Source organism: Zingiber officinale, chromosome 4B (genome assembly GCF_018446385.1).
Source record: "Zingiber officinale cultivar Zhangliang chromosome 4B, Zo_v1.1, whole genome shotgun sequence".
Taxonomy (NCBI): Eukaryota; Viridiplantae; Streptophyta; class Magnoliopsida; order Zingiberales; family Zingiberaceae; genus Zingiber; species Zingiber officinale.
Genome location: NC_055993.1, coordinates 138,490,748 through 138,630,673, shown reverse-complemented (window position 1 = coordinate 138,630,673; position 139,926 = coordinate 138,490,748). Strand labels below are relative to the sequence as shown.

General features: G+C 36.2%; 17 protein-coding genes and 1 non-coding gene across 31 annotated transcripts in view; 8 read left to right on the top strand and 10 right to left on the bottom strand.

Moving 5' to 3' along the window:
• The window catches only part of LOC121977057, a 12,927-nt gene extending 10,287 nt beyond the window's left edge, over positions 1-2,640 (bottom strand). For 2 of the 6 annotated variants that reach the window (XM_042529556.1, XM_042529559.1), the window contains exons 1-4: positions 1,987-2,637; positions 1,385-1,447; positions 938-1,275; positions 807-864 (exon numbers count right to left, since the gene is read on the bottom strand). In XM_042529556.1, coding sequence (XP_042385490.1) covers positions 807-864; positions 938-1,275; positions 1,385-1,442 — 454 coding nt within the window. In that variant the 5' untranslated portion in view covers positions 1,443-1,447; positions 1,987-2,637. Of the gene's footprint in view, positions 1-806; positions 865-937; positions 1,276-1,384; positions 1,448-1,807; positions 1,894-1,976 lie in introns of all 6 variants that reach the window. The other 4 variants (XM_042529557.1, XM_042529561.1, XM_042529560.1 and 1 more) reach the window with 4 other exon arrangements.
• Positions 2,641-6,431: 3,791 nt separating this feature from the next.
• Positions 6,432-10,050, top strand: LOC121977056 (surfeit locus protein 1-like). The gene is made up of 6 exons (XM_042529555.1): positions 6,432-6,674; positions 6,763-6,854; positions 6,954-7,192; positions 8,273-8,447; positions 9,278-9,561; positions 9,710-10,050. Exons 1-6 carry the CDS (start codon positions 6,503-6,505, stop codon positions 9,777-9,779), a joined length of 1,032 nt encoding a protein of 343 aa, XP_042385489.1. The 5' UTR covers positions 6,432-6,502; the 3' UTR covers positions 9,780-10,050.
• Positions 10,051-10,156: 106 nt separating this feature from the next.
• On the bottom strand, positions 10,157-13,114 carry LOC121977055. 3 transcript variants are annotated; one of them, XM_042529554.1, is made up of 3 exons: positions 11,734-13,114; positions 11,012-11,311; positions 10,157-10,933 (listed from the first exon to the last, which is right to left on the bottom strand). In XM_042529554.1, exon 1 carries the CDS (start codon positions 13,058-13,060, stop codon positions 11,759-11,761), a length of 1,302 nt encoding a protein of 433 aa, XP_042385488.1. In that variant the 5' UTR covers positions 13,061-13,114; the 3' UTR covers positions 10,157-10,933; positions 11,012-11,311; positions 11,734-11,758. The 3 variants fall into 3 exon arrangements, with proteins under 3 accessions (XP_042385488.1, XP_042385487.1, XP_042385486.1); XM_042529553.1 differs by having other exon boundaries at positions 10,158-10,933; positions 11,642-13,114; XM_042529552.1 differs by having other exon boundaries at positions 10,159-10,892; positions 11,642-13,114.
• LOC121978753 (LIM domain-containing protein WLIM1-like) lies at positions 10,445-11,352 on the top strand. The gene is made up of 5 exons (XM_042531052.1): positions 10,445-10,579; positions 10,641-10,737; positions 10,820-10,863; positions 10,940-11,023; positions 11,104-11,352. The coding sequence occupies exons 1-5, from the start codon at positions 10,445-10,447 to the stop codon at positions 11,350-11,352; spliced, it is 609 nt and encodes a 202-aa protein (XP_042386986.1).
• A 2,932-nt stretch (positions 13,115-16,046) lies between the features above and the next one.
• On the bottom strand, positions 16,047-16,117 carry TRNAC-ACA. The gene has a single exon. It is a non-coding gene; the product is annotated as a tRNA-Cys (tRNA).
• An 11,943-nt stretch (positions 16,118-28,060) lies between these two features.
• On the bottom strand, positions 28,061-34,148 carry LOC121977054 (chaperone protein dnaJ 10-like). Of its 2 annotated transcripts, none has more exons than XM_042529549.1 (10): positions 34,030-34,148; positions 33,425-33,520; positions 31,272-31,331; positions 30,954-31,036; positions 30,665-30,830; positions 30,124-30,253; positions 29,723-29,881; positions 29,482-29,645; positions 29,224-29,304; positions 28,061-28,347 (listed from the first exon to the last, which is right to left on the bottom strand). In XM_042529549.1, the coding sequence occupies exons 2-10, from the start codon at positions 33,509-33,511 to the stop codon at positions 28,264-28,266; spliced, it is 1,014 nt and encodes a 337-aa protein (XP_042385483.1). In that variant the 5' UTR covers positions 33,512-33,520; positions 34,030-34,148; the 3' UTR covers positions 28,061-28,263. The 2 variants fall into 2 exon arrangements, with proteins under 2 accessions (XP_042385483.1, XP_042385484.1); XM_042529550.1 differs by lacking the exon at positions 34,030-34,148 and adding an exon at positions 33,846-33,991.
• A 1,583-nt stretch (positions 34,149-35,731) lies between these two features.
• On the bottom strand, positions 35,732-37,504 carry LOC121978031 (bidirectional sugar transporter SWEET2a-like). Its single transcript, XM_042530425.1, has 6 exons — positions 37,346-37,504; positions 37,201-37,237; positions 36,905-37,118; positions 36,273-36,431; positions 36,070-36,189; positions 35,732-35,984 (listed from the first exon to the last, which is right to left on the bottom strand). The coding sequence occupies exons 1-6, from the start codon at positions 37,386-37,388 to the stop codon at positions 35,880-35,882; spliced, it is 678 nt and encodes a 225-aa protein (XP_042386359.1). The 5' UTR covers positions 37,389-37,504; the 3' UTR covers positions 35,732-35,879.
• An 11,461-nt stretch (positions 37,505-48,965) lies between these two features.
• On the top strand, positions 48,966-53,890 carry LOC121977052. Its single transcript, XM_042529547.1, has 4 exons — positions 48,966-49,125; positions 49,243-49,324; positions 51,657-51,849; positions 53,403-53,890. The coding sequence occupies exons 2-4, from the start codon at positions 49,271-49,273 to the stop codon at positions 53,531-53,533; spliced, it is 378 nt and encodes a 125-aa protein (XP_042385481.1). The 5' UTR covers positions 48,966-49,125; positions 49,243-49,270; the 3' UTR covers positions 53,534-53,890.
• Positions 53,891-54,831: 941 nt separating this feature from the next.
• LOC121977053 (stress-associated endoplasmic reticulum protein 2-like) lies at positions 54,832-58,471 on the top strand. Its single transcript, XM_042529548.1, has 3 exons — positions 54,832-54,989; positions 56,824-56,980; positions 58,205-58,471. Exons 1-3 carry the CDS (start codon positions 54,987-54,989, stop codon positions 58,249-58,251), a joined length of 207 nt encoding a protein of 68 aa, XP_042385482.1. The 5' UTR covers positions 54,832-54,986; the 3' UTR covers positions 58,252-58,471.
• Positions 58,472-67,214: 8,743 nt separating this feature from the next.
• Positions 67,215-80,482, top strand: LOC121977051. Of its 3 annotated transcripts, XM_042529546.1 has the most exons (15): positions 69,951-70,032; positions 70,124-70,183; positions 70,255-70,383; positions 70,485-70,673; positions 70,774-70,826; positions 71,238-71,878; positions 71,993-72,175; positions 72,909-73,001; positions 74,321-74,445; positions 74,538-74,750; positions 74,871-75,146; positions 75,253-75,400; positions 75,946-76,079; positions 79,586-79,666; positions 79,737-80,482. In XM_042529546.1, exons 3-15 carry the CDS (start codon positions 70,279-70,281, stop codon positions 79,821-79,823), a joined length of 2,328 nt encoding a protein of 775 aa, XP_042385480.1. In that variant the 5' UTR covers positions 69,951-70,032; positions 70,124-70,183; positions 70,255-70,278; the 3' UTR covers positions 79,824-80,482. The 3 variants fall into 3 exon arrangements, with proteins under 3 accessions (XP_042385479.1, XP_042385478.1, XP_042385480.1); XM_042529545.1 differs by having other exon boundaries at positions 67,215-70,183; positions 72,002-72,175; XM_042529544.1 differs by having other exon boundaries at positions 67,216-70,183.
• Positions 80,483-86,968: 6,486 nt separating this feature from the next.
• Positions 86,969-90,815, top strand: LOC121977049 (BEL1-like homeodomain protein 7). Of its 3 annotated transcripts, none has more exons than XM_042529539.1 (5): positions 86,969-87,133; positions 88,071-89,040; positions 89,510-89,886; positions 89,985-90,045; positions 90,118-90,815. In XM_042529539.1, the coding sequence occupies exons 2-5, from the start codon at positions 88,192-88,194 to the stop codon at positions 90,736-90,738; spliced, it is 1,908 nt and encodes a 635-aa protein (XP_042385473.1). In that variant the 5' UTR covers positions 86,969-87,133; positions 88,071-88,191; the 3' UTR covers positions 90,739-90,815. The 3 variants fall into 3 exon arrangements, with proteins under 3 accessions (XP_042385473.1, XP_042385472.1, XP_042385474.1); XM_042529538.1 differs by lacking the exon at positions 86,969-87,133 and adding an exon at positions 87,146-87,311; XM_042529540.1 differs by lacking the exon at positions 86,969-87,133 and adding an exon at positions 87,508-87,745.
• Positions 90,816-90,972: 157 nt separating this feature from the next.
• LOC121977048 (nucleolar protein 14-like) lies at positions 90,973-97,928 on the bottom strand. Its single transcript, XM_042529537.1, has 14 exons — positions 97,594-97,928; positions 97,257-97,391; positions 96,554-96,701; positions 96,109-96,191; positions 95,659-95,721; positions 94,603-94,809; positions 93,961-94,083; positions 93,166-93,819; positions 92,827-93,019; positions 92,542-92,735; positions 92,359-92,463; positions 92,126-92,265; positions 91,754-92,032; positions 90,973-91,469 (listed from the first exon to the last, which is right to left on the bottom strand). The coding sequence occupies exons 1-14, from the start codon at positions 97,828-97,830 to the stop codon at positions 91,184-91,186; spliced, it is 2,847 nt and encodes a 948-aa protein (XP_042385471.1). The 5' UTR covers positions 97,831-97,928; the 3' UTR covers positions 90,973-91,183.
• A 1,301-nt stretch (positions 97,929-99,229) lies between these two features.
• On the bottom strand, positions 99,230-104,114 carry LOC121977050 (uncharacterized protein OsI_027940-like). 2 transcript variants are annotated; one of them, XM_042529541.1, is made up of 6 exons: positions 103,963-104,114; positions 102,382-102,568; positions 102,152-102,302; positions 101,183-101,223; positions 101,044-101,104; positions 99,230-99,518 (listed from the first exon to the last, which is right to left on the bottom strand). In XM_042529541.1, the coding sequence occupies exons 1-6, from the start codon at positions 103,965-103,967 to the stop codon at positions 99,436-99,438; spliced, it is 528 nt and encodes a 175-aa protein (XP_042385475.1). In that variant the 5' UTR covers positions 103,968-104,114; the 3' UTR covers positions 99,230-99,435. The 2 variants fall into 2 exon arrangements, with proteins under 2 accessions (XP_042385475.1, XP_042385477.1); XM_042529543.1 differs by having other exon boundaries at positions 101,183-101,220.
• Positions 104,115-106,077: 1,963 nt separating this feature from the next.
• On the bottom strand, positions 106,078-111,050 carry LOC121977047 (EEF1A lysine methyltransferase 2-like). The gene is made up of 7 exons (XM_042529536.1): positions 110,689-111,050; positions 109,536-109,664; positions 108,707-108,904; positions 108,054-108,150; positions 107,138-107,241; positions 106,577-106,628; positions 106,078-106,432 (listed from the first exon to the last, which is right to left on the bottom strand). The coding sequence occupies exons 1-7, from the start codon at positions 110,922-110,924 to the stop codon at positions 106,214-106,216; spliced, it is 1,035 nt and encodes a 344-aa protein (XP_042385470.1). The 5' UTR covers positions 110,925-111,050; the 3' UTR covers positions 106,078-106,213.
• Positions 111,051-111,492: 442 nt separating this feature from the next.
• Positions 111,493-115,364, bottom strand: LOC121977046 (putative RNA polymerase II subunit B1 CTD phosphatase RPAP2 homolog). The gene is made up of 6 exons (XM_042529535.1): positions 114,748-115,364; positions 113,859-114,581; positions 113,548-113,738; positions 113,192-113,455; positions 111,923-112,081; positions 111,493-111,755 (listed from the first exon to the last, which is right to left on the bottom strand). The coding sequence occupies exons 1-6, from the start codon at positions 115,295-115,297 to the stop codon at positions 111,663-111,665; spliced, it is 1,980 nt and encodes a 659-aa protein (XP_042385469.1). The 5' UTR covers positions 115,298-115,364; the 3' UTR covers positions 111,493-111,662.
• A 4,694-nt stretch (positions 115,365-120,058) lies between these two features.
• On the top strand, positions 120,059-128,231 carry LOC121977045 (ent-copalyl diphosphate synthase 1-like). The gene is made up of 16 exons (XM_042529534.1): positions 120,059-120,120; positions 123,332-123,605; positions 123,719-123,814; positions 124,149-124,231; positions 124,303-124,597; positions 124,672-124,855; positions 124,954-125,168; positions 125,269-125,389; positions 125,466-125,578; positions 125,671-125,897; positions 125,984-126,099; positions 126,238-126,336; positions 126,448-126,705; positions 127,253-127,373; positions 127,507-127,689; positions 127,773-128,231. The coding sequence occupies exons 2-16, from the start codon at positions 123,512-123,514 to the stop codon at positions 127,983-127,985; spliced, it is 2,418 nt and encodes an 805-aa protein (XP_042385468.1). The 5' UTR covers positions 120,059-120,120; positions 123,332-123,511; the 3' UTR covers positions 127,986-128,231.
• A 2,616-nt stretch (positions 128,232-130,847) lies between these two features.
• Positions 130,848-134,731, top strand: LOC121977043 (calcium-dependent protein kinase 20-like). The gene is made up of 8 exons (XM_042529531.1): positions 130,848-131,913; positions 132,378-132,501; positions 132,687-132,830; positions 132,951-133,103; positions 133,426-133,541; positions 133,655-133,822; positions 133,928-134,158; positions 134,297-134,731. The coding sequence occupies exons 1-8, from the start codon at positions 131,401-131,403 to the stop codon at positions 134,450-134,452; spliced, it is 1,605 nt and encodes a 534-aa protein (XP_042385465.1). The 5' UTR covers positions 130,848-131,400; the 3' UTR covers positions 134,453-134,731.
• A 939-nt stretch (positions 134,732-135,670) lies between these two features.
• On the bottom strand, positions 135,671-138,178 carry LOC121977044 (S-adenosylmethionine synthase). The gene is made up of 2 exons (XM_042529532.1): positions 138,048-138,178; positions 135,671-137,195 (listed from the first exon to the last, which is right to left on the bottom strand). Exon 2 carries the CDS (start codon positions 137,182-137,184, stop codon positions 135,997-135,999), a length of 1,188 nt encoding a protein of 395 aa, XP_042385466.1. The 5' UTR covers positions 137,185-137,195; positions 138,048-138,178; the 3' UTR covers positions 135,671-135,996.
• Between the last annotated feature and the right edge of the window lie 1,748 nt (positions 138,179-139,926).

Genomic DNA, 139,926 nt, shown 5'->3' with positions numbered 1-139,926 from the left:
TTAGAAGATGGCACCTGTCCTATAAGAACTGTGTGCCACCATCTGATTGGTGAAGCGTTCATTCAAGAGGAAATAAATAACGCCCGGGGTGATACATGCGGGGATCTCTTTGCTCGGCTTGCACAGGCTCAACTTTAGGCTGCACGAACTCAACCTCAAACCCCATGAATCAACTTTGAAATTGCAGGGGTTTAGTGGCACTTACTGAATTCTTTAGCGATCCGTAGTCATCTCAGTCGAACATCCATATCTCGGATGAGTAAAGGAGAGGATTGCGAGTTTTATTTGATTTGGCCTAGTTCAAGTTAGATTCAGTCGAACTCTTGTGTGTTTTCTCTGATCAGACCCAATATCAGACTTGCGTTGGCCATGTGTCAGCAGGTTTAAACATTTTTTACAATTTGACCATAACATCTAGCATTTAATTCAGTTGATTTGGCCATTTCATACACGCTGGTACTTTTCTCTTAAAAAGATTTGATGGACTTCCTTTTCACACTGGATTCTTCAACATGTCCAAATAGTTGACAGGAACAAATGAACTCCTTGATATTTGATTAATAAAAAAAGTTTTGCCAACGATATTAATCTTAAAATTTATGCGCATGGAATCAAATAGACCTTTAGTCAAATTGGCTAATTTAGGATACTATATCCATCATTTCTTTAGTTTAGTATTTGAACTCCTTTGCATGTTGCTTGTATTGAAAAACAATGGCCTCATTACTTCATTAGGTTCTAAGGACATGAAAAATCACTAAATGAAAATCAAAGTAATAAATTCAATTCAATACTTCTAGATTTACCTGTAAGCTGTAGGGGATCATCATTGGATGTGTTCAAACTTAGGCTTGTATTTTCATCCTGTAAGAAGTTAATTTATATAGTATGTTCTCTCATATAAAATTGATTATTTTGAGAAAAAAGAACATCTTACCTGACACAAATTTTCTTTATTCAGCTGACACAAATTTTCTTTATTCAGCTGAAAATTATCCGCATGTTTACCTTGGGATGCTCCAGATTCTGTCTGTGTGACCTTACGTTGTGGTACAGTTTCTGTCGTGGATCCATTCTGACAGGTCATTATAGAGCCACTAGAAGTGCAAGGTTGGAGATGGGGTCGCTCTGTCTCAATCTCAGAATGAGAATCAAGAGCCACTGGCTCCAAAGAAGCAGATGCACCATGGGCAACATCTAAAGTTTTGGTAGAAGCAGAGACAACCTTGACAGTTTTAGCACGAGCTTTAGGGCGAAACTTGCCCAACTGTCGCCCTGTGATTATGAAAGCAGCAACTAATAATTTAAGCAAACAAGATAACTTTGAAAAATAATTGAGGAAAAAACCAAGTAGATAAACAGCAACGCTTTTCTTAACATATACCTGTGGTAGTCTCCGTGGGAAAAAGAAAATCATCAATGGTATCTGAATCATCGAACATGGCCACTGCATGAAGGACAATGGGAAAAAATAATTATAACAAACCCTCAAAACAGAATAAGGGAAGAATACGACCCCCAAATGAAGTTTTTGTGAAGAGAAACATAATTTACATAAACTAAAGTTAACCCCCGTGTCCTATGACTCCAAATCCTAAGGAACAAAAATTAGACAAAACATCTACCACTGCCTCGCCTCCAACACCAAACAACCCTTTTCATAAACACTCAAACTCCAGTGCAACCGAATCCCTTAGCCCTTGATGCAAAATCATCCCTCAACTACTAGCATCCCAAAATTGAATTAGCTGCTCAATTTTTTCTGCTACGTTCCCGAGTACAATTCGCAAAATCAACATTTTTATACCTTATCTCTTCTTAACGTCTCACCCGATTCAAGGGGAAAATAGGAGAACCCTATGTAAACACCATCTTCCTCGGTCACCCAGGAGCCTTTTGCGGTCAGAAATAGCGAGCAATCAACGTTCTCTTTTATACGACAATGCAATAAAAATCCAAAAAAGAAAGACGGGTACCAGGACTCACCACTGCGCGCGTCGAGACGAGGGAACTCTAGATGCCGGCGTTTCTGCCCGCGAAAAAAAGAGGAGGAGGAAGAAAAGCGGGCTGCTTCTCGGCGGAAATCGCGAGCACTGGCAAACGTGGGCGACGACGGGCGAGCACGGGCGGAAGGCTCCACTGGGTTAACCGCTGGTCCAACGGACCTGTTAAAACTGTCGTAACGCGTGCAATTGCTCGCTAGCCCTAATTTAATCTCATATCCAAAAACAGCCCAGCCTTTAAGACCAGCAAAGTATAAGCCGGACCGAGTTTGGCCCAAACCCTAAATAGGCTCAAAAATCCAATACAGCGGAGCGGCCAAGGGAAAAGCAGAGTAGACCGGAAGCGGAGGAGAGGAGAAGGGAGGAGGGGGAGCAGGCAACGGCGAAGGAAGAGGGCAGGGAGACGGAGCGCCACTGGTCGGCGACGGAGTCGTAGAGGCAGCGGTCGGAGAACTGGGGGTGGGGGAGGAGGCGGAAAGGTCAGTACTGGGCGTGGAGGAGAGAGGAAAGCCGGGGAGGAGACGAAGGAGCGGAAGCGGCGGCCGGTGGGGCGGAGGGGTAGGAAGGCGATGATGCGATCGAGGAGGTCGTCACGGCGAATAATATTTGTCGTAAACTATCAAAAAAAAAAAAACCCAAAGCTTAATATACCAGTAAATTATCTTCAAATCTCCTCCAAATTTAACATCATTCTTAAATATATGATAAAATATATATATACAAAAGTCTTTATAAATATAATTCCCCTCAAATTTAATATCATTTAAATTAAAATATAATATATTTTCTATCAATTCAATTTATATAAAGATATATAATTCACTTTATTAGTACAAAATATTTAAAATTAAATATATATATATAATTTAATGAGATATAATTATAAACAAATTATGCATAAATAGTGAATTAGATGAATTAGTATAGATTAAAGAATTGAAATAAATATTCGGAGTTTAGGATAATTAATCGTTAATATATTTTTAAAATTTCAGTAAATGTTAAAAAACAACCCCTCAATATATAATTTATTTTTATTTTTATTACATTACTTAGATAAAACTAATTTACTATTTGAGGGATTTAACTTATCCAATATAAAATATATTTTAGGAAAAATATTTTTTCATTATTATTATTAAAAAAATCATGTTATCTCTTTTTTTTATTAAAAATACCTTTTTTTTAATAATATTACAATAATTTAATCAAAACTACTCTATTGAAATCATTCTTATTGAATTTAGGTAATTTAGATCAAGTTAGAGCAATTTTGGTAAATAAGTAGTTTTAAATAATGATAGAATAATTTTGATTAAAAATTACTTAGAAGGTTTATTCAATGTTACACGATTAATTATTTTGAATGATGTTTATGAATTTTAAAAGTCTAGATATATTCAATCTAGATTTTTATAAATTTTATAGACATCTAGTGATATCCAAATTAGATTTTTATAGATATCCAAAATTTCAATATATTTTTAAGATTTTTTTTTAGAGTTCTTTGTATATAAATTTTAACTAATAAGAGTTATCCAAAACATTTGGTACAACTTTAAAAATAAATTAAAAGTCTTCTCCTCGCCATTGAGATTTTTATAAACATCAAATCGCCTTAATTTTTTATGAATAAGTCCTTTCTCTTCTCGTTCCTCGATTTTGATTATTTCTTTAATCTTAAAGGATCGATTTAACTTATCTGTTCTCTATCAATCCACAGCCTATACCAGTTAGATCCAATAATCCATAAGCTCGGATGTTTCGTTTTGAGCTTACGTGGAAAACAACCCTATAATAATTAGTACATGTTTCGACCAAATCAGGAAACGTAGTTGACTTGCGACCCTTTAAGCTCAAACCATTTCCTCGATTTCGCCTTGTGTTGAACCCACTCAAATTGTGACCCTCTAATTTGGTCGACTCTTTAGTTTGGTCAAATGTTTTCAAATTACTATATTTTTTTACTCTTTCAATTCAATATTTTATTAAAAGTTTGATTAAATTAGAGGGTTGACCAACATCAAAGTAATTTCTATCAAATTTATAAATAAAAATATTTAAAATTATTATAATATTATTAGATTTAAAATTATATTATTAAAGTTTTTTTTAATTATAAAGTGAAACGTTATCCTTTATTTGTTTAGCCAAACCAAGTCAAAATATAAACAGTTGAAAAAGTTTTTTTTTATAAATAAGTATGCTATTTATTATTTTATTAAAAATTAATTTAATTAGATATTTTAGGTTTTGTTCGAAGATACATATCACGCAAAACTATAATCACTTGCGTTTTCCAAAATTAAATACACCCCCTTAACCCTACACGTCTCTCTTTTCTTCTCTCACAAGACAAGATGTTCTTTTCTCTCTAGAAAAGTACACAATCGAGAGTTCTCACCATTAAATTTTAAAGATATGTTTTTAATGAAAATTTTTTAATCATCCTTGCCATTTTTATCTGCTTTTACGCCGACCGTTTTACCATTTCGTAGTCATGCATTTATCCTTAAACAGAAAGAAGATCCCTAACGTTCTGAGTCTTTAGCGGACTAAATTAGATCTAAAATCATAGTTCTCATTATTCTCTGTAATTAAAAAACATGCACAATGACTTTTTTTTCTGCAAGGTAAATATTTTTTAATGCATGGTGGATATTCGAATCGGTGTTAATTTTTTGCTCCATTTCGAGCTGTACAATATCATCTTTAGGAATTCACAGGGCAAGGTCGTCACTCAGAAAATGAAAAGAAGTTGTTCATTCTTCGTCATGCCTCCTTGAGAAACGTTGTTGAAAGGATATTTGGAATATTTAAATCATTATTTAAAATATTCAAAATAGTTCCTCCATTCTCATATACTACACAAGTTGAGCTTGTTTTGGTTTATGTCGGATTGTATATTTTTTTTCACAAGGAGTACCGTTCTGATGAATTTATAGTTGAACTAGATAATGAAGTTTTATCATCCTTGCCATAACAAGTTTATGGTGTTAATTGCTTTAATCAATTATTTGATACTCAAGAACCACAATGAGCAAATGCTAATGCATAGAGAGATACAATAGCGAATCGAATATGGAGTGATGTTTATCGTATTGACAATAACGACAATCAGAAATCTTTTTTCCGTAAATCTATAAGTTTCTATTTAATTTACAAGTATTTGTAAAAGTTTTGCAAAAAATCTATAGAACTTCATGAAATTATTTTCACAACTATATAAGATTCAAAAATAAAAATCTATCAACCCCATAAAAATTTATTATTAAAAAAAAATCAATGAAAATCATTCAATCTCATTGAAGTTTTACTTGATATTTTATTAATTTTTAATCAAAATTGTTATAATAATATATTGATATCTTTAAAATAAAACCCCTTTTAATATTTTGTAACACGGGGTGCCTAAAGAAATTAGAATGAACATTTTTTAATTTTTACCTAAAATGTTTTGATAATTAATAAAATATTAAATATATTTTTAAAAAATAATTAAATTGTGAGGGTTGTTTTGAAATTATCCAAAAAGGTTAGGAGGTGTGTAAATTCAACGCGGAGATAAAATAATTGAATTGAGAATTTGGGGAAGTAATGAATGGTAGAGAAATGAAATAAAATAAAATAAGATAAATTAAAAAAAATATTTTTTAAGTTATTTTATTTTATTTTATTCATCAATTTATTTTTTAAATCGACTCATCGTTTCTTCTTCACTTGTACTTATAAAATAGGTATTTTTTTTTTATTTCTATCCTGTTCAAGAAAGAATTAACAATTTTATATCTTCATATAATTAAACACATAACAAATAAAGATAAAAAAAGGAAAATATATATTTAGTTTTTATTAAAAAATTATTTTCCATAAAAAAATGATCTAATTAAAATTGCTTTATAACAATTTTAACTAATGTTATGAATTTAAAATAGTTTATGTGTCTTTATTCGCTTATCGATATAAAATTAATTAATTCTATTAAATATTGAATTTATCGGATTTTTCTTGTCTGTCAAATCAAATTAGTTTACCAGTTGAGTCAAGTCCGATTAAGAAATATCAATCGGTTAATCGATTAATTGACTATAATATTCGATTAATCGATTAAATTATCTCATATAATTTAAAATTAAAATCAAATAAATATAAAATATTGAATTTTTTAATGAATTGAATCATCGAATTTGATCGTGTTAATTCAATTTAACATGTATTTTCAACAATTAAAAAATATTATAGGAATAAAAAAATTGCAAAATAAAGCGCCGTCCCTTTGTTTTTTCTCATATTTTTTTTTAATAAAATTCCAGTTTTTTTATTAACTCTGAAATTAAATTTAATGAAACTCAAAATGTCGAAAACTAATTTTTACGAGCTATTTAGGTTTATTTATTTCAAAAATAGGGTATTTATTTAGGTTTTTTCGGCCTTGGTTCAGTGGTTCTGCCCAGAGAGCGATATTTAACGAGGGCGGATGATGCTCAGTCTTCTTCCACATGGCGGCATGGCTCTCCAAAACCCTAAAACTGAAGCGCTCTCTTCCCTATAACTTCCAAAGCTCGTCGCCGAGGCCTCTCGCTGCTTTCTCGTCGTCTAATGCATCTCCACCAACCGCCGCCGCCGCCGCCGATGCTGCTGCGGCCGCGTCATCTGCCTCTCAATCACAAGGTTCGCATTTACCTCTTACTTTTTCTGCACTCACTTCATTGATCTTTTTTTTTTTCTCAAATAGTGTGAACTTTGTTCTCTGTTCCAGAGAAAAAAAAATTGTCCAAAGCTCTGCTCTTCCTACCCGGCGCAATCACTTTCGGACTTGGGACCTGGCAGATCTTCAGAAGACAAGAGAAGGTATGCGCTCCTGCCTGTGTCTCTGTAGTTCACTTCCTTTTCCGCTTAGCTATAAAAATGACATCTTGATTGGTTTTGTGTTGCATCTCATTGTATCAGATAGAATTGCTGGATTATAGGAGGAAAAGACTGGAGATGGAACCATTAAACTGGAATGAGCTATCTTCTTCTAATTACGATTGGAATACTTTAGAATTTAGGAAAGTCATATGCGAGGGTGATTTTGATGAGAGCAAGTCAGTTTTTATAGGTCCACGGTCGAGGAGCATATCAGGAATTACAGAGAATGGGTATTATGTTATCACTCCATTGGTTCCGAGGAGAACTGAGCCTGGGAGGTAAGTTTTCACTGAATAAAGTCTTTCTCTGTGTAAATTTCAGGTCTTTAACCTGTCGATAGTCAATCCGAAGCTCTTTGTAGTTTAAGCTAAATGTTTCTTGGCACTTGATAATTGAAAAGAATGACTGCATAAACTTCACTTCAGTTCATTGGTAATTTCTTTGCGCTTCCAGGAAAAATTATGTGCTGTAACTATTTTAGCAAATTGTGTCTTATATGGTCCCAGTATCACATGTTTAATTGACTATCGGAGAAGAGTATTGAAGAGAACCACCTTAACTAGTGTTCTTTGATAGAAAATTGTTGTTAGTTGTAAGATAATAACATAATCAGCATGTAATGTAGAAAAATTCTGGTAGGAAACATGCCCAACGAGATAGATTGAAGCGATTAGCAATTGATGATCTAATGAATAACCTCGTAGAATCAATGGTTATATTGTTTCAGTTGATCTTAAACGAAAAGGTGACAAGAGAATTGTATGCTTGTAGAATAACTTAGTCTTTTATCTTGTCAACCTGCTCCTGCTTCTATATAATGCAGATCTAGGAATATGAATGCTACTATTCAGCTAACCTATTAATCTTTTAGGATGCCATATTTCAGAAAACTCCTTCAGGATGAGATTTGTTCTATTTCAGTCTCTGATAAATTTTACAACAGGAAATGATTATACAATGCAAATTATTATGTTGAATATGTTTCACCACCTAATTTAGTAATCCCAATTAGTGCTTTATTTTAATAAATTGGTACTTGTATTTGATTCCTCAATGTAATATAAATCAGATTATCTTTTAAGATTATTTTTTTATCGCCTTGCGTCTTTAGGTCCTGGTTAACACATAACAGTATTATTGAGCTAATGCTTGGTCATATTCCATGTAAAATCTTTCAGAAAGCTCCTTCATGATAAGATATGCTCACTTTTCTTATTGTGTTTTGTGTCCCTTATGCATCATTGTAATATAATTCACAATCTAATTACATTTCCCTAACCAGCTTTTCTTTTTGAAGAATTATATTTGTACTTGATTCCTGAATTTACTTGAATAATCTTTTAAGGAATTTTTGTCAGCGCGCAGGTTCCAGTCCTGGTTAATAGAGGATGGGTTCCTCGTGGTTGGCGACAAAAGTCATTAGGGAATTCTGAGAACTTTAGAACCTCCTCAATTGCAGGAACAGTTGAGGCAAAAGAGAATGAAGGAAGTATACGGTGGAAATTTTGGTCTAGGAAACCTGAAGCTTTAAAGGTATTTCCTTGTTACCTTTTTTTTTTCCTACTGTTGATTTTTCGTAGGTGAGGTAAATTATGAGATATCACAGATTGTCGTATCATGCTTATTTTTACCGAAACCGTGTCCTAGAAGTTCGTGTTCAGAAAATATTCCATACTACTATGAAGAATTGATGGATTTGTTGCCATTATGCTAATGCCCCATTCTTTCTGTTTAGAGCCCTTCACTACCATCCTTAATAACTGAAGGTAATTTTATCATCAAGGTACACGATTTATGGTGGATTCGTGGTTATAAATATTTTCCTTTAGTTGAGCATTATGGCAGACAATGTCACAAGTAATATTCAAATTTATTTCTTTGGTCTCTCTTTACCCTTTCTACCTTCTACCCTTATAGATTCAGCTATTATATTTATAGAATTTATATATATATATGATCATTAAGAATGAAAAATAAGAACAAAAATACTTATGATGTAGATCGTGTATTAAGTTATAGTAGTTTGGTTTAAATTATATCATATAATTGGCTGAAGTGGACATGTTAGGATAATTGAGAGGTACATGGAGTACTAATAGATCTCAAGGGCAGTTCATATATAAATAATCTGCTCTCTATATTAGTCTTTTGATTGATTTCTTATTCCATTTATCTTTTGTCATCTGTTGATTGTTTTATCCATATATACCTCAGTTTATTGCACTGGAGATGAAAAGTCCTGATATGTATCGTAAAATTATGAAAATCTGTTTTTTTTATGCAGTTAGTAATTATACAAGCTATCTAGGTCCATGGTTTTTCCTGTTTGTTTTTCTTTTCAAATTGTGACAATGAACTTTTAGGTGGAAGAAAACATCCCGCCTCCAAAACGAGTTGTGGGTGTAATTCGAGGAAGTGAGGATCCAAGCATATTTGTACCAGAAAATGATCCCAGCAGCGGGCAATGGTTCTATGTTAATATTCCCATGATTGCACGATCCTGTGCTCTTCCAGAGAATACTCTTTATATCGAAGACATAAATGAAGATTTCAGCGCAACCAATCCTTATCCAGCTCCGAAAGATGTCAACAAATTGATCCGCTACTCCGTCATGCCTCAAGATCACTTGAATTATACTTTGACATGGTATGCACTTCTTCTTAGGTTTCATAACCATCTTCCAGCCATTTCCTGATACATAATTGATCTTTCGCTTAGCAATGATTATTCATATGCTCTTCTTTGTTAAGGCTGCAGCTACTTCATATCTGATTTGTCATTCTCTATGTTTTAGGTACTCCCTCTCGGCTGCTGTATCTTTCATGGCATATCAGCGGATTAAACCGAAGAAATTACGCAGATGATGAATCTCTTAAACTATTTGTTGCTTGTGTTCTATGACTGTTTTAGTTGGAACCGATATTTTTAGTGTTCATTTCGATTAGAAACAATATTTATGGCAGTCAAGAATAGTGCGCCAAATAAAAGTATTGACTGTTCATTTACAATTGCAATTTATATGTCAAGGTCTCAGGGTAGTTTCCATGCTGCAGTTGTACTTGATTGTATGTGATCCTCCAATTTTGAGGAACAGGTCTGATGGAAGAAATTTTGTTGTTTTGTTTACAAGAAAAATTAAGAGTGATGTTGATATTAAATTTTATATTAGTTTTTGGGAAAGATCATTAATCAGAATGAATGTTCTTTGAGTGTTTTTATTCTAAAGCTAAGCGAATCGATCGGGCAAGAAGATTTGGGGAGTTGGACACTTCACAAACCATTACCTTTCTTTCTAGCTAATAATGGCTTGTCTTCTCATCCACCATTATCCTTCACTACCTCTCTTCCTATTTGCTTTTGTTGGCTCCTCCGCAATTCTCTTCCCCTCACTTCCTTTTATTCCTCCTTCCTCCCTCTCCGTCCCCCATGCTTCCTCCCCTCTCCCTTGGGATCAAACAACACCAAGTTCCATTCACCATTCATTTACTCATCGATTAATTCTCCGAGCTACCGGAAGGTAGAGACAACAATGGCATTTCAGGGGACAACCACCAAGTGCACTGCTTGCGACAAGACGGTGTATTTGGTCGACAAGCTCATCGCCGATAAGCGGCCCTACCACAAGGCCTGCTTCCGCTGCCACCACTGCAATGGCACCTTGAAGGTTCAATCATCTTTTCCTTCTCCCTTCATCGTTGCGCCTCCTCATTTTTAGTTTTGTGCAGTTGGGAAACTTCAATTCCTTTGAAGGAGTGCTATATTGCAAACCCCATTTTGATCAGCTGTACAAAACCACAGGCAGCCTGGAGAAAAGCTTCGAAGGTCCCTGTCATTTTCTGTCATTTCCAAATGAAAATTTCTTGATGTTCTGAAACTTGAAACTGCTCTCGTTTGCAACCTTTAGGGACCCCAAAAATTGTGAAACCAGAGAAGCCTATCGACAATGAGGTAGAGAGCAATTCGAGTTTTCCGTAAGCCTGTTAGATTCGATACTGACACCGAGTTAAAAATCATGGTACTGCAGAATGCAAACAAAATGTCAAATGCTTTTGTTGGCACACAAGAAAAGTGTGTTGGATGCAGCAAGACAGCTTACCCAACTGAAAGGGTTATTTCTCAGACTATTGTGATCAAATAAAATGCTTATGTATCGATGAACTGATCGATCGAACTGTATACTTCTTGAAGGTCAAGGTTAATGGAGCGGCATATCACAAGAGCTGCTTCAAATGCTGCCATGGCGGATGCGTCATCAGCCCTTCTAACTACATTGCCCACGACGGAAAACTCTACTGCAAGCACCACCATACTCAGCTCATCAAAGAGAAGGGCAACCTGAGCCAACTCGAGACGGATAGAGAGGCGAGTTCCGGTGTGGGCGAAGCACCTGATGAACCTGAGGCAGGTAAAACAGAGGAAACAACTGATGAGCCATAGATGGTGATTCATCCTCACAAGGCTGGTGTGTTAATTAGTTGATTTTGTTGATTGAAGTGGAATGATTTGGCTTTTCAATTTGTCTATATTTAACTAATTTGTTTAGTGATGATCATTTTTTTTGATAATTCATTTGTTCTAGTTTCATCCAACTAATTCTAAAGGTATAGATATTGTTCAGAATTGTACTGGAAATAATAAGTTTTGGTATAGCTATGAAAGACAATGTAGTAGAAAATGATAACAAATATAATGCAATGGAGTGATGATTAACCAGTTAACATCGAACCTGGGGCGATCAATCTGATTCTACGGAAATTTTTCACCGGCCAAGCTCTACGGAAGATAATGCAATGGAGTGATGGTAACTTGGTAAGGTACCTTGCCATGGTCTGCCTAGAACCATTTAAGAGCTTAGGGTCTTCCTGACCCAGACCGAGCCAGCCGGACCGAGTTTTCTCGACCGCCGACCACCGCCTCTCACCGGATTTGACGCCTTTCTCGGCGTTCTGGTGATGGCTTCCTCGCCTCCTTTGAAGCCCTGCTGCTGCACCTGCACCGAAGGCTCCGGCCGGTTGCAAGGAAAATAGGCGAGCTTGGGCTGCGTCAGGCCCTGATTTTGAACTTCTCGTTCCTTGTTCATCGGAATGGGATTCCTTGAAGATGATTCGTCGGTGACCACCACCTCTGGTTGACCACAAGAAACCCCGGCGAGCTTTGGCTGAGCCATCGCTCGCCGTCGATTTTGATTCTCTGTTACCTTCTTCATCGGAATGGGATTCTTCGAAGGTGCCTTTTTAGATTCAGTAGTTGACACCTCCGGTCCACCGGTAGAAATCCCGGTGAGCTTTGGCCGATGTTGATCCTCGCCTACCTTCTTCATCGGAAAGGGATTCTTTGAAGATGCCCCCTTAGATTCGGCATCCCCACCAGAAACCCCGGCTCGCTTTCGCCGCGCCGACGCTCGGTGCCGATTTCGACGCTCTCCTTCGTTCCTAACCGGAATGTGATTTTTCCGAGATGCCTCCTCAGATTCGATAACCATCACCTCCGATGCACCACCAGAAATCCCGGGGAGCTTGGGCTGAAGACTCGCCTGGCGATTTTGACCCTTGCCCTCCTTCGCCGAGATGGGCTTGTCCCGAGATGCTCGCTCAGATTCGAGGACCGCCGCCTTCGGTTCATCACCAGAAACCCCAGTAAGCTTAAGTTGCGCTCTTGCCGACCGATTTCGACCATTGCCTTCCTTGTTCGCCGGAATGGGGTTCTCCGAAGACTCCTCCGGTCCTGCGCGCTTCTGTGCATCAGATTTTAGTGTATCCTTACCCTTCCAAGCCCGCTTACCATCTCCCCCAGCAGATTCGCCAATTGCAAAGGCCGGGGCGGAATCATCAGCAGTCCCCTTCCGCCCGGTCAACTCCGAAATCGACAACGGTGCCGGCCACGGAGCCGCCCGTCTCCGAAATCCACGAGGAGGCCGATGGCGGCTGGATCGGGCCGCTTCTGCTCCCTTGATATTGAAATCGCAATCGCGAAGCTTCTTTTCTTCGTCGAACTGCTCCTTGAGGCGCAGATCTTGCAGCTGTTTAAGGGTCACGTAGTTCTTCCGCAAAGCAAAAGGCGCTACAGTTGACGGGCAGGCGGCAACAGCAGCAGCGGAGGCGGAGGAGACGGCAGCGGAGCTGGCGCTTGCTCCCGCGGTGGCCATGATCGTTTTTCTGTTCTTCCCCTCCGGGATTTCTTCCCCTCTTTCTAGACTTGGCAGCCAAGAAAGAGTAAAAGAGTCCTTTTATAGCAAAGCGTAGCCTAGAACTATAAATGCAAATTTTGATTTATTTAAACATTTGGAAAGTTTTAAGTATTTAATTTATCTCAATTCATATGTCAGAAATTATTTATTTAATATTATTATGAAATAAAACAAAGTAAATTCGACAAATTCATTAAACAAAATTGGTCGAATATCCAAATCTAGTAGGGAATTTTTAAAATATCAAAATAACTATCTCATATCTATTTTGCTCCTCTATCTATCCTAATCGGTCTATCATATCATTCTAAGGGTATGTTCTAAAAAATGATATTTGGTTTGTGTTTTTCGTACCTGTTTTCTAAAAAAATAGATATCATTTTCTAGAAAAACGGAGAATGATAACAAGTTATTTAATGTTTTCTAAAAAACACGCGTTTTTCAAAAAATGAAAATAAAAAATGCGCGTACCAAACACAGCCTAAGCTTTCTAGGTCTACACTATATCAATTAATATAATCAAATTTTTTAATGATTTGCTACAGTATCAAATCTATTCGGAATATTATTGTGTTGATGAACACTATCTTGGGATAGGCACGAGCAAATGTGAAGGGGTAAAAATAAAATTAGATATATAATTTGATATAAATTTTTTTAATAATCCAGGTATCAATTTTTCAAATCGACTAATCTTGTAGGTGATCGGTCTGATCCCAAAATTTTCCATCGACCACCAGGATAAATCAGAAAGCGCTCATGAAGACTCATCCAAATGACCAGCATTTTAAGCCTGCTTCCTACCCTTCACTATGGTAAATCAAAAAAGCACTCATGTAATTTGATAATTTTGAAACTTAATTTGGATATTCAATTGTAGCAAAAGGTAATTACGCTCATCCTTTCACAGCTCGTTTCCAGGTTATGTGAAAGGAGGTAAATCACATAGTCGACTTATAGCGGACAACTAAGTTGGCTAAGGGTGGAAAAAAAATTTCCCTTAAACTTTAATTATGTGATTTAGTAGTTTGCTGTTTTTACTTAACCATGTACGTAAGGTTTCGTAATTACCAAATCGCGTAGGATAGTTCGCTGTTATTACTAAATCACGTATGTTGTATCTATTTTACCCCTCATCCACGTTGCTTGCTCATCCGCGTCACCGTCCACCTTAGCTGCTTGTCCGAAGCATGGAAAAATGCATCCTGAACCACTTCCCATAAAAATTCAAGATGAAATCCCGCTTCAACTTCAAAAACTCAAAACCCTAACTCCCCCCTCCTGAATCACGTCACCTGCTCGCTCCCGACGTTTAGTGTTTCATTGGTGAAGTTCGATCCTCTTGATATTTGGCTTCTTCACCTCCACCGATGTCATCATTGGCCTCTTTGTTCTCCGACAGTTTTAAAGTATAAATCATATCCTTCATCGCTAGTTTTGAAGTCCATATTGTATCCTTCACTAGCTACTGTATTCTCGGAAGCTTCTAGGTTAAACTTCGGCTTCGCCACCTTCACCGCGTTAGGTCCTTCTTCTCCTGTGGCATTGCATTAGTACATAAATGAGAATGTTGAAGCATACCTCATCGTCTCCAAAGGTAAAAATTTTTAGAGTATAAGTTTTTTTTTAATTGTTCGTTTATTTCACATTATAACGTTATTTATCAAAAGACATTCTTTATATTTAACTTTGTTAGTACTATCAAGATGAATGGGATGAATTGCTTAAAACACACTTAATCTAAATAGGTTAATACTATCCGGATGAATTGTTAATACTATTTAACTTTAGTACAAAGAGCATGTTTGATTTCTTCTATGCCATACTTCCTACCTAAAATGTATTAAGAATTTCTTAATCTAAATAGGTTATATCATCTCTAACCTACCCCTTGTATGTGTATAGATCTCATCATGTTGATTTTCATAGTTCATCAACTTAGTTTAACTTATCAACAAATTTAATATTTTTTACCTTTTATGTTATTTATGTTTGTATTCATTTTAATTCCATAATTGTTATTTATGTTTCCATTCATTGTATAGAGTTAGTGACGAAAAAGTTGCACCATTACCGATGTCGATGTTGGTTCAGACGCCTGTCGCGAAGAAAAATCGAATGTGGTGTAGATTTCTCTTTCGGTTTAGATGCACGCGACAACCATGAGGAAAGTGGAGGATAAAATTGATATTTCATATGTGATTTGATAATTTTTAAAGTAACGTACATGAAATAAGTATTTGACAAACTTAGTTACATGATTAAGCTAAGTAAAAAAGTTGAACTAAATTTAATATTTTGTGGGACCGGCCTGGTCCGCTCCAGGCCTGTTAATCTCCTCCAAGAAACCCTAATTTGACTTGTGCGGTCCTTTAAGCTCGGCTCATAAAAAATAAACTAAGTCATGCTTGAACAATTATTTCAAAAACTTTGTTTATTTTAAACTCGGCTCGGTTACCTTATCAAACAAGCTTGAACACCCCAAAGCACGACTCGGCTCGGTTTGTTTCATTTACAGTCCTATACATACCAGTCAATATTATATTTTTATTTTATAGATACCATTTGATCTTGACTATGGTCAATAGAGATAAAAATATGATATATTTATTGGACTCTATGTCTAATAGAAACTGAGACGATGAATAGTGACCTTACTAAACTTGTTGAAAAGATGAAATAGAACCAAGGTATATCCTTTTGATCAGAGGTTGAATCGATCATCAAAAGAAGAATTAGGCAAAAAATTAGGATACATTCTAGGAAAATGAAACTTCCATAGAAAAGAAGCAAATGAAACGCTTTCATAAAAATTCTCGTAGAATCAAGAATGAAGTTTCATTCTGTACATGCCAGATCATGAATTAGTATCCGGCTTCGGGGATAAAATTCGTCGAATTAAATCAGTAGAATTAATCCCCCATTTTCTGTTGATCAGGCGACACGCCGACACCCAGATTTGAACTGGGGATAAAGGATTTGTAGTCCCTTGCCTTACCACTTGGCCATGTCGCCAAATCCGATCCAAATCTCAAAAAAAATATAAAATAGGTAAAAAAAAAAGTATTCATCCATATTCTTTTACTAAGATTCTAAGTAGTTAGTAAATTATGTTGATTTTGAATGCATTCACTTATAAATATGAAAAAAATAACTTTTTTACTTTTAAAAATGTAGTGGGATCAAGATGTACAATGTCTCGACAGTTATTGCTAAAGAACTACGTTTTAAATAATTGACAGTATATATTATACCTGTGTATTAAGACATGAATGAATAGTTCTTATTATTTGAATTGTGACTATTGCATTACTTTGTTGATTACATTATAGGGTAATCTAAAATAAAGTGAGTTTGTTAAATGTGGATATTATATGATGAGGTACATGAAAGAGATAGTTGAATATGAAAATCCACAGTTAGAGAAGACGGTGAGTTTCTTCTTTATGATATATAATGGATGTGATGAATTCCAATACAAATTTGCTTTCTTTTATCCCTTAGCTCATTGATAACTAAGGCAAATCAAATTGTAATCAATATGCATTATCAGATCCTTACCTAAAAAGGCTTTCTATCTTGCAAATATATTGACAATAAAGGGGTAAATACCAAGTTATACATAGTTCCAGTACTAATTTGATGAGGAAGTTATCGATGGGATACATAAGTGTCCATTATACTTTGTTGCCCATGCATATGCTTGTCCATATTAGCCATATGTTTAAATTGTTGCAAGCATTTGCTTGTCTATTTTTCTTTATATGCTTTGTTTCTTCTTTTGAATTGAATTATTTAAGATCTTTATAACTCTTATATACGGGGTTGGAGAATATTTAGGATCTTTATAACATATACTCAGTTTTATTATTTCTTTATGGATATTCATCATGTTTTCTGGATGAATGATTTTATGAATATATTATATTTTATATTTTTTTATATAAAAGTTTGCAGGAACAATCAAGAATCAATATTACAACTAATCTCAATATGCTGAAGTCAGAAGTGAATAGAGTGAATTCATCTACTCGTATGTAGGTGCCTAAATGAGTATGGATATATGTACTTGTGGATATACTTTTAGTTTTGTGGATATATTTTTTTGGTTATACTTGTGGATTTGTGGATAAATTTTTAGATTGGTAAGGTATTTGTTATTTTTGAATGGATAATTTATTGATCTAATTAATTCATTTTAAGTGTATATATTGTTGGAGTGTATACTGAAAGCCTAAGCTTTGTAAACATTCATTATGAATAAAGAATCACATTTGGTCAAATTGTCTACATTTGTTTGTAGTTGTTCATTTAATTTATATTGTAGATAACATAGTATGTGGTGTCACATACAGAAGATGATGTTATTAGTACCTTATAAATTATAAACAGTAGCTCACGACTAAAATGGAAAGTAACAAACCATTAGAAGGTCGTAGTGTAATTAGGTATTAGTTTATCTTGACTATATAATTACACTAGTACACTCAGAGTATATTGAGTAGGACCATTAGAGGTCGTTTCTTTTATACTGACTTTATAAAGGAACAAAGACCTCAGTTATTATGGAAGTGTGTGCTCTTAATCCTAATATAATAACAAGCACATATGTTTGATATTTATTTCTTTAATTTATCAATGGGTGAGATTTAGTTCGATGAATCAATAAACTCGATAAGTTGGAAAATGGTATCACTTATAGTGTGTGTTGTTGATTATAGAAGGAAACTGTGTCCTAGAGATACTAGGTTGATAATGTCCTCAAGAGGAGCTCATAAAGATTGTCATGTTAAACCCTGCAGGTGGACTTAGTCCGACATGATAATGAGGTTGAGTGGTACTACTCTTGGATTTAGATATTAATTAAATGAGTTGTCAGTAACTCACTTAATTAGTGGACATTCGATATCTTAAACACAGGGAGACTAACATGCTCATAATAAGAAGGAGCCCAAAAATGTAAATTGGGATTGGTGCGGTAGTTCAATGATAGTTCTCTAGTGGAATGAATTATCATTGATAAAATTAAGTTGTGTGTTCGGGGCGAACACGGGATGCTTAATTTTATCGGGAGACCAAAACCAATTCCTCCTCTCGGTCCCTATCGTAGCCTCTTATTTATAGAGTTCTATACCCACCTATACCCACCTTCTATATCCACTAATAGGGGGCCGTCAAGCTAGCTTGGGAACAAGCTAGGGCCGGCCTAGGTATGATTTTGGAGCTTGAACCCAAGCTAGTGGGGCCGGCCAAATTAAATTAAAAAAGAAATTTAATTTTAATTTTTATTATTATGTGGAAGATATAATTTAAAGAGAATTAAAATTAAAATATCTCTCTTGTAAAAGATCTACAAAAGATTAAAGAAAGAGATTAGATCTCTTTCCTTATTTGTAGATTGGAGAGATGTTTTATTTTCTCTTTAAAATTATTCACATGTTAATAAAATTAAAATTATAGAAATTTCCTTTTATTAACCATGAAGAGATTTTTAAAGAGAAATTTTATTTTTTAAAATTTCCGGAAACAAATTAGGAAGTTTTAATTTGTTGATTGAAACTCTCCTAATTTGCTCCGGCCATTACAAGTTGATTGGGAAATTTTATTTTATTTTTCTCAATTAATTCATGTCAAGGAAAATTAAGGAAATTTTATTGTAATTAAATTTCCTAATTTGCCTAGGCCAAGGAATATAAAAGAAGGGGTGAGGGTGCCTTCAAGAGGGACAACATCTATTATTTCTCTCCCTTTTTTGTTCCTTGGTGTGGCCGGCCATCATCTCCTTCTCTTCCTCTTGTGGTGGCCGAACCTCTCCCTCTCCCTTGGAGCTCTTGTGGTGGCCGGATACTACTCGGAGAAGAAGAAGAAGAAGGAGAGGAATCTAGCATCTCTTGGAGCTTGGTTAGTATTTTGGTTTTCCTCCTTGGTGAAGTTTTTCCTTTGTGGCCGAACCTTGCTTGGAGGAGAAGAAGGTGGTTGGTGGTTTCTCATCTTGGTAGATCGTTGCCCACACAACGTCCGAGGTTAGAAGAGGAATACGGTAGAAGATCAAGAGGTCTTTCTAGAAGGTATAACTAGTAGTTTTTCCTTTTCCGCATCATGCTAGTTATTTATGGAAATAATACCAAATACAAGAGGCTTACGTTCTAGAATTTCGAATATGTTTTTCGAAGTTGTGTTCTTTTGTTTTTCTTTTCCTTGTGATTTGATTGCTCTCTTTGGTTAACCTAAAGTTATTTTAGGAAATTAAATATTATCTTTCTATAAAAGGTTTTGTCTAGTCGGTGGTGGTTGCTCCCATATCCAAGAAGGCCATGTGCCTCGCCACGTCAGTACTGGGAACCAATTATGGAAATTAATATTTAATGGAATTAATAACTTAAGGAGACTTGGGTCGAACGTGTTAAGTTCCGCAGGAGATCCAAGTCAAAACCTAAAAGAACAAATAGATTAAGTTTTGGATCAAACGTGTTAAGTTCCGCAGGCGATCCAAAATTTAATTTAAAAGAACACATGGTAGCTAGGAAAAGGTTCAGACCTTTGTACAAAATTTTTGTACAGTGGAACCTATAGGTTTTCCGAGTAGCAACCAACATATATATTGTGGTATTATCGTATATTAAATTATTATTTAATTTTGATGAAGTAAAAAATATGTTTTTACTTCACTCCTTTATTAAATTAGTGTGGTGGTAATCAATAATTACTTTATTAAATTAAAATTGTGTTGCAATAAAATATGATTATTTACTTCAATACTAAAACTAAATAGTGAAGTAATAAAAAATAAAATACTTTGTCACGTTAAAATTAGGTTGAAGTTAAAGATAGAATTTATTTCTTGAGTTTAATAATTATAAAGTCGTTTATTATGAATTATTTCAATATAATACAAAATAATGAAGTCTTAACAATCAATTACTTTATTAATAAATATAAACTATGAAATAACATAACACTAAATACTTCGATAAATAAAAATTATAATAAAGTTATATCATTTATTATTTTAGCATATTACACAATCAATGAAATAAAAGATATTTTTTTATTTTAACAATCAATGTAAACTGTAAAGTTATATATCATTGATTACTTCGACACTTTAAAAAACAAACAATGTAAAATATGTTTCTTTCCTTCAACATCTGTCCAACTCTGAATCGGTTGCCTCTTGAACTGGTTAAAAACTACGCTTTTTTCCTGGATATGACTTCAATGATAAGACAAAGTAAAATAGTATCCTATTACTTCATGTATGTCTACTTATATAATTACCTATCTACGACTTTGGTGAATATGCAAAGTAAATCAAGGAATTTCTACTAGTGACTAATGACGCTCTAAATATTTTATAACCATGAACTCCATATCTCCCTTGTAATTATTGTCCATGTGTAATTTTTTTCATCATAAATTATTTTAACTCTATTTTTCTTAGTGTCCTTTATTTTGTATGTGAAGCGTAGGTTCGTAATATATTTAGCAAGTGAATCTTTAAAATATTTTTGCGTTGTGTATACCTACAATAATTATTTATATATGTCTATGTTAGTACTATTGAAATTGAGTTAAGTTAATGATATGGATATATCTTGGGGACCCCAATGGAATTAGGAAAAGAGGGGAGGGTATTTTGGTCAAATCATTGTTTAGGGCTTGAAGAAAAGGGGATGCACTATTCACGAGAGAAAGAGGAGGCGGTTTCATTTTCGGGGTCCGCCGCCAAGGATGTGGCGAGGGCGGCGGTCACACACTCCTCTCTTCTCCAACGTCGACAACCGCTCCCCTCTCCATGTCTTCTCCGCTGCCTTCCACCAGAGGGGACTTCTTCATTTCACCGACGCCACCACAAGCAAGGGGGCTAGGGGGAGGCTTTTGCTCTGCTGCAGGGGCGGCCACCTTCGCCACCTCTGACGCCGGCCATATTCGATGGCGGCGGCCCTCTCTCCCTCATCTCGCCAGAAAATCTAACACATCGCCCTCTCCCGCTTTTCCTTCGTTTTGGTTGCCGCCTCCTTCTTCATGCCGACGTCGCTAGGGTTGCCAACTCCGCCATGGTGCTGCTCGCCTTCGACGACACTGACTATCTTTCGCCGCCGCCACAACCAGGGGAGGAGTCGCCGCCTCTTCCTTCTCCATCCCGACAACATCGACCGGACCACCCCCCTCCTCTCTTCCTCTCTCATCTGACGGTCGTCGCTGCATCCAACGACTACCATCGCAGCCGCCCACCAGGACGCACCTCACTATTGTCTCCCGTCATGCGGGCAGCAACTCACTTTTCTCTCACGCGGGCCACCGACTCCCCCTTCATTGACTTCCTCGCTCCACAGCCAACAGCCGCCTCCAAGCGGTCACTATCCACCCACGACCCGCTCCAGCGCTGAAGGCACCGTTATTGGCCACCACAGCCATAGCCTTTGCACTACAGTCAGTCGTTGCCGCTACGCTAAAGCGAGTCACCACCATCCTTGAGATTCCTATACTTATCCAGTGCAAATTCCTCACCACCGTACGCTTCAGGCCTGGGTATCACGATCACATTCCAAGCTTCATGCCCTCAGGCCCGCATGCTGTTATGCCCAACCTTTGCACCATTGTTGTGTTCCGACCATCGAGCCATAGTTATGTTCCAGTCTTCGTGTAGTCTGACCTGTGTGCCGCTGACATATTTCAACCTACGTGTCTCCGACCTTCGTGCCATTATATCTTAGCCTATGTGCCGATTTCATATCCCGATCTACGTGCCGATTTCATATCCCGGCCTGTGTGTCGCTCTCATATCCCGGCCTACGTGTCGATCTCATATCTTGGCTTGAATGTCGATCACATATCTCGGTCTGCGTGCCACTTGTTGGATCAGATGAGTGTGATAGAGGGGAGGGGTGAATATCGCGCTTTTAAAACTTTTCTTTTCGTATTTCAAAACAATTCGAGTAAGCAGTGGAAAATATAAAGGGACAAGTTCGTTTACTTCGTTCGGAGCCTAGCTTGACTCCTACTCGAAGGCCCGCAATCCTTGATCGCACCAATGGGCAAATTACTATAGTCCTTCTTTCCAAGATCCTCGGAAAGAAGCAGATCATACAAATGAGCAAGATAGTAACAACCCTACTAATATCTTGCTTAAGTGAATTACAATGCAAGCTTATATAAAATTATATCGACAAGTAAATGCAGTTGAAGCTTTGGTCAGCACTTCCGGATAGTGTGGCTTGCTGAGCTGATGAAGGCTTGTAGCACGGTTTGCTTGCAGAACAGAACTTGAGTCGATCATAAAGAGTTGTATTGAGCCTCAGACCTCGAGCTCCTTTTATAAGTGTCATTGTTGTTCGGTCGACCGATCCCTCTGTTCGGTCAACTTAACTCGATTCCTTCCTTCCTGGCTGGAGTCTGACGCTGGCTCGATCTTTTGCATTAATTGATCTTTAATGGTTCGGTCGATCGATCCCGTTGTTCGGTCAACCGAACAGTGACCTTCCGTGTTCATCGAGATCCGCACTTAATGCTCCATTAATGATTTTATTGTTCGGTTGGCCGAACCTCATTTTCGGTCGACCGATCATGCTGTGATATCATGTTTGCGAGCCTGAACTGTTTTGCCAAATTTACTTGTTCGGTCGAACCTTTTTTCGATCAAATGATAAAATGCCTTGATCAGTTGACTGAACCCTTGGTAAATTGAAGGTTTCTGAGTGCTGGACGCGTGACCGCTGACAGAGCCTGATTCTGAGTTCTGAATCAAAAGTTATGACCCTTTGAAACTCAAGGGGTCATATGATTCTACAACACAAAGTTAGTTCGATATAACAATAGTATTCCTGCAAAACAAAGTTAGTACAGTTATAATATATGAGTAGTAATATGCATGAGTATAACAGTTAGGACTGTCTTGATCTCAACTTGAAAACCATCCCGGTTTCTTCAGTTGGATCAGCGACCTTAGGTTATTCCCTTCAGGAACCCGACCTCACTGTCGCTCCTTCCGTTATTTACCTCAACCTTCCTACCAAAACGTTGGGTCCTCCAGACTTGTTTAGACTTTACTGTCTGGTCATGATTAGGGCTTTCTCGATTGAGTAAATAGCCTAGAAAGTTAGATCTACATTGGATCTCACCTGAATCGCCCCATCTATCCCCCTGAGGAGAAGTTTGGTTTCAAACTCCGATTCGAACAGGAGGAGTACGCCATGCTAATGTGCCTTGGATGATCCACATCTCCGGGTCAGGCGCTGATGAGCGCATTGAACTATCCATGTGGCTGAGAGCCCTCACAGCCCAGGCACAACGACGCAATTATCAGGGGCGCGCTCTACCGCTGAGCTAATAGCCCGTCGTGTGGGCCTTCCAGTGGGAGGCCTGCTATGCCAAAAGCGAGAAAAACCCATCCCTCTCTTTCTTTTTTACGTCCCCATGTCGCCACACGGGGACGTAAAAAAGTGGATCCTATCAACTAACTTGTTCCGACCTAGGATAATAAGCTCCTTAGTCAAATCATCAGATCATAACAAGACTTAACTTGAACCTTTGACAATATCAAAACTTAGGTTTGATTATGGTGTACCTTGCACCAACAATCTCCCCCTTTTTGATATTTGGCAACCAAGATTCACAGTTAAGATTAAAATATGCAGAGTTAAATAACAAACATTTAACTCTCCCCCTGAGTTTAATAACTCTCCCTAAATTTACTATCTCTCCCCCTTTGACACACATCAAAAATAGGAGTAATACTAACCAACATATTTAAAGTAAATCAAGAGAAAAAATTAAGAGTTTGAGTTAGAAAAATTATTTGATTTTTTTTTAAAAAAAATCATAAAATATTTTCATAAAAACTTAATAGAATTAAGTTAAAATTTTTGAAAATGTTTTTAGAACAACTTAAAAATTTCATGAATAAGTGTAAGTTAAAAAAATAAGAAAATATAAATTTTATGATTTGATAGAAAATTTTCTAAGGAAAACTTTAGAAAATTTTATAAGAGAAAATAGTGAACTAAGTTTTGAAATATGTTGGAAAGAGAATTTTAAAAATCCATAAGTCTAAAAGAAATAGTTAATCAATAAGTTTTGAAAACATGATTTTTTTTTTTAAAGTTTTGAAAACATGATTTTTTTTTTTTTTAAATTCTAGGAAAGATTGGTTTTTAGATGATGTTAAGGCTCCCTCTTAATTAAATAATCCTAAGGTCTAGGATATGAAAAATATATGTTAGGCCATAATTTTGGAATAGTTTTTAATTTAATTAATTAATCTCACCATTTCTAAGTTATCAAACTAAATAAACCTATAGTTGTGTGAGATGATTCAAATTATTTTGGTAATTAGGTTAAATTAATACCTAATTAAAGTTTAATTTATGGTTAAAGTTTAAAGGTAATTTAATTAATGATTAAGTTTGATTTAATTAATTAAATATTATTTTCTAAATTTGATTATTGAATTATTTAAGTTAAATTTAATTAAGGTTAGTTTTGAATTGATTAAGATTAATTATTATTTAAATTTATCAATTAATTTAGGATTAAAAATTTATTAAAATAAGGCGATTAGTTTAAGTTGTTGATCAATTTTAGATTAATTAAAGCAACTTAATAATCAATTGATTAAAATTAATTAATGTTGATTTTTAATTAGATTAGATTAAGATTATTTAAACGAGAATTAATTTACGTATTAAATTAGATAATTTATAAATTAATTGATTAAGTTGAGAATTGAATTTTAATTATTTTAAATTTTGTATTAATTAGATTTGTAAAGTTAATTTAATTAACTTCAAATTAATTAATGATTTAATTATTGTTTTAATTAAAATAAATTAGGTTTGAGATAACTTAATTTAACTTTAATTATTAAATAATTTGATTAATTAAGAGGTAATTAATTAAATCAGTTTTGAGTTGGATTGATTTGGTTTACATTATTATAATTTTTATATTAGTTATTACTCTTTTAAAAAAAAATTATTATCATTTTAAGTTAGAGTTTAATTTTGAGATGATTAAGTGTTAATTTAATTTAAATTTGAATTAAGTTTTAAACTTTAGTATTGAATTTAGGTCTAGATTAATTAAATTTTATGTTGTGTAAGTTTTTTTTTTTACTTTAAGTTTTAGTTTAAGTTTAAATGAATTAATTTATTAACCTTGAATTTAGTTAAGTTAAGTTTAAGTTTATTATTATTATTATTATTATTATTATTATTATTAAATTTATTTATTTATGTTTTATTTATAAATTTCAAGATTAATTGTTAAAAAAATTAATTAATTAATTAGTGATTTCAAGTTTAATTAATTGATTAATCATTTAGTTATGAATTTATAGTTGATTTAGTTTTCCTTTAAGTTTACGATTTATAATTTTAAAAATTAAGTTTGAGTTTAATTGAGTGCTAATTTAATTTTAGTTTTAATTAGAATTAAGTTTAGCAAAGTTTTTTTTTTAAAAAAAATTAATAAAGTTTTAAAAGAAATTTAATTAAGTTTTTAAGAAATTTAATTAAGTTTTTAAAATAATTTAATTAAATTTTTAATAAAGTTTTAAAAATAAATAAGTTTTTATTTTAATAATTTTAATTAAGTTTTTTTTAAAAAAAAATAATTTTATTTATGTTTTTAAAAATAATTTTAATTAAGTTTTAAAAAAAATTTAATTAAGTTTAAAATAATTTTTTTAATTAAGTTTAAAATAATTTTTTAAAATAAATTTTTTAATTAAGTTTAAAATAATTTTTTTATTAAGTTTAAAATAATTTTTTTAATTAAGTTTAAAATAATTTTTTAAAATAAATTTTTTAATTAAGTTTAAAATAATTTTTTAATTAAGTTTAAAATAATTTTTAAATTTTAATTAGATTTGAAATTTAATTAGGTTTGAAAAAGGTTATTGAACTCATGTTAGATTCAAACTTAACTTTGGGTTAATCAAGCAAGCTTCCTAAGGATACGCTTTTAGTTCAGTGGTGAGGCTTATGACCTTCTTGTGTATCAACGGTGGACCACTTGCGGAAGACTTTCCAAATTGTTCCCGCTCAAAGAACTTAATACTAAATTTTGGTCCAACTAGCCCATGTTTGACTAGGGTAGCTTCGGTCATATCCACTAAATCTAGTGCACCAGGTAGAATTTCATATTCAGCCTAGACATGTCTTCGACAAAGCTTCCTTGGCGTACTATCATCCCAATCCATTCCGATGCTATGTTGTAGGGCTTGGTAAACCTTTTTCATCTAACCATTCTAAGCAAAAAATAAACCTAATCCTAAGTGTATGAGTTTGGTTAATCAAGTTGGTTGTATTATTTTTCTACTTGCTCCCATGAGTTGAGCTGTCAAACGGGCCAACCCATGGCGGGCCAACCATTTGGCAGGGTGGGACGGGTTGACCCGTCAACTTGGCGGGTTAGGAAATTTCCAACCCAACTCAATCTAAGGCGAGTTGCGGGTTTGGCGGGCCAACCCGCGGGCCCATCAATTTTTTTTTTAAAAAATAAAAATGTTTCATATTTTTAACGTTTTATTTTGGAAATGTTTCATCAAGTAAATGTATCCATAAACATGTATTTTAAATATAAATGAACAACGAATAGTTATGTGGGATGAGAAGTAATATTTTTATTTCAAAATTATAATAAAAATAATAATAAATTGACAAAAAAACATAGGTTACATGTGTTTCTCAACCTGCGGGCCAACCCAAGCCCATCGCGGGCCGACCCATGCGGGTCGCGAACCTAGACGGATCGACCCATGGTGGACTTGGGTTGATAAAATTCTAACCCAACCTACTTAAATTGTTTGACGGGATGGACCAACCCGACGGGCCTAACTCAAATTGACGACTCTAGGAGGGAATGAGAATGAGAATGATAGAAGTGAGAAATGAGAATGGAGATGTTTCCATACCCACAATGGGCTAAGTAATAGTTAATTTCTATATTTGAAGGATTGAATTTATGAGATCCATCATCAATTTTCCAAACCAAGCATAAATTTTTCATTTCCTATTCTGATTCCATCTAACCAAGTACCCCTTAGTTAAGTGGTTAAGTAAAAAGCTGAACTAAATTTAATATTTTGTCGGACCAGCCTGGTCCACTCCAGGCCCGTTAATCTGCTCCAAGAAACCCTAAATTGACTGCTTTAAAGATTCGGCCGGTGCATTGCTCCGCTTCACGCTCTCTCCGCCTGCGTTGCTTCTGCTCATGGATTATTTCTCGAGTCATCGTTCTCGATGAAGGAAAAAAGAATGAGGTCAGTTTGAATCTTCGAGCCGATCTTCGTTTGCTTTAGCATGAATCATACAGTTCCATCAGTAAAAGCGTATGCTATTTTACTCTTTTAGCTATGATGAATGATGCTATTTGTATATGTCTGGACATGTGAGATCCAGCGTCCGTGATCTGATTTGCATCTTCTGAGCTATGAATTTTTACTCTAAGTTGTTAGTTCATCCTAGGTTGGCCTTTTTGCTAATCCTTGATGAACTTTTCTAGTGATTTGTAAGCATGATTCTGGATTTACAGATCTATCACCAAAGATTTGTCATCCTTATGGTTTGCTGGCTAGTGACTATTGATCTGGAGTTTCATATGTTTTTTTGTCGCAAACATGACAAATCTTTCTTTTTGAATGCTTTGGTGCTTGGCTCCACTTCTCTTGTTTCCAGATGGAGCTTCAAGCTATGATGAAGAATCACTTCTCTCTCAACAGATGAGGCATTTTCATTGATTTCAAATTTTCAATACTTCTTCTGAGCTTAAAATGCCAAGCCTTTCCTCATATTTTTTTCTTCCTTTATATACAAGGCTTTTATATGTATAACATTGATTTTTCTTCCATGTTTCAGCATCAAACTTATACATTACCAATAACATGAATCAAACTATTGGACTTTGATGGAGGCACAAACCACAAAAAGTTAAAGTTAGCCATATGAAACTAGGATGTAGAATTTATTCTCCAAATCTATAGTTTTTAATATATGACCAGTTAAGCAAATAAATCCAACACAAGAAATCTTAGGCTAGCATGGTGCCATTAGAGACACAGGTTATGAAGTACAAGTAAGCCTATAAAAGAATGAACTTCTTCACATGACAATATAGATTTCCTTAACCAATAAAAAGAGCAATTTGATAAGTTTGAAATGCTAATTGAGTTTTGGATTGGTGATATCGCGGTTGTCAGTTTCCACTCGAAGGCTGCTTTCTCTCCTATAATCAGCCTTTGCACCCTGATATATTTGATATTAAGACTACAATTTCATTCCAATGATAACCACAAAAAAAATACTGGTGCGATAGAGATTTTAATTTGGAGACATTTTCGTGTTATTATTGATTAGTAATATCATGGCAAAATCACAGTAAGCAAAATGAATTATAAAGCCAACCTAATTTACTTCTATTAACTTGCACAATTTGAATTAATTTGGATGCATGCTGGAGATGTTCTAAATAGAATGTAACTTAGTTATCAATGCCTATATATAATATAAGCTTAAAAGCATTTAAAGAGTTGTTTCTTTATATTATATACTAAGCATTTGAAACTCATCCTTTTGAGTATTGCTTGATGACATATATTTCTAACTCATTAATTTCTAATTAGAGCATAAAAGAATCATATTTATTTTAAATTAATTGTCCAACCACTATTCAAATCTTAAAAAAAAAATACCAACATTCTCTAGACCAACTTTTGATCTAAAAAAAATACAAATCTTAAAAAAAATACCTTTGCCCTGGGTGTAAGGATTGGAGTTGGACTGCCTCCATAAAATATTCAGAAGGATAATAAGAGGACCAAGTTTGTATAAGTTTATTCTTCGGCCAATTAGAGAGGAAGATTGTCTATTTTCAAGATTAATTAGACTAAACTGAACATTTAGATTATCAAAAAGAGAGTTGGAGTTACCAATACTAGGGGAGGCCACAATAAGGTGCATGTGAGAGTGGATAGTGGCATTGAAAATGAGGTGTTCAAACTCCACATTACATTTTTGATTTATTATATATTTCATCTAATACTGAACCTATCAGGATTCAGGATGCAGCAGTGCAAAGGAGCTAGAGATCAGCAGTACATCAAGAATGAAGTAGTTTTTTACCTGGAAAATTGTCCCCAACTTCTTCAATGCCGTGGCTCGTAACTTAAGTACATCCTTAGAAACTGTATTGTCCCTCAGAACCTGGATTCAATCAAGCATTTAATTACTCTCTTTAAAAAAATCTGAAGCACGTTCTGGCACTTCATAGTTATTATCGTATAAACACTAGTTCAACGTAGGAATTTACAGTATCTACTTTCGACCTTATTCCAGATGCAATGCAATGTGGTGCATGACTTATATGCATACAGTACTTACTGCCTGACAGACGTGTGAAAGAGTGGATTCTATGTCGAGCACATTAATCTTCCACAGCGAGCTAAGCATAGCGTCTTTTTTCTCTTCCATGGTCCTCACCAGATCCTCACCATCCTGTGCTTCTTTTTTTGCCCTTTCCTGAAGCTGGATCAATGCAATTGCCCCTACAGTGAGAGAAAAAAATCTCAAAGCTCAAGGGAAAAAAAAAGAAAAAATATATATTAGGAAATCAAACAAGTACCTGATGCTGCGTTAACTTGGGATTTCACATTGTGACCCTTATTTCTTACCCATTCAGCTACAAATGGCATGCCCATGTATCCCTTGCTCTTTGCAATTTCCCTAGCAGCTTGTCTAGCATATATGTATCCTATAGTATGCAGCATAGCCTCCCCAAAAGCTAAAAATAGCTATTTCAGTTTATCAGGTGGCAATTTGATAAAGAAAGGCTAGTCCATATTGATAACAATGGTGATCAAACTATTGTTTGATGCAAAGGTCCATTACTTTCTTAATGTGTTGGGTGTGGTATTAGGTTACTGTGAAACTGAAAACTACTAAGTGTAGTTTGATATTAAGCACTTATTCTGAATTGCATGCCTTACAAAAAAAAATATATAAAGAGAAGAAATAAGGAGGCACCAGCTTGCGACAGACGACGAGCTTCAGAGTTTGCCCAATCGACAAATTCATTTTCTTGCTCTGAGACATATAGATGAAGATGATCTTTCAGAGCTTGGATTAGTTTCTGTTCTCTTTCTTTTTGTAGCTCCTGCAGTTTGAGATATAGAAATTATCACAGGATAGATATGGCAAACCAGCAAAGCTCTTTATTAGTAAAAATGGCCTTTTATGTTATTAGATCGCAAACATTAGAGAATTGATAAAAATTCTGCAGTACAAAGGAAATACATTCATGAGACATTGAATCTTAATGATTAGGCAGTGCAACTGAATATGACAGACCGACAAATTATCATCGTACTAAAGCAACATGTCCCTATTTCTTTCCAGTTCTAAAGCAACAGTACGTATAATTTCAGAAGATCAATATATACCGTTACGAGTAACAGCATAGAAAGTCTCACATGAGCTGAGTGCACAAGTAGCGTGGCAACAATACTTGATTTTATGAGAGTTATCTAACCAGGTGATTAAAGGAATGCTCCAAGACTAACGATACCTTAATTTTCTCTTGCACTCTTTGTCTTCGGTTGTCTGAAGTTTGTGATTCTTCTTCTGCTTCTACTGAACCAATGGTTGCTAGAGCCAGTTGTCCAATATAATCTTCAAAGAAATCACTTCCAAACATCATGCCGAAGACGGTAGCAGGATCTACCATGGAATCTCTAACATATTAAATTCACTAGCATATTAGTAACTTAGAAAAAAAAGCATTAGTAGAATAAGTGAAAATGCCAGAGCTATCTCAGTGAAGATTTATTGTATAAAAAACATTTTTATGAACTTACTGGGAAAAACCTTCCTTTCCATGCTTGTCATACTCTTCGCGTTTCAAAGGATCACTCAAGACTTGATAAGCCTCTCCAAGTATCTTCAATAGCAAACTATTTCGATCAGACAGTGATGAAATACAGAGGAAAAATGAATCTTAAATATATTAGTTTAGTTATATCTCTTTCTAAGTATCTTCGGATCAAATAAAACTTGTGCAGATACTTAAAACAAAAAAAACTCATTGTTTTGTACAGACTAAACCAATTACAGCTTGTTCATGTAGAAAATTCGGTAATTGTACTATTACTTTAGGAATCATCGAAGGGAAGCACCTGGAAGTTGTGTGCAGCTTGTGGATCTCCGGGATTTTTATCAGGGTGCACCAGTCTTGCCTAAATTCCAAGAGACAAAAATAGCAATCCAAAAGATCAAAATCCTTGTGGTGATGTCATAAGTTTAACTAGAGGGAACAAACTGCTATAAAGTAATAGGGATCTGGCCATTCAATTTAAGCATCATATGGGAAAATTGTATAGTTGTCAGAAATGATCAATGGCAATAAATAATCAGCAATGTTCAAACAATAAATTCACACATTTCATATAAGCAGTTTTCATTTATTCATAACTTTATGACCTTCATTTTAGCAATATAAAATTATTAAATCCCTTATACAGAAATCAAATACATAGGATATTAAAACATCTTAGGAGTCAAACACCATCGGCAAAAAGCAAGCGATTTAAAAATAAATAAATAAATAAATAAGGTGTATGAGAACACAGAATAAGATCAAACAGGAGAAGATGAAAAATTTTAGTGGTTCACCAAGGTTGCCTATTTGTGGCCGCAACAAGAGGTCTTATTGGGCCATCGAGAAATAGGCTCATTCTTTTTTTTTTTTTACAATAAAAGGAATCTATAGAATATAGAAAGTGGATCCAGTTACATAAACAATGTTGGGTCAAAGTGACAGCTACAGGTTCACATAGAAGTTTAAGTTTAAAATTGTATTGAATTAAGGTGTTAGAGTTACAGTGCAAATCCACATACCCACATTACTAGTTCAGCCAATATATAATGGGTTGGAATTTTTTATATATGGGTATACTATTCTCTGTTCTATTGAATAATACTCTTCTATTGCTTTCAAATTTGTACTAGAGTCAGGCTCCTATCTTAAAGATCCATGGTTCCCCGGGCATATTCTCCAAGCACAACATGATATCTCATCAAACATCCCGAATTCATTTTTCTATTGTGGGATTCTCTTCTTGAATTGTGTGATAAGCGATGAGTATCGAAAATAATATTTAATGCCATATTACTACTTCTGCCATCACATATTATGTTTCTTGTGTACAGGTTTACTAATCTCTTTTACTGTTCCATTCCTTTGACCAAATGAAGTTAAAAAAAAAGACATGATGGCCATTTTTTATCTGCTTTCTTGTTCCTTTTCCATTCTGTTATATCTTATTCAACCACCAAACCAAACGAACAATTAGATTCATACTGTGAAGAATTAGAAGCATCTTTCAGATAGTAAAAGATGATACAAGTAGGTAAATACTAGGAAAATTGTTAGGAAATAAAATCAAGAAAATAAACTAAATGGAATCGATCCATTACAGACAGGTATAACATATTCAAATGTTAGATCAAGTAAATCAAGTGAAAGATTGTTTAATATCAGAAGTGCTAATGTTGGAGTTTCTCGTTATCCAGTTTAACCAATTGGTCTGGATCGACAAAACTTAATGGGACTGGTAAAACCTGACTAATCCAGTAACCATTAAACACAGATAAGTATTCTTCGAGGGAGTTCAGGACCGGAACTGAAACATTAGTAGAGTTGTTCTTTATAAGTTGAAGATTTGACATAAACAAATGAAAATAAGATATCAGATTTGAAATGCAGGCTCAATCTTAAAACAACCGAAGGATTCAAACAACCTTGTTTCTAAGTAAAGTGGACCATGAGCCCCTATGCAAATCACATAAGAATTGATGATCTCATCTTTTCCTAGAGGAAATTAGAGCCCGTCAGACGACATTAATGGAATGAATAAAGTTTTAAGGAAAGTGATTAGGCATTGGGGTTGTCAGTTGATACAAATTAGCAAGTCATTAATGGAATGAATAAAGCTTTAAGGAAAGTGATTAGGCATTGGGGTTGTCAGTTGATACAAATTAGCAAGTCATCATTCCAACCTATCTACAACCAAAGTTTTTCAACAATAGTTTTTAAAATTACATGTGAATTATTGAAAATAGAACATCACCATTCTTACAAGTTTAATACTTTTATGACAGTTTGGATCTACAAAGAGTTAAACTAATCGACAACTTATTATTGGGAACCATTTTACTTGTATAGAGGATTTTCATACTGTTTTGAGGCATGATTAAACAGCATTGTCTTTTAAACGAATACGTGGAAACGAAACAAAAGTATATCTTTATCAGAGGAAGCTCCTATTACCTTAATGTAATAGGCCTTCTTGATCTCAGCATCAGACGCATCAACTCTAACCCCCAAGATATCATAGTACTCGGTGGTTTTCACCATGATTTGAAGCTGCAACACGAAGTTCAAATCATTAAATTGTGCAGCCACTTATCTCGTCACAAATTGTCAGTGGAACGAACCAAACGATCGTACAAATATACAATACAAGTACGCGAAAGTAGAACACGGATCAAGGAGATAGATGACGTTAAAAAAGAATCCCGCATTGGATGATCAGCAAATAACAACACACAAACTAAGTCTAAATTTTCTCCAAATGGAGACAGTGAGAGTGAAAAAGAAAAAACAATTTTTGAAAAGGGATAGAATAGGGAAAAGTTTCAGGTAAAAAGAAATCAAAACACTAACAAAGAACATTACCTTCGGTTCTTACCTCAAAGGAAAATTTCAAAAAACGCGAAACAAAAGGGGAGCAACAAGATCTAGGTGGGATTGTCTGAAACCAGAACAAATCGACGGAGTTCGGAAAGCGAAGAGGAGATCAGAACATCCGTTTCGGGCACAGATTAAACGCGATAGAACAATCGAATAGTGTCGGGAATCGGAGGAGCAAGCACCTGTCGTTGCGGAGACCACAGATCCAACAATGGCGAAAACTGCACGAAGTGACAGGAATAGCTCGGACCATGGCCGATATATTCAAAAAACAGAAGAAAAAAAGCGATAAAATAATGCCCGTTATAACTTATAACACCCGTTACAAGGTAAATGATTCGAAATTAGAAAATCTTCATTTCGCTCCCCAAAGATTGCATATTTCTCTCTAAAGCCCCTTAAAAATTAGAAAATTGTAAGAGTAACCTCTAATGTTTGCAAATCCATGCATGCGATAGTCTCCAAACTTAAATATAATTTTTAAGATTAATTTGTTACATTTAGTATTTTATTTTTTAGTTTTGATGATTCTCCTATTTTATTTCTAAAAATAATGCACTTTATAATGAAATAATTATTTTGTTTTTGAATGTCTCAAATAATGAGATATAGAATGAGTTCGTAAATAAATATAGAACTAGTAAAGGAACATCACTGAAAAGAAGTATTTCTATTAAATAGATAAATTTGAATAACTCATTCAATTAAATAAATAAATTAAAAATTAATAGTGATACGGTAATGATGAATGCCCCACCTTATTATCACGGTGGAAGTCAAAGTCAAGATAATTAATGGATGAACGATATTGACCGATCGAGAAAATCATGCTCAAACCGGGTATTAGAATCCAACCCGTCTTCGACATAGGGAGCGAGCGAACCGACACTCAAGGGAGATGGCACGCAGAAGTCGAGCCGAGCGGCCATCTCGCTCGGCAGGACATCAGGAGTTCAACTTTGGCTGAGCGTCACCTCGCTTGGCAAGACAACAAAGCATGACCGACAGAGTTCGACTTCGACCAAGCGGCTACCCTTCTCAGCCTAGTAGCAAGCTCAACATCAGCCAAGCACGTGGACAGTGGAGTTCTGACCGAGCGACTTCTCCGCTCGGTCTAGCAGCAGGCTCAACATCAGCCGAGCACGCGGACAGTGAACTTACGATTGAGCAGTTATCCCGTTTAGCTCAGCGACGGATCACAAAGACAGTGGACTTCCGGTCGAGCGGCTATCCCGCTCGGCCCGACAACAGATAGCACGTGAACAGTGGAGTTCTGGCCGAGCGACTATTTCGCTCGGACAAGCCACAGACATAGCAAGATATCTTTTGATATCCTTTTAGGAGCTAGTGCTGCTGACAGACGACATAGTCAGACAGAGGATCGTACGACAGAAGCTTCCACTGTCACTTCAGAGATATCTTCGATTCGTTAAGGTACTGTGTCAATGATACTTTACTGACATGTCATTTTAGGGAAAGATTTGAGATGCGTGTTCATCTTGGGAAGCGTGTATACGCGCTTCCGGAACTCTATATAAAGGGGGTCCAAGCATCAATAGAGGTATATATTACATGTGATATTTACTGTTACGTTACCGTTCTTGTTGTTTCTTTTTCTTCTTGTTTCGCAGGAGACTGACTTGAGCATCGAAATGTCTTCACCGAGGACCCCTTCCTTGGCTCAGTACTGACGTTGCTTGTGTTGTAGGTTGGAGTGAAATCCATCGGAGGTTAACATAAATATCACATCCCCAACATCCATCTTATCAACTTTCGAATTAAGATCAAATAGATATTATGAATTGTTCAGGAGCAATATGTAAATGTCTTAACACAATCAAATTAACAATTCAAACCATCTAAATTAACCTCAAATAAACTTAAACCAAAAAAAATAATAAATCAAATTTAAATAATTATTTTATTGATACAGATGACGAAGATCAAAATAATGTTTGCCCCCAATTATTTGATTCATCAATCAAATCAAAAGAATAATTAATGAATACACATTCTATTTATTTATTTATTTTCAAGGCAACAATGGCAAAGTAGACTCCTCTTCTGTTTTCCTGCTGTAGTAGCCATACACGAGCAATTGCACGGCACCCAATAGAGTTCCAATCCCATTTGGAATCTGCCAACAAAGTTGACTTTATGGTTTAATTTAATGAAAAAAATGTTTTTTTTAAAAAAATAATAAAGAATTGAATTGTTCTTACATATATGAAGTAGTCATGCAATAGCCCTCCATATGCAAAGAAAGATAGGCTCATCAAGAATGTGGCAAGGGATAAGTAGAATGGCATGAACTCCACACTTCTAGTCCTGATCACCAAATTCTAAACACAAATTGGAGGCAAATGGTTAGGAATTGCAATAACCGCAATACCGAGAGTATCGATAAACAAATTGCGAGGCCTACCATGATGAACAATGGAGAAGCAAACATGGAGATCAGTGAAGCAACGCTCAAGTATCCGACTAATGCTTTCCACGCTGGCTTATCTAAGAACTCCAAGCTTAGGTAAACAATAGCCGCGAAGGCGCAAAGAACAGCTATGAGCATCACTGCAATCCTTATCTACAATACATATAAACAAAATATTATGATTTTAAACTAGAAATTATATGAAGAAAATTCTAATGCATGGGATAGGAGATGATACATAATTGTGTCATTTTCAAAGGGATTATAAAAAACAAAATCCTCTTTTCATTTTTGACTTTATTATTATTATTATTATTTATTTTGTCTTTTTTCTATTTTTTTCCCAAATTCCTTTCTCAAAACAGAGCAAAGAGACCCAGACAAACAGGTGTTTAAATCCTTTGTCCTCAAATTTTTTTATCTTTGTGTCTCTTTATCGATCGAATGGATCAGATTACATTTCAAAGATATCTTGCACATCATGAGGATACTGCACACATTTTAAAGATATTATGATGTCTTAAAATGTAATCTGATCCGTCCGATCGATAAAAAACACGGGGACAAAGAAATTTAGGGACAGATGATACGAATTAGACAAACCGACCACGATGGCGAGATCTGACCTTTCTGGTTCGGTCCGCGTAGAAGAGGAAGAGGGCGACGTAAGCCATCTGGAAGGCGGCGCCGGCGGAATTGACGGTGGCGACGAGCACGACGCCGGCCACCCACGGCATCCCGTACCACATGCAGATCAAGCAGTTCATCAGCGAGTACACGTACGGCGAGCCCGAGAACTCCTGCGTCGACCGGTTCCTGACGATCCTCCCGAACGTCGGCCTGAACAGAACCAGCAGTACCATCACCATCATCATTCCCTGCAAACGAACCAATTACTCACAGCGAAAAGACCACAACTCACACCGGCGACACGAACAGCACGAAGGCGAACACGTTCCCTGACAATCAAAAGCCAGCCATGCGTCGTCATCGTCAATTCAACATCGATATGCAATTACTAAGCGACGAGCCTCTGAAACTCAGAGTACTTCGCCGGACCGACACACCTGCGATTCCGGCGGCGAAGGTGGCAGGGGAATACTGATCCATCGCTCTGCGAGATCCGGGGAGCTTCCTTCTCCTCGACGGGTAATCTTGTTCTTAATGTTCAGAGATCTCGGTACTGAAAGGGATTTATTTATCGGTGTCAGAGTACAGCTCAAATCTTTCTATATAAAATTGCTGTAACGTGAGGGGAACCCTTTTGACGCCTCCTTTTGCGTCTCATTTCTCTCCCTGTAATTCCGCGTTTACTTAACTCAAATTCACAATCTATTTTTTTTTATTTACTTTTTAAATTTATTGTCTAGAAGGAAGGGGACTCACTCAAATCATGGTGGTTGTAAACTTTTGTAAAAGGTAGAATCGTCGCCTTAGCGGTCCCCTGGATCCAGGAGAAATGACTGGGGGTCGAGTGGAATTTAAAGCACAGCAGACCGAGGTTTTACGTTCGTGTACAACTAGCGACCCTCGACTCCTGAACCTCCGTTGCAAACGTCAGACATCCTTCCAGTTGATCCAACCCGTGGGGGTTATCTATCGTGGTCTATCACTCCATCCTTTATAAAAAATTATGATAAATCAGATAATGTGTTGAATCTATAATTTACCACCGGTCTGTCCCTCTTTCTTTTATAGTAAACAGAGGAAGGGGGCATAAGCATATCAAATCTTTTGTCCCTAAATTTTTCTGTTCCCGTGTCCCTTGTCGATCAGACGGATCAGATTACATCTTAAGACATCATGACATCTTTAAGATGTGTGCAATATCCTCGTGATGCATAAGACATCTTTAAAATGTAATCTGATCCGTCCGATCGATAAGGAAATACGAAGACAAAAAAATTTAGAGACAAAGAATTTGATGTCGGGCACAAGGGTGGATGATGAACTGCGTGATGCTTCTACTTATCCGCATGATTTAATTGTGCCAGCGAGGCAGAGGTGGAGGAAGGCCGGTACGGTCGTCGTCAGCTGTGACTTGTCCAAGTCGCAATTGTTATCTCGAGCGCTACCTCAGCAAATGTAACACACTTTTATTAATTTTATATTCCGGTGAATAAATATATATATGTATATATATATTATAACACATGGTTTAATTTAATTATGATTTATCTGTCTATTTTAATAAAAAAAATATTCGGCAATTTCAAAGGTCATCCAAAATTATCTAAATCTCTCTTTAAAAACAAATTGCCCATCAAATATTTTATTTTTAATGCTATGGTATCAGTTACCTTTATCAGTTATTATATAACTATTAACTGTTACTATGTATAACATATAATATATAATATTGTTATATTGTTCTAGTAGTTAGTTAATAGTTTTTAGAATTGTGTAGCAACTACTGTTTTCAAATAATTTTGTTGAAGTTAAACCATTTTGATTAAATTGATAAAAAAAAAATATTTTAGTAGGATAGAGTTCAAAATTTAGGATTTAGGATTTAAAATCTATTTTTACCAACTTAGAGCAATTTTAATTAAAATGGTAAAACAAATATTTTGATATGATAGTGTTGTGTGTATAATATTTTTGATTAAAATGAAAATGATCTATATTTTATATTGTAACAGTTAAGCAATCAACTATCGATGGTTGCTATCAATTGTAGCTAAAGCCTGAAACATAAATTCTAAAATCTAAATTTCTGAATATTATTATTATTATTATATAATTATCAACTTAATTAAAATTAGCTATCTAAACATCTATATAATAGTAAAAACTACTAAGTCCTTACTATAATACTGCAAATAATATTGTGTTAAGTGTTATACATGGTAGCAATTATAAAATAGTTTCTATACATTTATTATAGTAGCCAGTCATAATTACTATAATAATGCTGAAGTGCTTTTATTGGTTAACATAATTGATACTTATATATAGTATTATTATAATAGATCATGTGGTCATGTTAAATTAAAATCTATCATTTGATCCATGCAAAGTGCTACTATATTAAATATATTAGATGAAGTCTTCTATAATTTATCTCTTTTTATATCATACAGGATAATCCTGAAAAGACTTGCTAAGATATTACGTGTTCTTGAGATAAAATATATTATGAAACGTCATTTTGACTTTTTTTTATTAAAAAAACAAACTTTGACAATTTACCTAATTTAGAAGGTCTATTTTTACTTAAAAAAATAAATATGTCGTTTAGTTTACATGTAGTTTTTATTTAATTATAGTTTTTTTTAAATAGACTTATTATATTTATAAGAAAATCATTTTAATATAATAATTTCTAAATTTTTTTATAAATTATTATTTTTACAATTCAGATATCCATCTTCTATTATTTTACTAGTTCTGAGATAGACAATGTTTTTCTAATTTATCCATCGGTTAAATCTAAAAATATAAATAACACAGGGGCCTAGTAGTCCAGTTGTCCCACGATTCAATGAGTTATTAACCCAACTATTCTAGTAGTTTAAAATGATAAATTTATTAATGAGTTTTGAGATTAATAGAAGAATCTATTGATATCCATATATAGAGAGAGATACTTCTACTATTTCTAATATTATTACTAAAACTAATATTATTAATTTATATTTTTGTTACTTTAAAGCAATACAAATATATCTACTTCACTCTTACTCATTTTATAATTTAATAGTAAAGAAATTACAATGGAGACTTAGTGTAAGGACTTGCTATATTTATAAATATGTGCACGATGGACCACGATAAACTTGTTCTATTATTTTAAATTATTTGGATGAAATATGAGACCCAACCAATTAAATCCTAAATTAATTATTTACCTTTTTCATATAGTATGGGACAAACTACAATTATTTAATTTTAGAATTTAGAATCTAATATAAGGTTGCCTAAAAAAATATTTTATAAAATTATTCCTATATATTTTAGTAGAAGAAATTTATAAAATTAAAAGGGGCAAAAAAAAGTTAGGCTATTTTATTAGACAAGATTGACTTAAATCATCTCTTCACATATGAGTATAGTTTGGTTTTACTTGATTGATTGTGTTAGGACCAAAAGTAGCTAGAGGGGGGGGGTGAATAGCTCGTCGCGTGCTCGTCGCTTGGCGTTGCTTGTTTCTTCAAGGATATGCAGCGGAAAATACAGAAACAAATACAACCACGCTAACACTAGGATTTTACTTGGTATCCACCTCCAAAGGAGGTGACTAATCCAAGGATCCACACCACGCACGCACCCTCCACTATGAAACACTCCTTTTCGGTAACTACCGAGGGCGGAGAAGCCCTACAAGACTCTCAGTACAAGAAGAAGAAAGGGAAATACAAGTTAAGCAAAAGCTTACAAGATGTGCAGTAAAAACCCTAACCCTAACTTCTTCCTTTTGCAATAGATCCGCCTCTTGACTTGGAAAGCCTCCAAGAACCTTCAAGAACTGGCGATCACGTGCTTGTAGAGAGCTGTGGAGGAGCTGGAATGAATCGAGAAGAGTAAAGCGATTGCCGAAGACCACGCTCGCCTGCGGCTTTAAACCGACGCATCGGTCGGATCCCGATCGATTCGAATGTTCGCAATCGATGGAGGCTTGATCGATCCACGGATCGATCCGAGTGTCTGATTCGCGGCTCGATCGATCCACGGATCGATCCGGCGCTTATCGTGCAGCATCGTCCCGATCGATCGGCCGATCGATCGGGACCTCGATCGATCCACGGATCGATCCGAAGCTGTTGAATCGAAGAATGGATCGATCCACCGATCGATCCACGACTGATCGATCCACGGATCGATCCGAACTGATTTTGCCCAAAACCAAGTCCCAATCCTCCCTAACCAACATCCGGTCAACCTTGACCTGTTGGTACATCATGCCTCGCATCTGGTCACTCCCTTGACCTGCTAGGACTCCCCACCAAGTGTCCGGTCAATCCCTTTGACCCACTTGGACTTTTACTCGTCGTGCCAAGTATCCGGTCACTCCATTGACCTACTTGGACTTCCACCAGATGTCTGGTCAACCTTGACCCATCTGGACTTCCTTCCTTGCCAAGTATCCAGTCAATCCTTTGACCTACTTGGACTTCCCAACACCAGATGTCCGATCATCCTTGATCCATCTGGATTTCCTTCCTTGCCTGGCTTCACTCACCAGGACGTTCACCTAGCTTCACTCACTAGGGTTTCCTTCTGCCTAGCTTCACTCACTAGGACTTCCTTCTGCCTAGCTTCACTCACTAGGACTTTCACCTGGCTTCACTCACCAGGATTTCCACCTAGCTTCACTCACTAGGATTTCCTTCTACCTAGCTTCACTCACTAGGACTTCCTAGTCAAGTATCCGGTCAACCTTGACCTACTTGACTCTTCTTCGATCAATATCTTATTGTCAAACATCTAAACTCAAACCAAGACTCAGCTTGGTTAACCAGGTCAACCTTGACCTGAGGGATTTTGCACCAACAATCTCCCCCTTTTTGATGTTTGACAATACCACAATAACACTTACAATCCCACATGTAAGTTAGGCTAATCCTATAGCCTTCTTCTTCATGCCACTAGGTAATGAACACATAAGTTAAGCTTTTCATTCTCCCCCTAAGAGGGCAAACTCCCTCTAGGTAATGAAAACCTAACTTACTTCCTTTCATTCTCCCCCTATTGGCACACATCAACCCCCTACTAATAAAACACATCAACCCGTCTTTGGACACACATCAACCTATGCTCCAATTTTGGGCACACTTCAACAACTCCATTTGTTGAAGACTCTCCCCCTGAAGAGTTGCTCATCGTGATCACAATTTTACTCATTGTGATCAACTCAATAATGAAGGTCCCATACCCTTCATTTATCCTTAACTTCTCCCTCAATGTAGACAAATACCCAACCTTGAGCATTTTCTAACCACTTGAGTTCCCCCTTGAGTTCCCACTTGAAATAATGAGGATATCCACTCCCCATTTCAAGTTCAACTGCTCATCCATGAGCATTCTCTTAACAGAAGGTTAACCACCTTCCAAGGTTTATGAAAAATAATTTTCATGTCTTTAAAGAGTCCCTCCCCCTAAAGACATGGTGGTAACTTCTGTCATTGCACCAACAATGACTTGGAATCCCTAAACCTTTAGGAAACCCAATTGTAGAAGTTTTGAGGTTCAAATATTCAAAATTTGAAACAAACTTCAACCTAAACTTCAACTTAGCCTTCCTTAACCAATCCATCCTTGTTTTCACATGAAAACACCCTCCTTATGTATACAAATGTATATTTAGGGGTTTGGAAAGGTTACATTGACTAAAATAGGTTCAAAGTGCTGAAATCAGGCTTTCCCAGCCAAAATCAGCAACTTGGATCGATTGGAGTTGGGTTCCAATCGATTGAACCTGGCTGAATCGATCCACTGATCGATTCAAACTACCCTGGATCGATCGACTGATCGATCCAGCGAGCTACTGCTCGCGAGAACTGCCTTCTGAATCGATCCATGGATCGATTCAGGCACTCCAATCGATCCATGGATCGATCGGAGCTCTGATAGTTGCTGAAATTCCATTTCAATCAACTTCAGAAACCCCTAGAAAATTCTACAAAAATCCAAAAATTATGAAATTTCGTGTAGACTTTAGTTAGGGCATATACTATCAAGGAAAAATAGTTTTCTATGAAAATACATCATATTTTCAAAGATTGACACAAACTTGAAAACTTCCAAAAACTTTAGTGTTTTCTTCAAGTTTGTGTCTAACTATTCAATGGTGATTACTATCAAAAGATAGCCTTCACCAAGGTTTTCCAAAATCATTTTGAAAACATTTTCAAAACCAATATCCCACCATATTCCTTGGGCTTAATGCACATGACTTGTACATTAGCTTTCCCAATGATGGGAAAACACATAACTATGTGTTTTGATGAACCTAAAACTCAAAAGAATGCACTAAATCAACATCTTGAGTTTTGTTCATCATCCTAACATCTCACTTGTATCTAATGTGCACTAAAACACATACAAGTCATCTTATAGGTCTTGTGAGATGTAGATTTTGGTTTTGCCCTAATCTAGGGATCATGCATATCTATCTAGGCATTTTAGATATATATTAGACATCCACCAAGGATGTCACTTGTTAATAAGTGTTGTTAAATGCCATTTGTCCTTAATTACAAGGAATTAAACTTAATGCATGATAATGTTATGGCATACATCAAAATAAAATAACTTTCAAAAGAAAGATATCCTATAGCTACATGATGTATGAATGTCATGACATGGTATTTTTGTCTTTTCATAATAAGTCATGAATGCAAAAATAGACATGATGTCATGGCATATGATGGGCAAACAATCATGGCAAGATTTAGCATAAATAAAATATACCTAGATTAACTATCTAAGTATCCTTAAACCATTAGCTAAACTTACAACTTAAACCCAGATTGCCCTAAAGTGCTTCAAGAAAATGCCAAAACCTAAATTGGCATTTCTAATTCCCTTGATTAATTTATGCCAATCGAAATTAAGCATATCCTCAAATGTTGGCATATTTCATTTTTCCACAAGAGTAGCACCTCAAAGTTAAGGCCCGGATTGCCTTAAATTTCCTAAGAACATACCAAAATCCCAACTTAGTAGCTCTTATGAATTTCCCAATATGTGCCTTTTAAGATTAAAATCAAATTTTCACCACTAGGCACATTTTACTCTTTCAAGGAGTAAATAATAGTTCCATTTCATTTTCAAAGGTTAACAAAAACCTTGAAAATGCTCCTTGAGTGTCAATTTCCTCAAAGTTGGGTTAACTACCCTTCTAATTGGAGTTGACACTCTCTAACCCATCTATGGGGTAGAGAAGATGCTCCTAGGAACCCAACACCTATTGGTGCTCCTTGGATGCTCTAGGTACTCACTAGGGATAACTTCCTTAGATACCTTCCTAGTGACCTTGTTGGGCTTCTTAGAAGCCTTGGTCACATTTTCTAGGTCAACCCTAGGGATAGCCTCCCTTGTGACCTTGTTAGTGACTTTCTTAGACTTCTTAGAAGTCTTAGTCACTTTGGTTGCAAAAATACTCTTAGGGATGACTTCCTAGTATTCTTGACTTGACCACTAAACCTAGGGTTTGTTCCATAACTATATGGAACCCTATGATAACTAGGCACATCCTTCTTAGCCTTTGGTTTGTATCCCAAACCTCTATGGCTATTTGATGGCTTTGACTTTCCTAGCCCTAGGTTTTGCTCATTTTGCCCTTTTAGGATATTTTCCATCCTTTTTAGGGTCTTTTCAATTTTATCAAGTCTTGATCTCAAGACTTGATTTTCTATCATTAAATCCTTAGAATTTGGTTTTTCATTAAGTCCATGAGCATTTTTGTTTCTAGGCTTGTATCTACAATCCTTAGAGTTCTTGCCTAGACTTTTACCTACATTCCTAGCCTTAGGTGTAGTAGTTTTGGCATGTAGGGCCACATGCTTTTCCTTAAAGCCCTCATGCTTCCTATTCTTATGGTAAATCGCATTAAAATGATAAAAATTAGAACTATCATGCTTTTTACCATAATTTAAAGGAGTAGGCTCAATAAATGTTACCTTCTTCTTTACCTTGGAGGCTCCCCCTTGACTAATGCCTCCTTGAGCCTTGACCATCTTCTTCCCCTTGAGGCATTGACTCCGGTAATGCCCCTTTTGATTGCAAGAGAAGCATATAATATGCTCCTTGCTCTTCTTTGTGTTGGGGATGGTCTCCTTGGGCTTCACCTTGCCCTTTTGTGCCACTTGGCCCTTCTTCTTGGCTAATTTAGGGCACTTGCTCTTGTAGTGCCCATGTTCCCTACACTCAAAACATATTATATGATTTTTATTATTAATTGAAATATTTATACCTTTGCTTGTAGGGGTGGCACTTGTTTTGGATGTAGAAGCTTCTCCATTTGATTTTTCTTGACTTGTGGAGGTAGAAGCTTCTTCCTCCTCTTCTTCTCTTGACCCGGATGTAGAAGCTTCTCCTTCTTCTTGATCCGGTGTCACCAAGGATTGCTCCCCCTCAATCCTAGAGGTGGAGGCTTCATCATCTTGAATATGAAACAAGGAGTATGCTCCCTCCTTGTTCCCTTCGTTGCATTCCCTTGAGGATGAAGCTTCTTGGATTTCCTCTTCTTCGGAGGTTGAGCATCTCTCAACCTCGGAGTCCTCCTCTTGGTCTTGCTCCAAAGAGTCACCCTCTTTAGATACTTCTTGATTCGGTACAGTGGAGGATCTCTTCATGAAGCTTGGCCAATTTGCTCCATAAATCCTTTGCATCTTCAAATTCTCCAATTTTGCAAAGGATGGTGCTTGGCAATAGATTGACCAAAAGCTTGGTCACTTTGTTATTGGCCTCGCACCTTTGGACTAGCTCCGGGCTCCATTTGCTTTTCTTTAGAACTTTGCCCTTGGAATTTGTTGGAGCTTCGAAGCCTTCCGTAAGAGCAAACCATTGCTCTATCTCCATCATAAGAAAGTTTTCGATTCTTGATTTCCAAGAATCGAAGCTCGTGGAGGTGTATGGTGGAGCCACCCTTGTGTCAAATCCAAGTCCATCTTGGAATTGCATCTTGAAGTTGAGCTTGATAAAGTCTTGAACTTGAAGAATTTGCTCCAACTTCTTCACCCTCTAGCTTTTCTTGATATGCTTGACCCTTCCGGCGATGATTCCGGTGAAGAGCAACCTTGCTCTGATACCACTTGTTAGGACCAAAAGTAGCTAGAGGGGGGGGTGAATAGCTCGTCGCGTGCTCGTCGCTTGGCGTTGCTTGTTTCTTCAAGGATATGCAGCGGAAAATACAGAAACAAATACAACCACGCTAACACTAGGATTTTACTTGGTATCCACCTCCAAAGGAGGTGACTAATCCAAGGATCCACACCACGCACGCACCCTCCACTATGAAACACTCCTTTTCGGTAACTACCGAGGGCGGAGAAGCCCTACAAGACTCTCAGTACAAGAAGAAGAAAGGGAAATACAAGTTAAGCAAAAGCTTACAAGATGTGCAGTAAAAACCCTAACCCTAACTTCTTCCTTTTGCAATAGATCCGCCTCTTGACTTGGAAAGCCTCCAAGAACCTTCAAGAACTGGCGATCACGTGCTTGTAGAGAGCTGTGGAGGAGCTGGAATGAATCTGAGAAGAGCTCGTAAAGCGATTGCCGAAGACCACGCTCGCCTGCGGCTTTAAACCCGACGCAACGGTCGGATCCCGATCGATTCGAATGTTCCGAATCGATCGGGGAGGCTTTGGATCGATCCACGGATCGATCCAGAGCGCCTGCGTGAGAAGCGCTGGATCGATCCACGGATCGATCCGCGCTATCGTGGCGGCGAAGATCGTCCCGATCGATCGGTGATCGATCGGGACCTCGATCGATCCACGGATCGATCCGAGCTTCTGATTGGAAGAATGGATCGATCCACCGATCGATCCACCGGATCGATCCACGGATCGATCCGTAACTTGATTTTGCCCAAAACCAAGTCCCAATCCTCCCTAACCAACATCCGGTCAACCTTGACTGCTGGTACATCATGCCTCGCATCCGGTCACTCCTTGACCTGCTAGGACTCCCACCAAGTGTCCGGTCAATCCTTTGACCCACTTGGACTTTTACTCGTCGTGCCAAGTATCCGGTCACTCCATTGACCTACTTGGACTTCCACGCATGTCCGGTCAACCTTGACCCATCTGGACTTCCTTCCTTGCCAAGTATCCAGTCAATCCTTTGACCTACTTGGACTTCCCAACACCAGATGTCCGATCATCCTTGATCCATCTGGATTTCCTTCCTTGCCTGGCTTCACTCACCAGGACGTTCACCTAGCTTCACTCACTAGGGTTTCCTTCTGCCTAGCTTCACTCACTAGGACTTCCTTCTGCCTAGCTTCACTCACTAGGACTTTCACCTGGCTTCACTCACCAGGATTTCCACCTAGCTTCACTCACTAGGATTTCCTTCTACCTAGCTTCACTCACTAGGACTTCCTAGTCAAGTATCCGGTCAACCTTGACCTACTTGACTCTTCTTCGATCAATATCTTATTGTCAAACATCTAAACTCAAACCAAGACTCAGCTTGGTTAACCAGGTCAACCTTGACCTGAGGGATTTTGCACCAACAGATTGAAGATCCATTGTTTGTTATTTTTAGTTGTAGCTAAGATGATCAAGTTTATCTCATGCGTCTTTCAAATTATAAGGTCAGCTTATAATCAAATGTCAAGTGATTAAAGGGTGGAAGAAATATTTTCCAAATAGAACTGTTTCAATTATTTTTGAGGTCCTAGGTATAAAAAAATATTTGAGACTTAATATTTTTTTAAAAAAACTAAATACTAGTTTTTAAAAGATGATTTTTTATATACAATTTTATTTTATTTTTGAGATGTAAAATTAAAAATTAAATCTTTATATTCAAGTTTTATAATAAATATTTTTCGGTTGATAAGATTTTTAAGTTATTTAATCTCTTTTGAGATACTAGTGAGTGTAAATAAGGTTTTATTAATAATAATTTTGAAAAAAATAGTTGTATTCTATTAACTATTCATGGCTTGGGAAAAGTTTTTTTTTAATGATATTTAGTATCTCAAGTGCTATTTTAAATTTGAATTTATTATTTTTTAAAATTTTAATTCAAAATAAATCTAAACCATTGACATGTCATATTTTAAAAAGTCTAAGATTTAAATATTTTTTTTTAGAAAAGTATTGAAGTATATAATTAAAAAAATTAAATATATTTTTAATATAAATAATATTCAAATATTCAAAATTTTAGAGCCCCAATAAAATAGGGCCCTAGGAGAGTCACTCTACACCCCAAGAACATGTACCCGTGGAATTTACTCTCTGTCTTACTATAATAAATTTATCATTCTTTAATCAACTGGATATCCTAAAATTATTCTAATTTTATTTTAATTAGTGATTCTATTATCGATAGAGTCGCAACAATTAGTTCTCTATAGATTCAATGACTACTCTCAAATTCTATAATACTTTTCAATGCTATATTAAGTTTTATGAACTATGTTAATATCCTATAACAATGCCTAAGTAGTCATGCCCAAGCCACCAACTAGAATCTTAGAATAGTTTTCCCTCATTCGACATTGATTAATTCCTAACTACTAACTCAAGAAAAGATGATTCATCACTGTGATCGACATGTCTATCGTACCAAAAGTTTAGGGTTGATGGACCCAAAAGGAGAAGAAGCCAAAGAGAATGAGGCCACCAACCACCAAAAGGCTAAGTGAAAGTATAGTTTCATCATCCAATTGAGTACATGCATTCTTGAATGAGATATCTTGGTGAAATTTTATTTGCCTCCAAATGTAGAAGGGAGATTTCATAAAACCCCCTAAACTATTTTTTGGATGCAATTGCATCCCTTAACTCGGTTTGAGAAAAACATGGGTGTAGTAGGACATCAAACTTCCTCCGACTAGCTTTAGTTATTATATTTTTGTTAAGTGAACAAATTTGCCGCTGTGGAAACAATAAGTTGAAATTATGAGGGGTATTTTATAAATAGAGACAAGTGTAAATATATTGACTTGGGAGGGGTAAGATGTAAAGTAGCTCGCATAATTTTGGCGGACATTTAAGTGGAATTATTATTCATTTATTTTCTCACCCCTTTTCATGGCGGTGGGCGGTGTCATCTGCGCCCTACGGTGAGATTTGGGCCCGAATCGATCTGCCAGTGCTTCGGTGGCCGCTGTTGCGATCGCTTGTATCTTCCGTCTTGGTAGCAGCTGAGTTGTCCCGACTCGGTAATTTCTTGCGATTTGGTGCAGAATATTGTGGAATCGGAATGCGTTTGTGTGTTCTCGGAGCTCCAGTCGGGATTTGATTCAGTTAATTGTGTGTGTGTGTGTGTTTTGGCTTAGGGTCGGTGCTTTTAGGATCAAGCGTAAGATGAGCAAGGGCCGGTCTCCGGAGCCCATAGATTTCTTCATCTGGACGGTAGAGGTATGCTTCTGGACCTGTCGCTGCATGTGTCTTTCGCTTCTCATTTGTTCTCAGATCTCATGATTTTTAAATAAAGTCCGAATTTTTGTTTCCGATTGAACAAGAAATGTTTTTTTTCCCGCCTTCTGTTTGGACCTGTGCAGTGGTGCATTTGGATCGGATGAACGGGATAGATCTCAGTACAATTTTTTTTTTTGTTGTTGATTGGTAGATTTCTTTAGATCTCAGAGTATGCTAAAATCCCCTCTCTCTCATTTTTTGAGAAATTGCAAGATTTTATTGAATCCCTAGTAGCTGTTCTTGATTTGAATTCAGACCTCTTTTTTTCCCGCATTATCTAGAATAATCCCAATTGTTTGCTCAAAAGCCAACTGAACTGGCTGGAGCTGGTTTCGTGTAATTATTACTCAGTTTTGAAAATTAATTATTTCCTTTTTGTGTGAATCATACAATATTTTTTTTAAAAAAAAATCATGTAGTCGGAGGGGACTACTTTTAGGCCAACCGTTTCTTATAAAGCTTATTGTGTTTTATCTGTTCAAGTGTTATAGGATTTTTGGAATTTCAGTCATTTATGCAATGGCTAAAACAGTCATGCTTCATCACCACGTACGTCAGTGGTTTGTAGTTAAGATAGTTGCCGTAATAGTATGGAGTATGATAACTTAGGTGTTTCTGCCACTCAGCAGCAAAATGGCAAACATAATTGGGAATATAGAATCACTTGACACCATGGAGAGTGGCAAAACTGAATTCAGAAAATCCAACCACTAAGAACCATGTAAAGTTGATTCTGATTGAAATCAGATCTAAAATAGCATTAAACAAATTTGGTTGCTTAGGCAGTAAAAATGAATGAATTTGTCATTGGAAGTATCAAAACAAAAACTTTTGTTAAACTAGATGTTTTTCTAGTCATGACTTAGAGAAGTAAAATTTCCTTATTCTGACAGTTCATATGCATTCAGATTTTGGAAGTTAATAAAACAATAAATACGTAAATACATGGTAGAATTGATAAACATTGTTAAGTCTTGAGATTGGTTAGTGATGTATCATCAAACAAATGAGAAGAGGAAATTAGAAAAATGAGATACCATTTAAATACTAACATAGTAATACTGCCATGTTAATTTGCCATTGCAGATAGGTTGAAGTTTTGTAATGGTCGTGTGTAGCATTGACAGTTGCATCTTAATAATAGGAAAATAGTTAGCATGACAAAACAAGGCGTGGGTAGTACTAGTACATGCAGTTCAGTAGATAAAGTAGTGTAGTGGATATCGAGAAAGAGCAAATCAAGAACTACAAAGAAAGGGATAATTAGTCTTTAGGATCCTAGTGTACTAAACTAGGGCATTCACGTAGAAGTAGCTGATAAAACAGCTATCAATTTCATGTTGATTTCACAGGATAGATATATGTTAAATTAACAAAGAAATCTCGCTTTCTATATTTCGATACAATTCATAAACCTCTTCACCCAACTAAATTCTTAGAAGGCACCGTAGTAATATTTAGGTTGGCTGATGATTGTCTGAGAAACAATGGTTAATAGAAAGAAGTTCAACTACATTATATGTTTTTGTATTTACGTTTGGAAACAATATGAGGTTTAAAATTCATTATTCTGACACTACGACTGTGCATCATCTTTTGCCATTATATAGGCTTTCTTTTGGTTATAGTTATAAAAAAACTTAATATGGCCAAACTCAAGGTCACTTGTTCAAAGGCCAGATTGATGGCAGCATACGGACCTGCCAGACATTTGCTCAAGTGAATTCATCATCCAGACTCACCTAGATCCATTGGTTTAGCTAGAATTTTATTAATTTTATTTTAAATTATAAATTTAGGTGATAAGAAGATTAAGAAATTATGTTTGATAAATGAATTTCACACACATTCTTTATTTCATTATAATTTATTCATATTAATAAAAATAATCAGAAATTAAACCAACGAACTTCATATTAAAACTTTATTAAACAGACATAAATAAATGAGAAGAATAATAAAGTTGGTCAGTCTTGCCAAGTTTTTAGATAGAAGTATCCAATTTAAAATTTTTCAGATGCAACCTGTGGTCCATATAAATTTTCACAATTACGATTTACGCATTAGACTTTTGTTACTTTCACTTCATTGGTTCTCATATTTATTATTTGTTCCCATTATATAATGTGTCTTTAGATACTCTCCGCTAGTCTGTCTTATGACATGACAACATGACAGAATAGCTGTTTGGAAAAACACCTTTGTTAAAGGAGCTACGAATTTTTTGTTTGTTTCACTACTCGATACTGAAAGCTAAACCATGTGATTTCAGGATGTTGGATTATGGCTCGAAGAGATAAATCTTGGTAGCTACCGACAAGTTTTTGAAGAAAATGGAGTAAATGGTGAATACTTAGAAAGTTTATCCATGTTTACTACAGAGCAAATTCTCCGATTTATCAGGCGCTGCCACATGAAGTGGGGCGACTTTATAACTCTATGCAAGGAGTTAAGGCGCATAAAAGGTAGCATGTTTTTCTCTCTGTGATTCTTTCATAAAAACGTTTTTCTGATATTAATTTTCATCCTGTCTGACGGTTATATATCTCTGATAATATTCAAGAAAAAAGTGGAAAGGAAAAAAATTATTAACTTAGGTGCATGGAGACAAGATATACTACCTTCACTTGCTTTGGAAATTATTAATAGCGTGAAGAGTAACTCTGTAAGACAGATATCCTGTAAACTCTTAATCCTGGTTCCTTATATAAGGAGTCTCATGGCCTGATACGCACATACTCATGCTGTTAACCATGTTATTACAAGAAAACAAGACTAGCTAGCTGCTGGCAAAATATTTGCAAAAACTTGATTTAGCTGAGCTGGGAAACAATTCAGTTACTTAAATTATCTTGTTCCAGTTAAATTTGCTTGCTTGATTTTTTTTTTTTTTCACAATTAGTGTCTTTTTAATTTTTTATGAAAAAATAGACCAAAGTTATATACACAGTCTAGCCATATTCACTATTGGTTTAATCAATGACCTGTTTTCTTGAAGCTCGACTGAGCTCTTCTCAACTCCACACCTGTCAACTGAGTTGAAGAATTTCCTGGGCTCTTTCACTCACCTCACCAGTTAATTGTAGGAGTTTGATACTGGACAACAATAAGAAAATTATTCCACCATCTTGATGGATTAGTAAAGACGACCTCTTACCAATCTGATGTATCTTGATGGATTAGTTGACCTTTTATCAGCTGTCTTTTGTTGGAATAGTTAACATGACCTCTTGTCAACCTACTGTCACTATTCTTAATTACGAACTGTGGCAAGTGAATTAACAGAGCTATTTGGGTCTTTTTTTGTGTTACCTTGGTATAGAAGTTACACTCCAAATCCATATTTCAGAATATTAGTAGATTGCACAAGTAATAGCATCTTTGAGTGCTTGTAGGCTGCAGAAACTTTCTAGCCTAATTACTAACCTGAACCTATCACACTTGAATTAAAGTAATTCCAATTGCTAAAGTGGCCACGATGGTAGATGGATTTTGTTTCTGTAATCATAGAATGATTAAGATAGTTATCCTTGGTCCATTCTGATTCTAGTATTTTTGACGTTCCACCTCACTCAACTGGTGAGAAAGCTGCTAGTTGCCTGATCAAAAAATAAAATGGCTTGTATTTTTTCATCTTGAGTCTAAAACAATCACTTTCACCTCTAGATTCCTTCCATTTCATATTTGCTATTTTGCTCAATGTAGACCTCTAGTCCCTTCGAGATATAGATGGCCACCTATTGTATGAAGGTTTGAGGTGCCTTTTTCAGGGTAAAATTGTGAACATCCCACTTTGGGATATGATTCTAATTCCTCTACGCAAATAGGATTTCGACTTCCACTAGGCACGGTTGAGTTTGCATAGCCACTTACCATTGTTCAGACCATGTGTTCTAGCTTAATGTTTCTGCAGGCATATATTCGCTCCAATGTGACAAACGATCATCTTTGCTTTACAATCCATATATGCTTTTGAAGCTCAAGATTTTCTACGACTTCTTGGGTTGGATGTATGCAGTTGCATGCCTAAGAGGGGAACAAGAAGTGCGCAAGCCATGGTGGGCGCCGCCTTGCTTGTCGATGGTATTTGTAAAGATGGCCAAGCGCAATCGGCAATCCCGGGTCGTCTCTCTGAAGCTAGAGCCCTGAGTTCCAACTACAACCGGCCATCACAACCCCGCGACTTCCCTAGCTCGTTCACCATCAGTTACTCGTTTCAAATCCGCACAGTGTTTGCTACGAGCTGTGCGCTATGAACTTTTACTTTAAGGCCTGCTACACAGACTTCGAACTCCAACTCGCTGTTTTCTGTTAATTTATTTTCTGTAAATAATGTTTAGAAATTACTCACAGCTGCATGACCAAAATGTCCCAACAAGTTCATTCTCCTTCGAGTATGAAACATGGAACCCTTGTCTTTTGCCAAGCTTGCTTATCGACCAATGTGTATGGTAGTGTTATAAATATTATTCATATTGCACATCAGTATGGTAGTGTTGGGATTTATGTCTATTTGCATTGTTCATATCAAATTTATTTGTGTTGTTCGAGTTACTACTATAGATGAGCTTCTTTGAGGAGCTCAAGTGTTACCTGCTTTCGTTCAATATAATTTAATTGCTTAGGATGCCTTTTGTTGCAATAGTCGATCTCAATTAATGAGATAAAAGTTTGATTGTTACTGTATGTGCTCTAGAGATTAAAATAAATTCATTAAAATAGATAAAGGTTGAATGTTAATTGCTCTCTTGAACGGATCTTGCATGGACTAATGTTGAAATCTGATCTGTTCTAAATATTTGATGCTAGAGATGAATTTGGAGAAGAGTAGCCTCTATTTTATTTTAAGATGACTAGAAATCTTAAGCAACAAGTAGTTTTGTTAGAGCGAAAAGAGTCATATTTTTGTATTCAAAAGTGAAGTTCTGTTTAAATGCTATCATATGTTAAAATAAATTATTATTTTTGGTTTAATTTGATATATATACACACGCACATGAATTTTTTTTATTATGGTTAAAATATTTTTGAAATTATTAAAGTTTAAGTAACAGAAACTTTTTAATATAAACATCCTTGATGTATAATTTCTTTAAGTTAATTTAATTATATTATTTTAATATGCTTTAATAAATACGATAATATTATAATAAAAATATTTTTGGATAAAAAAATATAGTAAGAGGCTCGTTTATTTTTTCCTCAACTGTAGCGTTTTGACAATTCTTAAATTCCCAATTTATTATATCACCTGTGATAAATAGACGGCTGTCCACCCCGGCCCGGACTGTATTCAGAAATCCTTATTCTATTCCAACATGGACCGTTACCCAATCGCACCCAAATGATCATTGCCGTTCATCTATTCCTGGCGTCGCGAATAAAAGCCGGGCGTGATTTGAGGGTTCAAGTTTCGAGTTCCCCAAAGCACTGCTCATTTACCAATTCCGTCATTCCGATTCCAACGCGTATATTTCAACCCTCGCGTGAGCGATGCGAGAAACGTTCCTCGTTGCCGACGCCGGCTCGCCCTCTCTATCTTTCCTCCAGATCTCCAGTTTTATAGATCTCTCCGTTCATCCGTATTCCGTGCGGCGAGAAAATGGTGAGCTTCCGATCTGAACTTTTGATTTAGTTCTTATTCTCAACGGGCTCTTTGTTCTATGTGATTTTTTTGAGTTTTTTTTTTACTCAGATTCTTACGTTTTTAATGTAGTGTGACTTATTTTCCTCCATTTCTCGAATAGATTAGTTAGATCCAATTATTCCTGATATTTGCTTCGAAGTTTCCGATGGAAATTTTGCGCGCATTTAAAGATTTAGGTATCTGCTGATATTGCATGCGAATTTGTAGATCTGTTCGTTTTTTTGTAGCAAGAGGTGATTATCTTTCCGAAGGAGATCTGCTCCGCTACGATGTGTTTGCTTTCCTTGTTCTTCTAAAGATTATTTTTTTTGGAATATTGTTTTGTACTATGAGTTATTTCAGAGGAAAAAGTTCTGATGATTAGTCTGTCACTCCTAAACGCATAACTTAATGTTCGATCCGGTAGATTAGAAGGTAGAAAATCCAATTTTTTTCACTGAACGCAACTTTTTTAAAATTATTATTGCTCGGAGCTGTTTCCTGTAGTTGATTATGGTGTTGATTATTCATTCGTACAAATATGGCATTGAATTATTCAAAATGATTCATAGTAGAAGACTAGAAGGTACAACCCAATGGATCTCCATTGATAGCATCATAACATTAAGTTTCTTAGATCATCCATCGAAACCATAGAATAAATAAATAAGGGAAATAATGGGGAAAAAAAATAGAAAACGTATGTGTTATTGCTCCCTATACGTAGAGGACAAAATAAAAAAAAAAATCTTAGAATTGATATTGGATTAGGGAAAATAATGGAAAAACAATAGAAAGCTTGTGTGTTATTGCTCCCTATATGCATGGGACAACACAAGGTATCTTAGTGTTGTGCACTGTACTGCTTAATGTAAAATTCTTTTAATTATGTTGGTTAGGAATTGATGTTGGATTAAAAAAACTGAAGGAAAAGTAAATTCCTATTTTTAATGTTTGGTGGAAGGAAGAGCCATAATTGCTTTTATTTCTACTCCTTTTCTTTCTTGTATCCAGCCATTAGCTGTAAAAGTTTATCATTAGGTTTCAGTTTTGTGTTTGGATTCTCTAATCCCATTTTACTTCTGTTTTGGACAATGTGCTTATATTTACTAAAACCTAAGATGAGTAACTCTCAAAAAAAGGGGACTAGGATCCCATAGGTGCCATGAAACCAGTTTTATAATGATAAAACAAAACCTAAGACGAGTAACTCCCAAAAAAACATGGGGTTTTCTAATTCTTAAATGTGCCTGATTACTAAATCAACCCTGTTTTCCTGTAGTTCTACTGCCTACATTACTTCACAGCCTAATTTGCATTCCTAAAACAAAATTGCAAAATTACTAATTAATAATATTAAAGAGGGATAAAATCCATTTCCTATTTGTCCAAGATTCAACCAAGAATTGATACCTTAATTCTTAAAATTCACTTCTATAACAGCTTGTTTGTTATTAATTCCTGTTGGAAAGGAATTCTGATATGAATTATTATCTTGGACTTGAGAAAATGAGAATTTAAGGAAATTTCTCAGTTTCATTTTTTTTGTTTCACAAAATACAAAATATACAATATCAGAAATAAAATTCCAATCCTTAAAATTTTGATGAATTAAAAATTTTCTTACTTTTGAGGAGTTTGACATGCCATTCAATAAGACATATTTGTACTGCACAGTATCTTTCTCTTCTTTGTGACTAGCTTTTCATTTGCATTCACTGCCATATTTCTATTTAATGGCACTAAAGACCTCTGGAATGGTGATTGTGGATAGCTCCTCTATATATGATACTTTTTATTCCTTCATTTGCAGACGATTTCAAGACGCCTTGCTGACAGGAAGGTTGCAAAGTTTCAGAAAAATATAGCAAGGAGAGGATCTGTACCTGAGACAACAGTGAAGAAGGGAAATGATTATCCTGTTGGGCCTATCGTCCTGGGATTCTTTATCTTTGTTGTCATAGGATCATGTAAGACATCCTGACCTCATCTCCTTATTGAAATAGGATATAGAGAACGATAGTTTTAACTCCGCTTTTTGGTCCTACCACGTTCATATCACTTGAGCATTAATGCAATCTTAGATTTGCCTATTTCAATCATTTAAAGGCATGCTATCTTTTGGAGTAATCAATAGCTCTGTGCACAAACAATCGGTTAATGAATAGTATTTCATAGACATCTTGCGGAAGTTACAAAACATACTACTCTTCACAATTTCACAGGAGCATAGGTGAAGTTTTCTGTGTTGTATGCGTACCCAAGGAACATGAAATCATGTCTAGCACACCAGAATTTTCTTTAATCCTTGAGGGTGTGTTTACTCTCATAAATGGAAATAGAAGTAGGACAAACTGTTTCTCTGCAAGGTGGATCAAGTGGGCTTTCCTTTTTTTACCTCCACAAGTACTGTGAATTGGCAAGCTTTCTTCAGTAACTCTTTTGGCCTAAAAGACTTTTGCCCAAAATCAGGTGGAAGAAGATGATTTCCGAAGACGAGATTCTGAAATCTTGTCTTTACCCCCTAAATCTTCTCTTTGCTACGAAGTCGTCAGGCAGCTTGACCAAGTTCGTTTGTGGTGCTGCAAGGTTGTTAGAAGTTGCCACCCTGCACGCAAGCCTTTTATTTGAAAAGATGCCTAAGCCTTTTGTTCCCAGGTCTCGAGGCTGAGGTTGCCCAAACCACTGTAGTTCAGGTCAAGAATCTAGGTTGGCTACTAGGATTGAAGCAGTGAGAATCAACAAGCAGAAGTTTGAGTGCTATACAAGATCAGGGAAACTACAAAGATGGTGGGATAATTTTAGTTTACCCTGCTTCTTTCCCTTTTGACTAGGTAAACACATTTTTAATTCCTTGGAAAAGAATGCATCCCAATCATGCGGTGATTGATTCCATTGTGGACTCACTTGTCTTTCCTCTTGGGGTTGGTTTGGTGACAAGGTAGGAAAAAAAAAGGAAGTGGAGTTTACCTGTTTTTCTAGCCAAGTAAACTCACTCTTCTTTCAAGGGATCATTGAGCTTTCCTACTTGTTTTTATTATAATCTTCAAATGAGTGCAAAACTCAATTTACCTTGCCATTTTTCCTTTTGTCATCTGTGTGAATCCACTCAAACAGTTCGTAGAGTTCTCTGATTTTATTATTTCTACTGATTTTGTTTAACGATCTCTAAAATCTTTTTGTTTTGCTTACAGCTCTATTTCAGATTATTAGGACTGCCACTAGTGCAGGGATGGCATAGACCAGAATTGAAGCACAATTGTTACAACTCAAGGCTACTGCTCTGTACTATTAAGACATAATAACTGAATCCATGGAGAAGGTGTTTTGAATGTATTCGTGTAGTGACTTTAGATCCTCCTATGGCATGATACTGAACATACCCTTTTTCTCACTGTTTATGCTTAAAAGTTACAGTTAAATAAATTCCAACAATCCATCGCTCATTTGTTTCGATCAAACATTAGAATCTAATTATTAATGAAATTCGTATTATCTGGTGGAGATAGTTAATGTGGTAATTTAACTTGCAAATACTCAGTATATTACCATTGAGAACCTGACATGTCTGGGTCAAAGGAAAGCGTCAAAAATATCACGGCGAGATATTCGGAGCTGGATGGACGCCTCTCCTCCCTTCTCGAACGCAAGTGCGGTTACGTTTATAACTGCAATCTGCGTTAGCTGAGTTTTGAAACAACATGGCTCGAAACGGAGCTCAATATAAAATAACAAAATGCAAGGTGCCATTTGAATTTTTTACTTAAACTCGTCTCTCTTGTCTTTGTTTCTCCTTCGCACTTGCTCTCAAAGTTCATGAGGCAGATGTTTGCTATTTTTGGAGCTTAGTGAAGAACCCTGTTCCACTCCTCTCAAACCCTAACTAGACGATCCATTTGGCTTCTCTCCGTGGATGTAGTCAAGCATCTGCGATCGGAATCCACCATACGCGATAACGAGATACGAATTGTGTGTTGACGAAGGGGTCGTATTTTACGTATAACAGTCCGCTATTCTTGAAAATGATGTCGAGTTGTTTCTTGTTTGATGAGGATGGGTGTTTTGTTCTAGTATGGCTGCAAATATACAGGCTACTCCGGATTGTTAGACATAGCATGATCTTAGCCTTGTTGGCTTGGAAATTGAGCGGCCATTGTATACAGATAAGTTGATCCGGACTAGAGAACGTGTTACTTACGTAAAACTACTGATTAAGGTAGATATGGAGGGTATGCATATTGACAAGGTATCAATCACACTTCCAATGGGAGCGTAAGGAAACTTAGAGACTAAGTTTGAGACAATGATGAAAGGTTGTAGACGCATTAGTCACTCTAAGGAGAAATGTTGGGTTGTGCAAAAAGATACACTAGGGGCCACAAGACGGCTCACACAGGACGGTCGGCGATTGAGATCACGTGGATGGTAGAGCGCAGCGGTTGCGCACGAGCAGAGCAAGACACAACAGATTGGGAAACACCATGGGCTAAGGGATTCAGTGCATGGTCTAGAGGACAGAGCGAGGCCGGTGCAGAGCAAAACAAAGTGGAGAATGGTTATAGAAGTTTATCGCCAAGCAAATTAGGGCAGAGGGCGGAGCTAGTCCATCGCAGAGCGGAGCCAACAACGGTGCAGAGGGCAAAGCCAATGGTAAACGGAATGCAAACAAAGAAGATGACATGTCGGTCTCGCCCTATGAAACAATGACATAGCGGCGATGACACAATAATGCACTTGGTGGACCTTTGGTCCATTGGATGTCAATTGACATGGATTAATGGCTTAGTTTCAAGCAAACTTGATCAAATATTGATCAACACATAGTGGTTTCTTGAAGACTATGTAAACTAGCCCTCAGGGTGTAGTGCACATGACATCTTTGACTTAATGACCATGGGTCAATTTTTAGGAACTGACGATCTGGGATTTACCCCACTATGCGTCTAATGCCTATGTACTTGCATTACCTCTCTCCATATCCATGGGGCCAGTACTAGGGGGGCCGCTAAGATAGCGGATCTATCTTTTTTTTTGAAGACTATGTAAACTATGTAGAATGTCTTTTGTCTGGTTGCCTCTCGGATTATTCTTGCTGTATTGTCTCACTGTTGTGTGGAGAATAACCCAAGCCACTTCCTTTAACGGAAATAGATACATATGTATAAAATTTGATTTGGGAGGTAAAGTCTCCCAAATCGAATGTCAAACCATACAAGATAGCTAAGAGTGTATCCTCTACAGTTGAGGTAAACTTCTCGATCATCGTTCGATACTCTTACAAACTCATGCAAACTACCACATCATCATGTATCACATGGCCACAATCAACCCATTGTGATGTTTACAAAACATTTCATAAAAATATTACGAAAGATCCAATTCTCCATCGCTCGACCAACTCCTTCAGCTGTATTTTCCGATCGGGTATTAGCAGCCCGGTTTGTTTTGCTACACGCACACCATCATATCTCGGTCGATTATTCATATCCAAGTCTGCCATCTATGTTCCAGTTATTGTCTTTTCATCATCATGATCGGCCATCAGATCGACCGACCATGCATGAATGATCCGGTCAGCCATTCAGACAGATTAGTCATTTATCCCATCCAGTCATACAAACCATCAAGCCGATCAGCCTCCTCCGTCCATCCTCCATCGCACGACCAACTCCTTTAATTGTATTTCCCGGTCGAGTATTAGCAGTCCAGTTTGTTTCACTACACGAATACAGTCATATCCCGATCGGCCATTCATGCCCAAGTTTACCATTTATGTCTCGGACAACTATATGTCCTGGCCGATCATTCATGTCCCGGCGGGGTATTAGCTGCCCTGTTTGTTTCACTGCACACACACAGTCATATCTCGATCAGCCATACATGCCCGGTCAGTCATTCATGTCTCAGCTAGTCCTTTAATTTGCAAGTGCTGAAGACTACGGAGGATTCAGGTCCACAATCTGTGGACATGTATCTGGATCTTTCGAAATAACCAATCCACGTTTGACGTAATGTCTTGGTACCGACATCTATTTCTTACTTCCCACACATAGTAAATTAAGCTAGAGATGCCTAAATGTCAGACCTTCATCTTCCGACCACCACACTTGTACTGCCTTCCAAAAATCTGATATAACTCCTCAAAGGATTTGAAGTTGTGTTTGATTTTCAACCATCATTATACTAACTTGACTCTTCTTTACATCAAATTAGTCAAACCTTGACCAGTGGAAAATTGCACTAATAATCTCCCTAATTGGACGATTGCACTTGCAATCTCTACATATTGTCAAACATCGAAACTCAAACATCAGACTCAAACTTGAGCTAACTCAAGCTTAGTCAGCTTGGTCAACCTTGACCCATGGATATTGCATCAATAATTACAACAAGATATTGGTCTATAGTCCGAAACCCCAATAGTGTGATCTCTCTTCGGCACTAATGATATCAAGGAATGATTCCATTGCTTGAGTAATTTGCCCTGTTGAAAGAATTCCTGCATTGCTGCCCCAAAATCCTTACCAACAATATCCTATGAAGAAGTGAAGAATTTTGAGCTATACCCATCTGGGCCCGGAGCCTTTCCACATCCAATATCATGTAGGGAGACTTTAATATCTTCTTCCTCAACCAACTTACACAAATTCTCAAATTGACCTCTTGTAAGTTTCCGCCCCATGAGTGAGTTGCTGTCCCATTTGTCACATATCTCCTTTTGGCCAAGTAACCCATGGAAATAATCAACAAACTCCTCCGCAACTTCACTTATGCTTGTGGTTTTTCCCGTCTTTTTTCTTGAGTATAATGATAGCATTTTCTTATTATTTTTGTTGGATCGAGTAATTCGATAGAGGAGGGCGGTGAATATCGATCGGAAAGTCGTAGAATAAGTAGCGGAAAAATCGAGAACAAAAAAGTACAATGCTAACACGAATCTTTTTACTTGGTTCGGAGCCTTGGTCGACTTCTATTCCAAGATCCGCACTCGTTGAGTGCTTTCGTTGGACAATCCACTAGTAATTCGAATAATTATTTTACAAATAGAAAGTACAGTTGCTTTAAAGAAATAATACCGACAACAAAGAGAAATAAAAACGAGGCGCGTTGTCAGAGGAGCTTTCGCAGCGTCGCAGGAGTGTAGCATGGCAGAGCAAATGTTGGAAGATCTTGTTGTTCATTGTTCTTTGCTCTAGGCCTCACCCTCTTTATATAGGAGGCTCGGGGCGCCCTGATCCCTTCCGGGCACTTGGAGTGTGACGTAGCCCGTCTACACATGAAGCTCCACGTGGCGACGCGGCTGGGATATTTTTTGCATCCCGGGTGTCCGGACCTTTGTTTTTTCAGCAACCTACAAAAAATACTAGTCCGAAGCAAAATGCAAAACTACCTTGCAAAATAAAGTGTTAGCACAGTTAAGTTATAAGATTAATAAAAGTAGTAGTTAGATTTCGTCTCCTCGAGACAGGAATCTAGTCATGATCTCAACTTAGATTTCCGAAATGGATCTAAGTTGGATCGACGCCTAATGTTCCCTTCTCGGGAACGTGTTCTCACAGTCACTCCCCTCCAGTGACTTACCTCAACTTACCTGTCAGACGTCCGATCAGCCCTTCGACCCATCTGGACTTCGTGCCAGCTATCCGGTCGACTCTTTAACCTAGATGGACTTCGTGCCAGACGTTCGGTCAGCCCGTCAACCCGTCTGGGCGTCGTGCCAGCTATCAGGTCAGCCTATCGACCTAGCTGGACTTCGTATTAGACGTCAGGTCAGCCCGTCGACCTGTTTGGGCTTCTTCTGTACACTTCGTAGAACTTAACCTACTTTGTCATTCATCAAAACTTAAGTTAGACCGTTAGTGTTAATCACACCAACAGTTTCTCTTTACCACATCATGGAAGAACTTTGTGCACTTGTCCAAACTCCTCAAATAAACGTTCTTTGTCTTTTGTTGATAAAATTGTCTTTCCACCTCCGTAAGTAGAGTAGCTTTCTTCCTCACATGACTATACTCTAAAGCGGTTGGGCCACCATCAAAAATACCCCTTTGCATCTCCTCAAGCTCAGTTTTTGCTCTTCTCGCTTTCTCTGAAATATGACCAAAATGATTTTTTGTTAACTCCCTCAAACATTTCTTTAATCGGAGCATCTTTGTCTTTAGGATGAATTGTGCATTGCCCATCACCGGGGCTGCCCATGAATCCCCCATAATATTCAAAACGTCTTTGTGCAATGTCCACATGTTGAGGAATTTGAATGCTCTATTTGGGGTCGTTCCTTTGCTAGTGTATGAACAATAGTGCATGAATGATCCGAGAAACATCCAGGGGTAGTAAACTTCGCATACACATTAAAATCTACCATTAGTCAAAAAGAGTTTACCAAAGCTATATCCAACTTAAAAGAAATATTATCATTTAACTATATAAGGCGACATCCAATAGATCGGAGATCCACTAAGCCACAAGTTTGTGCAAAAATCTGTATGTCTCTCATTTCTTGTTTGTGATCAGAGAACCACTTTACTTTTCATATATAGATAAGAATGAGTTGAAATAACCCATAATCATCTAAGCATCTAAAATAATATCTCCTAAATCTGTAAACGCTTCCCACAAAGGTCTTCTTGAGATAATAGAGTACAACCCATAAACATAGGTCACCAAGAATCCCCTACTAGAAATACGGCAACAAACATGACAATGTATATATTGTTCGGTGGTTAAGATAATATCCATGTCTACTTTTTGCAAGTCCCAACGAAGAATTATACGACCATGGTTAAAGAAATCAAAGTTATGCGTATAAATCATACCTGCAAACCTTCTTTGTAATATTGGATTTAAAGAATCTTTATTGAGCTTTGCCTCCATTAAAGTCATAACTTGTATATCTTTTTGTCGAAGGAGGTGTTGCACTCCACCATGTTTAGGGGCTTGTGGAAGCCCCTAATGTTCCAAGAGGCTAGCTTTATTTATCATCTCCTTGGGCTGCTCATGCCCGTAGTCTTGTGTCAATCGTAGGAGCCGGTGTGCTACTTCCCATATCCCCACTTGCACTTGATGTTGTGGTGGGCAATGAGGAAGATGTTGATGCCTCCGATACCGTATGAATAGTCTCACTTGCTGCCCTATTTCCTTGTGATGTCATGGAGGATGAAGAAAAGGAGGAGGAGGATGAGCTCCCTTCACTTAAAAGTACCAGCTAGACCACTTTTGGGGGTTGTGCTTGCTAGATTTCTCAAAGGACTTCATCATTTGTTTCCACGTCTTGAGGGGGTTGTTGTTGTTGCATTTGAACTTCTTCTTGTCGGCCTACATTCTCACCATTGTGATGCACAATAGCCACTGGTATTGGACTATTCACCAAAACAATTGCAAGTTCTTGTTGATCAACTAGCACCTCAACATTTGGTCTTTGTTGCGTCGGTCGCCACTGTTGCCTTATACGGTTTTTATACCTCGTTCTTGTCCTCCCACGACCTTTAACTAATTGAGATCTTGGTCTTCTATATCCTTGTCCATTCGGATCAGTTTAGACATTTATAAGGTTGTCATAACGATGAATTCTTTAATTTAGAGCTCATAGTAAGTCTACCAGTGAGTCTGGTCTCATATTCTCATTCTCGCTCAATTTTAGTCAATTAGAGTCTCTATCTTAGATGAATTATCTATTAAAAAAATTCATCCATTAATTTACGGATCCTTGAATCTTAGAAAATTAAAAAGATATCCTATCATTGTATTATTACCCTATGACTAAATGGTCTTTCAAAAATTTATCTATAATCATCTTTTATTATAATAAAAATATCAAAATCAAATAGATGAGTTTTAAAATTATTAAATCACGTATCCAATATCCATTTTACTCTTCCATATTCAAATCAATAATTTCGTCTAACAAAAAGGTTGATGGATCAGGATACTTCAGAATGACATGAAATAAGGACTTATGTGCTCGACAAGCTTTTTTTGAATATATCTATATTCTCAAATACCATTTTGATATATCGTACTGAGTGTAATGATTTTTTAATTTGATTTAAACATAAAAAATAATATTAAAAGTTCATTTTAAATGATATGATACCGTAAATGATATCTTTAAACTATCTTCTTTTTGAACATTTAAAATTTTTTTTTTTGGAATGATTAAGAATTATTAGTCGATTTTATTCAAAAATGACTAATGAGTATTTCAAAATAATATAAAATTAGATTTCATAGGTTCTGTTAGTGTGTGCACCTATGTGCTAAGACACTCCTTATGTATTTTATAGATAATTATTTAATAAAGACAAGAATTTATCATTAATTATTTATTTTTCTGTATATATATGATTAATGATAAAGTCCCACATATTAATGAGTATATTAATCTGAAAACAGTCCTTAATCGGATAGATATCTAGAGGGGACATGGATATGTAGATCAACGCTGAGTATGACTATGTCAAGATAGACCGAAGGATGGATATCCAAGTTGTATTTGGGGTGCCTTGAGTTTAGTGGTACACTGGACACGACCCACTCAAGAGGAGACCACATTTAAGTATCATTGGTTATTCCTCTTATGAATGAGTGTAATTGATCTTTTGACTTGAGACTTTCATTTATTCTATGCGTAGAGTTATGTGCTTTGACGCCGTTAAAAGTAGTTTTTAATCGGATTGTGATTAATATGGTAGTTAGGTGTATGACAAAGCGTAGAGAGAATAATGTTGAGTCAATAGAAAATTCATTGCTCTCTTGGATTAGGAATTAACATCTTGGTCACTTGATAAAGATATTAGTGACTCGAAATCTATGACCATGGGAGGAATGATTTATCATTTAAGATGAGTCTATTATATCTTGGAAATCAAGTAAAACAATTAATTTGGTAATGATGCATAATATACCGAATTAATTGAGATGTAGGCTTAGATGAAGAGATTGAATTACACAGTAATCGGTTTATGGTGGTTTATAGTTTATGACTGATATTAATTTTATCGCGTTGGGCGGCTAAAAACTGTTGTTAGACGGTTACCTTAGTCTGTGTATGGATTTACACTACCTTCGTGTATAAAATCTAGAGGGTCACATGCATAGCACGTAGACATGAACAATAGTATCGGAAGTTAGTCGACATCAAGATCAAATATGGATTTATTTGATACAAAGAAGAGAGAATTCAAATAGCCATAATCATGATGATTAATGAAGAATTTGAAAAGTCATCATAATGATAATTAATGGAGAAGTTGAATAGTCATCATAATGAAACTCATAAATGAAGAATTTATAGAGACTATAACTCTTTATCTTTCTAATTAATGAAGATCATAATTCATAAATAATGAATTTATTGAGAACTTAACTCTTCGTGTTCTTTAAAGCTATAAGTAACCAGCTTTAGAAAGATTCAAGAGTAGATTTTGTTCTCTCTATCTCTCCCTCAATAACTTCTTCTTTGTTTTCTTCTATCGGAAGAGATCGATAGTGCTTCCAAGGTTTTGTCGATCCAAGAGGTTAGTACCTAACGGATCGTGTCAACTTCATGATCTAGTGCGCGTGGATACCACTAGAGGAGTCACACGTGGGGGCTTTTATCTGTCGAGTGATATCATTCAAGTCTATCAAGAACTTGAGGTATATTTTATGTTATTTTTATGTAATACCATATATATCAAAATATATATATATATATATATATATATATATATATATATATATATATATATATATATATATATATATATATATATATATCTTTCGCTCCTATCATCTAATCATTATAAATACATACATGCCCTGTCCTAAACATTATTAACTATTATTATATTAAGTTCAATAATTTTTTTTATTATCGATTCGGACATTAAAAAAATTAATGATGAAACCTACCGTCTACACTTAAAAAAAATATATATTGTCAAAATATCTCCTACAATTCACTATAATGAATTACATGAGCATTTGTATAATATTAATGAAAATAATAAAATAATAAAATGATGGTACAGAAATTGGTTAAAACAGGAGAGCTCTTATGAAATTATTAGTGAACCGCTTGGGTGAACCAGACCGGTTGAAATGCCAGCATAAGTATGTATTGGATCGACCAAATCGATGTATCGCCGTCATTGCTTACGATGAACCGAACCTAACGGACGGCGCAACTCACCGTCAGCACAGATCTCATTTCATCTGCTCCATCGATAGAAGGCGAGGCGAGTCTCGTCTCTCCACCAACCTCTCTCTCTCTCTCTCTCTCTCTCTGCCCTTCCCTTCCCCATCGCCCCAACATTCCTTCTTCCCTTCTCTGCGTCGATCAATCGACATCGATCGCCGCTCCTCCGTCCTCGCTCTATCTTCCCAATCCGATCTGTATCAGACTCGATTCACTCTCCGACTAACTTCACCAGTATCACGGACGCCGATCGATCACTCGTCGCTGGTGGCGCCGCCGACGGCATCGGATGTTGGGTCGGCGGCGGCGGAGTCGGAGATTTGGGCGGTTGTGCGGTGGATGAGCTTCTGGAATAAGAAGATAGTAATCCCTTCACGTCTCGTCGTTCCTTCCTGCTCCTTTTGGTTTTGTCATGGGCAACAAGAAGCGAAACCCTAGCCAGCGCCCTACCCGCCATCCTCCAGATTCTTCGGTCGCTGTGGTGGCTGATGTTTCTCTGGCTTTGTCCTCTCCTGTCTCTGATGACGGGCCACGGAGCGTCGATGCAGCTGAGTCCGCTGTCGTTAAGGTGGAGTGCGAGCGGGCGCTTACTACCCTCCACCGCGGGAACCATACTAAAGCCTTAAGGCTGATGAAGGAGGCTGCGGCGCGGCACGAGGGTTCTGCGCTGCTGCACCGAGTGCACGGGACTGTGGCAGCGAAGTTTGCGGCTCTGCTTGATGACCCCGGTGCGAAACTGCGGTACCTCCGTGCCGCCATCGACTCTGCTCGCCGCGCTGTCACGCTGTCGCCAACCTCAATTGAGTTCGCGCACTTCTATGCTAGTCTTCTGTTTGATGCTGCTACGGATGGATGCGGGTACGAGGAGGTTGTCCAGGAGTGCGAGCGCGCCCTTAGCATTGCTGACCCGGTTGATCCTGCTAAGGAGAGCCTTCAGGATGAGAGCCAGCAGAAGCTGCCTACGCCTGAGGCTCGGGTCGCTCACATCCGGCAGGAGCTACGGGCTCTAATTCAGAAGTCCAACATTGCCTCTATCTCGTCTTGGATGAAGAATCTTGGGAACGGGGCTTCTGGGGAGGAGAGGTTCCGGTTGATCCCTATGCGCCATATCTCTGAGGACCCCATGGAAGTTCGGTTGGTGCAGACAGCCCGCCGCCCCAATGAAATTAAGAAGGCCACCAAAACTCCAGAAGAGCGGCGTAAGGAAATTGAGGTCCGTGTTGCTGCTGCTCGCATTATCCAACAGAAGTCCAGCAACTCTCCAGTGTCCTCCCAGGAGGAGGATGGCCGCCCTGGGTCAGATTTTTCCACCTCCTCATCCAGTGCTCACCGGTTGGCAGAGCGCCGGAAATTGAACTCCAAAAAGGTCATTTCCTCTGATGATCGCATGGATCTTGTCCGAGCATATTGGAACTCGATGAGTTTTGAGAGGCAGTTGGATTTCCTAGTCGTAAACATCCCAGACCTCAAGATGCATTTTGCCTCATCGCCCAAGGACAACCTTGGAGTGGACATCCTGAATGAAGCACTGGCATTTGTGGAGTCCAGTGGTATGTGGAAGTTCTGGGCTTGTTGCCGTTGTGATGAGAAGTTCACTGACTGCCATGCCCACATCCAACACACTGCTCTGGAGCATATAAGTAGCCTCTCAACCAAGTTGCAGTCTGTAATGCCGCAGGAAGTTGATGGAGAATGGATTGAGATGCTTCTTAATGGGAATTGGAAACCCATTGATGCTGATCTTGCTGTGAAGATGCTCAAGGAAGAACAATCGAAGCAACAATCATTAATCAAGGATGCAGACTCCGATAGTGGCTGCAAGGACAAAGAGTGTTCACCAGAGTATTGGACTGCTAAAGAGAACTCTGATTCTTCCTCTTCACCCCAGCATGGGGAGATTGCAGAGCAAGATATTCCTAATGACTTTTCTTCAGAAGGGAACTTCAGTGAGATGAATGATCTTATTGATGTCTCTCGCAGATGGCCATTGTCGCATGATACCGAAAGGACCAAGCTTCTGGGAAGAATTCAAGTCATGTTTCAGACACTCGTGAAACACAAGAGCCTGTCAGTAAGTCATATGAATAAGGTGATACAATATGCTGTTGAAGAGATCCAAGCATTTCAGTCTGGATCATTATTGCTTAACCATGCACTTGATCAGTCGCCTGTTTGTATCTTCTTCTTGGATGCTTTGCACCTTGAGAAAATACTGAAGTTCTTGAAGGAGCTTTCACAGTCCTGTGGGTCAGGAAGATACACTGATAAGGACACTACTGCCAGTGATGCTGATAGCAATGAGCAGGGTACTGAAGTCCCAGATGATGTCAGTCTGAGCTTTAACTCCTGTACTCTTTCTTTGGATGGGTGTTTTTTCAGAAAGAAGCCGGATATCCATCTTGAGAATTCTGGCATTGACGAGGCCGTCAACAGGATACCTGATTCAAATATTTTTTTGCCATGGCTATTTGCTGGTCCTTCCATCTCTGAACAACTCTCATCATGGACTCACATGCGTGAAGAGAAAGCTTGTCAAGGCTTGGAAATCCTTCAGATGCTCGAGAAAGAATTCTATCCCTTGCAAAGTCTGTGTGAACGGAAATGTGAACATTTGAGTTATGAGGAGGCTTTGCAGGCTGTTGAAAACCTTTGTTTTGAAGAACTGAAAAGAAGGGAGCAAGGAGTGAAGTTGGCATCTCAAAGCTATGAGGCTATTTTGAGGAAGCGACAAAAAGAACTCATGGAGCGGGAGAATGATGAAATGCTGGATGGCTGCAGATTCGAATTGGAAGTTATTTCTAATGTTCTGAAGGAGGCACAAGTCTTGAATGTATCACAATTCGGGTATGATGAGGCTTTATGTAGTGCCGGTTCTCGTATGTGTGATTTGAATTGTGATGAAGGTGATGATTGGAGGGTGCATGATTACTTGCAGCAAACAGATACTTGTATAGGAATAGCAATTCAGAGGCAGAAGGAACAACTTTCTGTAGAGGTTTGCGGGTCATTTTGATAAGACTGCCATCTCCAATCCTTTGAACTTCATCCATATCTTATTGCGTGCAGCTTAACAAGATTGATGCAAGGATCATGCACAATGTGAGTGGCATGCAGCGATTAGAAGTGAAGCTTGGACCCGCTTCAGCCATGGATTATCGTACTGTCATTTTGCCACTTGTAAAATCTTTTATTCGGGTTCGTTCATTTGACTTCATCTTTTATGCAAATGTCTCTCAACATATTTGGTTCTATAATGTGGTTGGTTAATTTGAACTTGTTGTTTTTGTCTTTAATAGTTTCATTTGGAGGATTTGGTAGACAGAGATGCTAGAGAAAAGTCTGATGCTGCAAGAGAAGCCTTCCTAGCAGAGCTTGCACAGGATGCTAAGAAGAATGCAAACAAAGGAAATGATACCAAGCATGCACATGAGAAATCAAAGGAGAAGAAGAAGAATAAAGATTACAGGAAAAGTAAAGATCAAAAGGTCTTCATAATTCGTCTCCTTAAATTTCTTGTATTTCCTGTATGCCACGGTGAAGATTTTTTTTTGACGACATGCTCTCTCTTACTTTTTTTGATGTCAGAGTGTGGGTTATATTGATCAATCCTCAGATCATCAGCATACTACTGAACAATCGTAAGCACATCCCTTGTCCACTCATAATTCATAATCAACATTACCTGTGTTTTTTTTCTCTTAATTTTTGTTGTGTCCTGACACCTCTCACTTCCCATTATTTATGGCCTTGCACTAATAGTTAGAGGTTATCTCCTTGCACCAGTAGCTAGAGATTATCTTTTGAATAACTTACATCAAATTTCCCTTGTATGATCATGTTACACAATTACTATAATATAAAGTCTTAGTGGAAGATTTAATGTTACAGTTTTGGATTCATTTTTAGTAATCTCATCCGCATGAGATTTTTTGATAGTTTGATCCTTTATTTTGATTGAGTTCTATCAGATGCCACTTTATCAAATAATTAGCTTTTTTTTTTTTTAATTTGTTCGCTAAACTGTGAAGTTGTGTCTCATCTTGCCACAGTGAGTCTGTTGTATATGGTGTTACCTTGGAGCATGATGTTGTTGTATCAAGTGGTGATTACCTGACACAGAAAGAAGAGGAGTCTAAACTTAGAGTGGAACTTGAGGCTGAAGAAAGGAAACTTGAGGAGACATTGGAGTATCAAAGGAGGATTGAAGATGAGACAAAGCAGAAACACTTTGCAGAACAATCTAAAATCAATGCTGTGGCTTATCTGAACAATCAGACTGATGGAGCCTTTGTTGTTAATTCAGTGGCTAATTTGAATTATGACTCTAGGTTGCAAAATAAAACCGTACCCACTTTTGTAGAAGGTGCAGAATTTGGTGAATTCCATTTTTTTGAAGCCAACATGCACTATGACAACCCTAACATGAGATTCAAACAAAGAAATAAGTCTGGCACAACAGACCAGATTGATGTTGGACAGCAGCGCAGTATTAACGACAACAGTGAGAAATATAATGAAAATTGTATTGACAGAATGCAAGCTTTTGATGACTATAAGGATTTCCCTTTAAAAGTGGGTTTGCAAGTTAATGGAGTAGAGAAATCTGTAACCAATAGGACATTTTCCAATAGTAATAGCTTTCAAAAGATTAAGAAGACAAGTAGCCAATCTCATACAAAACACAAGCAAGGTAATTTCTTGTTCTTGTTTGAGCAAGAGGGCATATTTGTGTGAAAAATTACATTTTTAATATCTTGATGACTAGTTTTTGCTTTATGTCATCTTATACTGTTTTCACTTGTAGGAAGTGCAGGAACTTTGTATGATGGTTTTCTTCCTTTGGAGCAATCAAAAGCTAAGCAGGTTTCCAAGCATAATATTACAAGAGAGTTGCCTGAAGGGAATGAAAGAGCTTTTCCATTTTCTAAAGAAAATCGTTTGCTTGCTCGATGTCAAAATGAATTATACACTCAAGATAATGCTGCAGGTCTCTTTTATTCACAATTATAAATTTGTTTTTTAATTCTAAGAGAATTACATAATCATATGTTTTTCTTTGGTTTTTAATTGTACTATGGCTTCCAAGGTTCTTGTTTGTTTCCATGATAATTTGCTGATGCTATTAATGTTAAATTATTACAAGGTAGCGCCATGCTTAGCTTGACCTTGATGAAATTTGATATGCAAGTTTAGTTCCCAATCATTGCTTTAATTGGCTGTTAGTAATGCTTTGTGACAAAGTGCATAGTGATTCCTTAGGAGTCTTATGAGCTACTTTGGATGTCTGCCCAACAAGTGTACTTGTAATGTCAGATATTGTTTCTCAACAGTAGTTTACTTACTGTATATATGTTAACAAGCTTTACAAATATGCCAAATAGGCAAAATTAGTAAGGGAATCAAACATAGAATCACTTATTTGACAATTGGTTTAGTAGGAATGTTGAATTTTTAATAGAATGTCTGTTCAATATCTTTATCAAGTATAATATGGAGGTCATTGTTATAGCATGCTCATATTTTTTCCTGTAAATATCTTGCAAATTCATTTTTATGTAAGATATATGGCAAATGCTTTTTTTTGTTCTCTTTATTTTGCATGTTTATTTAAAATCAACTTCAAAGTAATAGTGACCAGGGAGACAATCCAGGTGCTTGGGACACCATAAGCTGCTATTAATACATTTGGTGCTAAACTATTACTTGTTACTTGTGGTCAGGACAAAATGAAGTGAGGTCAGCAGGACAATTTCAGGATGTGGATGAACAAAGGTTCCAAGAAGAACTTAAGCAAGCTGTGCGCGAAAGCTTGGGTATGTTTTGTTCATTTTATTCCTTTTCATTTCCTTATTATAAACATGAATTGTTGAAAGAGATGTCTTGTTTTATCCTCACTTATCTTCAGAAGTCACAGTTAGGTTGTTTTTCCAGTTCTACTTTGGTTTGGAGGTACGATAGATGCATCTTCGACTATATTATATGCTTGGTGCGAGTAATTTGTGATGTAATACTAATATATAAAACATAAGAGGAAATAAATAATCAATAATTTAATAATTCTAACATTATAGTATTATAATTTTCTAAGACTTTCTGAGATGTAATTTGTCTTGACATTCATGTCCCAATACCTAATGTAATGTTATAAGAAACAATAATTTATTCCTATATCATAGTGCAACTAAGCAATAAAATTAATTTTATACCTACTCTGGATCCATACCTCTATAATCCTGCTGGATTATTTTTGCTTTTATCTTCTTGTAGTGGTCTTAAAACTAGTATTTATACTTTGTTATTGAGAGAATTTAACATACAGAAATTAGGAACAAAGGACTTCCAGAAGAAGGTTCTGACTCTATCAACTTTAAATTGTAATATAGCTATTGTCAATTCTTACCGGAACCTCCTACTGAATTAGAATATATGTGGAAATTTGACTAGACCATCTTAAAGGTTCAATGGTGCATGATAAACCTTAAGAGCATTGAGATTTTTAGATCAAGAAGTACTAGATGAGAGAAGATACCTGGATGATACCTAGATTATGGATTCTGTCCACGTAGCAGTACCTAAGTACACTATGCCAACTCAGATAAGGATAGGCTGTTTCATGTGTGGCAAACAAATTTAATTTTGATCATTCATATCAAACACTGATGCTTTGACTCAGAAATCAACATCCCCATCGATCATGTTTAAAATTTTTTAGAAAGATTCATATCTGTGTTGAATACTTGTACACTATTCTGAGTAACAGATGATTGTTTCGAATCCCAAAAATATGAAAATTTCATATTTGCAAAGTATTAGCAATTGTCAGACAATGAGATAGAGCAAGATTCAAAATAGTACCATCCCTTTCACTACAATTTTTTACTTTTTTATACAATCATTACTATGCTAATTTTCAGAAGGGTTTTTGTAACCATGCAACTTGTGCTCTCTTCCTTTTTCATTTGCATATTTATAGAGTATCCATATGTTCTCTATATTCATTTTGAGTGACAATGGAAATTATCTATGTTGAATATCTAATGGAGATAATATTCAATTGATATCTCATTTTTCAAGAATTTCTACCTTCTCAGGAGCTTCAGTTTGTAATTCTTTTGGCTTTTGAAAATTACAGAAGGCAATGACTATGTTGTGTCAGCTACTGAAACAGGGAGCATTTCAAGCCAGAAAGAAGTCCTTGGCACTGGTCTCAGGAATGCAGTTGGTGAATACAATTGTTTCTTGAATGTGATTATCCAGGTAAAGTATTGAATAACTTGTTGATTCATTAAATACCACTTTCTTAAAATATGCTTCATGCCAATGATGTTTGTGATTTTTTACTGGTTTAGTCATTATGGCATTTAAGGCGTTTCAGAGATGAGTTCCTCAAAAAGTCATCAGTGCACGGGCATGTTGGAGATCCATGTGTTGTCTGTGCGCTTTATGATATATTTACAGATTTGAGAAATGCTTCTGAAGGTGGACTAAGCGATGCTGTTGCACCTACTTCTTTGAGAATTGCTTTGAGCAACTTATATCCTGATAGTAAATTCTTTCAAGAGGTGATTATATCATGAATGTGCTGTTCTATGCAGTAGTAATTACTCTGACCTTTGATGAGATCTTAGGTCATGTAGATTTTGGTATTCTGTTAATCTAAAAGATTCTGTATCCATTAACAGGGACAGATGAATGATGCATCTGAGGTTTTGTCAGTAATTTTTGATTGTTTGCATAAGTCATTTAAGGTTCATTCTGGGGATAATGATGCTGGGCTGCAAAAAAATAATTCAGAGGGATCATGGGATTGCACAAACAGTTCGTGTATTGCACACACACTCTTTGGAATGAATATAGATGAACAGATGAATTGTTACAACTGCCATTCCCAGACTAGACACCTAAAGTACACTTCGTTTTTTCAGAATATCAATGCAAATTCATTACGAACAGCAAAGGCAAGTCTCACAAGTTTTTTGGGTTATGTTGCCTTCCACGGCTATTCAATAAAACAATTGTGACATCATCAGCAAATTCATTTAAGTCATGATTCTTTTGTTGCAGATTATGTGTCCAGAAAGTTCTTTGGATGATCTTTTGAAGACTGTGGAAATGAATCACCGATTATCATGTGATGTTGAAGCTGGTGGTTGTGGAAAACAAAATTACGTGAATCATATATTGTCTCATCCGCCACATGTTTTCACAGCTGGTACCTATTCTTTTTCCTTTTTTTTTTAAAGTTAGTAAGTAATTCACATCTCTTTCATGGTGTGAAGGAGTTGTGTTGATATGTCATACTTGTATTAATATATCATATCCAGTAGTCAACCATATTTTAATATTCTTTTGTACAGGAACAAACACACTTTATTATTAGTGTCATAACCTGTTTGTTTCTTCTGTTCCATATACATTTTCTTTTAGCAATATCCTCTGTTTGCATATGATTGATATATTTTCAGTGGTTATCCTCTATTTACTTACAGATCTCATCTGCTTTTTACATTCATATCCTCCATTTGTTTCCTTTTTTTTTCATCTTTTTTTGATAAACAAAATTACAAAGCTCCTATTTCCTTTTCATTCTCACCACTGATCTGGTTCATTTTTTTTTAAAAAAAAAATCTGAAATGTTACCTCTATTTTCTTTTTTTTCACATTTGGCAGAGGTATAGGTTGCTGATTTTTCTAAATTTTTTTAATGCTTACCAGATATCGTTCTATATACCCTAACTGATTAATATTCTATTGCAGTTTTAGGATGGCAGAGTACAACTGAAAGTGCAGATGATATATCTGCAACTTTGGCAGCAATTACCACTGATGTTGATATTGGGGTTCTCTACTGCGGCATAGATAAAGGAAGTGAACATTCTCTGATTTCAATGGTATGTTAGCCAGTGCCTTGTATTTTCATTGATTGTGGTATTTTCAAAAAGACAATATTAACCAACTTTTTGTTTTATAATCCTGTCCTTGAATTGTTATGTCATATGTGATAACTTATGGATGCTAAGGCATTGTTGAATCGATGTCTCTAATAGAGAAAACAAACATCAATCTTTAATATTAACTTGTTAGAGCATCCACACCAGCTTCCCTATCCAAAATGCATAATTTAGGATAAAAAAGTTACTTTATTAAATTTGGATATCCACTTTTCAATACATTATATATCAGCTTCCCTATTTCTTCTCTCTCCTCCATAATGTTTAGGGAATCAAATCCATTTCCTAAATTTAGAGAAGTACTGTTCATAAATGCATATTTTAGGGAATGGATAGGGTAGCTGATGTAAAGATTTTTTAGCTACCCTATCCAAAATTTAAGGTAAAATCTTTGAATAGGGTATCTGATGTGGATGCTCATAGTTGAATAAACAAACAGCACCGTTAATATTAGCTTCCTAGTTGAATAAGTAAAAGTTTAATATTAACTTCTCAGTTGAATTCATAAACAAACGTCAAAGTTTAATATTAACTTCTCAGTTGAATTCATAAACAAACGTCAAAGTTTAATATTAACTTCCCAGTTGAACTCTGATAATCATATTTCTTTCTGGTATCTCTGTAACAAGTAGGTAAATCACTTTGGCTTCTTGTTTCCTTCATGCATTAGTTTCCTAAGTTGTCTACATTCAGATTAACTTTGCTTCATGGAATGATGTTCATAGATATGAAACTATTAATCTCTTGATTAAACGTTTCAAAATAGTTTTTTGTTGAATTAATATGAAAAGATAACAAAGTCATTACTTGCAACTCGGTGACTTAATTTATGGCTCATCCATACCTTTATTCTATATTCAGTCTTAAAACTATTCTTGTATAGTCATTATTGTTTACCGACCATTTTGTCATTTTTATCTCTAGCAAGCCTTTCTCTTCGGTGAATTATGGTGCAAGTATACTATACAGTTTGTGTTTGTTGAAGTGGTTCAATGACTTCCTTCCCTGTGACATATTACAAAATTTTCAATTTGATCTTTATTGTTTCTTATATATGTGTATATATTTCTAGTTAGCAGATGGCCACATCATTATTAGGAAAAATTCAGGTAGTGGCAGTACCTTTCATGTACCTTGGGTGTGTTGAAACCTTTTTCTGGACATACTTTTATGTTTGTACCTTTAGATGGTTGGCCTGATATAGGATCAGGGTATATATATTGCAAGATAGAATAACAAAATCTACAACAACTAGCTAAGAGTAACATATTGAAAGAAGTGAGAACAAGGCACCAAAAAAATCTTAGTCCACCAGCAAGTTCAATTCCTTAGGCCAATTTCAGCACAAAATTCTCAAGATTTTACTGATGTCTTGGTTTGCAACCTCATTTATATAAAATTGCCATCCTGATATATTTTGTTAGGTCAGAATTTTTTAGAGGAACAAATTGGCATCAAATTGTGATTAATTATATTGTGAATCTGCCAAAGTGCGTCCAGTGATATTTGGAAGTGTCAGCTAGAGAGGCATAATTAGATTCTTCTTGCTGTAGTTAATTCCCTATTGTTTCACTAGTAGAAAGAGTTGTTAGTGAAAAGCTTGAGTGAAAACTTGAATGCCTTTTTTCTGAGCTGAGTTTTGCATCCACCATCACATCATTGACCTTAAGAATCTTACGAAATAAATGTAGATTCTACCAAGTAAGAGCTATAACCATTTCTTTTCACCTATCCAGCATCAGGCCTTGTCTCCTGTACGAGAATGGTTTTCCTACTCTCCCATTATTAAAAATTCTCAACATAATTTGCTGTACATGTTCATACTTAGGGGAAAGTATGAATAGGCATCCTACAAAAAAAACACAATCTCAGTTAGAACACACCATAGAAAATATAAAATATTAGCATTGGTTGTTCTCATATACTGTGGCAACAATCTATAGCAAGCTTGCTAGATTCTAGTCCTTGACAGGTTGCGAATCCTGTGTGGTGGGTTTCTGGGAGAACTGATGGTGTGGTGGGGTATAAGCAGCCTGTTGTATTTAACCCAACCTAGATTTCCAGGTCCAAAATTTATCATCAGATGAGATGGGAGTAGTCTTTTTAACAATGTCCCAATCAATAGGACAAACAAGTTATCAAGCTTGAAGGAATCTCAGTGTTTCTCTCTAGCATATTATCAGCCAAACAAAGGAAAGTACACTAAGCAATGGTACCAAGGGAATCATGTTTAGCTGAAAGCTGAGATCAAAACTTTGAGATGGATGGAGCTTCTGGGAAGGACGAGAAAATAGTTAAAGATAGATGTGCATATTTGTTCACAAGAGTGATTAATCACTGCGATCAAAGAATGATTGAATGTGGATTTAATTAACCTTGGCGGTTGGGATTACTAATGATGTACCCTTGTAAAGCTTGAGGACAAGAAAAGGTCCATATAGCCAATCTCAGATAATTGAGGTGCACATATCATATTTTTTATTGAAAGAGTGCATTTAACAATATCAGAGTCAGAGCAGAAGCCTAATGTCTTGCCACTCATTGTACTGTTCAAAGATGGTATGAAAGATTGAGTGAGTTTCCAAGATTAATTATCCTTGTTAGACAGTGAATGACAGCATGGCCTGGGATCCAATTTCCGTTTAGCTTTGAGAATAAGGATGCATGGTGAGCATCATCTTTTAGCACAGATAAGCATGTTTATAAAAGTGTAGATCTTTAATCTTTGGATTGCCATAATGTTTAGGAAGAGACAATTTCCCAAAGATCATATACCATTTGTGATGTTACCGGTTGGCGGTTGCCCATGAAATTTCTTTTTTTTTTAGAATTAAGACAACAGATCTATCAGACTAGTAATTTTGTTAAATTTTCATTGAGACATCAAAGAAATATCTAGGAGCGAAGCTAACAACTTATTTTGACATGTATTGTTTATTTATTGCTCACAAAATCTCATGATGACAGCTAGATGCCAAGATGAACTTGAACTTTGAGAATTGCCAGCTTTAGCATGTATGGTTTGTTATAACGGACAAGTTGATAAATTAAGAATAGCCTATGAGTTAGCAAACAAGGATGCAAAATTGATGTTTCACTGTTGATCCCAATATCTTTTCTTTTTGTGGAAAGATCAGCTTGGTTACTCTGTATTTGTTATGTCTGGCTATCCTGTGCTTTTATACTTAAACGTCTTTAGCACTTGGTAAAGGCTCATGTGTTTTGTTTTTGCTCAGCTTTGTAACTAAGCTGTTTGAATGTTTGTTGAAGGATCTGATGATTTGTCAAATTCTGAAGCATCTCATACTTCTGTTAAGAGCCAAAACTAACTCACTACATTTTCCCCACCTTTTTACATATCATGTTTTGAGCTGTTTCATACTTCCCTACTTGTAGCTAGACTATGTTACCGATTATCTGAATTCTGAAATTTGTTCACTCATCAGGTTTGTTACTATGGGCAACACTATCACTGCTTTGCATATGAACATGATCAATGGGTCATGTATGATGACCAAACTGTAAAGGTAACTTGAAGGTTTGTTCTTTTTCCCTCAGCATATTGAATCTTTAAATGGTTTAAGTTAATTTGTGCAGGTGATTGGCGGTTGGGAAGATGTTATTACCACATGTAAAAGGGGGCATCTGCAGCCACAAGTTCTGTTCTTCGAGACTGTGAATTAATAATTCTTCACTGATAAGCAATTGCGATAATTCTAGATGTGGAAGTAATGTTCTCAGGGCCATTTATGCGAGAATATCTTCAAAGGTTGTAAAGGATAAACCAGAATGTCAGAATACCTGGATGCCTACTGTTTTGTAAAGGTCAATTCTTTGTGAGTATGCTTTAGCAATGACTCGGAAATGCTGATGCATTTCGAGTTCAGGTTCCCATAATCCCCATCTTCAGTGCCACAAAAATATCAAGGATCCAGTCTCACTGAAAAGAAAAAGGTGATCCTTGTATCTATTCTTTATAGATTAGTTCCTTTTCTGCAGAAACAGCTGCATTTTCTTGATTCAATAAGGCGGCAATGATCAAGGGGATATGTGTGCCTCTCACCATTTTGGAGTCATCAATTGTGCTCGCTGTTTGCATCCATTTTTGATACAACTTATACAGTTGGAAGATAATGGACCTCCACCTGAATGGAGCAACAATTGTTCAGGTTTTTGCTCAACAGATGTGAAGTTGTCAGTTTGAGTCAGATAATTATAAGAAATGTAGAATGGGAAAGAGTGGCATCAAGAAATGTGATGATTCATCTTTTTCTTTCACTGAAATGTTTTGTGGAAACAAATATATTTTGACACTCTAAATGAGTTACAATAGTTGATGATCACTTGCGGGGTGGATAGTCAGATTTTGACAATCTTGTTTTTTGGATACACTCAGGGTTGATGGACTCTTGGTGATTTGGGGGGCAATCAGGTATATGTCTAAGAGTGCAATTAGATTTTGAAAACCTTGATTATTCATTTGATTTATCTGATGGAATGATTCTTACAAGTCAATTTTCAACTATCTATTTGATAATTAACTTATGTTGATTTATGCAGAAATGTTATTAGAAATGGAGGCAACAGGTGATTGCATTGTTATTAATTTTCCCAATGTGTTGTCATCACATTGCTGAAGCTTGTAACAGAGCCTAACAAGATGCCTTATATGCCCTTAATATGGACACCGGAACCAATTATGTATAAAGCATCAAGAAGCTATTCTGGTTCTCGGCACTTGTTATTTTAAATATCTCCATGATACGCTGAAGTTATTCTATCGGTAAGAATTCGATGAGAAACTTGTGTGGTTTTGGAGACAAAAATGCTTCTTTTGTGCCTCCAAGTAACCTGATAATTTATTGGCACAATTACTCAAGACTCCATCAAGATACGCTCCTATCTAAATCAAAGATAAGGGTAGTGTTATTCTCCAAGGTTAATGCAACTACGTATTTATTTATTTACTTTTAATAGAAATGATAAAGGAAAAAATGGACCGTTTATAAGGAATTATATATTTGTAAAAATAAGAAAAATTATTTAAAAAAATAATAGTCAAAAAAGACGTTAAGAAAGTAATGAATGAAACAAATAATGAAAATTTTAAATAGTTATAGCGAAAATTAGATACAAGAAAAGGGGAAAGGGATATTTATTAAATAGCTAAAATGATATAAAGGAAGGCAATATATCTTATTTAAAGAAAATGTATTAAAGATGAATATAATAGAGGTACTAAGTAAATAATGAAAAAATAAAGGAGCGGTAGAAAGATTATTTTCATCAATTTTTTAATAAAGATTTAGATGATCAATTTAACTTAGATAATTTAAGTAGTTCAAATGAGTATAGAAATTTAAATTTTTATCATAGAATTTAAACTTCAAAAGTAGAACAAAATTTAAATTGGATGTACAATAAAAAGAATCGTTGGACTAATGGGTCATACTATGAAATTTTAAGAAAGAGTAATAGAAAAATTAAAGAAAGAGACCATGGTGATCGAAAATCAATTTAGATTCATGTCTAGAAGGTCAACAATAGTAGTTATACATCTTCTCATGCAATTAATTGAAACACATAATATTCATTAACTTATAAAAAATTTATGATAGAATCTCAAGAGAAATTATACAAAGAATTTTTTTAAAAAAGAGGTATCGGTGTAACATATATTAAACTAATTAATAATATGTATGAGGATGTAACGATCAAGTTAAGACTTCAGGCGGATTAAAAGTATTTACAGTAAAGATAGAATTACATAGATCAACTTTAAATCTCTATCTTTTTATATTAATTATGGAAGAATTTATTAGACACATTCAAAATACAATATCATGGTATATGTTATTTGCAGATGATATTGTTTTGGTATATAAGACACATGAAAGAGTAAATGCTAAATTAGAATTTTGGCGGAGAACACTAGAAGTGAAATGTTTTAGACTTAGTATAGTAAAGATAAAATATATAGAATTTAAGTTTAGCAATATTAGATGGAATGAGACAATTATTAAGATAGGAGATGATAAATTGTTTGAAATTGAGAGATTTAAGTATTTAGGATCACTTTTATAAAATGACGGAGGGATTGAGAGAAATATCTTACATAGAATATAAGTAAGATGATTAAAATAGAAGAGATCATCGAGTATTTTATGTGATCATAGAATACTTCTAAAATTTAAAGGAAAGTTTTATAAATTAAAATGACTAGAGCTGTTATGTTATATGTTGTTGAATATTGGGCTATGACTCAAGCATATGAGTAGAAGTTGAGAGTTACAGAGATAAGGATATTAAGGTGAATATATGGACATACGAGAATTGATATAATAAGAAATAAAAGTATTAGAGAGAAAATCAAGAAAAAAACTCTGAAAGATACGTTTAAGATGATACAAATATGTTGTTAGACAATCAATAAATATTCGAGTTAGGAAATGTGAAACTATGACAAATATGTATATTAAAAGAGGAAAAGAAAGATAAAAAAATTAATTAGTAATAATAAAATAAGATAAAATTTATTTAAGTATAGATGATATTATAATATTAGAAGATAAAGTCAAATGATCAAAGGATTTATATAGTCAATCCGATTTAATGCAATAAAGCTTATTATTTGTTGTTGTGGTGCCCTGGTGGTAATATTTGTACGAGGCTGGTTTGGCATGCAATTGTGGCAAAAGGTGAATATGTTCGTCCCTAGCGCCCCCGCCAACCTGTCCCAAGCTGGTCTGGCCTATAAGAGCATACATTGTATTGTTATTGCAGTGGGATTCTATGAAATCAAAACATCACCTCGTAAATACAAATTTTGTGGATTATCATACTACTTAGGACATCTTTAATAGTTAAATTTTTTCATAAACTTTGTTGTAGTTTTTAATATGTCATATCAATATCATATCAAAAATAAAAAAAATTCTATTCTCTCCACAATCAAAAAAAAACTTCTATACAATTTTTTTATGGATCCTACATTATAATTCATATATCTTTATTTATTATGTTTTCATTTAATATCTCTATATAATTTTTACTTAATATTTTAATTAGTTTTCATCTTTAATTTAATTTATTTATAATTTTTAATTAATAAATTAATGAATTTATAATTTATAATTTAATTTATAATATTTATTTAATATTTAATAAATTTATGAATTTTAATTTAATTATATTTATTTATATTTTTTTAACTTATCAAATATATTTATTTTTAAAAGAAAGAGGTGTAGTTTAACTATTAAATAAAATATTTACTAGTTTTAAAAAGTCAAATATTATTTTTTCTGATTAATGGTAAGAAAAAAATAGATTTGAAAAATCAAATATGCTGTTAAAGCTAAAAATCTAAAAACTTATCTCCATACTTATTAGAATTTTTTTGTTGATTTTTTTTTTAATTTTATAAATCTTTTAAAAAGCTTACATTGGAGATGCTCTTATGGTACGATACGATACATTGCATAACAACTATGGCATGAAACAATAGTTTGTGGGATAGGATTGAGTTGATTAGTATAAGGTAGAGTTGTTACTATATGATAAAGGTTCGGATTTCCATAAACTCGAGAAAAAAAAATCCATACCATTTATAACTTCCCAATTTACCTCCTATCATTGGCAGGGCGACGGGGTTGAGGCAGACGACGACGACGGAGTTCATCAAGGAAAGCCAACCGGCGCCTGATCTCGGCGAATATGTCGTTTCGTAAGGTTCAACACCTCTAATGCAATACTATTTTAGTAATTAACTTATTACTTTTTGATGATCCTAAAGAGATTGAATCAGAATAAAGTTTAAATCAAAATAAAAGATTAGCTATGTGAGAAAATCAATCTACGATATAAATTTACAGTGTAACCCAGTGATGACTGTGCATTGTCCTCTGCCTACTGATTCAACATGTCCACAAGACAATGACAAATAGATGAGGGTAAGTCGTCTTGGGATGAGACCATATCTACATTTTGAAGCTGGAGTTTATATATGTGGTGAAGAGATCACATTAATTGAGAGCCTTGAACAAAACAAACGAAATCTCCTTTTTATTGGTGGTAAAAGTTGAATATGTTTACTCTCAGTATTCCTATCAATTCGTCTCAGGACCAACACAGAAGAAGTAAATCACGAACAACTACTAGCCTTTGGAATAATGACTAACACATAAGGGAGATATTTATCTCGACTTTGTCGAAATTCGAACTTCATATCTTATGGTGACAATATCTCATGTGGTATGGAGTTGATAAGTTGTGGACAGCCGGGAGGGGACTGGATGGCTGTGGTGGTCACGGAGAGGTTGAAGGTGGGGAATGCTAACCTAAGCTAGAGGAGATTGATATGTTGCAGGAAGTTACAAAGCAAATAGAAGGACACACAGTCTGTGCTCTGGGTGATGCTGCAAGCCTGCGACATGGCAGGTGCAGGGGCTTATAAGGCATTTGAGGCCAGAGTTAGAGAGGAGAATCAAAGAGAGCACAGGAATAATAGCAGCTGCTTACTGCTCAAAGATGTGAAATTCACTGACGGGACTAGTTCAATATGTGAAATTCATCACACAGCTCTAAACATGTTGGTAAATGCTATCATTTTACAGATTTCTTGGCAAACGAAATGTATAAAATAGTATTTCCTCCTCAACTGCTCAAAGATGAAGAAAGAAGAGGCTCAATTATTGAGTTATCTCTGAACCCCATTTATTGTAGGCAGATCAGCCAACTCGGCCCACCCCATTGGGATGCTCAGATTATTTGCTTGCCCTACCAGAGACAAGTCACAGGCTGCTCTTAACTACTCATTTCATTTCATTTCATTTCCTTCTGCAGTCGCAACCACTGTTGATTGCCAACAGAGAAGATAAGAGGAAAGGAAAGCAGAGGAAAGTAAAGGAAAGGAAGAACAAAAAGGACAAGAAGTCGAGAGGAGCAGCCGCAGCCTGCCGTTGCTCAATTATTGGCCTCTCTCCTCAAAGTAGCTGCAGTTCCTATGGAGATGCCATTACAAATGGCAGACTGACACCGACTCAGCCTCTTTCTTTCTCTCTTTTTCTTAGATTTGTGAATTATCTCAAACTGAGGAGGTACGAAAAAGTTTGGTTGGAATTGTGTTCCATCAATCTTTTCAGGATAGTTCCAAATGCTACTGCTGAACCTAGTCATGCAAATCTAACACAACAATCCTCCAGATTAATCAATCAATCAATCAATGACAAATGTCTCCAACTGTTCAAAAGTTTGAAGTGGCAAAGTCAACAGTCTCAATGAAATGAAAGTTCCAGAGAGATATGGATGTGGTGCAATAGAAAAAGGATGAATAGTCACTAATTTCCATCTCAAGAAAAATATTAATAATTTAAATAATTTAAGTTCATTTTGGAAGATGAATAAAATAGAAAAAAATCTTTAATCACAATTTAAATTTTACATAGAATTTTTATTTATAAAAAATTTTATTTCCATTCTTTTCATGTAAAATTTTATTTGCTTCAACTCCCTCATTCAAATATTATGACCTAATTACCCCTCAAATTTTTTAGGTACAAAAAATCCAAAAATGAGTATAATTCCTCTTAAATTCAGTCCTTTACACTAGAATCCAGTATATTTTCTATTAAATTAAGCATATATTTTTTTTCCTATTTTAATATAATTTCTCCTAAATTCAATACTATTTTAAAAAAATCTAGTATATTTTCTATCCAATTAAGTATTATTTAAAGAAAATCTAGTATATTTTCTATCCAATTGAGTATTATTTAAAGAAAATCTAGTATATTCGAGTATATTTTCTATTAAAATTATCCTTCATATTTTTTAGATATAAATAGTCTAAAAATGAGTATAATTCCTATTAATTTCAGTACTTTAAACTAGAATTAAGTATATTTTCTATTAAATTGAGTACGTTTTTTTTTTTACTTAATATAATTCCTCCTAAATTCAGTACCATTTAAAGAAAATCTAATATATTTTCCATCGAGTACCATTTAAAGAAAATCAATTGAGGTGAAAAAAAAATCGTGCTCAATTTGATAGAAAATATATTAGATTCTAATTTAATGTACTGAATTTAAAAGGAATTATATTTATTTTTAGACTTTTTATACTTAAAATATCAGAGATAATTAGATAAATATATTTAATTAGGAAGTAGAAATAAAGATTTATTCCAATGAAGACTACATATAAAATTATATTTGTTACTGGACCTGCGTACAAATTTTCCCTTCGAAGATCGTTCATATCCAGGAAACCTGTGGAAATATAAAAAAAAATACTAATTTATTTTATTTTCTTCTAATTTATTTATTTATCAATCAATCAATTAATACAGAACTTGCCGTAGTCAGAAGGCCTGTTAAAAATTAAGGTGGAAATTTAATAAATAAAAAAATTGCACATTGATTTGCCTTCCGAAAGCCGGCGACTTTATCAATTATTTCTTTCATTATAATTCAATTAATCTAATTAAATCTTTTCAATTTTTTTTTCAAGTTGCCTTTCAATTCTTTTGTGTGTATATTAATATTTGAGATCATGAGTATAAATATTATATGTGAAAACTCACTGACAAGAAAGAGTAATCAAATTCTATGGCGACAGCAATGCTTACACTTGCCTAATCACCATGATTAGCAAGCATTTAATAAGATATTGTACAACCCAACACTCTAATTAATAGCTTAATTATCTTTTAGCAAAATCAAAGAGAGAAAGGATTTAAGTAATAGAATAAAAATATTAAAATATTATTGAGAAATTGTCCAGTTTTCTTTTTTAATTTCCATGGCGTGCTGCAAATGTCAAACGACTGTGTTATCTCCTACGCTTAGGCCAGCCATTAGCGGGCCATGGACGCTGAGCAGGGAGGAGAAGACAAAGCATTAGGTCGACCAACTGGTGGTTAGCAATGGCATAGGCGAGCTGCAGCAGTGATCGAGGCACAGTGAAGAATCCACAGCTTCTTGAGGCGAAAGGTGATGCCTTTAAACTCACTCAGGAGAGAGGGATGGTTTTATCTTCTTCTTCTCCTTCTTCTTCTTCTGCTGCTGCTGCTGCTGCTGCAGCTGACTTGATAGAACAAGCAGCAGAAAAGTGGAAGAGGAAAATAAAGTTTAGGCATTCAATTGAAGCCTCTTTCTTGTTCCCTAAGTGGTAGGTTCAAAGGCAAACTCACAAGCTCTCTGTTTTCTACACCTCTTCTTTTTGTTCTTCTTCTTATTATTATTTTTCTATTTCTTTCTTTCTTCTTTAATCTGACCAAGCAACATCTTGTTCTGACCTTGACAAAGATATCTATATCTATATATATATAAAATCATATCTTGTGATATATTTATTGTTCATCCCTTGATATTTGTTCAAGGATGTCTTTTTCTCATCAGTTTTTATTTGCTCTTCTATGACATCTCTTTATCAGTGTTTGACTTTCTGCTCTATTCTATATGATTTTGGGACTTAGTTTTCTGTAAGGAAACCTTTTTATTAATCTCTGGAAACTTACTTAAAAGGGATTGGATGTAAACGAGTATTATGATTTCCAGAAGAACATTGGAGTTTGAGTTGAAGGGAACAAGGAATTTGCAAAAGTAAGAGATTGTTGTTGCTTTCTCTGAATAATTTCTTTTCTACATCAATCTGTTGGGATTTTGTGAGTAGATGATTGTTTCAATAGTGAAGAGCTTCAAAGGGGTTTTTTTTTTTTTTTTTTAAAAAAAAAATGTTTTTATCTAGATTTCCACATCTAAAACATGGTAATCCCTTGAAGCAACTTCAAGATTCTGTGAACTAAACCTAAAGTTTTAATCTTCGAAAGGACCAATTGTTCATAGTTTCTGGCTTTAGCTTGTTAGGTGACAATGATCAGGTTGCTTGCCTTTGAGGCTATAATTTTGTCTGCTATTTTTTTTTCAGTTGAACTTGTGTGAATATGAAGGCTACCATTGTGCCCAAGTGCTCTCAATAGCCTAGAAGCCCTCTGTTTCAGAAGGTCTTCACTTGATTGAAATCGAACAAACCGAACTCACTAAAGAAAATGGACAACATGCCAAATCTTTATGTTAGGGAGCTTGAAACCTCTCGGTACTCTGAAACATCGGCACTTGCTAACCTGCTCTATGATGGCTATGCTTCTTCTGGTGCAAATTCAGATGCATTTGCGGTCGGAAACATCAAACCGCATGTTAACACCGTCGAGCTTCCTATACCACAGGGCTCTACTATGAGGAATACTAATATGATCTCCTTCCATGTTAGTAAGCATGTGCATAATCCTTGTAAGGATGGAAAATGTCAAGAATTGTTTGTGCAAACAGATGGTGAGGAGGATTTTCTCCATAGTCGACAGTTAGACATGATAATTGGCCAGAACTTGTCCTTGCAGCAACCAGATGTTTCAACCGTATCGAGTCAGGGATTGTCGCTTAGCCTTGGCACGCGAATTCCACTTCTTCCTCTCCTTCATCACTATGACCCTACTTGTTCAAGTAGCTCTTGCTTAGAGCCTCATCGAAGAACTTCGGGCAATGATGGGCCTTGCAGGGATGAAAACTATCAAAATGAAACTTTAAATGCTACTAGCTCCAAGTACAATCCTCCGAATCTCGGTTGCGTAATAGCAACTTCTAAGTATCTGAATGTAGCACAAGAATTGCTCCAAGAAGTCGTTAGTGCCCAGAGGACTATGAAGCCAAAATCAGAGAAGAGTCAAAGCCTTCAAACTAGAACAATTTGGAGTAAGGAATTCAATGCAGGATCAAAAGACAAAGGAATGTCGTCGGATCCTTCAGATTCAGCGGTCGTCGATTCATCTACTGAACTCTCACCCTCCGAGAGGCAGGATCTTCAGAACAAAGTGACCAGATTATTATCGATATTGCATGAGGTGTGTATCCTATTTGAAAATTGTACTTTGAAATAGATTGCAAGTACTACTATACTAAATTGGACTAAAAATTCATTATCACATCTAATTGATACATCTTTACATTAGTTAGTGTAAATTTTGTTTCAGAAAGCTATAGATTTGATGCATACTACACAAAGGTAGGACTATAAACATTCAATAGAACGGTAATATGATCGTTAATTCGAGGAATATGGAGAGGAAATGTTTGTTGTATGTTCCTCAACAAAAATTGAAGGATAACTCTAAGCATATATGGTATATGATTCATAGGTACACATTCATCAGATAGATGATATCGAATACTTGGCTACACCCAAATTACTAAACAATTGAGTTGTTCTTAAGTTCCATATGAAACATAATGGATGTTTAAGCTAAATTGTGTAATCAATTAAGATTGACATAAGATGCCATTGTTCGGAGCTTATCTATTCTTTGGTTATAGGTCGATACACGATATAAGGAGTATTTCAACCAGATGCAGACGGTCGTGTCATCCTTCGATGTCTTAGCCGGTCCTGGTGCTGCAAAACCTTACACAACAGTTGCCCTTCAGACTATTTCTAGTCATTTTCGATGTCTGAGGGATGCAATCAGTAGTCAGATTCAAATGGCTAAGAGAAGTCTCGGGGAGCAAGACAATTCAGGCGGCAAGAGCAGTGGAATGTCTCGCCTACGGTATATCGATCAGCAATTAAGGCAACAGAAGGCCTTGCAGCAATTTGGTTTGATGCAACAGCATTCTTGGAGGACACAAAGAGGGTTGCCTGATTCTTCAGTTTCGATACTCCGTGCTTGGCTTTTCGAGCATTTCCTTCACCCGTAAATCCGGGCTACTTATTATGTTCATGTATTATCGTGTATTCGCCATCTTAGCTCGGTTTTAATTTTAAATTTTCTGTTTACATGATTTCTTTCAGCTACCCCAGCAATACCGAAAAGCTAATGCTTGCGCGGCAAACAGGTTTGTCAAGGGGTCAGGTATGCTTCTTTTGGGATCCAAACTACTGTTTCATCGAATTCAGTTTCCTCAGTATGAGATTATCTCGATAGATTTCCAATTGGTTCATAAATGCGCGCGTCCGCCTTTGGAAGCCAATGGTTGAGGACATGTACAAGGAGGAGATCGGTGACACCGAGATGAACTCAAACTCTTCCTCAGAAAACCTGCACAAAGGTCAGGAAGATGTTCAATCCTCAGAAAACCCGCACCGAGATTTACAAAACAACGGTTTAACGAACTCATCGACTTCCAATATGAACTCGACAATTGACGCGACAAAGGCTGGTCCAGCTTATCAACCTGAGGCTGCTGCTGAAAACAATTGTGTGAACCTCAAGACTGAGACAATGAGAGATGACTCTAGCTTTCTAAGAGATGTGCTTCTCCACAATGACGATGCGAGTGGCAGGTTTGAGGCCTACCAGATGGAGGAATTGAGTAGCTACGACACCGGCAACCAGGTGTCTTTGACACTGGGACTACAGAACTGCGACAACCATCCAAGCTTCGTCGGAGTGCAAGGCCAGGATATTTGCAATGTAGCTGCTCCAATCGTCGGCGTTGCTAACTTAACGCAATACGATTACTCGAGCATCAGAGATCGGCAGCAGCAATTTAGTTCCCCGCATCTGCTTCGTGATTTTGTGGCTTGCAAAGTGCGATATACATGAACTGAGCATAAACTGATGATAAACTGCAAGTTAGGCATTGTTTCTAATTGCATAGGACATAGAATCATAGCATGATATGATACAATGTAAAAAAGAATATAGGAGTGATTTGTGATGAACATTGAGGTGTAAATTTGTGATTCAACATGTTTGAGCTACAAGAGTGAGGATGATTGCAGGGTTTAGATACATTTTGCAATCCTTTTGGCATTCATAGATAGATTTGTTAAGTTCTTGATGATAATGAACAGAAATCACTTTCAGCCACTAAATAAGCTCTACCATTTGAGATAACATTAAATTCACAGGCGAAAACCCTGCCTTACAGAAAAAAAAAACACGCGGATACATGAGGAACCGAAAAAGAAAACATACAGGAATTGCATGAGACTAGAATTCTTTGTGATTATGGTGTATGCGAAGGTATACGACATCAACTGTTGTTTCATCTCTTCCTCTTACTGCCTTTACCTTTACTGCCTTTGCCTTTTCCCAGTTGTCCAGACTTGAAAGCATGTTCCTGTTCTTGGAGGAAAGCCATGCTCTTTCGGTATCTCTCTGCTCTCTCTTCGTCCTGCATTAACCTTGCAGACTCCTTCAGTCCAGACATAAATTGACTATCTTTGCGCAATTCCCGAATGGCTCCTTTCTTTTCGCTCTTTAGAAGTTTCTTCAACTTCTTCATCTCAACCCTCTCTCGATCCGGATCATAATCTCGACCTTTCACAAAGCTACAAGAAGATTTTCACAAAAATATTAAACATCAGCATTTGATAAGGATAATGCTAGTGCATAAATTTTAATCCATAAATCATTTAATAACATTGAAGGAGCGAATCAGAAATATCGCTAGGGACATTGATTCATCTGATGAAATATCAAAAACCCTTGTAGAAATTAAAGCAATCATTGAGCCGACTATGCAAGTATTTAGAAAATTATGCTCAGGCCCTTCCACAAAAATAGTATCGTATCAGAATAAAAGAAAGCATGTGGTTTCAAATAAGACACATACTTCTCTTCGAATTTTGGATTCAGTAACTTCATTGGAACTGGCTTTTGTTTGCGCATTTGAAGTGGCTGCCTAGATATCTGGTGATCATCTGTTTTTTTCTTGATCAAATCAAAAACCTCTTGCATTTTGTCTCGCAATAACCTAGGCAGATTAGAATTTTGCATTCCTTGCTGGAGCAAATCACAAACTGGCAAGAATATCTCAGGGAAAGAGCTCAATCTTTCATAAATAATGACGAATCCATTCAATGTTTCCAAAACCGATAATAGCATGCTTGCCCTGTCAAAGAGAAGAAAATCAAAATGAAGAACAGGGCACGATAAAGATTTAAGTTTTAAGAGACAAAGATTGCCAAATTAACTATCAGCTTGCCTAAATTCATCAGAGGCAAAGAAGGGCGAGTCCTCTTGCATTTCCATGACAGCATAAAAATCTAGAGGATGCACAACACATGATGGATCACCTATGTGAAGCCAGGGTTCTAAAATCCTAGTCTCCATAAGACAGTTCACCTGATAAAAAGGGGGAAGAAAGCACAACAGCTTAAGCAAGCAGAATACAAAAATAAAGATTAATCTTCCAACACGTGATTTCAGAAGTTAAACCTGAGGAAATTGCTGGAATCCAGGTTTGATCTCTAATGAAGATGCCAAAAGTGTTTGCAAGAATATTAGAGCCTCAGGACAAAATTTCCCGGATTGTTTGCTCACCTACACACACAAAAGAAGCGTTGTAATAACTTCACTAATTACTTGGCATGAAAAGGAAATAATACAGCAGGCACTTACCGAGAGTACCATTGAACATAAGAAAGAACCAACTGTTGTATCTCGAGATGACTTTATTGGACAACGCATCAGACACTCGCACATAAGGAGAAGCATGGGAGTCATAACAACATGACGAAAATCAGAGCATGGAAATACTAGTGACCATAACCTCAACAGGAGCAAAGTCTTCAAAGTTGGCCAGCAACTCTTATCTACAAGTCAAGGAAAATTATAAACAAGACAAACATTTATCACAAATTCAATGTACCTAACAAGGACTCAAGGGAGTATCATTTTCAAAACCTGGATTTCGAATATCCTCCAAAAAACAGGTTCGTATTTGTATAAGCCTCTGCCTAGCACAAATAGCAGCAAAATATGGAGTTTCTGCACTCATTTCCACCAATGGTTTAACAAGCAAATTTATAGTTTTAATGTTTATTGGATGCTGAGTAGCTAAGACAGCAAAATACTGCAACAGTATACCATAAAAGATCTGCAAGACAAACAACCCAATGCAAGTTAATTGTATTCATTCTATATATGAAAGAAGCACTTAAATAAAAAGAAAAAAAAAAAAGAATAGCTACAGATAATAAAAAGGGAAAAGAAAGGAAAGGACAATAATATGGGTAAACACACCTGCATTTTCTTCCGATTTTCTGCTGCAAGTCTTATTGAATTGTATGCTCGAATACGAACAATGATTTCAAGAACTTCATCATCTGAGCGGTTATCCAGCAAGGAACATAACTCTGTCATGGTTTTTGGAGCTTCTATTACATAAGGAATCTCCTTTCCTCCATCTGTAGCTAATTTTGGAGAAGCATTTGTTCTTTGAGCAGGCTTGGCATTAACTTCACATAAATCCATGTTTTGCCTCTCACAGTTACTTGCTCCTTGGCTGTCATGGTTCTCTGCTTCCTCATCATTCATATCCAGTTCATCATCATCACTTTGTTCCCAGTCTCTAACCATAGATATCTTCCCGCACTCATCACCACTAGTGTCATCTCCATCAGCGGGATTGCCATCAGAATCTTCATCATCTTCATCACCTTCTGAATCCTGAGACGAAGAACCAGTTTCATCCTGATTGTCTGTGTCATTTTGTTCATTTATGTTGTCAACCCAACACCTTTTGTCCATTAGATCCTTGCCACTGGAAAAGGAATCTCCAAGATCATCACCAGACGTAGGTCTGGAAGTCTTCGCAAGTGATTGGATATCTTCATCATCACTAGCACCTTCATCTGAAGAATCATCAGTAGCATGCATCCTTTCACAACGTTGTTTCTAAAATTTAGAAGCCATAAAAAAAGGTAAGAAGAAGCACAGCAAATTAAATATGCCTTTGTCCATAATAACAATCTACAAAGTATAAAAGACAGTTGAATTGTTAAAAATCAGCTACAAAAAAAAACACACCAAGTTTACCTCAAGTTCTTCAAGACGTTCTTTTTCTTCTTGAGCTATTTCTTCTGGAGTTTTTGTCCTATCTGATGCATGAGCTCTCCTATCTGAACCAAGCTCTTTGACAAGTTTGTCATATTCATCCGGCTGTTGAAAAGAGTAAAACTGAGATAACACCAGCAAAGTGAAATACAATGCAAAATCATTCATTTTAACAACAGAAAACAAATAATATAATTTCAACAACGTTGACAACACTAATCAAGAACAATTTGAAAGAGTGACCAATTGACCCAAAAAAAAATGATTCATAAAATTTAGTACTCGCACCAAGAATTTTGAAGATGGCTTAAATGAAGGGATGTTTACATGGATAAAAGAGTAAGAAGCTATATTGTTTATGACTTGAGAAAACACAGAAACTTTTACAAATAATCCAGAGAACCAATGCTCATGCCATTCAAAGATGAATCAAGTACAGATTTTAGAGAAAACATCATACTTGACTGCTATAATAATGCTGTTTGAAACAGATGGATCATTTTGTGCTTTCTAGTGTTTATTAAACACAATTAGACTCAAGAATTTCAGTAAACATAAAATTAAAAAATTCTTGGTAAAACAAAGCAAAGACAATATAGGGAAAATAGCTACATGCTGACATACTTTCTCATTAGACTCCTTGACTGGCAAACCAAATGATCCTTCTTTGTGCTCCCTTTGAATATTTTTGTTCAATAGAGCATCTAATGACTTCATCTTACTTGGATGAGATAAAGACCGTAGCGCCTTTGTTTGAGCAATTGTACTAAAGTCTTCGTCTAACTTTGCCAATAGGCTTGCATCTTCTTCCTTCTCAACTGCTTTTTGAGCCTACACGGGGAACAAAGATCAAAAACCCATCTTTCAGTAAAATTTTCTTATATTCAAAAGTGCACCAAATGATGGCTAAATATAAAACAGCATATACTGCTGAAACGAAAAACTAATTTCACATCTTCAAAAGATCAAAAAGATCCAAAGTGTGGTACTGTCACATATAATCATACGAGAGCTATACAGATCACATTACATACAGAGTAACTGATATGAATACACATGCATTAAAACTTGATGACAAAATGTTCCTACATAAACTAAGAGGCTTTTTACTTTTGTAGTCATGCTTTTACTTAGTGTTACAATTTACAACTGCATAAAAGATAACATCGTGGAGAGTAAATAAGGTAAAGGGCAGTAATGTGTATCAAGCTACTTACAATTTGGAGACGCTAATGTAAATTACCTCTGCATGACATAAGCCTAGGTCCCTTACATTATGAAAAAGAAAAAGTTATTACAGCCTCATTCTCAAGACAATTCTAATCAATTTTAGTCTTTACATCATTCCTTTTACTTAGGTTTCGAGTAAAGAAACAAGAGTATTTTAATCAAAGATATGGCTGGCAAGACTGTAAACATACTATAACTTTCAGCTGATAATTGAAATATGTTTGAAGAAATATTTTCAGTTGGTATGCAAACATCTTTCTAAATTCTATACATAAATAGACACATGCATAAATAAATATATATAATTTTTCAAAAAAGATGACAAATAAAAGAAGGCCAAAGAGAACAACTATGGTGTCAACTTAAGGGCTACTAGACATAGTTATATATATAAACTTAGCATAAGTATAGAAAAATAACAGATACATTTTTTTATCATTATGCACATACCTTGTAAAATTTGCTTTTTGATATTACTTCTGCCATCACTTGCTTCTTTGACTTGTGAGCCTCCTGAGTCAGAAAAAAAACATGGTGTGGCAGTAAGCAAATATGATGCAATTAAAGAGAGATGCTTGATAAGAATACAACTAGAAAACATAAATAAAAAACACAGTAGATTGGTCCAAACATGATGCATTCATTTAAGAAGAAGAAAAAAAAAAGATAAAGAACTACCAGATCACACAATTGGATTAAAGAAGACTAATAAATGGAAATAGCAGAAACTTCACTATAAACTACGCTTTGAACATGTTCATGTTAGTAAAACAAATAACAAACAGGTCAGGAAGAGGCATGGATAACTGTAATTATAGCTGAACCATACTTTTAAGTAACAAAATTCCACCATAAATATCAAAAGTTGATTTCATATTTAAGCAATGAGATGGATTTTACCTCATCCTCTTCATCAGGCAAACCCAATTCTGAAGATTTAGGCAGAGAATTTAAACTTAATCGCCGTGAAGAAGCGGAACCATCTGGAAAGCACAAATGTCAAGAACCTCCAGGTACAATAAAAAACTCTAAACCCAATGTCTATTATTCCTTTCGCTAAATTTATAGTTTGTCCAAATTCCAGGAAAAAAAAAAGATTTATTCAATCATGATACACAAAGCAAATTCACATATGTTATTGTACTATTTATTAGTTTTAAAGAAGATCAACAAGTAATATCACAAATTGGTTCAGCCTGCCAAAGTAGTCCTATTATAATAGATTTTTTTTCAGCAATTCATCTCAAACTACAGTCATTGTAGGTTACCTTGACATGGCACAACAGTGATCTTTTATGACAGCAAATATGTGGGAAAAGTAGTTATATATGCAGGAAACACTTACTGTGATTATCTATGTCAGCATCAAGATCATCATCTGGAGGCACTTCTTCCTCAAAATCATCTCTATCAGATGAAAGAAGCTGATTTAATGTCATAGCATCTTCCTCATCATCTGATAAATTGTATTTTCTAGACTTTTTCAACTTTAACTACACAAATAGAAAAATAAAATTAACTTTGCAATTAAGAATGCTGTCTTAATTTCAATCTTATGTTGCATGTATCTAACATGAAAAGAATAGATTAGAAAAAACATGAGGATCACATAGGGATAAATACATTCTCAACAAAAAACCATCAACAATACAATTAATACTACACAGAAAGAGAGATGGGCACTGACATATGGAAATTTGATTCAATACATCTCGAGTGTGTGCACACAGGAAGGGCTGATGATTACAAAAATCGTGAAAGATATGTTCCAACATGAGCAATTATAACATTAAGCTCACATCCAAGCATTGTTACATCTTTGGAACAAGCAAAAGCAAACTCTTATTTGTTGTAATTTGTAGCAGATAGTATCAAATGGTTAAAAGAAATATTAAATAACAGCAACCACTCGCCAAGGTGTCAACCATGATAGATCATGGAGCACAACTCAACATAGTTGCAAAGCTAAATAGAGATATATATCATAAGACTCATAATATAGATTGATGAAAACGTGAATTTCTATAATTATAATTAGTAAATACAACCTGACGCTCACGCTGTAGACGCAAGACTTGCTTGTTGAACTCTTGAAGCGTGTCATCTTTTTCACCAATTCGCCTGTCCAGAAACACAGACGACTTTGCACTCTGATCATACTCTTTAAGCAAAGTTTTCTTCCTCTGTTAATTACAAACAATTCTGGAGTGAGCACTAGAGAAACAACCAAAAGATTGCCAGTTTCCAATTTCACCCTTTTTCTTTATTCGCAGGAGATTCCATTAGAATAACGACACTCTTTCAGTAATAAAAGGACAGTAAATCATATGCCAATCACAGGATAAGGATCAAAAGAGGAGACGGGTTGAAGGGACGTAGCAGCACCTTTTCAATGGCAAGAGAGCGAGCGAGACCAATGCGACGCTCTTCGCCCTTGCGGCGCTTTCCAAGGACGTCGAATTTCCTGCGTGACCATATGCTCTCAAAGGGGTTCACAACTGAAACAGGCTTCGAGGCCTTCATGGCTGCGGCACCGGGGCCGGAGAGGAAGCGCTTGCTTCCCTTCTTCTTCTTCTTCTCCTTTTTGCTTGAGGCATTCGAGCGGCCGGTTGTCTTCGCCATTAGCGACCGGCAGCGATGGAGAGAACGACAGAGAAAGACGGAGTTTTTAGGGGTTTAGATTCGTTCGGCGGCAGCCTATGAAACCCTAATCCGGCTAAATATTTCTTATTGAAGTAAAAAAAATTGTATTTGACGTTTAGAATTTTTTAAAAAATATAATTTAATCAGGAATAATTTAATAAAATTATAAAACAACTCTTCATATCTATATTTCAAAATAAAAGTAGAGACTATGAATTATTTAAAAATGATTAATAAATTTTATAGTTAGTTAAATTAGTTAATTTTGTTAAAGTATAAAAAATTAATACAGCGGGGCAAAAAATAAATTGAATACATAATTTTACAATTTTAAAATTCAATTAGATACTTTGACTACTTGATTTAATAATTTACCAAAAAAATTTAAATAGAAGAAATAAATATTATTAATATAAAGATTATTTATTAATGCTTTCAATGGATCCTTCAACACAGTTTGTTCCATTTGTTTCCTTCAAATTAAGAAATTAAGCACCCAAGCATGGATGGAACCAGGGAAGATCCTTGGACCATTTTTTATGATAATGGTCCCTTTATATGTATTGATGGGATAGATAATCTCTACTTGTAAAATAGATGAAGATCATTTATCCCTACCAATATATACAAACGGGACATCCTTTGGACCGCAAAAGTAATCCAAAGGATCTGGCCTCGGATGGAATCACAGAGTTCGGATCCTCTGTCCTTAAATTTTTCTATCCCTGTATCCCCTTATCGATCGGACGGATCAAATTACATTTCAAGGATGCCTTGCACATCACGAAGATACTGCACACATCTTTAAAATGACATGATACCTTGAGATGTAATATGATCCATCCGATCGACAAAGGACACGAGGATAAAAAAATTTAGGGATAGAGGATCCGAACTGGAACCACAATGCTCTATTTCTCTCAAATTGCTTTACCACACTGTAGGCCGAGGCAAAAATGTCTTATATTATTATCTTTCATGTGGCAAAAAATAATTGGCTCACCCAACACCCCCATTAATATGCTCCAAGACCAACACGAAAAAAATAAATCATGAATAACTACTAACCATTAATACAATGACCAAGACATAAGAAAAAGTACTCAAACATATTAAGTTTGAATCCAATGATCTAAATGATCTATGACAATATCTCATGTCTTAACCATTGCACCATCCCGAGAGGACTTATATTCTTATCCTTCATGATGCATGAAAAAGGTGAACGGATGACAAACCAACAATGATGAAATTTTCTAATGACCTCAAGTTTCAATGACACCATATAATCATTAAAAAAAGGAAGAAAAAAGGGAGAGAAAATTGGATGAAACAAGCCAACCACAGTTTCAACAAATCATGCTGGCGACAGAGTAAATAGTTAAACTTCAATGACATGATTAGCAAAGCATGGAATCACAATTTTCAACAATCAGTCAACCCTAGAAGCTAATCTCATAATCTCAACACCTTGTCTCCTCTTAGATGATTTAAGGCTAATATAGCAATTTAACATGTCTCCTCAATCCAGATAGTAAACCACAACAATGGTGCCAAAAACATATGGAAGGGCTTTCACATGCTTCAATCAGCTTCTTTTTTGTCATCCGACAGGTTTTCTTGGGTTTTCGCGTCTCCAGGTGCATGTTCAGTTTTTTCTGCTGGCTCTGTTAAAAAGTAGAAGACATTAAGTGCATGGTTACGACATCGAGCAAAAGGCAAAGCGTCATTGAATATATACCACTATCACTATTCTAGTGCTCACTCCAGATTTGATGAACTGAAAACTAAAGAGAAAACTAGATGAATACTGACATTGACATAGAAGGATAGAGTTTGTAAAAAAAAACAGCCTTGAGAACTATCATATAATAATATATTGGGATCAACACTAAAGATGTTGATGGCTGACCGAGATCACAGTGGCTTATACTTCTTTTGGAGCATATAATATCCAATACCCCTTTATATTTACACTGGATAACAAAAGGAGCGCAACAAGACAAGCAGTGGGGAAATGATTTCCCTAGCTTTCTCATAAAACACTCCATCCAAAAGAGAAACCAAGTACCTCTCCTCCATCAACACAATTGGAGAGGCTAATGTTCATCCAAGTGCAACACGTGACAAGACCAGATAGGAATTATGAAAATTTAGAATGACAAAATTGTGATTGTTTAGTGTGCTTACAAATCCTTTCCACACTTTACCTATCTTGTTAACTTGTTGTAGACTTCACCATAAACTCTTCTATGAATCTCTTCTTCCCCACGATCTACATGCCTAATTTAATTCTACCCAATTTATTTGATTATTTGAATTTGATTTTTCAAATATACCTTCATCTTATTATCTCAATGGAGAAATCATTGTTTGCATAAGAGAAGAAGCAACATTAGGGTCAAGGGGTATTTTTGTTTCTATTATACCAATATATGGAGGTAAAATGTAAAATATTACTGAGGGATAAAATGAAAAAGTAAATTATGGGATCAAAATGAAATTTTATCAACATAATAACATAAAAGGAAGTGAAGAAAAGCTTTTCTTTGCCTTTTACCCTTACTTTGTTATTCATAATTTGCTTTATTCTTACATTTCTGCATTATACAATCCATCATTTTTCCCCTTCTATTTTGTCTTCTTATACCCACTTTTTTTGTGTGTGCCTGCCAACAAGTCCAATAGACTTTTGGCAACAATATGCCATGCAAAGTAAAATTATTTCCTTATTATCAAACTTTTAATATTTGATATAGTAAAATATCTTAAATCAACCAACACAATCATACAGAGTTCAATTGAGAAATAAGGCACACAAGCAACTTCAAATAGTTGAGACTCTGGCTTGTTCAGTTGTTCTATATCCTAATTCAAGCCATACAAATTTAACATGTCTAAATCAGAGTTCAGTAAATATTTCAAATGGTTGTAACATTGTAAGCTATATAGTGACTTCATTGAGGTTAAATATGAGTTATTCAGCTCAAAGACATGAAAGGGTGTGGACTATAGGAGACAATCTTTTATAAGGTTATTAGAGTCCTTTGACATGGTTTGACACAAAGTTCCTAATATTAAACGCAGTAAAATAGATCACTGATATTTGAATATCAGCGCATAGGAACAAATAACGCAATGAAATTAAATTACTATAAGGAATTAACTAAATGGTAGCTTCTACAACTTTACCTTCATCATCACTATCTTCAAAATCATCATCCATAGCACCACCACCCATATCACCAAATTTCTGGAAATGAATATACAAATAAATCAAAGATCAACCGAATTAAAGTTCGCAGGAAGTAATATGGGAGGTGGCCATTACCGAAAAATCCATGCCTCCCAAATCCAAATCAGGCCGACCTGCTATAGTCAATCAGGGGGGAAAACTCAGCAACACCAATGGCATATGAATTGCAAAATTGTTCCAAGAAATAAAATCTAGCCAATGATTTGTCAATTATATGTATGGAAGAACAAAAAAAAAATGATTGAACGCGTTGAGCTAATTCAATTATACATTAAATATATCCAGTGAGTGGCCCCAAGTGTCTTAAGGTTTAGCAGACAAGTAGTTTAGTAGTAGCATGAACAATACTTCCTATTTGGTAAACTGAAGACAGTTATGTAGTCAAAACATCACCAATAGAAGGTAATAATTTCTTCAGGCATTGTCTAGAAGAGGCAGGTTCAAGATCAATAAATGATATGTGAAAATATCAACCTGAAATGTTCTGGTATTCATCTACAGCAATAGACAAAAGCATAAGCAAAGAAATTGATCACGTAAAAATCAAGATAAAAAATCTTAATAAGCCCTATTTCTTAAGTAGTGTGACCATAATATCACATGAATGACTAATTATATGAGGAAATGAACATCATTGCGTACCCAAAATGTTTTAGTGCCATTGATCAGTTTGTGGAGACATTTTTCCAATTCATGATTTTAATGGTTTTTGACAACCATTAAATGATAAGATAATAGGAAAAAAATCGGATCTGGACAGAAAAAAGTAAATTTGCTCTGAGTGAATACATGCATACAGGTAATAAAAGCAAATAAAAAATCAAGTGCTATGGCATTTGCTGACTGGGCATTCATCATCTGACTTTTAGCCAAACAAAATGAACCTTAAATTTTGCATCATACATCTCTGAGATATGCATTCAGCAAGCATCCATGTGTAGTAAAGAAAAGAAATGCATGATTTGCATGTATATGATAGAAGTATTCATCATGATGGTACCATTTTGTTACAACCAATAAGCAAGAAAGTACAAGGGAATATACCATCATCATCTTCATCTACCCACTTATCCCAATCAACTTTCACATAGTGAGGAGTCTTTCCCTCACCACGCAGTAGCTTCTTCCACCACTGCGGCTCTGCTTTTTCAATCACACAAAAGATAGACCTGACACCTATATTAATTTTGCTTTCCTGGTAGGCAATGCATTACAAGTTAGGTGATGGGAAACAAGAAAATATCAGTTGATTAAGAAGGAATTAGAAACATTACCTCTTTATTTACTTTATCAAAAAGTTCTAATTTTAGCTCGTAAAAATTATTTGAAACACCAGCTGTGGCAGAGAAATTGAAAATGCCATCAGGTTCTAGATTAACTTTCACATCTCTTGCATCAGGCAATTGAACAGTGACATAGACCTTGTCAATACGCTGCGCCCACTTGATTTCAGGGAAACGACTGACAAGTAAAATAATTCATAAGAAAATAATTTTTTATTAATTATAGACAATCAAACTGGCACAAAATGGCATGTTTCCATAATGGATTTCTTATCCTTTATACTATATTAAATTAACAGACTAATACCACCATCATTGAGCTTAAGGAAAAGCTACGTAAAGGGATGAGAAAAGAAAATCCTTAGTGACAATGTTCAAGCACCTTAAACTTTTCCACGTGAGAATTTTGATCAGGCATGACCCACTAGCATCTCATCAAAATGTCAAGTGATATTTGATGAACTACATGCTTGTCTATTGTACAAATTAAAACATGGACAAAATAATGAGTTGAGAAAAAAATTTCAGAAACAAAACAAAAAAAAGGTGCTGTAATGCCATGTTTCCATAATGGATTTCTTATCCCTTATACTATATTAAATTAATAGACTAATACCACCATCATTGAGCTTAAGGAAAAGCTACGTAAAGGGATGAGAAAAGAAAATCCTTAGTGACAATGTTCAAGCACCTTAAACTTTCCACGTGAGAATTTTGATCAGGCATGACCCGGCTAGCATATCATCAAAATGTCAAGTGATATTTGATGAACTACATGCTTGTCTATTGCACAAATTAAAACACGGACAAAATAATGAGTTGAGAAAAAACTTTCAGAAACAAAACAAAAAAAAAAGTGCTGTCTTTCAGTTACTTTACAGGAACATGATATGCACTTTCTTATCTAGCTCACTTACCTTGACAATTTTTTGCCTTCCTTATTTATTTTTTATCCTAGATAGAATCTAATGCAACATCACTTCTGTTAATTCCACTTAATTAATCTTCATTCATGCTAGATGCATAAATACAGGATCTCTAATAAATTCTAAAAGCTCAAGTTATCAATTTAGAGAAAATATAATTTTATCTTCGCTGTCTTTTTTTAGCCTACAGTCAGCCAACCTCATTAATCATGAAAATTTAAAAGTCAAGGAAAAACAATTATGTTGAGACTACGACAATAGGGCATATGATAAAATGTTCAATATTTTCCAAGTACGGGTATCAAAATTGTTTCCAGTATTCAAGTAATCTCCAATTTTATGATCCATGTAGCCTAAAAGATGGAAATTTTCCCCTGAAAAATTGCAAGTCCACTATACTCTTATAGCAAAAACAACTAGCTTAAATAATGCAACTAGATGTTGGTAAGTGATGCTCCAAGAAAATTTTGGACTATTTAAATGTACGAACAACAATAATTGAAGCTCTGGTGGAGGTAGGCGACAAGAGTTCCAACGGGCATCATTCCGTGCTCTTCGTTTCCGCAGCATAAAACCAAGTAGAACAGAGACGAGAAGCACAAGAGCGAAGAAAGATGTGGACTTGCAAAGTGGAAATTACACAGACCTCATTCTTTTTGGCGAGCTACAGAGATCGCAGCCACAAAGCGAGACGAGCGAGGCGGTGACCTAAACCCTTGCCCGAAGCAGTAAGGTGGCTGCTCCGATGGCTTCTAACTTAAGGAGATGTTCGCACGTGTGAGGCACGTGGGGTAGAATCCTTTGATAAGAGCATCCACAGAGCTCCGATCGTTGACGTGGCTTAAACGAGGAACCTCATTTTCAGCGGGAAGCGGCTCCCTCTCTGGAGGGAGCCGCTCCTTCCTTTTTTTTTATTTTTATTTTTATTTTTTAATTAAAATAAAATATTTTAGGTCGATATAATGTAATTTTTTAAATTATTAATGTTATAAATTCTTATTATATATACGGTAAAATATAATAAAAAAATACGACCCATAAAAGAATAGTTGAGAGTTTTTTTTTTAATTTTTGGATAGTGGAGAGATATATGGATTTGTTAAATCTTGTCCTTATATAGGGGTGTCAATTTGGATAGATAAAATAGGTAGGATTTAGATTTAGGTTGGGTCTAAATTTTTTTTAAATCTCAATATGAATCCGACCTGAACCCGATTTCAACTCGAAATTCCTAAACTCAAATCCGATCAACTTGAATAATTTGAAAAATTCGATTCAAAATAATTTTTTAATTATTTTTCTTATAATTCTTTATTTTTATTTTAATACTATATCATTATCATACTAACATTCATATTAATATATATTTATGGTATCTTAATTTTCAAAATTAAATTTGATGTAGTCAAAAAAAAAACTTGTTAAATCAATCCAACCATTTTCAATCTGAAACCCTCCAATTAAAATTCGACCTGAACTAAAAAATTTTCAAACAGAACTTGATTTGTTTTTTAGTTGATTCGGATCGAGTCGTTGAGTCGGATTCATTTTTGACATTTCGATCTGTACGAGCGGCTCCCTCCCACTTTTTAATCATCAATTATAAACTAGGATCTAGGATTTAGATGTAGAATTTAAGGTTTATATTTTTTATTATTAATTATCAATTTTGTTTTAGGATTTAAGGTTGAGGATTTAAGATTTAGGGTTTAAGGTCTAGGATCATAGGGTTTATATTTTTTTAAAAAAAATGATAATTGGTATTAAAAGAAATACAAACCCTAAATACTAGATGGTAATATGTCCTCAAAAAGTACTTTAATAAATTAATAGATAATTTTTTCTGAATAGATGATTGACTAAAGAATACTTGTTGATGAATCATCCGCTGTAAGTACTTTCTAATTTAGTTTAGTTGTCTGTAGAAAATTTTCATATAACTGATCATTCTAGATTAGTTGGCATAAGCAGAATATCTAATATTAATTAAAAATAAATAAAATAAAATGTAGACCCAAGGTAATATGAAGTGGTTGGATATCCAAGTACGGATCCCATGAATCTTGAATCGAGACCATATACTACAAACTGTAAGTGATTTTTACTTCAATGGATAGCAGGTCTGAGAAAACAACAAGCACAATAAATTTATCCACATGGTCATTGAAAAATTTTTATGGGACTAAATCATTCGATTCTAGTATTAATTAGTTTAAAGAGTTAGATATATAGTGCCTACTAAAAAAAAAATTTAAAAATGTAAAATGAATTTGGTAATTTATAATAAGCTATTGTAATTTTTATATTAATTATGAGAATTAAAAAATGAATTTAATTTAATTACTTTAGTTTCACAAATACGATTTGAGATTATTAAATGTAGAAGATCGAAAAGGAAAATAACTATGGAGAAGTCAATAAACAATAGTAACAGTACATAATTCAATACCATGAGCTAAATAATATGTTTTAGTTGTTTAAACCAATTGATTCGATTTTTGCTACCATTCAATTCGTTCCTATAAAGCATAAATAGTAGTCTTTTTTTTTTCAAAATTATCAACAAATTTACTTGAGAAAATATTTATTTTAAATAAAAAAATAATATTAAATTAAATATTTTCAAACATCTAAAATATAATTGCCACTTTAAATCACCTGCACATTGGGCAGCTTAACAGCTAGTATAGTTTGAAGGTTCACCTAATCAAATTATTATAATACAAGTAGAAATAAACTAGAATTGAAAACGATACTCTCATAGAAGATAAACTATGGTAACTCATTAAATAGGAATAAGTTTACACGACCAATTAGAAGAAAACCACTTGCTCTAGTGCAATCAATATCACCCTTTCTTTAGTTGTATGGGTTTAAGAAACCAAACACATGGTGATTCAGAGGCGCTGAAACGCAACGGTGCAAACACGAGATCCTTCGATGCCACCAAACAAGATAGTTGGATAGGTTCGAACATGATCAAGGTACTGGAAAACCACATTCTCATCACTTCCTTCCTGGTCCTGGTCCAGATCCTGTATATCAAGCATTTTGTGATTGAAGTTTTCCACTTCTTGCAACAGCTCGTCTTTTGTGCTATTACAGGAGGTAATCACCTGAATAAATCACTACGTGTTCAGTAAATGGTGAAAGGGGTAAGAATAGTTTAGTAACTAATAGGAATATATCAAAACTAGTTAGTTTCCATGCCGCATCAGAATAAGATAAAAGGTAAACAATTGAGAGAAGGAAGCAGTTACCAGGATACCACCAGATGCAACCAAGTTTGATACTGATTCCCAATACATTAGCCTAGCAATAAGATAAAAAGGCATTAGCCTAACTGAATGAGCCAAATATTAATCTATTTAAATCCTTTTATATCTAAATAACAATAATTTTAAGAAAATGGATTCGACACAAATCTAACTGGTACACTAATACAAATTAGACTATTTATTCCGCACGAATCCAGATTAAGATTATTTTTTCCCAAAAATAACATGAACGAATTTCTACCATGCTTTCCCTCCCAGTTTTGGAAGAGAAAGGTTAGGTACCACACTAACAAACACTTCCCCTAATCCAGATCATTCTGAACTTAATTGATGAGACAAAAAGATGTGTAGCCAAGTTGTTTATGAATGAGTACAAACCAGTAAAACAAGATAAGATTATAGGTCCTGACTTGGAATGTAAATTGGCTGTTGGAATAGTATTGAATGGAAAAATTCAACTACCTATTGAATGAAGCCACACGAGTGATGGAAAGGTTAAAACCAAGATAAAAGCAAAATTTCCAAAGGTAGAATTATACATACCTTTTCATTCGGCCATCAGGGTGCAATCCAATGGCATCGAATGTTCCTTTGTCCATTACAAGATGGAATTTTCTGTTCAGTTTTGTCTCCAAAACATCATCAACCTACAAATACCCTTCTTTGATCAATCAAACAAGAACCACTGTCGGAACTCAAAATTCAAATAACAAGACATGAACAAGCAGATCATGCCTAGATATCTTGAGGATAAATAACCATATTATAGTTTTAAAAGACCTACAAAGTGAGGGGCATAGTTTAAAGCAAGAACTTTATTGCTTAAAGAGTTGTTATAGATATTTAGATAGTCATTTTGCACACAACTGTCCAGGAGCAATATATAAGAAAGGGTGAAAATTTAACTGGATAAGTTTAAGTATTCATAAATCATACATACAATTAGAGAGAGAATATAATATAATACAATCTACTATATATCATATATATGATAAAGAAAAACCTGGGGAAAAAACACACAGAACAAGCCTTTTCAGGTAACTAGACAAATTTTGGGCCAAGTCCAGTTTGTTGTGAAGGCTGACTGGAGAACTGACCTAGTTTCACCCCTGAGTATACTAGAAACGAAATTCATCTTGAAGACAAACATTACCCAAATTAAATGAAAATTGAACAGTTCGCACATTGAACGTAAGTTCCATTTTATAAACATAGATTGAGTAAAAGCTTATGGATAATGAGCTACGTTATATGATCCTTGATTTATATATAGATTATAAACTAAATAAGACAACCCCACAAAAGAAAGTTCAAGTTTAACTGGAAAATGCTGATCCAGTGCAACCAAAAAAAAAGTATGTCTTCAACATAAACTAATCAAGTAAACTTAAAGAACAAAGTACCACACTATCATGTTGACTAGCACATATCATACAGCAAAGGAATGTTGCATGCGTACCATAAAATTTATATTAGGAAAACCATTTCGAGTGGCAATCTTTTGTGCAAGAACAATTGCTCCTTCGCTATAATCTGTTCCAGTTAAATCAGAGAACCTGAAATTGGGGCACACAAACTCACAGCAGATTGGCATAAAAAACTACCCACAGTCTGCTCTAAATATCATTAACAATAATCACGTAGATGGCACATATTACTAAGTTCTATGAGAAAATATAGTGAAAAACGCCTCATGGATGCAAAGAGCCAAAAAGAATTTCCAACAAAGGCAACAACCAGATCTATATGTACATCATGTTTATTTGTGAAATTGGTAGGGTTTTGCCTTAGGGCAGATGCGCTACTAAGTACACAAATATAATAAACTCCTGGCAAATGCTGGATGCATTGTGCCATCAAATTCCTTATGGTTAAAGACATTGATTTGTAGTTTCCTTAGTCCTCTTAGTAGCATACCCTAGTGCTTTGTATGCATTAGTGTAGCTGCCAGCCATAACCACAATTTTTGTGGTGATAATTAATGATGATTAACAATAAAGTATGCTACATAGTTATGAACCACCGAAGTGAAACATGCTGTTGAAATAACTTTCAAAAACACTTTACCAACATTTGAAGTTATGCAAGGTGAACAAGAAGCAAATATAGTACCCTTGTTTCGCTAACTCTTGAAGCAGCAAGCCATTCCCAGTTCCAATATCAAGTACACCCCAGCTAGACAGATCTTTAGAGATGCTATCAGGATCAGGTCCAGAGTTGCTACTGCCTTCTGATTTATGTGGCTGAGAAATGTTTGCACACAAAGTTTTGGTCCAAGTTGCAACAGTATCCATCACTTCAATTCCAAACCTATAAGTTGAAGAAGTTGACTACATATGGTACAACCACAAATAGCAACATTGAATGGAAAAAACAAGAGATGTTACCTGGTTCATCATTTTTTTTTTAATGGAAAAAACAAAGAAAAGAACCATCCAACAAAATTTTACCTCAAAAGCAACATAACAAAGAAACAATTTGACACATAAAGGGTTAACAAGAGATGCTGATCATGAAAATTTGCATGATCTGTGAGTTTGAATGATAAAAACATTACACACTAGTCTATGCTACTTATATTTAACATCTTTGATACATGTAATTTGCAGATGATATTATTTTAGTTGATGTTAGGGTGATTCAATTAAATTTGAATCTGAAATTGTGGATAAAATTTTCAGAAATTAGAGTTTTTTAGATAGCAAAATAAAAAATGATATATGAAATTGTGGATAAAACATGGCATTAATGCAAATGGTCAGTCAATGTTATACTCATGGAAAATTTACAGCAAACGAGTAATGTCATATTTAGGTATGGCATGCAACATGTAAGAATAACTTAAAAATGGAAAGAAAGAAGAATAAAATTGTGCGAGTGTGGTATAGTATCAACTTCTCAAACTAGAAATATGACAAAGTTCCATATAAACTAGGCTCACCAAATTTCACCAGCTTGGCCATGTTCATGAAAATTGGCAAGATCCTCGGCGTAAGAAGCATCCCAATAGCTTTGTAACCCCAGTAATGATGCCTCAACCTCATTTGAGTCAGGCCCATCCTTATCAGAACTGTTACATCAATCACAAACAACAAATGAACTGGAAATTCAGCAATAAACAACATCAGTCAATCCAAAATGACAGATGCAACAAATCAAGCATAACTTGTCGTATACATTTTTCGATGTTTAATTCACTTTAGGTACTGGATCAATGCCAGAGATTGAGGCACCAGATAGAAAACCAGCTACAGCCTTCAGAAAACTAAAGATATATCTACTTTGTTGCTTTTAAGTATAATAAAAAAAAAACTATGCATTGGCATCGTGCATGCAAACACAACAAACAGCAAATGTGCTCATCCATGCCGGAAGATTGCAACACATTGCATGCCCTGGAACACGACAAATGGATGAGGAAAGGTTTTTGTGTTTCGTGTGATAGAACGTGGTGAACTAAGAAGCTATTTCTGAAAGAAATCTATTTTAAGATAGTACAATAAATAAAAAATATATTTCCAAAATAAGATAATGCAATCAGTACATTATGTTTACTATGCATCCCATTAAGCAAGGTTTCAAAAGCCATATGCCAGTGATATATAGTCACACAGCACACACATAGATTATTAGGCAGGGGCACACACAATTGATACTAAAATATTATAAAGTATTTTTATTAACATATAAGGTATTTATCACTTGCAAAATAATTGTTGAAGTTAACAATTGCAAGTTACTAAATAAAGTAGCTTATGATTTTACCAATCTGGCTCAGTTTAACTTAGTTTAGATGAAGCAAAATAAGTTTTTTTTTACTGCTATGTTAACTGCGTTTTCCATATGGAACCATATGGTTCAGTCCCCTTTCAAATCCTCCTAGTGGATACAGGATATACTTTCTTTCGTTTTTGTCTTTCACAGCACAATTCAAACCAAATCACAAAGTGATAGGAATATTTAGCAGTACAAACAAGGAACTAGACTTAAAGAATGTTATAAGATCCAGTCCACTAAGAAATAAGTTGCAGGCTGGAAATCATTTAAACACGGGGAGTAAGAAATAAGGTGCAGACAAAAGGGAAGATGGAAACCTGTAATCGGAGGCGGCGGGGAAATTGCAACCGGAGAGCATGTCTACGGCATCAGCGTGGCGCTGTTCGTCATCCAGAGTGCTTCCGTACTCGCTCTTGATGGACCACGAGTCGGCCGCCACTGAGCGGTCGTCGTCAGATATCATCTGCTCGGCTGCGGCGGCAGCGGCGGTCGCAGCCGCCGGCCGCGGCGGGTTCAGATCGGAGTCCTCTGGTGGCCACCGGACTCCCGCCATTCAAGGATCGTCGGAGATGAACTGGAGAAGTAAAAGAAAACCCTAGAATGAAGTCGGGCGGACGCGACTGGAGAGGTTGATGCATATATATAAAGGCTGGCAATTGAGGGGAAGCGTTGAAATGGAGAGAAGAACACTTTATTAATTAATTCAATTTGTTGGAAAATTTTGAAAGCAAAGTAGAGGATTTCTATTACTTAATCACGATTATTTATTTATTTAATTATTTATCGAGAAAACATCAAATCATTAACAAGCGACCCCCGAGAATAAATCAAAAGAAGGAAACATCAAATACTTAATTGAGGGCAGAAAGTGAGAATTTGTTGTGCTGGGCGATGAGATAAATAAATGATGAGGTTTACATTTGGTTAGTAGAAAAGAATCGAAATAAAGTTGATGAGGAACGAAAAAAGGTTTATACAATAGTTTTTTGGACAAATAGTAGATTAAAGTGATATAATTACCCAAGGACTTAGGAATTTGTCTATATTAATAATTTTTATATTTTAAAATATTATATTATCGGTCTGAATCGCAAATTAAAAGAGTAATAGAAGAGAATCCAAACCAGCAACAGTATTGTTTTTCATACATCTGTTTTACATACAATTTCGGAGGGTGGAAATTAAGTTCACACCAGATTTTAATGAAAAAACATCTCTGCGTAAACTCATGTGGAAGGAGAAAATGCTGATTTACAACATGATGCTTGAGTTTATGCTTCCAATTTACCACTTACTGTGATGCAATGTGTGACCGGCCTAATGGCATAATATGATCTGCCATTAACTGGTACTGCTCGAGACTAATCTGGGCAGCATTTAATACCTGTTTCATTCATAAAGCTCCGTTACTCAGACTAGAAATAACAGATGTCTTAAACTTCGGCAGCAGATTCATGCTTACTGCCAGTTTAAATGGATGATAGCAACCAGAAGAACTGAATATATGCAAGCACTAGCACATGAAAAAGAAGAATGACAGTGGCATTTGACCTTGTGAAGCAGCACATCTACATTTGCCAGGTGTTGGGTCAGAGATGGAAGTCTATGCACGGAAAAGGCATCGAGGAACAAAAGCACAATTGCTTGCCATTGCCTAAGCTTGAAGGCAGGCAATGCTTCTAAGTAGGACATCGTATCAAGATAACGACCCTGGAAAAAAAAAGAAAAAAGAGTAGGGTGAATGCTTTACCAAAACCTAGTGTCTACGTTGTTTTTTCAACACGGTAAAGGAATTGTCACTAGTTATATAAACTTAGACTTTTTACAATCAAAATACTTGATCATGTTCATGGTAATAAGAATGCCATTAACTGGGCATAAGAAATTTAAATTAGTTTCTAGGAGTAACTTTAATCTCGTGCAGAAATGAGAGACTCACCGTTAGGTTCTTGGTATTAGTGTTGTTCTCTACCAGATCATGTTCCCAGTGTCGTGGTCCTCCTCAAACACGTCATACTTTAAAAATAAATGGAATGGAAGGATATTCCTAGACGAGTTATCTCCAGGAAAAGGATCATGTCCACAACAATAGAGATTCTTGTATCTGATAGATTAGTATTGAAATAACATACTAAGCTTATGTACTAAGTTTACTATGATTCAAGCACTCTACAGCTTCGTGCTGGCTCTTCTTCAGGAGATCTCAAAAGAAATTATATAAAGCCTAGCATTAACTGAAACTTAATCTGCAGCAGATTCTCCTAGGATGGACTTGCTCTTATGATTAAGCTCTATATGACATTTTAATAATTCGTCTCCTTGAGTAGCTTTATCATGCATAGCAAGTCATGGCTCTAAAGCCTTCATAACTAGCTACCATTATTTCTTTAAGTGATCCAACTCTTAAAAGGATAAAGAAACTCCAATATGCCATTTCATTCATGTATCCTTATGAAGGGTGATAGCTGTCATTTTTATACTCTATTAAGTACTTATCTATAAATTAAAGATAATGCAGTAACAAATGAAATATCTAGGAGAGCAACATCACATCACTTGTAGAAGGAAAACTAAAAGCTTCTGGTTAAGGATGCAAAGCCAAGCATTATCTTATGACAATTAATAACCTTAGAGAAATCTATCTATGGCACTCCACTTCCTAAGAATATGTATATTGAGTATCAGTTTTTAGAAAAAGCAGGAAAATTAATTTATCATGTTAGATGTCAAGAACAAATAGTTAGAATAACTAAGTTAAAAAAAAAATTCAAAGTGAAAAACAAAAATTGAAAATAGAAAGCCCACAGTCATAGACCATACCAAAGTATACTCTAAAGTAGAAATTGGAATTCTGATCCCTAGTTCCCTTACAAGTGCAGGCAAAGCACGACAAACACAGCCATCAATAGTTCTTCTGATCTCAGCTGACAGACCATCTCTTTTGACAATCTTGTAAGGATATTCCTGCCCATTAACTTCTAAGAAATCCTCACGAGAACTTTCATCACATCCATATATATAAGCCAGGGAAGAACAAGTTATCCATCCAAAAAGTGCCATCCACATTGTAGCAAATGATGATAACTGAAAAAAAGTTGTTTTTTCAAAATGCATTCCACAATTGCATTACTAGAAAAGGGAAGGATGCCAGAGTTTAGGACAAAACAAGGTCTTACTTCCAAACTGAAACCTTCTGGTGGGATCTCATGCCAAGAATCCTCAACCTCCAACATGTCTGTATCTAAGCAGAAAGTCTTCTTTGTCCACTTCACATGTCCCCTATCAAAATTAAATGTATCCTCATCTTCTTCAACCTCCCCACTTGCAAACTGAGACTGGCATAACACTACAATTCCAGCCTCCGAAGCTTTTGTAATAAATAGGATAAAAAAAATGCAACTGGTCAGTGTAATGTTCATCTTCAATATTCCAAAGATGGTCAGATAACCCAAACAAATGACAATTTAACTCCAGGAGTAGATCAAACCTGCATCTCCAGCTTCTGATACACCTGCAGCAACAGCCTCTGAAGCCTCATTAAGGGCAGCTGCACACGCCTCAGCTGACATTAACCTAACGAAGCTATCATCTTCAACCTGTTGCTTTTGAGGTGCTTTGCTACTATGAAGACTGTGTCTTATTTCTTTCTGAGCTGAACTATTTATCTCATCAGCCCATTTGACAGATCGAGTAGTATTTTTGGGACGTGAAGTCCGAAGGGAGGATTTCAGAGTAGAAGCCTCCTTTTTGTGCTCATGCTTACTGCCATTTGATCCTGCCATTTTTTCCACATGAATATCATTGTTCAATTCACAACAGAGTCCCTTCACAGCAGATATTATCTTAGAATCCTGGTCTCCAAATAAAGTACTCGTCTCTGTGAAGTTTTGAGCCACAGATGATGGCTCACCAGCAATTGTATTGATCATTCTAGAATTCTCGTTTCCTGCACTGTCTTTGTTCATCGTATTTCTAGCAATGGATTTTGCTGTCTTTTTTATCGTCTTTATCTTTCTTTCAGCAAGAACCAGCTCTTCCAATTTCTTGGCTATTGCCTCTGAAGCATCGATCGTCCCATGGGCTGAAAAAGCAAGTCCATTATCCTCATTTTTGAGAATTATATCACTTCTAAAATCTACTTCATGAGGCGGGTCATTCGTTGAGCAAGTAGAAAGGATTTTACTTGGCTTCCGATCACTCCTAAGCCCGCCTGGGTATACAAATCAAAATTATCCTGTGTTCATGAACTAGCAAAAACAAAAGCTCACAGGAAAACAAACAGTTTAAGCCATCATCGATACGATTTATTTTCCACAACAACATACTATTGCTACCATGTATTTAAACACAAGCTTATTGCATGAATATAGTCTCACCGTGATTCTGGTCATACCGAGGAACAAAGCCCTCAATAGCATTTGAGGGACCCAACCACTCGTCCAAAGATACCTCTCCTTTTCCAGCATCGCCCTTCTCCCGAATCGTCAAATTAATCATTTCCAAATCTTTATCCTTCCCCAAATCCGCTTGCAGTAGGAACATGTTCAGGATCTGTTCGATCTTAGAAGAACTCACGTCATAGCTTCTCTCTTTGCTGAGGGTGGAGGCGAAGGCCCGGCTTGAGACGACGCAAGCCTCGGAGCAGTATTTGTAGGTCTCCTGGAGGTCGAAGACCTTGTGCTCTCTCATGGAAATACGGTACCGGCCCTTCGTTTGTCGGTCGGAAGGGAGAGGCTTTCGGCAGAGGGGGTAGCCGCAGATCCCCTCGATCGACAGCTCGACAACTACATCCTCGTAGTCAGAGCGGGAAATGAGTGCGGCGGCCTCGAAGAGGTGGCCTTCGGAGCAGGCGGCGCCGTCGAGTAGGGCTTTCTGGATCTGGTGTACGACGCCGGCGACGGTGGCGGGCGTTGGCGGAGTTGCCATGGGAGCGCGCGAATTGGTAGGGTTTCAGAGCGGAGAGCAGCAGAACTGCGAAAGGGGGAGGCTTCTCCCCACCTCCGTCGTTTATAGTGCTCAATATCGTCCGCGAGGCTTCTAGAAGTCTTGAATACCGCCTCTTCTTTATGGGCCGGGTTTTTTTCCATTAATTTTTTTATTGGACCGGACTAAAGTATCAATTAAATCGGCCCTATTCCGCCCTTACGCTCTTGCCCATTTTCAGTCACGTGCGATGCATCCATTGCTTAAAATAGGGAAATTTAGTCACCTGCGCTGCACATGAGCTTCTGATAGATGGAATCATGGCCCAATTCAAACGCCCCTTAGTTTATTGAATCATCAACAAAAGCTATATTTTAATTTTGTTATCAAACGAATATCTTAAGTATAATTATCTAACTATCTTCCCTTATATTATTTCCAATATTATCTTTTACTTATATTTTTTATCTTAAATCTTAAAGTAGGATGAGTTTATAGCATTTATGAACTCTTAGCTATCATAGAGTTACAATAGTTACGATTTCGTAACCGCTACAACTAAGTTATCATATAGTTACAGTAGCTACAGTTTTATAACTATTACATCATGGAAGCAACTACGGTTTCATAAATTAACTATTATAATGTAAATGTTAAGTAAATTTTGAGAAATTATAACTTTTAACTTGAGTTAAATCATAAGATACATCATATTTCAAATTGAAACTCGTTCAGAAATCTACATTTATTAGAGTAGTTGATAGCATATAGTGAAAAGTGATTGTCAATATTAAATAATGTGGATCATTTATCTCAAATTGTAAAGATATAGAGAACTGATATGGATGCTTTAATAATGGGCTTAGCTCTCTCATAGACAATCATTCCCAATACCTCACCGTGTCATGACCTAGTTAAATGGGAGAATGCCTATTAACTTGGTCATTCTCAACTAGCAGAATGCTTGAGTTCAAGGGTAATATTAGCTCAATTATCTAAGGTTAACATGAGCTAAACCTGGTTATCACAAAACCACCTCGTGAAATTTAGCACCTCGTCCAAAGTCATTCGTAATTAGTTGCATGTGTACCCAATGGTGTCTTAATCACATAGGTAATCAATAACTAGGTCTAATTTGACACCAATTGTCACAGCCTATTTAAATGAGAACTGATGCGTAATTTTGTTAGGTCCAATCTTTGGCCAAAGATGTTCGAGCTAACATATGTAGGATTGAAACGAACGAGTGAGGAGGGGTGGATGGGGTGAATCTTGTTTTAAAAACTTCTCTTTTTGATTTTTAAAAGAAGAAACTTGAGTATGCGACAAAAACAATGAAAAACAATTACAAGAAAAGCCCAAAGACTACACGAGTTGGTTTTACTTAGTTTGAGCCTTTAATAACTCTTATTACAAGACACACGATTGCTTGAACCGTATCAATTGGGCAATCTACTGAAATTTCCTCTAAAAAAATGTCAAACAGAGAAACCAAATACACAAATGAGGAAAATGTAACAACATATACTTTCCTATGCAGGTATAATAATAATAATTAGAAATAAACTTAAATTTTATTGACACTTGCAGTATATAAAGATCGTAACTCGAGGTCAGTGTCACTCTGATTGTAGCAGTTAGGAATAGCAGAGACATAGCAGAGCAATAGCAAAAAAATGGCGCAGTAGAAAAAGCTAAAAAGCTTGTTCAGAAGTAATGTTAAAAGAGCTGGTCGAATGGTTCTTTTATATTGCATTACGGGCACCTCCAATGGGGTTTATTTGATTAGAAAACTCCGTTGTTTATCCACTTAAGAGCGCCTCCAATCGTCTAAGGGCGCCTCCAGTCCCATTCGAGGCGCCTACAATCGTCTAAGGGCATCTCTAGTCCCATTCGAGACACCTCCAATCAAGTCAGGGCATCTCTAATGGCTAAAACTTCATCAGCAAAATTTATCTATGCGGAGGCATCTCCATCCATCCAGGAGCCCCTCTAGTGTCTTACTCAGGGCACCTCTAATAAGACGAAGCATAGCGAGCATTATTCATCCATGTTTCATTTTTTGCTCCAAGTTCTTACAAAACGTGTTAGTCCAAAAAATAACAAAAATACTTGTAAAATAGAATTAGCACATATAATTAAATGATGAATTAGATCCTATCTAATACAATCAGGATCTAGTCTTAGTCTCAACTTAGATTTCTAAAATGGATCTAAGTTGTATCAGCACCTACAGTCTCATTAGAACACGTCCTCACTGGATCTCTCTCCTTCAGTTATTTACTTGATCTTACATGCCAAATCTCCAGTCCTTCATACCTATTTGGACTTTCTCTAGTCATGCTTTGTGTATAATCAACCTGATCAACTAAGATTTTTTTACAACACTAAGTTAGCACAATAGATATAAACTATTAAAGTAAAGCAGTGCCAGTAGCTTTCAAGATTCACTGGTTCGGTCGACCACGCGCAGTCAACCAAAAATCATTTAGTTACACATATTTGAAGTTCACTCTTCCAAAACTTCTCATTATTTAGGATTACTTTCCCCTAGGATTTTTCACTATTTAGCTTTACTCACCCGGATTTTTCACTGTCTAACTTCACTCACCAGGACTTTCACCACCTAGTTTTACTCACCAAGACTACCACCACATAGTTTCACTCACTAGGACCTAGCTTCATCACTAAGACTTTCACTATCTAACTTCACTAACCAAGACTTCCACCATATGTTTTCACTCAATAAAACCTAGCTCCACTCACTAGGACTTTCCTCTGCTAGTCATTCAATCAACCTTTGATCTAACTAGACTTCTCTCTTACTAGTCATCTGGTCAACCTTTGACCCGACTAGACTTCTCTCTGGCTGGGCCAACCTTACCAAACTCCATTAAATATATTTGATCAAACTTCATTAAACATATTGACAAATAAATATTAAAATACTAGAGGTCGATTATACAAACAATATTAGCTAACTCATCTAGGCTTATAAAACTCCTTCATTAATCTATAATTCTCCATGGGGACTGAACATGGATGCCACAAAACATCTATTGGAGGTCCTTTTACTATATTAGCATAGTTGTTTCATGTCTATTTTACATTGTAAGATTGATGGCCTAATGATTCATTTCTTTCTTTGACATAACTATTGAGCACTAGAATAAGGTTTATTTTACTACCTTTTGATTGTTAGCAAGGAGAAAAGAGAACATTGTTTTGGTAGCCTTGAATTTTTTTACTAATGAAGATAATGTCAAGGATTAAAATCTCGAGTCATACTGGAGTTTCAACATTTAACTAGAAATAAAATGATTTTTGTATCATGCTGATATTTCAATGTGTGTGTCAATGGCCAATTGAAGGTGAAAGAGGAAAGAGATAAAGAAAAAAAATGAGAAGACAACTAAATACTTATGTTTGAAGAGTGTTCTATGTACAATGATATAATTTTGATAAGATTTTATATAGACGCAAGTTACACAATATTACCTCAATTCAAACATTCCAAAGAGTGTTGAACGTTGATATAATAAGATATTCACCGACACGGTCAATATTATAACATAGGAGGCATTGTGTATTAAATAATATTGAGTTTTGGTAATTTATCAAAATAATACATTTCAACCGTATCACTCAACACGATATGATATTTTGTGTAACTTGGGTCTAGTCTGATCGGTTGGGCCAAACAGACTAGATTGGCTAGTCAAGTGGACTAGGCTGGCCTTACAGATCAAGTGGGTCAGACATGCTGGGCAGGCCTAGCGAACCAGGTAGATTGGCATAGCATTAATGTTTAAGCATCAGCATATACTAAAGAATGCGACTTGGAGTAGTAACATATGCAGTATCTTTTGCTTGAATGAGTATGATTGAGGAACTGGGGCAGTTGTTCTTTAGTGGGCAGTTTCATTGTGTTTAAATAGGTGCGAGTTTCCATTATGCATAAGAGGGAAGATGTGTTGTTCAATTTAGCATCTTCTGACATTTCATGACAAATATACATATATATATAAGTAATAGATAAATTCGAACGGCGTTCCTTAAATTTTGTGGTGTCTTCATTCCTTCAGCTTGATGTTGATAAGTTCAAATGAAATAATATATATTTTTCAATTGGTGGTATACTAATTGAACAAGTAGTTTGGCTTCATCCATTGTATTGCCATCCTTTCTTTTCCCTCTACACATATCAATTCTGGAGAAGAAGAAGATTGGCTTGGCTCTGTAAGTGACACTTCCTTTGAGTGCTCAATTTAGTCTTTCAAACTAATTATGATAGCTAGGAATTTTGAACTGCTTCTAATGGTTAGGCGATTGTACACTCTTCATGCTCTGTAATAGCCATTAAATACAACCCATATTATGTGATTCTTGTGAAAAGCTAGATAGAAAAGATTGACGTTACAACAACCAAGCCTTATCCCACTAGGTAGGGTCAGATAATAAAAATAATTGTCTCCTATGTTCTTTAGTTTGGAAAATTTGATCATAGTTCTTTCTAGTACTAGGGTGATGTTATGTTAGTTTCCAGCCGTCCAAAAATGTGTTGGAAACTACATCATTCATTCTTCATACACAAAGTAGCAGTAAGCTTAGCTGCAACCAGTTTAATTCCCTGAAGCCTCTCCATGGTGACATTTCATTTCTGGTGTGAGTGTGCTATACTTTAATAACTGAGTGCAGTGTTCATCAGCTAAGTTTCCTTTTCATTTGTGATAATTCAGGGGAAGAAAACCGACTCGACATCATTGGGAGTAGCTGGTGACAAAACAACTCAACTATAGCAGCACAAGGAACATCCACCCGGCAAAGTAAGATATATCCCTTACTCTTTATCTTCTCCAAGGAATCATTATGATATTGGAACCATCTTTCAAAGACCACCTTAGTAGCAATCAAGTCATTCAGTTAAGAGCTATATATCTGTACCTGTAAATGCACATAGAACTTAGCTTGCATTTATGCAAGGATATATCAACTATGGATTGGGATTGCACATGTAGCCTCACTACTATCACATTCAGATCTTACCTCCCATAGATTATTAACTAATCTGTATTTCCTCCATAGTATTTTGGTTATAATCTTACTCGATCACATTCTTCAAAAGAACACAATTATAATAGCTAGGTCAAACAATTAAGAGAGATAAAGTTTATTTGTAAATTATTATTATATTATATTATATTATTATTATTATTAGGGTCCAAATTGTTTTAATAGTATTGTTAAAAAATATACACTTAATCCATTAATTATTTTGTATTTATGTGCAAGAAATGACCATGTTTCTTGTAACATCACTAATTAAAAACATAACCAATTATATACTTAAAAGATGGAAGTGTTACCAATACACTCCAAATTTTTTTTTTCATAATAAACTAAACTACTTTAAACCTGGAAAGTATTTGTGAAAAATATTTTTTTTCTTTTTTTTTAATTAGATAATTCAATTTATGTTAATATATTGTTGTAATTTAGTTGTACATTGATACATTTTATTTTTTTAATTTGATATATTAACATATTTAAAACTACAATAAAAATCTCATCCTTGTTCGTGACATGTTATTAGGGTGGTCAGACATTAAACTGTGAGTTGAAAAAATATTGATCGAGTAGAGCAAACCGGATCAACTTCCATTCATTGTTTGGTGGCCCTCAAGTTTTTTAAAAAGAAAATTGGAGAAAGGTACTTGCTAATATGCTAAGAAGGCATAAACACTTTCTGACCAAAATATTGAAACCTTGAAAAATTCAAAATGTAGAAGATATTGATTGAGAAATAGACATGCCAACAAGTTTGACCACGTCTTACAGACAATGAATTAGGGTTTTGTTCAAGAGGATTCAATCAATTTGAGGACAAGGAGAAGTGAATACATGAAAAACTTCCAATGGTCAAATCGGTGAGTTAGACATTGTTTGAGAGAGGACGGAGCATGCTCTTTCACTTAGAGCTATTCATGTCCTTTGGGGAAGAACTAACGACAATAATATGGTGCTCGTTGAATAGCAAAATTGGGACGAATCAGTTTCATAAAACTATTGAAAATAAATATGATATCTATTTTATTTTTAATAAAAAATATCATTAAAGATTAAAAAATAGTCATTTTAGTTAGATATATCATTGTAAATTAATTTTCATTCTCCTTAGCTTACTATTACTTCTAGAAATATCCTCTTATTTAGATTGAAATATTGTAATATTCGAGTTTATGAATTTGATCTAGGATAACTAGAAGTTTGGTTAAATCAAATTAATTGATCAAATCAGTTGGATTTAAAAGTTCGGATTATTTTAAATTTTTATTCTTTAAAAAAATATCAATGTTAAATCGAATAAATCAATTTATTTTATCCTTTTGTTTTGTTGTAACTATAGGATTTTGGATGAGCTATAATATTTAATTTATGATTTTGTACTATATATAATGATATCACGTTCTGAAAGTTGTCACTAAGCAAACATACATTCTAAAAGTCATAACTTATAAGTTAAAATCGGATAAAATATATCATACTTGAAAATTTTGATTATAATTTAGTGAAAACTAATTTAATTGATAATTTATTGGTTCAGTTTGTTTGATTTTTATTTGAAAGTTCGATCGATTTGGTTATTATTATTATTATTTTTAATCTTGATTAAATCAGTTCAGTGGATTTGATCGGTTCGATATTGAACTGATTGTTCAGTCCTAATTTAATCCTTTTGTGAAATACAAGAAAGAATTGGTTAATGAGCTCCATATATAACAAATTTGTTCTCTTATATTTTTTTTTAAAATCTAGATATTCAGTTTTTAACAAGGAATATATTAGGTATAATTTTGGATGATACCTTTGAAGTAAAACTTTGTGTCATAAGGTGAAAAACTTTAACTTTAACAGGGAGGATATTAGTTATTAAGGCTAGAGTTGTTCCTTTTAAGATGTCTAATGTATGCTGATCTTTTATAAAAAAAATATATATGTATGTGATAGTACTTTGAATCTAAATTATATTGTTTTCAAATAGGCAATGCCAATCTACAAATTGGGTAAATCATATCTATTTGCACTCCACCTTAATACTTTTGTAAATTAGATTTAGATGGGTTAATCAATCATTAGTATATTAAGGACAACATACACATTAACTTATAATACTTCAAGCATCTCAATTGTTAACGTATGTGCTAAATCGATTGTATTAATAGTGAAACCTTTATTTTATTTTTGTCAATTGCGTTCATCTTTATGATCCTTGCATCTGTTTTCGTTTAGTAAATTTGCTTAAACTTATCTACTCTTGATCCTTTTCTTGGCCCAAAAGCATGTTCCACCACCTTCTTCAGTAAATTTAAACTACTTTCTTTTCTCTCCCTTCCCTCCCAAACTAACACATACTTAAATTTGTATAAAAATACAGCTTTAGATTGTATATTATTCTTGGGTAAATTTTTTGGACAATTTATATGTAGCGTTGCTTTTGTATTATTAGGTATTTAGCAAGTGACATCTTATTGATTGTTTTATTATCAAATCGTGGCCCCCTCAATATCTTCTTTCCTATCTCACCCTTTGCCGAGATCCAGATTCAAGCTGATAAATCCGACAATTTAAATTTAAAATATTTTAAAATGAAAATAAGAAACTCGAAAAATTTGATTGACTAAAATTCTGGCATTAAAATTGATTTTTTATTTATTATGTTTAAGATTTTTATAATATTATCATTCATTTATAAATTAAAAATGAAGTCGGCCCACATGCCATGCTAAGTCCGGTCCCATGCCGGCCTAGCTCGATCAGGTACCGGCATAAATCAAATCAAATCAAATCCACATATTACAACTTTATCATCCTTAAAATAACAGTTATAATAAATCTCTAAACGCTCAAATTAACAATTTTAAAAACAAAACCAAAAAATCCATAAAATAAATATTCAAACTTTAATTTTTAAAATTTAAAGAGTTAAAATCGAATAAATTTGATTTAATAAATTCCCTATTTTACCTGTCTATGCAGGTGCCCCGCATACTCACTAGATTTTCTGGATATATACGTGAAGCAGCAGCAGAGCATGCTCGTATGCGTTCCGTTAAGGGGGATTTCCCGGCTTACGTACCGTCTCTGCTTCCCCCCTTTCCTTCTTCCTTCACCTCAACCTCTTAATTCCCCTTAATCATCTTCCCCGGCCGGCCGGCGATGACTTGGACGGCGGCCACCACCGCTGCTGCCTCGGCAGCACCTTACTCACTGCTCCCGCCGCGGCTCCGCCTCCTCCTCCTCCCCGCCGCAGGTAATCAATCAATTGGTTAATTGATTCAACCATCAAAATTTGCTCTTCTTGCATGGTCCATGCACCGATGCGCGAGGATCAGTTACGCCAAAGGACGAGCTTTTGCGGTGCAGGTGCGTGCAAACTGCGATGGATCGCCGCGGCGCCGAAGGCCCAGAAGAGGGGGAGAAGCCACGCATTGTCCCGCCCCAGCACCGCCGCTCCTGCAGGTATCGTACAATTAATCATCGCAATTAAACCCAAAGAAACAAAGTAGGTACTGTTCGACTACAGATATATAAAGTGTGTTCCCTGCAAAGGATGGGGGAAGAGCTTTGAATCGAATCGAATCGAGTCGCCATTTTTTTGCCGTAATTAATATCGCCGTGAGGAGCCCCACCGCACCTGCCGTCTGCTACGTAGCGCGTTTTGAGATCTGAGAGAAAATATGAGGCGGCTGCAACTTTCTTACGAGTTTCCGTGTCTGGATAGATCATGCATTTGTCGGCCCACGCTCTGCGATTCAATTCAGTTGATTTGTTGGTTAATTGAATTCGGCTGCAGATTACGGGAGTGGGTTGATACGGAACGCATTGCCGCTTCTTCAATTGCCGGAGCAAGAGGATGAATTCTTGGCGGAGGAGGAGGTAGGTAGGTAGCTAGTTGATTCGTTGATGGACGATCTCTGCATGCTGCTGTTTTATTTATGCTGTTGCAGGGGACGATATGGGGGATGGTGCAAGAGGTGAAGGCGATGCTGCGGTCGATGGGCGACGGCGAGATCAGCATCTCTGCTTACGACACGGCGTGGGTGGCGCTGGTGCGGGACCCGGAGGGAGAAGGCCGGCGGTCATTGTTCCCGGCGAGCCTCCGGTGGATCGCGGACAACCAGCTCGGCGACGGCTCGTGGGGCAACGCCGCCGTCTTCTCCGCCCACGACCGGCTGATCAGCACGCTGGCCTGCGCCGTCGCGCTCGCCTCCTGGAATCTCCACCCCGACAAGTGCCGCAAAGGTACGACTTACTTTAGCGATTTCCCTCGGTCCGAGCAGCACTATAAATTAAGCTAAAGGGGAGGGTGCGCGCAGGGGTGGAGTACGTGCGGGAGAACATGTGGCGGCTGGGAGAGGAGGCGGCGGAGCACATGCCGATTGGATTCGAGGTGGCTTTCCCTTCACTGCTGGACCTGGCCAAGGAGCTGGGACTGGAGATTCCCTACTCGCATCCTTGTTTGCAGGGCATAACCGCCATGAGAGACCTTAAAATGGAGAGGTAGGAGCAACAATTACAGCGTAATGCTTCATGTTTGTGTTGGTAATGTTGCAGAGTCGATGTTTGAGTGCGATGTGTGTGTGTGTAATTGGCAAAAGGATTCCGAAACAAGTGCTGCACGAGGTGCCAACCACGCTGCTACATAGCCTGGAAGGAATGGTTGGCCTGGACTGGGAGAAGCTTCTCCGTCTACAGTGTCAAGATGGCTCCTTCCTCTTCTCGCCGTCCTCCACTGCGTACGCGCTGATGCAGACGGGCGACGGCAATTGCCTCAAATATCTCCATCGACTCGTCCGTAGATTCGGGGGAGGAGGTAAATGATCCGTTAAATTCATTTAATTAATCGTGGATGATTGATTGATTGATTGTTCCAAGAAAAAGAAAAACTTTGGATTCGTTTGCGTTCGCTACAGTGCCGAACGTGTACCCTGTGGATCTCTTCGAGCGCCTGTGGGCGGTGGATCGCCTGCAGCGCCTGGGAATCGCCGGCTACTTCTCGCCGGAGATCAAAGACTGCCTCGATTACGTGCATAGGTAGCTCATTCTTGTTCTGCTCGCCACGTGTTTGTTGAAATGCCGAAGAGAGTTGAGTCATCTGTCGTCGTCGCAGGTACTGGACGGAGGATGGCATTTGTTGGGCCAAGGAATCGAGGGTCTTCGACATCGACGACACGTCGATGGGGTTCCGGCTGCTGCGGCTGCACGGTTATCCGGTCTCCCCCGGTGAGTGAACAGATGAAGCAGAGTAGCTGGACTCAAAATGGAGTCTTGTGTTTGTTTGTTTGTTTGGTTGGTTGATCGATCCGTCCATGCAGGCGTGCTGCGGCAATTCGAGAAGGATGGCGAGTTCGTGTGCTTCGCAGGGCAGTCGAACCAGGCGGTGACGGGGATGTTTAACCTGAACCGGGCGGCGCAGGTGGCCTTCCCCGGGGAAGAGATACTGGAGCGAGCCAAGAGCTTCTCTTATGCCTTTCTGCGAGAGAAACAAGCTGCGCACCAACTGCTCGACAAATGGATCATCACCAAGGATTTGCCTGGGGAGGTAACTGGTTAACCAAAACAGATACAATTCCAATAATTTACTCGCCTTGAATTGGCATTTATATCTTCGTCTGATCTATTGAGAAGGTGGAGTATGCTCTGGATTTCCCCTGGTATGCCAGCCTGCCGCGCGTCGAGGCAAGGTTCTACTTGGAGCAGTATGGAGGAGGAAGTGATATTTGGATTGGCAAGACTCTGTACAAGTATGTAAACTGATCACAGTTCCTTACTCATGCCATCTACTCTATGAATTAGTTTTCGAATTTCAATTCAATCTTTTGCTCAGAATTGTCGATAGTTTGAATAATTGAACGATTAGCTGACAACAAATGCTACTGCAGGATGCCTCTGGTAAACAATGATGTGTATTTAGAGTTGGCTAAGTTGGACTTCAACCATTGCCAAGCTCTCCATCAGTTGGAGTGGCTCCATCTCCAAAAGTATGTCAAATTGATTGCTGTATCGATTCTAATCTTCTTAGCTGAGATTTTTCCAATGGTTTGAAGAAAATGGATCATTTTATACAAGTTAAATTGTGTGATTTAAATAAGGTGGTACGAGGAGGCGGGCCTTCAGTGGCACGGTGTGAGCAGAAGAGCCCTGTTGGAGGACTACTTCTTGGCAGCTGCTTGCATATTTGAACCTGAAAGGGCGGCCGAGAGGTTGGGTTGGGTTCGGACTATGGTTCTCTCGAAGGCTGTCTCATCCTACTTGAGTGATAACTCATGCACTGAAACAAGTAGGCAAGCATTGATACTGAATTTCCTTGATGACGAAAACTACTGCAGCAATGGGCATGGCATTAGCAGGTCAGTGCCAGACAGTCATTTTTAGCTTTGGTTTCATAGTTTCAAAATTGAATCCATACCGAATTCAGTCGATATACCGGTTGTAATGTGGGGCATGCTCATTGTCGGGTCTGGCTAAGAGCAAGTGTACTTCTTGCTACAATTATTGGACCTGTTCCTGCAGCAGATGATGGTTAAGTTGGCCCTCTCACTAGATGGAGGACCATACCTTCTTGGGGTCCAAATCAATAATATGATATCGAGTTGAAGCATGTGGAACCAAACAATATGGTAGTGGACAACATTTCTGCGATAATTTGTAGAATCGAAACAACTGAATTACTTCTAAGCTAAAGAAACAATTGTCATATCGACTACATATTAATCCCAAATCTTAAAATCTAAGCTAATGCTTTTGTTAGGACATTTGTTAGAATCAAATGTTTGCCACACTTTGTCAACTTGTTGTTCGAGTGTTGATTAATCTTGATGCTTGGCACGTATGAGTATGGATCGATTAACTAATTGGAGAAGGTGATGGTTGATGTGGTGTTAAATGTTAGTGCAGGGCGAAAGTGAGGAGAAAGGGAGAGCATTTGGCAGAGTTGCTTCACCAGCTAGTTGATGGACTTGTGGCATTGGCTGCAAACTCCCATCAACAGCGAATGCGCCACTACTTACATGAAGCTGTAAGACTGATGCTCTTGTTTCTAAATTTAGATCAGCTAAACCTATTCAGATAGGCACTTGGAGTCCAATGATATATCATTTCACAGTCGAATTAGTTGGCTCGACTAAGTTCCTTTCCTTGAATTTTGACAGTGGAAAGTGTGGTTGTCGATGTGGAAGTGTGAGGAGGAAAACATTGGGTTGCTACTAGTGACAACCATAGAAGCTTGTGGAGGGAGATTCAACTTGACTTCAGCTCAACCACAATACAATGAGCTTGCTCACCTCCTATCATCCATTTGTGCTCTACTTTTGCCAAGAAAGCTCATCAAAGAGGTATATTTTCTTTCATAGCAATCGACAAAGAACCCCTTGATGATTCTAGTCATGAGTTATAACTCCATTTTCTATCATTTCAGGACATGAACAAGGAAACAATAGACGAGAAGATGCGGGAGCTAGCTCAGTGTGTGCTCCAGAGCACTACTCCGGACGATCAAGGCCTCGACTTCCACCAAACCAAGCAAACATTTCTTCTCGTGGCGAAGGGCTTTTACTACACTACTCATTGCCCGGAGGATGTCCTCAACAGCCACATCACCAAGGTCCTCTTCCAACCTGTGGATAAATAGTTAAAACTTAGTTGTGTTTGAAGACGTAAGCTTGCTTCATCAATAGCAAATGCACATAAATGAATGTCGATAACTCGGATAAGTTTTCATGTCGCGAAAGAGAAATAGAGAAATGGAAAAAGAAGATAGAGAGTGACCCACCAAAGTTGGGAGAAGGCCACTCCTCCATTAGATGTTGTTGCCAGGCAGCTTCAAATGGCAGACAGTTTACATGATAAAGAGAATGATGGAGATACTCCCACTGAATTGATGGATCAGTATAGTCGATTGTGTTCCTTATAATTTTTGAATTAGTTGTGCATTATTGACTTAATAATTCGTGGCCCATATCGCGGTAGTTCTCACTGAATTGCCCGTCTGTCCTCGTGCGGTGTGGCCATGAAATCCAACTCAATCTTGATCGAGGAAGAAAACAAGAGAGGAAGATAACAAGTTGTAGGGATGTCTCATTGTCATTGCCAAAGAGGAGGAACTTGCGAGGGAAAAAACAGGGTTATTTTTTGCCTTTGTGAAGAACAGGTTGGGTAGTTTTAATGGATGATTGAGAATTCAAAGCTTAATCCATTAAGGTTTATCTAAAGAACATGAACATGGTGAATTAGGTGTGATGCTCACGCGATGGTTAGGTGGATACATAACGAAAAGGAGTCCTTATTTGGAGGCTAACGGGTGTCTAGTTTTATTTGGAGGCTAACGGGTGTCTAGTTTTAAGAGACGACTACCATTGCTACAATGGATAAAGATGCACTTGAGATCCTCTATGGTTCATGTTGTATCCGTAGTTTGTAGAATCAGAATTCTATCCATAATCAGATCGGTGGGGATTAGATCGTAGAATCATGTAGAATCATACGATCCTATCAACAAAATCTTTAAAATTTTATGATACACAATTAATAATATATATATATATATATATATATAATTACCATTCTCGTACATGAGTACTCAATAATATTTATATTTTGATATTATAAAATAAAAAGAGTACAAAATGTCTGATAACATAATAACAATAATAATCATATTCAACCTAAAGAATGTTTTCTTAGTTTATTAGATGGCTCAATTTAAAGACCAACAAAAACAGCTAACGTACTAGAAACTATTGAATCATTCGATTTAAATATGAACGTCGAAAATAATATTCTAAAAATTCATTGATTTCGTAGAATACGAAATAATAGGCATCCAAAAACTTATCGTTTTGGGGGAAAGAAATGACATAATATTATTGATAAAAAAACTAACTCAAAAATAACTAAACATATATTTAAATATTCTCAAAGCCCCAACCCTAATTCTGCAAAAGATGAAAAAAAAAAGATAAAATTTTTCGGACCTCTGAATATATCTCTGAATGAGCTTCGATTTAATATATTATAGATCTCATGATTCAACTTGAGTCAAAATTATAATCTCTCAAAGTTTTAATCAATCTTGCTCGGATCTTGTTACGATTCTACTGATTTTATTTTGATTCTATTGTAAAATTAATTATGCATGATCCAAGATGGATTTGTGCTTCCGGATTGTAGGATCATGCGATCCTACGATCCATGATTATAATTTTACCAACTATGATTGTATCACACAAAAATGTCGCCAAGCCCTTGACCTCTTCAAGATGACAATGCCCGAGAAGCCTAGTAGTGAGATCGACTGTTCGGCCCTATTTAAGCCAACAAATCAATCGATGATTGATATATTTTTTTTCTCTACAAAAGTCTTCGTTAGCTTAAATTTGACTTAATTAATATTGTCAAGTCCCATCATGGAACCTAAACGAGTGAGAATAAGAAGAGAAAAGTAGTTGTATATGCGAGGAGAGAACTAAGGATGAGATGAATCAACAAAGGATTGTAAGAGCTTATGGTCCTCAGGGCGTAGCATAAATGAGGAGTGCATAGTTTTGACTGAAAGGTCCAGGGGTCGATCCTCGGGGTGTCACTGTCTGGGGTTAACGTCTCCGCTATACACTTTCCACCTGTGTACCTGCATTTACCTCCCTCCATATCCGTGGGACCGGCTCTAGGGGGGCCGCTAATGTGACGGTTCCACATTTTTTTATGGTTTATTTGAGTTAAATGTCGTGGTAGAATATTTAGATTGTCATCAGATATTCATGATTCGATCTTCAACTACGACGTATTTATGAAAATTTTCCTCCAAATGAGGAGCACAATCAAAAGATATTGGATGTCTAAATTTATCGTTGCACGCTTCTCTAGAAATAATCAATAAAACTAATTGGATTATCATTTTTTTTATGATTTATTTGAGTTAAGTGTTATTTATTCACTACTAAATAGTAGTAATTGGTGTCTTCCTATTTATTGATAATTTAAAATTATTTATTTATTTATTTTAAAATATATATTCAGAATAAAATTTCTGTTTTACAAAATCAATGGTACTTTTATTTATATAAAAAAAGTAGACATTTTAACTTGAATTAATTTAGAAGGAAACAAAATATAACTTTATGAAATTAAATATATGTTAAAAATATTCGAAAGAAAGAAAATATGTGAGAAGATGGTTTAACGAGATTTGATTATGGGTGACACTATTGAAATTAATTAACTAATCAATTAATGATGTTTTAAGAAAATGATTTAATTTTTTTAATAAAAAGAATGATATTAATTATAGTGGATATTTTGTGAGCAATTAAAATACTGAAGGTCAAATGAAATTTTATTTATAAAATAAGTGTCATATCATGTGAGAATGTAAACCATATAAAATTAATAGAAATTAAAAAAATAAAATTGATAATAATAATAATTATTATTAACAAATCGGAGAGAAGAAGAAAAGATAGAGACTTTTAGGTTAAAATAAACTGCAAGTAGAAGATGAGATACGGCGTGAAAAAGATTGCATTTTTATCATTGTTCTTCGACTTTTTCTGCTTCCCTTCCTCTTTCTCCTCCTCCCTTTTGACAATGCGAAGAGGATGAGGAACGAGAAGAGAGATAGAAGTCAGAAGAGGAGCAGTTGCTGAAACTGGTTTCGGCGGTCCTCTCCCACCCGCCCTACCGTCTCTGCTCTTGGATAGTTCTTCGCCAGATGTGGACAAACTGCTAAAAGTTCGCATCTTCCTAAAAATTAATACTTCAATTGTTGCAATCCTTCGTTTTTTACTGCTTGCCCCAGTGATTCTCGCGTTCTGCGACCTCTTTGGGACCCCGCGAAGGCGACAAATCCGTCTCGAGTTTTGTAACGTGATTTCCCCCTTCATCTTTTGGCTTATCTTGTCGAGATTTGACCCGAAGTTCGTGTCTTGCTGTTGCCTATGTTGAATCCCTCGATTTGTTATCCGAAAAGGTCAATTTTTTGGCTACGCCCTTGAAGGAAAAGCTCCCAAAAGTTCGGATCTTTGGGTTGCGCACGGAATCGCCTGATTCTGATGGGAAATTGCTGCGGGGCGCCTGCCGATCCGGAGAAGAGGAGGGCAAGGAGGAAGAAGAAGAAGGAGAAGAGACCGAATCCCTTCTCGATTGACTACAACCGCGGGCCGGGGCCGACTCCTACCCTCGTCGTCCTCAAGAACCCCACCGGAAGCAACATCGGCAGCCGGTACAAGCTCGGGCAGGAGCTTGGCCGCGGCGAGTTCGGTATCACCTACCTCGCCACCGACACGTCCACCGGAGACCGCTTCGCATGCAAGTCCATCTCCAAGAAGAAGCTCCGCACCGCCGTTGACATCGAGGACGTGCGGAGGGAGGTGGAGATCATGAGGCACATGCCGAGCCACCCCCACGTTGTCAGCCTCAAAGACACCTACGAGGACGACGCCGCTGTTCACCTCGTCATGGAGCTCTGCGAGGGAGGTGAGCTCTTCGATCGGATCGTTGCAAGGGGCCATTACACTGAGCGGGCGGCCGCGGGTATCATGCGGACCATCATCGAAGTCATTCAGGCGAGTTCTCTCTATCCATGCTATTCCATATTACACTCTCAAGATTCTCACTTTTAGATTTTGTTATACTTTACTTGGCATCTGAATCTTGAAGGGAACTGTTATTTTTTTTTGCTTGTATATGACTCCCCGACTTTGTTGGAAACTGGATGAAAACTATTTTATGTTTTAGTTTCAGATCAACACAACATGTTCAGATCAGTTCTTGACTATCCCATTACAATAAAAAGATAATTCTAGTCTTTTTACAACATTTTCCATATCAACAAGAAAAATGGCAGGGTAGTTTTAGATTATTTTTGCTCAACATAGCTTATATATTTTACGAAACCGAGTAATGTTTTGCCCATGCTCCTTTGTAGTTCAATGTGGTAGCATTGTATGTCAGTGATGGTTATCGCTGTTGTAATTGCTTATGATTGGGGAATATGCTGGCTTGTTTTATTTGCATAATATCCTTACAGGAGTGCCACAAGAATGGGGTTATGCACCGGGATCTTAAGCCTGAGAACTTCTTGTTCGGGAACAAAAAGGAAAATGCCCCATTGAAGGCAATTGACTTTGGCTTGTCTGTGTTTTTCAGACCTGGTAAGTTGATCAAAGGATGGTTTGTTCTTGTGTATTATCTCAAGTTGTTAAAAGCAATGATTCATGCGATTCTTATTTTTAGTTGATGTCCACTTGCTACTCGCCATGACTCCTCGAGGAAAATAGTCTTAATACACAAGTCATCTAGTTAATTTTCAATTGTAATAGTCTTCTCTTTTTCCCAGGTGAGTGCTTCAATGAAATTGTTGGTAGTCCGTATTACATGGCACCTGAGGTTCTAAAGCGAAATTATGGCCCTGAAGTCGATGTTTGGAGTGTGGGTGTTATCCTATACATCCTTCTTTGTGGTGTGCCTCCATTTTGGGCAGGTATTTTTTCCATCGTAAATTAATAAAACCATTTTGAACTGCAACTTTATGTTCTTAAATGAATTTGTCTTGTATGCTTCTAAGAATGAGGCAGTCACACAATTCCTTCTTTCAATGCAGAGACTGAACAAGGTGTTGCACAGGCGATTCTTTGTTCTGTTGTAGATTTTAAAAGAGAACCATGGCCAAAGGTCTCTGATAGTGCTAAAGATCTTGTGAGGCATATGCTCGAACCAGATCCTAAGAAGAGGTTGACGGCTCAGCAAGTTCTTGGTAACTTTTAGCTCCTCGCTTATTCGTCCTTTGTAAAGAGATTATTAAGTACTGGTTATGTTAGTTTCTCTGTATGATCGTTCATGCTTTGTAAGAGTAGAGAAACTTATTTCTCATTGAAAATGATGTTTTACTCGTTGAATCAGTATAACGCATGTTCCATCATTCTATTATGTATGAAGGTGCCAGTCATCAGTGTGAAACTCATCTTCACTGATAGCGCCTTGCTTACATATAGAACATCAACAAGCAGTTATATAGATATCTTTTCTAATCGAACCAATTTAGTTATATAGAATGTACTTAATCTATGAATTCGCAGATCATACATGGCTGCAGAATGCAAGTAAAGCTCCCAATGTTAATCTAGGTGAAACCGTACGAGCAAGACTTCAGCAATTCTCTGGGATGAACAAACTTAAAAAGAAAGCTCTACGGGTAAGTGATCATAGCTCAACACTCTTTAAGGCATGCAACTTTTGATTTTGATTATCTATTTGTTGATTAGTGAATTATATTGCATGATAAGTCTGCTCTGCTCTTTCTTACAGGTTGTGGCTGAATACCTCTCTGTCGAGGAAGTTGCAGACATAAAGGAAATGTTTGACAAGATGGACATTAATCAAGATGGGAAACTATCCTTTGAGGAGCTGAAACTCGGTTTGCATAAGCTCGGTCACCAGATTTCAGATTCAGACATCCAGATATTAATGGAAGCAGTGAGTGCTTAACCGAACATCTTATTGAGCAGGATCGTCTTCGTTGAAAATATCATGATGCCATACTTAAAACCTCCTTCTCTTATTCGATCTTGTTGATGACAGGCTGATGTCAATGGAAGCGGTACCTTAGAATACAGAGAATTTGTTGCTGTATCAATCCACTTGCGCAAGATTGGAAACGATGAACACCTGCACAGAGCCTTCTCATACTTCGATCTGAACAAGAGTGGATACATAGAAATTGAAGAACTCAGTGATTCCTTAGCTGACGACTTGGGTCCAAACCGAGAAGAAGTTATTAATGCAATCATCCATGATGTCGACACAGATAAGGTTAGAAATTTAAGTCTTCTGTCCATGAACCATTCATCTGCTTTATACTTTTGTCTGCGGGCATCAATAGTTTACGAAAATATGGCTGCATTTGCAATTATAACAATATCAGCTGACAATGGACGTCTTTCATCACAGGATGGAAGAATAAGTTACGAGGAATTTGCAGCAATGATGAAAGCAGGCACCGATTGGAGGAAGGCGTCGAGGCAGTACTCGAGGGAGCGGTTCAGTAACCTCAGCTCTCGGTTGATGAAGGATGGATCTTTGCAGCTGATAAGTGGGGGTAGATAAAACCGAACAAGAACAAGCACAAGTGCACATTTGAAATTGTTAGTCCTTCTGTTTTTTATGGTTTCAAGTTATTCTTTCGACTGCACGGCTGCACCGATGTAGAATTTACGAGGAACATAGAGATAAGGTATTCTGACGGAGGATTACTATGTACATAAGGAACGCCATTGGGGGATGGAAATTGCCAGTTTAGTCTATTCACCCCCTCCATCCTCTCGGTATACTGTGTGATTGTTTTATGTGCATCTTTCAATTTATTGTGCCAAAAAATTGATTGCATTTGTTTCTCGTGTCGAATGGGCTAATGCACATTTCACTCAAATGCCCATGTCTTTTAGTCGAGATTTCGATATTTCAAACCCTGAACGTACGAAGCACATGGATGAGGCATTCATGTTTATAGATATAGATGGAGCACATGTCTTGTTCTTGGCTTCTAGCCCTAGTTGCTCTTTCTATAGAGCTTGCATTATTGAGCCACTCTAAACACTCAGTCATTCCCTTCTTGAGAGGTTGATTGATTAACTCTAGCTACCATAAGACCCTACAAATTCAATAAATACTTAGCTGGTCCTGATGTTAAGTGCACCATTCTATTGTCATCTTTCTCATTATCAAGTTTCAAGTGGACATGTACAGTGTGTCAATAGTGGTTTTGGTCTGCCCCCACACATTTTGTCCGCCCATTTATGACTTTTATTTTTATAATTTTTTTAATAATATCTAAAGTTCGCTGGATTAATTGGGAAGATGGACCTTCTAATTTGTCTGCTCAATAAATTCAAAGTTATTTGTATTTAGAAATAACCTTTAGAATATTCATTTCTATTAAAATTCTAATTCTTTTATTTATATTGTAAATCCGGACGAAGAACATCTCAAGTTTGTCATCCAACTTTAAAAAAAAAAATATCTTACACACCTTAATTGAGAATCAAACCATATGCACTTGAAAAATTATATGGACGCCATTCGACTAGGGGGGAAAAAGTAACATAAGTACATGGCAAAAATTAATGCACTAGGGGAATCTTAGAAGGGAGCAACAGAGTGTGATATGTTCCCTAAGCTTAAAGGCAAACATTGCCTTTGGGATTGAGAACATGAACTTCTATGCGTGGACTATTCCTTTATTTCTTGAAAGGAAAGGGGGGTAAAGCCAAGTTGCATAGCTGTGGCCTGTGGAAAGGAAAGTACGAACAATGAAAACAAGGGGGAAACAATGCAAGATACAATAGCCATTTTGCTAAACTTCACAAAGTACAAGATCAAATTCCATGGTTAACTCCAAGGATCTGTTCCTTCAACCATTTATAGTAGAACTGTAACCCGGACCCCTTACACTTTTAAAGTTTCAGCAAGCACGAACAGGTAAGAACATTTTAATGCAGGAAACAGAAACAAAAAAATAATCATAATAGCGGATGGATGGTAGGTCATACGACCATGTTAAGGAAACGGAAAACTAAAGCAGACAATGATTCACTGATGTAATCATCAGTGAACTCTAGGAGATAGAAGGTGGTGCATTGACTGGTAGATGTTTAGGCAGCCGGCTTCTCCCATTTGAGGGGCTTGATCACCTCCCAGGTGAAGTCGGGGTCGTCCCTTCCAAAGTGACCGTAGGCTGCGGTCTTGAGGAATCTGTTGCCACCCCTCTTCAAGTCCAGATTGATGGTCATCATTCCAGGCCTGAAATCAAAGCTCTCCTTCACAATCTTCAGAATCTCCTTGTCGGGGATCTTGCCAGTGCCGTAGGTGTCTACAAACACTGATAGGGGCTCAGGGACACCAATTGCGTAGGAGACTTGTACAATGCAGCGGCGTGCGAGGCCATTTGCCACAATGCTCTTGGCCGCTTGCCTAACGATATATGCACCACTGCGATCGACCTTGGTAGGGTCCTTGCCTGAAAAGGCACCGCCGCCGTGAGCTCCCCAACCACCATAAGTGTCGATGATGATCTTGCGGCCAGTCAGCCCAGCATCACCATGAGGGCCACCGATGACAAAGCGTCCTGATGGGTTGAGATGGAAAATGGTCTTCTCGTCAAGGTATTTCTCAGGGATGACTGGCTTGATGACGTGCTCCTTGAGGTCGGCAGCAATCTCATCATTAGTTACAGTCTCATCGTGCTGGGTGGAGATCAGCACGGTGTGGACCCGAAGGGGAACCATGGCGCCATTGTCATTTTGATACTCGACTGTAACTTGGGTTTTCCCATCAGGCCTTAGCCAAGGGCAGGTGCCATTCTTGCGGACTTCGGTGAGGCGTGCACCGAGCTTGGTGGCGAGAACATGGCTGAGGGGCATCAACTCAGGGGTTTCATCTGTTGCATAACCAAACATGTGACCCTGATCGCCAGCTCCGATCTCCTCAGGGCGCTTGGTGAAGTGCCCATGAACACCTTGGGCGATGTCAGGTGATTGTTGCTCAATGTTAACTAGCACTTTGCAGTGATCCGCATCAAGGCCAACATCATCCGACACAAAGCCGATCGAACGGCATGTGTCCCGAACGATCTTTTCATAGTCGATATTGCCTTTTGTTGTGATCTCCCCAAAGACCATGACCATATTGGTTTTGGTGCATGTCTCACATGCAACCTTGCTATCAGGATCTTGTGCCAAGCAGGCATCAAGGATAGCATCAGAGATCTGGTCACACAACTTGTCAGGGTGCCCCTCATTCACAGATTCAGAGGTGAAAAGGAAGGTGTCGATTTGGGCCATTCTTCTCTAACCTACAACATCAAAATGAAATAAACATTTCGCTTAGAAGATTATGAATATACCTATACATGTTCTTTGCATGATTATCAAAGGTTAGACATTTGAAAAGGAAATTTATTTAAAGGAATAGATAGATAAAGAATCATTAATAGTGCAACATAGAGCAATTAATAAGTATAAGTTCCAAGAATAGAGCAACCAAAATGAAAAAGGATAACTAAAATCCAAAATGAAAAGATAACAATGGCTTTTTCAGAAATAGAAGTTCATATATGTCTAAACATGTTCACATGGACGTATAAAGGACCAGGAAAAGACAGCAAGCATATATTTGCAGATCAAGTGTTCTAATAGATAGCTATATTGCAGGAAGAATTGAATCTTTTTATCCGCGACCTAAACTCCAGCGGAAGTTTTAGATCTGTGCGCAGAACACTAACTTGGAAGCCAAAAAAAACAGATCTGACAAGTTAAGGGGTGTATCTAACAGTATTATTTTATATGAAAGATCGCAGCCAAATTAAACCCCAACAAGGTAGATCTGACCCTGCAAACCGACGAAGAAACAAAAATCTCAAAAAAAAACTCCATTCTCAGCTGACATATTAAACCCCAACAAGGTCAAGATCAAGTTTTCCCTAGATTCTCTAACGAGGTTTAAGCAAGAATGGCAAGGAAAAAACAGATCTGGCCATTTCCACCAAGGAGTAACCCCCCAGGATCGAATCAACAATCTCCGAAAGAACAACTCCAGGAGCAAGCAACAATTTAGCAAAGAAACAGAATAAAACCATTCAAAGCAGATCCAGATCTGCGCGTAACGCAGATCAAAGAAAAAAGGGGGAAAAGATTAGAAAAATCACCTTGTCCGGTACACGATTTGGGAGCGCTTGATTTCGAGATCGACCCCTTTCACGGCTTATTCCACTCCCCTTCGCCCCCTATTTATAGCCAGATCTGGCCAACGCGGCTCACCCACCGAGTTCTGATTTCCGTGTTGGGACCCACACAGATAGGTGGCATAAACACAGGTACGCAATGAGTACGTTTCCAACGGGTAGATTAAAGATTGTAAGTCTTTTCTCGAATTTTGATCAAATGTTTCCTGTGCCAACAATTCGTTACTCAAAACGCATACCTACCCGCGAAAGGAGCGAAGAATATGTTCTCCGAATCATAAGACTGGTAAGTTAGTTAGTAAAATATGCACGTGTAAAATTTTTTGTAGATCCAGATCCGCGGTACCAGGATAGCCATCGAATCGCGATGGATCCGACGGCCCGGATCTTCCGCGGTGGGTGACAAAATTGACCAGGGTAGATCCAGTTGCCGCACCAACCGCGTGAGGGGTCCACCGTGACGTGGCACTTCCATAAAAAATAAGTGAAGGGCCTCAATAATCAGTTAATTTAGCAAAATATGCTTTTGCCTTTTTAAAAATATAATTATTTTATAAAATAATTTATGTTCAATTTTTCTTATGAAAAATAATTATTTTTATTTATAAAATACATTAATATTCTAGTTAAATAGGATAGTTTTTTTTCCCTCATGAAATTGAAGCATTAAACACGTTTAACTTGTTCTAAATGATGTAAGAATCTAATCCAACTGAATTGGAAGAGATATTGAACTAATCCACCCTTAATCAAGTCAACCCTTGGGACATGCTAAAGCTATGGTCAAAGTCAAAGACGGCACTCAGTGGGGTAAGTTAATTGTCAATTAGTTGGACAAATGACATGTCAACTTAAGCACTAAGTGGTGATTACCAACCTAAATTGTCTATTCAACTATAGTTACAAAGGAATTAAAGGTTGGAGATTATTGTTAAGTATTCATAAATAAATAAATAAATAAATATGAATGGACATGGATGATTTTGGTAGGTGAAATTGTTGGTGGAGGCATTTAAAAATTAGAAATTATTTAATTGGATTTGGTTTATATTTGTCTCATTTATTTTGGTTGGTAATCGGCTGGCTACCTACCGCTTGCGTCACTTGATTATAATTATAAGAATAAGAGGTAAAAAAACCTAATTATCTAATTTTTTTTGTGTTTTTTTTACGTTGTACAATTTGTGCTTAAAGGTTCACTCGTATCTCTTTCCAATTTTAGGATAAGTAAATTACATAATTTTTCTTTTTGTTTCTTATAATTCAGATGTCCAACTTCACCGATTCGAAAATTGGGGTATTAATTAGATAAAATAAATAAATAATTAATGAACAATTTTTACCCTTCATTGAATGGATAATTAGACATATTATATTATTATTAGCAGTTTGAGTGTATGTGTGTTAGTATTATATTGTGATTAAATTGAGTATCACAAGAGAAGCGTGCGACAGCATTGAGATTAGTGGAGTTGGTAAGCGTGAATTTTCCTTCCAAAAAAACTAATGTATATATATATATATATATATATATATATATATATATATATATATATATATATATATATATATTAATAAAATTATATATATATATATATATATATATATATATTAATAAAAGATTGACCTGGACGTCTTGGGGTTTTATTCGGTGAGGGGTATAATTAACCTTCAGTCCGCATGTGGTGAGGGTAATCAGCTTTATCATCAGGATTACGTTTCAAAATGAATTGTTTTATTTGGTACCATTTTAAATTTATAATATAATATAATTTAAAATTATAAAGGATAATAAATTTTTAAAATTGGATTACTAGCTTGCTAATAGTATATAATCTAAATT

Coding starts and splice junctions, on each gene's coding strand:
- LOC121977056 (XM_042529555.1), top strand. CDS start 6,503: ATGGCGGCATGGCTCTCCAAAACCCTAAAACTGAAGCGCTCTCTTCCC. Junction 6,855..6,953: donor TCTTCAGAAGACAAGAGAAG/GTATGCGCTCCT, acceptor TCATTGTATCAG/ATAGAATTGCTGGATTATAG. Junction 7,193..8,272: donor AGGAGAACTGAGCCTGGGAG/GTAAGTTTTCAC, acceptor AATTTTTGTCAG/CGCGCAGGTTCCAGTCCTGG.
- LOC121978753 (XM_042531052.1), top strand. CDS start 10,445: ATGGCATTTCAGGGGACAACCACCAAGTGCACTGCTTGCGACAAGACG. Junction 10,580..10,640: donor ACTGCAATGGCACCTTGAAG/GTTCAATCATCT, acceptor AGTTTTGTGCAG/TTGGGAAACTTCAATTCCTT. Junction 10,738..10,819: donor CCTGGAGAAAAGCTTCGAAG/GTCCCTGTCATT, acceptor TGCAACCTTTAG/GGACCCCAAAAATTGTGAAA.
- LOC121977055 (XM_042529554.1), bottom strand. CDS start 13,060: ATGGCCACCGCGGGAGCAAGCGCCAGCTCCGCTGCCGTCTCCTCCGCC.
- LOC121977054 (XM_042529549.1), bottom strand. CDS start 33,511: ATGGTGAAAACCACCGAGTACTATGATATCTTGGGGGTTAGAGTTGAT. Junction 31,037..31,271: donor AAGCTGCACACAACTTCCAG/GTGCTTCCCTTC, acceptor TTGCTATTGAAG/ATACTTGGAGAGGCTTATCA. Junction 28,348..29,223: donor AGTTGGGGACAATTTTCCAG/GTAAAAAACTAC, acceptor CAAATATATCAG/GGTGCAAAGGCTGATTATAG.
- LOC121978031 (XM_042530425.1), bottom strand. CDS start 37,388: ATGGATCAGTATTCCCCTGCCACCTTCGCCGCCGGAATCGCAG. Junction 36,190..36,272: donor CTTCTCCATTGTTCATCATG/GTAGGCCTCGCA, acceptor ATTTGTGTTTAG/AATTTGGTGATCAGGACTAG. Junction 35,985..36,069: donor TGCATGACTACTTCATATAT/GTAAGAACAATT, acceptor CTTTGTTGGCAG/ATTCCAAATGGGATTGGAAC.
- LOC121977052 (XM_042529547.1), top strand. CDS start 49,271: ATGAGCAAGGGCCGGTCTCCGGAGCCCATAGATTTCTTCATCTGGACG. Junction 49,325..51,656: donor TCTTCATCTGGACGGTAGAG/GTATGCTTCTGG, acceptor ATGTGATTTCAG/GATGTTGGATTATGGCTCGA. Junction 51,850..53,402: donor GGAGTTAAGGCGCATAAAAG/GTAGCATGTTTT, acceptor GGATGTATGCAG/TTGCATGCCTAAGAGGGGAA.
- LOC121977053 (XM_042529548.1), top strand. Junction 56,981..58,204: donor CTTTGTTGTCATAGGATCAT/GTAAGACATCCT, acceptor TTTTGCTTACAG/CTCTATTTCAGATTATTAGG.
- LOC121977051 (XM_042529544.1), top strand. CDS start 67,601: ATGGGCAACAAGAAGCGAAACCCTAGCCAGCGCCCTACCCGCCATCCT. Junction 73,002..74,320: donor AGCTGTGCGCGAAAGCTTGG/GTATGTTTTGTT, acceptor TGAAAATTACAG/AAGGCAATGACTATGTTGTG. Junction 75,147..75,252: donor ATTCATTACGAACAGCAAAG/GCAAGTCTCACA, acceptor CTTTTGTTGCAG/ATTATGTGTCCAGAAAGTTC.
- LOC121977049 (XM_042529539.1), top strand. CDS start 88,192: ATGGACAACATGCCAAATCTTTATGTTAGGGAGCTTGAAACCTCTCGG. Junction 89,041..89,509: donor TATTATCGATATTGCATGAG/GTGTGTATCCTA, acceptor CTTTGGTTATAG/GTCGATACACGATATAAGGA. Junction 89,887..89,984: donor TTCGAGCATTTCCTTCACCC/GTAAATCCGGGC, acceptor GATTTCTTTCAG/CTACCCCAGCAATACCGAAA.
- LOC121977048 (XM_042529537.1), bottom strand. CDS start 97,830: ATGGCGAAGACAACCGGCCGCTCGAATGCCTCAAGCAAAAAGGAGAAG. Junction 93,820..93,960: donor AACGTCTTGAAGAACTTGAG/GTAAACTTGGTG, acceptor TCTAAATTTTAG/AAACAACGTTGTGAAAGGAT. Junction 92,033..92,125: donor TTTGCCTCTGATGAATTTAG/GCAAGCTGATAG, acceptor TCTCTTTGACAG/GGCAAGCATGCTATTATCGG.
- LOC121977050 (XM_042529541.1), bottom strand. Junction 101,224..102,151: donor GGTAGATGAAGATGATGATG/GTATATTCCCTT, acceptor GATTGACTATAG/CAGGTCGGCCTGATTTGGAT. Junction 101,105..101,182: donor TGGGAGGCATGGATTTTTCG/GTAATGGCCACC, acceptor ATTCATTTCCAG/AAATTTGGTGATATGGGTGG.
- LOC121977047 (XM_042529536.1), bottom strand. CDS start 110,924: ATGGCGGGAGTCCGGTGGCCACCAGAGGACTCCGATCTGAACCCGCCG. Junction 107,242..108,053: donor TTCCTAATATAAATTTTATG/GTACGCATGCAA, acceptor GGGTATTTGTAG/GTTGATGATGTTTTGGAGAC. Junction 106,629..107,137: donor CCTGATGGCCGAATGAAAAG/GTATGTATAATT, acceptor TCTTATTGCTAG/GCTAATGTATTGGGAATCAG.
- LOC121977046 (XM_042529535.1), bottom strand. CDS start 115,297: ATGGCAACTCCGCCAACGCCCGCCACCGTCGCCGGCGTCGTACACCAG. Junction 113,739..113,858: donor ATCAGAAGCTGGAGATGCAG/GTTTGATCTACT, acceptor TTATTACAAAAG/CTTCGGAGGCTGGAATTGTA. Junction 113,456..113,547: donor CAGAAGGTTTCAGTTTGGAA/GTAAGACCTTGT, acceptor ACTTTTTTTCAG/TTATCATCATTTGCTACAAT.
- LOC121977045 (XM_042529534.1), top strand. CDS start 123,512: ATGACTTGGACGGCGGCCACCACCGCTGCTGCCTCGGCAGCACCTTAC. Junction 123,815..124,148: donor CAGCACCGCCGCTCCTGCAG/GTATCGTACAAT, acceptor ATTCGGCTGCAG/ATTACGGGAGTGGGTTGATA. Junction 126,100..126,237: donor ATTGGCAAGACTCTGTACAA/GTATGTAAACTG, acceptor ATGCTACTGCAG/GATGCCTCTGGTAAACAATG.
- LOC121977043 (XM_042529531.1), top strand. CDS start 131,401: ATGGGAAATTGCTGCGGGGCGCCTGCCGATCCGGAGAAGAGGAGGGCA. Junction 133,104..133,425: donor GACGGCTCAGCAAGTTCTTG/GTAACTTTTAGC, acceptor ATGAATTCGCAG/ATCATACATGGCTGCAGAAT. Junction 134,159..134,296: donor ATGATGTCGACACAGATAAG/GTTAGAAATTTA, acceptor CTTTCATCACAG/GATGGAAGAATAAGTTACGA.
- LOC121977044 (XM_042529532.1), bottom strand. CDS start 137,184: ATGGCCCAAATCGACACCTTCCTTTTCACCTCTGAATCTGTGAATGAG.